General features: G+C 43.6%; 1 protein-coding gene and 1 long non-coding RNA gene across 9 annotated transcripts; both read right to left on the reverse strand.

Annotated features, from left to right (window-relative positions):
• Positions 1–27,889: 27,889 nt before the first annotated feature.
• On the reverse strand, positions 27,890–112,179 carry CNPY1 (canopy FGF signaling regulator 1). 8 transcript variants are annotated; one of them, XM_039526050.1, is made up of 6 exons: positions 111,989–112,179; positions 75,452–75,567; positions 72,215–72,341; positions 35,078–35,281; positions 33,232–33,328; positions 27,890–28,270 (listed from the first exon to the last, which is right to left on the reverse strand). In XM_039526050.1, the coding sequence occupies exons 3-6, from the start codon at positions 72,236–72,238 to the stop codon at positions 28,233–28,235; spliced, it is 363 nt and encodes a 120-aa protein (XP_039381984.1). In that variant the 5' UTR covers positions 72,239–72,341; positions 75,452–75,567; positions 111,989–112,179; the 3' UTR covers positions 27,890–28,232. The 8 variants fall into 8 exon arrangements, with proteins under 8 accessions (XP_039381984.1, XP_039381981.1, XP_039381985.1 ...); XM_039526047.1 differs by lacking the exon at positions 72,215–72,341 and adding an exon at positions 96,527–96,632; XM_039526051.1 differs by lacking the exon at positions 111,989–112,179 and adding an exon at positions 104,488–104,610.
• A 3,037-nt stretch (positions 112,180–115,216) lies between these two features.
• Positions 115,217–121,298, reverse strand: LOC120397433. The gene is made up of 3 exons (XR_005593797.1): positions 121,165–121,298; positions 116,182–116,329; positions 115,217–115,435 (listed from the first exon to the last, which is right to left on the reverse strand). It is a non-coding gene; the product is annotated as an uncharacterized LOC120397433 (long non-coding RNA).
• Positions 121,299–128,782: the final 7,484 nt, after the last annotated feature.

The raw sequence follows: 128,782 nt of genomic DNA on the forward strand, positions 1-128,782 counted from the left end.
ATTTCATCAACATGGTATTTACTTCCTCTTTTAGGTCATTAATGCAGATGGTAAATAGGTCCTGATTCAGCAAAGTTTTTGAGCATATGCTTAAGACTTAAGTGATTTGCTGAATAAGGATGACTAAAGTAAAGCATGTGTTCAAGTGCTGCATTGAACTAGGGCTTCAGGCCTCAATTCTGCAATTTACCATATGAAGGAGGTACCATGTGCTTTTACAGAGCCTCTCTGCAGTCAGTGGAGTTCAGTGTAAGTACAGGGGTTCACCTGCACATTGTAAATTGCAAGACTAAATCATGACCTACCATCAATCCTTTAATATGCCACCCAACATTTCTCCAAATTCAGTACATTGTAGGGTTGCCAGTCCTCCAGGATTGTCCTGGAGTCCCCAGGAATTAAAGATTGATTTTATTTAAAGATTATGCCATGTGATGAAACCTTCAGGAATGTGGCCAACCAAAGTTGGCAACCCTGGTACATTGCCATTCATCACTTCTCATTGTTTATAATAATTTTCCCATCCATTGTTTATTGCCTAGTTAATCTGAATTAATTTTAAGAGTAATATTTTTGAGAGGTTGCAGTAAATGTTCTACTAAAATCCAATTGTGCAGTCCTTAGTTGTGCTGGTAAACACTTATTCATACAAGTAGGCCTGTTTACTTTGATGGTGATACTTTAATTCACTAATTTTTAATTCTACAAAAAGGAAATCAAGTTTGCCTGGCAAGATTTGTTCTTCATAAATCCATGGTGTTTATTTGTAATATTGTCTGGTAAGTGCCTGATCCTGCACCCATTGAAGCAGGTGAAAAGACTCCCCTTGACTCTCATTGACATTGGATCAGGCTTTAAGAGCTTGATAACACAGTAAAATTGACCAGAACAGCTATTGTGGAATAAACTAATCCACAATAGGTATTCTGGAATAGCTGTTTGTGTGGGGACTGTATTTCAGAATAAAAATAATTTTATTCCAGAATAATTATTACACTCACAGAGCACACTAATCATTCCAGAATAAAATTGCTTTTATTCTGGAATAGTGTGTTTACAAGTGGAGTTATTCTGGAATAGCTACTGAAAAATGGTTTACTCCACAGTATCTATTCTGTCAATTTCCTTTTATAAACATGCCCTTACTGGTGTTTTTCTTTTAATATTTGTTCCATTATATGATTATTTTAACAGATACGGTATAGAAATTAAGCTGACAGGATGACAATTATGAAGACCGTTTTTTTCTCTTTGTCAGTGTTGGTAACACATTGCTTTTTTCTAACCTTCCAGGAGATCCTCAGTTCTCCCAATAATTGTTAACATTTTAGAGACTTGTTAGCTAATTCCATTATCACCATAGGAGAGGAATGCAATCCAGATTGGTAACTTCTATATGTTCACATTTTCCAAAACTGCACTTTTGTTTGTGAATATGTATTCAAATTTTTAAATTAATCCATGTCAACTGTGTTCACTTTCTGCACATATTCCAGTGAATAAGTTTGCTTGTAGGAATATTTATGAAACAGCAAATTTTAGGCATATATGAGTGAGTATTCTAGGAAAGCAAAAGTGAGTGTAAATGTGAGTATACACATTGGCAGCCTGATTCTAAGAGTTATGCTCTTCAGTCAGGTAGGTCAAATTTTATATTTCTGTGTGTTCACTGAAAACTAATTAGCACCACTTGCAATAAAATGATCATGAACAGTATACAACACACAAAGAACTCAGAGTTTTCTTGGCACATTTTTAATAAGGAATATATTTTAGATAAGTGCAAACATCTCTGATAATCTTAAAAAAACCCAACCAAACAAAAAGGAAAAATTAGTTGAATAAATAAATAAACTCTTAAATAGATTTAAGAGTTTCCAAGTGTTCTTCTTTTCTTTGATATTAATTATTTTAAGCCTTCATAGCATCCTACTTCAATTATCCAAACTTCTTTCCTTTTTCTTATTAAAGACAGATTTTAAAAAGAAGTTCAGTAGCTCTGCCATTTTTTACTCACCACTAACTCAATTCCTCTCCTTATTAATTAATGGCCTAATGTCTCTCCAGAATTTCTTTTTCCTTTGATATAGGTTTAAAAGCCATTTTTAACCTCTTTGGCTAGCTTTTAACTTCTCTTTCTTCCACCCTTATTATTTTCCTATATTCCTTAACCAAACTGGAATATGCTAGTTTAATTTCCTTCCACGCCCCCTCTTGCCTTACCATTTCAAGTACAGCCTTTTTTTAATTAAAAAAAAATTAAAAGCCTCAGATCTTTGAATAGTCCCTTATGAAGCCACGTTGGCTGTTTCTTGTCCTCTCTGTTCTTCATTTTCAGAAGAACTGTAACTTTTGCAGCTTAATTATGGCTTCTTATAAGATTCCCCCTGCTTCTTCTCGCTCTGGTGGCTCGTACAGTATTCCTCATCTCCAGTCTGCTGCTTTTTTAAAAAAATACAATGTGTACCATATATGGGTTTGGTTTTTTTTAAGACTTGCTTATTCTTATTTTGGACAATACCTTTTGGTAATATAAATTTACTCTGCGGGCATATACTTGTGGACAGATTTTTTGCTGTCCATTGGACAGACAATTTGCTTCTGCTACCAAAGCTGCTTTTATCATCTTCATTATATTGCTGGATTAAAGACTGTTGTTCAGAAAGGACAAGGAGATAGTAATACTTTTATTATTTTCGACGCTGATTAATTCTTTATATTCCTGCAAGTGTGCTAAAAAGACGGCTCTTGATACAAAGTGCTGTGGCCACAGTTCTTACACATTTTACATTAATGAATCATATTACTACACTTTTGAAATCAAAGACCAGATCCACAGCTGGTGTAAATCAGTGAAGTCTATTGATTTCAATGTTGCTAGGCTAATTTATACAAGCCCACGATCTGTCTTGAAGTTGCTAATGAAGTGTGAAACTCATCTCAAAGCTGGTAATATTGGCACTTCTAGATGCGAATTTCCTGATGGCTTGATTTTTATTGTGTATACACACACACATTTAGAATTGTTGAGGTCTTGAGTTTTTAGAACGTATGGCTTGTATTTATGGAATCAAGTCTCAGTTTCTAGTCTATTTGGATTAATCTGTTTCAGTTGAAATAAGATGAATTTGTTCAAATAAAAGTGGCAGAAACAACAATGTGAATTGTGTTTGGATTGTAGCGCACCCCATTCATTTTTGTGACTGCTGCTCCACAACTATTTTCAATAATTATTTCTGTTCTTAGGTTTTCTCCTTTATTCGCATATCTCTACTGTTACCTTTTTAGCTCTTTTGTTCTGGCATCTGTAAAACCCTCCCCGCCTGGTGGTGGGAGTAAAATACTATAATGTGTGGAACTCCCTTTTAAGGTAGGTATTTTAGAAAGGCACGTTCAGAATATTTCTCTGCTCACTGTTCTTGTCTTCTGACTGCTTGCATTCCTGTTATGGGTTTTTCACATTAGTCTGAAATTTATTAGGGTTTGTTATAATTTGTTTTACTTGATTTGGTTAATTTTAAATGATGATCTAGTTCCTCAATTGGTGTAAATTGGATTAGTTCCATTGGAGTCAATGAAGTTATGCCAATTTACACCAGTTGAATGTGGCCTAATGAGTTTAATACCAGTTTTCTACATTTTCACTTTTTTAAATCTTACTGGCCTGGCTGTTTTAACACCAGCTCTCACTCCTTTATCCTTGGGAGTTTTGCCCTGCAGTTTTCGGTGAGCTGCCTTTTATGTCGGTAGACTTTGGACATTTATTTGTTCATTCTTGATAGCCAATCTTTAGCAGTGCTGAGATTCATTTCCTCTTGTCATGACAATTGTTTGGACTGTTTGCCACTTAACGCTTGGATGATTTTTTTTCTCTCTCTCTCTCTGCTGCCTGTAATTCCTCAGTTGCCTTTCAGCATTTTGGCTGCTAGTCATTGGCTGAGACACGTACCAACAACTCGCTGTTTTGAGTTATTCTTTGGTGAGATTTTCCTCTGCATTTTCAGCATTTTTTCTGCCATTTGTTCTTCTTGCATTTCTCCACTGGTGTCTGGAGTTCTGTCACAGAGAGTCAGTGTCATGTGGGCTACCTCATTATTGACTTTCAGTCCTTCACGACTTTTATTTTGTTTCATTCGGTGTTGGCATTAGCTGGCAACTGAATATAAAGCCCTATTCAGATTCAGGCTGTAGTCTGTGATACTGAAGGGCTTCATTCCCTGGTCTGGATAAAAGTCTTACATTTAAAAGAAATACCAGTAGAGAGGTTGAAGTAACACCACAGCTAATGCCTCTAATGTTTCCATTTTACCTTTTATTTCTGGTACAAGAAAGGTAGGAATGAAATGACAGTATGTTTGCCAAGGATTCACACAGGAGGTACTGATGATTACATGACATTTAGCAGATTAAGTTTTTAATTTGAACTAATAATAAAATCACAGCAAAAATATGGAAAAATCAGCCTTTCTATAATCAAAACACCAACATGTTGGCATTTGGTTTTGTTTGTTTATTTTTGGTTTTTGTAAAAAGTTGAAATCTCTCACTCAGTTGAAAAATGTGATGGGTGAGTAAATGTCTAAGGGTTGGCTTCTCCTAAGTGACTTAGGAACACAAGTTGCATACTCACATACGTAACTTCCCTCACATGAATATTCTCTTTGTATTCAGGATAAAGTTACTTCTGTGCATATGTGGTTCAGTACCAGGCCCTTAGGCGATTTCTTCTTACTAAAAATATACTGAGGTGAGTGATTTTTCTGACAATTAATTTCAAATCATGCAGCTGCAATGTCTGTTTTCACCTATATGAGCAGAAACCTTCTACCTATCTGTCACAGAGTGTGAGGGAGTCAGGGCCCTACACCCCCCACTTCCTGCGATTCACCGTGACTCTCAGCCAGCCAGTAAAATAGAAGGTTTATTAGACAACCAGAACACAGTCCCAAACAGGGCTTGTAGGTACAGCCAGGACCCCCCAGGTCCCTCTGGGGGCAAGGATCTTAGACCCCCGACTTGGGGTTCCCTGCATCCTCCCAGCCAGCTCAAACTGAAACCAAAAACCCCTCCAGCAGGCTCTCTCCCCCTTCTTTCCTCCCCCTCTCCCTTCCTCCAGTTTCCCCGGGCAAAGGTGTCGACTCGCCCCACCCCCTGCGTGGCTCAGGTTACAGGCTCAGGTACCATCCCTCACCTAAAGTCATCCCCTGCTCTCCCATCCCCCATGCAGACAGCCCCAGTAAAACTAAATGACATTCCCAGTCAATCCGCCCCACTCACTACTGCATCACACTGTCTGTCTAGGTCCTTATGTGGCTCATATCACTGTAGTATTTGAGTACCTTGAAAACATCAAAGGATTTATCCACACAACAGCCTTATAGGTAGGGAAGTACTATTAGCTCCATTTCACGGAGGGGGAAATGAAGGAACAGAAAAGTTAAGTGACTTGCCTGAGATCACCCAGTAGGTCTGTGGCAGAGCTAGGAAATGACTAGACGTCTCCTGAGTCCCAGACCAATGCTAGTTTTTGATGATTATTTTTCTGTTTCTCTGGTGCCTGCTTCCATCTGCAGAAGAACAAGCCTTACTGTGTCCTAGCATGACTGGTTTTCAATGCCACCAACTGAGCAGACTACCAAAAAAAGCACACATCCACCTGGGCAGAAGGGCTGGCATGTGAGTTCCAAAGGGTCTGAGGGTGAGGATAAATTTCTAGAGGTTGCTCTCAGAGAATCAAAGTTATCACCAGAGAAGTTAGAGGTAGACAAGAATACTAGACCTATTAGATCAGCCATCTCACTGCAAGTGAAGAATTGTCCCTTACACTAAACGACACTGTTTATAGAAGAACAAAAATAGCAGAAGCAGCACTTACAGGGTTTCTGTCAGAACAGAGCACATATCAGAAAAGCAGTTGTGAGGGTGGAGCAGATGGTTTAGAGCCCCTAAAGTGGCCGACGTCACTGCTGAGGGAGCAAGTTCAGCATCACTTCACTTGAGTGAGTGGGGGTGGTTAGGGTGGTTACCATGGAGACTGGTGTGGGATGGCTGCTGGGCCTGCCAAGGATTCCCAAGGTGCAGTAACCAACAGCCACAATCCAGCAAGAAGGAGAAGCTGAAGGAAGAAGTAACAGACTGTCCACTAAAGAAGTCACAGCTCCAGCTCCAATGACTGAGAAAAGAAGAATGGCAAAGTCTATGCTGTGGGCTGTCGTTCAGAAGATCATAAAGGTGGCTTGTCTTCAAATGTTGGACTATCTGAGGACAGATGGCATGGGGAGCTAGCTCAATATTGCCAATACTTACTTGTGACAAAAGGGGAACGGTAGCATCAAGGGATTCAACTGAAGGGGGAAATGGACAGCAAGAGTCTAGGTGCTGTACAAGAGGTCCATGCCCTGAAGAACTTACAATTTAAGTGTAAAAAAGAGGCATGTGCATACAACAGACAGAGGGAGTGCAAGATAACAATGGGACAAAACTGATCAACATGATAAGCCGTGGTCACAGCACATCAGCTGTATATCAGTGGTTTTTTTGTAGGCATCAAGGAAGAGGAGAGTTCTAAGCTGGAATTTGAAGAACAATGAGGTGGCCTTGCTGATATTTATGGGATGCTGTTCCATGCATGAGCTCCAGAATAACCGTACTGTGATACACCCACTGATAAACCCAAGGACAATGTTTGCTTTAGGTGAGACTCCCTACGCATAAGTAGAGAAAGTTCCACATTAGCCTGCCCCTTGGGTTTTTAGGGGTGGTCACACATGGAATGCAAAGTAGGTGTCAGTGCATCCTGCCCCACAGCTGGGAGTGTCCACAATGGGAGTTTTAATTCAAGTATCTGGGACTGGAGGTGGCCAGATCATACAAGATATTAGAGCTGCTGTGCTGAGGGAGGTGGCAGCATATAGTCTGAATGGTACCAATAATCCAGCAACAGTATGGGCGTGTCTCACCACTGGAGAAAATTGAAGCAGATCTGCAGTGGTCAGTAGTCTGGAAAGTGAGGCAGTGAAGAAATGGGTGTTCAGTATATATAGGTATGATGACCCCCACTGTAGTTCCACTTGCTGGAATTGACCAGAAAGGAGGGAAATGTGGACTTCTAGGATGATTTTCTTGATGCACCACAGTATGATAATGAAGAGCACAAGATTGATAAAGATGGGATGCTTTGCTCAGAAAAGTGGTGGTGGAGCAACTGGATGTCTGCAAATCTTATTTGTGCAATTGGACTGTGTGAAGAATATTCCATTAGGTGCAAAGCAAAATTCCAGCATAAAGATCTCAGTGGCAGATGGGGTGAGATGGTTGCCGGCTAAGGTATGATAAGGAGTATCAGCTGTGCACAGTAGCTGGCTCCAGCATGTTCTGTTAGTATATTTGGCTAGCCCAGAGAGTCTGGCCTTTTGTCTTGGAAATGGATCGCTTCAAGATCCACAGATATCTGTGCTTTTGGTACCTCCATACTGGACTTCCAACAGGAAGCTTCAGCTGGTGCAGAATATGTCTGCCTGTCTTTTATAGGATGGGCTAACATGAGCACTATACCTGTGCTGTGTTCTGCTCCTCAATTTAACTTCTAGTTTCATTTCACAATGCCGGTTATTCATTGATAAAGCCCTGGATTCTCTGAGATTTGGCAATCTCAGAAACTGACTCTCTCCTCCTACCCCATTGCAGTAATCACAGCCAGCTGGAATGCTCTTGCTGTTGTCTCTAGTGGTGAGCTTCCTGAGGTTGATGGCATGGTACCCTCACTGGAGAAGCCCAGCACTAGCAATCATTCTTTGATGCCAGGTAGAATCCAATTTGGGTAACTTTTAGGATAGCGCAAAAGAGGAATTAATTCACTGTAGGCCAAAGTCCCAGGTGTTGTAACTGATTTACTCTGTTGCTTTCAATGACGCTACATCAATTTACACAAGCTGAGCATCCAGCCCTCAGTTTTACTTAATATGTTCCAACAGATAGGGCTATTTATCTTGTCCATGAATGTAGGAGTTGGAGATAGCTGGGTCTGAGTGGTGACAATATACGGCAATGGTTGCTTGCAGTAAGTTTTGTAGCATGCACCTAAATATCAGAGAGAGGTGCAATATAAATGAACAATTAAAAGCATTTCCTGTGGCAAGAAAGCGAATACTCAGAGCTGTGGTGACAATGGATGGCTCTTCTTGACCTGCAATGCACACACCCAACACACGGCAGATACTATGCAGATTGTTGGTTCCCTTCTAGCCATCAACCCAAAAGACACAGGACAGTTGCTGTGCTGGGTGTTCACTGAGAGGTGATGTTTTCATCCTCTCTTTAGCCTACAATTAAATGTGAATGTTCACACCATAGCAAGTGACTGTATGCACATGTGTCACAGGAGATCTGTTGCCCAAAGGGACAGTCTATAGCTGCGTTAGAGAATGGAGTGGGGCATAATTCAAGAGCTGGAATGCTGGAAGGAAATGCTCTGTCCCAGTAGTGGTTCTATCATTACATTTTAGGTAGTGCTGCATGGATTATACAGCAACCTACGAGGTACATTTGATCATTATAGACTTTCCTGAGGCAACATGTAGTTGTGCTGTTCCTGGAGCAAGTAGGGAACAAATTGTGATGGAGAGTCTCAAGTCCTTTCCTGCTCCCCCTGTGCTCTGGGCAGGAAGCAGGTTGCTTCAACCCTTTTCATGGCATAGTTTCCCACTGCGCTCCGGACAGCATCTCGGGCCAATTAGCGGCAAAGCCAAGTCTTCTCTAACCCTAATGCTTGCAGTGGGAAGCAGCCACTGCCATTCCCCTTACCCTTCTTGGCTGAAGTCTTAATGTGATCAGGGCTAAATAAAGGAGGCGTTACTCCCCTGTGTTTCGGATAAGGGGTGTGATGATCTAGCCCTAAGGGAGTTAGGGATGACACTTCAAAAAATGTAACACAGAAAATGTCCTATTGAGGAGTAGTTTAGAGTGCAGTCCTGGAGTCTGACACAAAGTTAACTAAGGTGTGAGCTCCATGAAAGTAGCTCACAAATAATAGGTATTAAAGGAGGGTGTAATTATTGGAAGCACTGCTTGCATGTCAGCTATGAAGCTCCCAGTGACTTTAGTGGGAGTCAAACGGCTAAAAGCTCTACTTCCAGCTTCAAAAACCTACTTCCAAATTCTAAACCATAATGCACCAGACCCTTGCCTATGACAGAGGAACACACGGGAGGTTAGGAGGGGAGGGAATGTACATGCCCACATACAAAGGAGGCATAATCCCTCATCCTTGGGCTCTGTATACAGGGATGGTCTCCCAGTGGAAATTGTACTACTGAGAGCTACTCTAATTTATATTGGCTGCTAAGTGCTGGAGGGTCCCAAAACCCACAACCAGGGATCAGTGCAGTGTATAAGTCTCAGCCTTGTCCAATTTCCTCCAGCCATGTTTTCCTGTGGCAGCATCAGGCTCGGAGATGGCAAGAACCACAGCATCACCAACAGTATCAAAAAATTGGGGAGTAACTAGAGAGACAAGGTGGGTGAGGTAATATCTTTTACTGGACCAGCTTCTGTTGGTGAGAGAGACAAACTTTCAAGCTTCTTTAGCTCTGTAGAAGCTCGAAAACTTGTCTCTCAGACTCTCACCAACGGACGTTGGTCCAATAAAAGATATTACCTCACCCACCTTGTCTCTCTAATATCCTGGGACTGACAGCTATAGCGACATTGCATGTATTACCAGTAAATTGGTTTGAGTAGATCCCTCACCTCTGGAAAAGGAATGCACCATCTGTGCTGAGGCGTGACATTCTGGAGAGTGGTGACCTTTGGGGCCACATAGGGTGACCAGACATCCCAATAAAATCGGGACTGTCCTGATTTTGAAGAATTTGTCCCACGTCCCGACCAGCATATGGTCGGGATGCCATTGGTCCCTATATTTTGTTTCCTGGTCTTCGGCGGCAATTCGGCAGAGAGTCCTTCAATTGTAGATGGTCTTCGGCGGTATTTCGGTGGTGGGTGCTTCTGTCTTTGGTGGCAAGGTTTATTACCCACCACCGAAATACCACCGAAGACTGTTCGCGACTGAAGGGCTCTCCACCGAATTGCTGCCGAACTCCTGGTCGGGTGAGTGTAAAAAAGAAAAAACGCCTCCCCTGTGACAGTCCCGATATTTTCCCCTTAACATCTGGTCACCCTAGGGCCACACAATCTCCTTCATACAATGGAATATTTGATGCTAGGTTTTAAAAGGCTCCAACCCCATCTTACTTACGTATCAGAATTCAGTAGAGTCTCCAAAGCAGTGAGGAAGCATGGGTCCGTACTGACAATCTACTTAATCATTGTCTATATAAATCCCTATCTCTATGAGATTAATTAGCAGTAACAACCTCAAAAGGCCTGAGCATTGTCAGTGAAAGAGAGATTGCAAAACTGCTCTCCTAGAGTGGGCCCCAGGTTCCATTGCTAAGGTGAGTGTAATGTTAAACTCCAGCCTTACACATGTCTGCAAGAGAGACATGCCTCAGATATGCTTTGGACTTAGTAAAAGTGATCTAAGGTACTGTGATACCTACAAGATTATGAACAGGATTATATACAAAGTCTGATTTACATATAAAATCTCTCAGAAGTCTCTGTCCATCTCTCTCTCCCACCTTGGACTTCCCTCTGGGCTTATGTCAAAATGTCACAAGCTCTGAGAGACTTGAATTAATTGTATCTTGGTGCTATTTAAGACCTATTTTAACGTCTAGACTATGCAACCTAGCTTCTCCTGGTAGTATATGGTATAGGGCAAAACAGAGGGAGATTTATGGATTGAGTCAGATGGAAGTTAGAAATCACCTTAGTCAGGAATTTGGGGTGTGGAGATAATGCTGTCTTGTTCTTGTCAAAACACTATATAGGGAGGAAATAGCCATAAAGGCTTAGATCTCACAAATTCTCTTAACTGATGCAATATCTGTTGAAAATGGTAGGTAGTATGAGGCACTCTTCCTTAAAATGATTTAAAATGGCGATTCCATCTGTTCCCATAAATACCACATTAAAGTCCCAAGAAGCTAATGACTCATGGGAATATATGAATTAGTCCTTTCAAGAACCTCCTACTTAAGATGTACAAAGGATGATATATAAATATAACTGTCAAATGCATCTTGTCTGAAGTCAACAACAGTCAGGAGTAATAACAAATATACCACAGGTAAAGAGAATGTTGAAGTCAGTGGAGCACTCCTACTGTTAAGACACTCATATCAGAATCCTTTTCCTCTTTTAGACATAAGACTTTCTTATGAAAGGCTTCAGATTTTCCAAAAGGATCTGTGGAACTTCCCAGGAACAAGTAAAGTTGGAAACATGACATGAACCATACAGTGAGGCTGATGGATTTCAGATCTGGATGAAGTAATTGGTCCTCATATCTGTTATATGAGATCCAGGAGAGTTGGAAGTTCTGATGCCAAGGTTGGGAGACTTGAGAACCAGAACTGACTAGCCCAAGTAAAATATCACAGGAACTCTGTCCTGTCTGATTATACTAAGGTTCCAGTTTAGTATAGACATGGGAGGCCTTGTCTACACTAAAGGGAAAAGTCGATCTAAGCTATGCAATTTGAGTTATGTGAATAGTGTAACTCAGATTGACATAGCTTAGATCTACTTACCATGGGGTCCACACTACGCAACGTCATTGGGAGATGCTCTCCCTTAGACTCCCCTTATTCTTCTTGATCAGGTGGAGTACAGGACTCGACGGGAGAGTGATCGGCGGTTGATTTAGTGGGTCTTTACTAGACGCGCTAAATCAACCGCCGATGCATCAATCGCTGCAGCGTCAATCCTCCGGTAAGCGTAGACAAGCCCGGAGCAAAGGGACATAAGAATTCTTGCCTCCAATCCAGAAGGATGATGTCCATCAAGAAACTAGGATCGCTGATGCTCTAGAGCAGAACTGAAAGTACATTATGTACTCCTTCCTGGAATAGAGATCTAGTTAAGTTATTCTCCATCACTGAAAGAAAGACATAGCCAGTGTCCAAGAGCGATGACTCATGCTGAGCATTGTAGTTCTAGCTCAGTTTATCAGCCAAGGTGCCCCACAATGCCCATTGTTGTCCTTGCCAGGAAATGCTAAAGAGATGATTTGATTCTGGATGCATCTTTCCGTAAGCTGGACAGCTTCCTGGCACAGAGACAAGCTTGCTCGTGAAGACTATTGGAAGATATTGCACATAACCTGGGAGTGGTCTGTAAAGAACTGTACTGACTTGTTACCAATCTGAGGTAGAGAAACCCTGAAAGCCCGATGAACTGCCTTCACCCGGTGAACTTGTTTTTCAATAAATTTAAATTGTGAGATGGTTTAAGAGGGCTCCCTGTGTCTGTCTGAAGCATGTCACATTCACTTCCAGTGGCAGAGAAGGCCTGAGTCCTTCCAAACAGAGAGACTCAAATCACCTGGGGTATGGTTTAAAGAAACTGCCTGTTGTCTTGCTGAGGCTGATGTGCTTTCTTGAAGCAGGTATGCAAAGTTCTCATTCTGAATCTGGCAAATGATGATATGCAAGTGGAGGAAGCAATGAGATTCAGAAGTCTCAGGAAGACTTGTTTAGCATTTGGATGCTCAATTATTACAGAGTATACAGAAAATTGGTCTCTTGTTAGTAATCAGTTGCAGATCTTGGGCCCAATTCTTCTCTCACAGTGGTATAAATCAAGAGTAAATCCACTGAAGTCAGTAGTGTTACACTGGTATGAAACTGGTGTCAGGGAGTGGAGAATCAGGTTTCTAATATCTAGAAGAGACATTATGAGTAAGGCTGTGAGTTTGTCATGGAGATCACAGAAGTCATGAATTCCAGACTTCTGCAGCAGCCGAGTGGCTGGCCCACGGGCCACCTGAGCAGCTCGGGCAGCCACTGGGTCAGCCGCACTGGCCACTGCTCGGGCAGTCTCGGGCCACTTCACCCCTCTCCCCCAGAAGCAGCAGGAGTTTGGGTCTGTGTGAGAGGTGGCTCAGGCTGGGGGTTGGGGCACGGGAGGGGGTGAGGGCTACATGCAGCATTTACCTTTTGGGGGGTCTCTGGAAGCGGTGACATGTCCCTCTCTCAGCTCCTAGCTCCACGTGCTGCCTCTGTCCACAGGCACTGCCTCCACAGCTCCCATTGGCTGCAGTTCCCGGCCAATGGGAGCTGTGAAGCCTCAAGGGCGCGGAGCTAGGAGCTGAGGGAGGGACATGTTGCTGCTTCCAGGGAGCCAAAAGGAACCCGGTAGGGACAGGGCCAGCTCCAGTTTTTTTGCCGCCCCAAGCGGTGAAGAAAAAAAAAAGAAAAAGAAAAACCCGATTGAGTGTCATCGAAGAGGAAGGGAGGGAGTGAAGGACCCGCTGCCAAATTGCCGCCTAAGACTGAAGCGGAGCGATTGAGCTGCCACCAAAGTGCCGCTGAAGAGGAAGCGAAGGACTGAAGGATTCGCTGCTGAATTGTCACCAGAGACCCGAATGTGCCACCCCAATAATGGACGGAGTGCCGCCCCTTTCTATTGGCCGCCCCAGGCACCTGTCCCCCCGCTCCATCCTGGGTGACTAATATCCCAAAGTGTTCAGAGGGGTAATTTTTGGAGCTCTACTGACCTGCACAGAGCGGGAGCAGGAGCAGGAGCAGGAGGAGGAGGAGGAGGTCAGCTCACACAAACACATACTGTAGAGTGGGTTCATGCAGCTTGCATCTTTGGAACCCAGCCACTTGCTGTGAATCTGGAGTCACTAGCTTTGGAGGAAACAAGGCGCTTGAAGCTGACACATGTCCCATGTGTTGGTCTCTACAGGTCTGAGAAAAGTCTCAGCACTGAGGACTCTTTAGAGCTGTTTCTCTTTCAATCTGAATGAGAACAGGAAGAATGCTCTGATCTATGGCACTTCTCTTCATGCACCATAGCCTCTGATTCCTGAGAGTGCACAGGGTCAGCAGCTAACTGGGATCCATCTCACTTCTCTCTAAGGCCTTGTCTACACTACTCAGTTTTGTTGACAAAACTCAGGTTTCATCAACAAAGCAGTGGAGATGTGCACACTGCAGTGCTCCTTCTGCTGACAAAACTCTCCTGCTTTGCCGACAAAATAAAACCACCTGCACAAGAGGCATAGAGCTTTTTGCAACAAAGTTATATTGACAGTGTTAGTGTAGACATTGTGCTTGGTTATGTCGTTGTAAATGGCCTCCAGAAGGTGCCCCACAATGCCCGTCCTGATTGCGCTGGTCAGCAGTTCGAACGCCATTGCCCTGGACCCAGGTACAAAGGCATCCGCTCTTCCCCCATTAAAGGCCCAGGAGTTTTTGAAATTCCACTTCCTGTTTGCTTGGTGTGGAGAGCTCCAATGGCATCTTCCCAGCTCACCCTGGTGCCACCACGCAGCAAACACTCTCCCTCTTGGAGCACACCTGAGTTGTTGGACCTACTGGCACTGTGGGGAGAGGAGGCCATGCAGTCCCAGCTCTGCTCCAGCCATAGGAACTTTGATACCTATGGTCAGATTTCTCGTGGCTTGTTGGATAAGGGTTATGAACGAGACACACATTGGTGCCATGTGAAGATAAAGGAGCTGAGACAGGGATACCAGAAGGCAAGAGAGGCAAACTGTCGCTTTGGTGCTGTGCCAAAGACCTGCTGCTTCTATAAGGAGCTGGACGCCATCCTTGGTGATGACCCCACCTCCATCACCAAGAACCTGTGGATACTTCAGCAGGGCTAGAGGCAGCAGACAGTGGACTCAATCCCAAGGACGAAGTTGGAGGACAGTGTGAAGCACATGGCAGGGTCATCCGGTGGCATGGCAAGTCAGGATCTCTTTTCCACTCCAGAGGGGTCTAGCCAGTCCCAGCCATCTGTCTCTGGTGCGCATGATGCAGGAGAGGAAAGCCCTGGTAAGTTCTTTTTTTGAGTTGATGCTGCTCGATTATACGAGGTAGAGCTGTCCTTTGCTCTGTATGTTCTACAAGTGGGTGAAGGGATAGCAATGTACAAGACTAGCTGGTTTTGCGTGTGCGCCACGTTCCCTTGTGCATCTAAGCAGTGTGGCGGAACAGTGTGTTAATGCACACTGAGATTTCATGGGAATCCTCCTTAGAGATCTCTAGGAAACTTTCCTGGAGGTACTCGCCAATCCTCTGCTGAAGGTTTCTTGGCAGACCTGATTTGTTCCTTCCCCCATTTTAGAAAACTTTCCCACACCAATCAGCAATCACTTGTGCAGGGATCAAAGCGGCAGACAGGTGAGCAGCATAGGGGCTGGGTCTGAAGCCACATGCATGCAGGAGATGCACCCTGGCATCCTTGCTTACCCTCAGGAATGAGATATCAACGTCAATGACCCCCCACCTGTGGAAAATGGTGGCAAAATTTATAGTATTGTCCCTTGTCGCCTGCAGTGATCCTCTTAAAAAAACACCTAGACCCTTTGCCCCATCTTGAGTGCTCACCCCCACCCCAAACTCATCATTTTTAGGGTGTTCACCAAGATGTGTGCTTGCCAAGGGACAGTGAAAAAATGATTCATATGTAAAAAGAGGTGTATTTCACTATAATGATTCAATGCTGTGCCTGCACTTACAATCATTCTTCTATGTATTTTTTATTGTCTTTCTGCAGATGTGGCCTTCAGGGGAACCCCCTACACATCGGCAGAGTGCTTCCGCCAGATAAGGAAGTGACCAGGTCAGAGTCATGTTCCGAGACATGCTCCAATCCTCAGAGGCCGAAAAAAGAGAACACAGGGAGTGGAGAGAGACTCTGAAGGAAAAATTTAAAATAGAAAGGCAGGACAGAAATGAGAGTGAGGAGTGCGTGGTAAACGGTCAGAAGTGGATGGTAAAAGCGATGGAGGAGCAAACAGAGATGTTGAAGTCCCAAATCATGCTCCAAGCAGAAAACATGCATGCTTGCCTCCCACCCCTGCAGCTGATACAGAACTGCTTTCCATGCCCTCGCCAAACTCCTCCCACACATTCCTTGCAACTTCCCAGAATGTCTCAATACCCCATTCACTCCACCCCTTCAGACAGCTTCCAAAATGATAGCTGGACTTACACACAGCTATGAGAGCCTACATTGCCCTGCCCCCTTATCTCCCTTCCCATCAAGCCTTTTGTGTGTCTTGTTAATTGGTATTTAATAAAAATAAACTCTCTGAAAGATAACCAACCTTTATTTGTCTCCTGCACATGGTGGTTGCTGCTGGTAGTAATACATAGTGGCAATTTGATCATTTGCTGACTAGAAATCCCGTTCTGAAATCATCACAATTTTCATGCAAGTCAGCAAGTTAACAAAGCATGGCCGAGTGCTGTATAGAAAGACACATTACTGGTGCTCATTGTCAAAACGTTGCCTTAAAGTCTCCCTGATTTCAACAGCCCCCCATTGTGCCCCTCTAATAGCCCTGGTATACGTCTGCTCAAATTCAGCAGCCAGGTGATCCACCGCCACACTCTACCCTGGGGGCAACTTTTCACTCTTAGCCTCACAAACACTATGGAGCACGCAGCAGGCTGCTATGACCACAGGAATATTTTCCTTATTTAGGTCTAAGCTGCCATAAAGGCAGTACCAGTGCGCTTTTCATCTGCCACAGGTACGTTCAGCACCTGCTCAGCCGATTGTTGAAGCGCTTCTTGATGCTGTCCAGGTTTCCCATGTAAGGCTTCATGAGCCATGGGAGTAAGGGGTACATTGGGTCTCCCAGGATCCCTATGGGCATTTCAACATCCCCCACTGGAATCTTCTGGTCTTGAAAGAAAAATCCCTCTTTGGAGCTTTCTGTACATGCCAATGTTCCTGAAGATCATAGAATATCAGGGTTAGAAGAGACCGCTGGAGGCCATCTAGTCCAACCCCCTACTCAATGCAGGACCAATCCCCAACTATTATTTTTGCCCCAGATCCTTAAATGGCCCCCTCAAGGATTGAGCTCACAACGTTGGGTTTAGTAGGCCAAGGCTCAAACCAGTGAGCTATCCCTTCCTTGGGATGTGTGCTTCATGTACCTTCTCGGACCACCCAGAGTTAATGTTAGTGAAACTCCCACTATGACCCATAAGTACCTGCAGTGCCATAGAGGAGTAACCCTTTCTATTGAGGTACTCCATCACAAGATGGACTGGGGCCAAAATTGGAATATGCGTGCCATCTATCACCCCACTGCAGATAGGGAATCCCATTGCCACAACATCATCCATTATTTCACACACATTGCCAAGAGTGAGTCCTTCATAGCAGGATGCAATTAATGGCCCTGCATGCTTGCGTTACTGTAGTCCCAACAATCATCTTCCCGACTCCAAGCTGATTCGTGACCGATCAGTAGCAGTATGGAGTCACCAGCTTCCACACAGCAATGGCCACACGCTTCTCCACTGAGAGGGACACTCTCATTTTGGTCTCCTTGCACTGCAGTGCTGAGGTGAGCTCTGCACACAGTTCCAGGAAGGTGGCTTTCCACATCTGAAAGTTCTGCAGCCGGTGCTCATCATCCCAGACCTACATAATGATGCAATCCCACCACTCAGTGCTTGTTTTCCGAGTCCAAAAGTGACGGTCCATCATGTTCAGCTGCTATGTGAATGCCAAAAGTAATCTGGTGTTGTTTCTTTCCATGGCACACAGCAGGGCAGGCACCTTTGATTCCTGTTCAGATTGGGAGCTCATGATATACTGCAGGACCGTCTGCGATGTGTTCATAACAGTGACCACAACAGTAGAGAGCAGTACAGGAGCCATCCTTTTGGACACAGATGGTGGGTGCACAGTAAACAAGGGCCATTGAAAAATGATGCAAAACGCAGTCGGAAGCCCATGGAATGCTGGGACGGAGCAAACTGCATCACGGGACATTGAGGCCACACCCATGATGCGCTGTGATCCACTCTGCCTTCCTACCACTCCTAGCTGCAGAAGGTGGCAAGTAGCAAAGCGGGATAGCTACCCACAGTGCACTGCTCTCACTGTCGATGCTAGAGCACCAACTGTGGACTCGCTCTGCCGACAGAAGGAGCATTGTGTGAACATGCAATGTAATTATACCGGTTTTTGATTGTTGGGTAACTTTCATGTAGTGTAGACAAGGCCTCACTCTCACTTGCGCTGGATCTAAGTCACGTCTTCACCTCCTCTGAGTCTATTTAACAGCCTCTTCATTGAGGTAGCTATTGGTGCAGAAACTCTTGAGACAACTGCCTTAAAGTGGGAGCAGAGTCAGCAACTGTGCCTGAAGAACCTCCTCCATCAGGAAAAGCTGCAGCTTTCTCATACCTTGCAGGCTTGAGGTGCAAAGTATACACAGGCCTTCAGTGTATGCCCCTCTTCTAAAAACAAAAGGCAGCAGATGTGCTGAGCTGTGTCAGGCATTGCAGCATAGACACAGTTTGCAGCCTGAGCACTTTAGAGCCCACCACAGGGCAACAGAAGCAGAACTATGGGAAAGACAATGGGAACCAAACAGTTTGGATAAAATATTAGGAGTGGAATCAGAGAAACCATGTAGTACAATGCCACTAACGGTCACACAGAGTCACAGAGTTAGTGATGGATGGAGTGGCCTCCAGGTAACCTGGGCCAGTCCTATCAAGGACTCAGAAAGAGGAGGACTGAAGCCTTGAATTTGGTGTAGCATTGTGCAGGGAACCAGTAAAGGAAGAGTTTCACAGGGCTAATGTACTTCTTGCTGCCTGTACTGCTGAGCAGATGGGGTGCTGTGTTCTGGTCAAACCTAGGTACCTGGAGGCCATGAATGTGTGCATCATTCCAGCTAAGTCATTTTAAGCAATGTGGTGCAGTGGGTAGGGCACTGGACTAGGAGTCAGGAGAAATGGGTTATATTCTCATTTCTTCCACTGAATCACTGTGTGACTCTGCCTTTGCGTGCCTCGGTTTCTCCATCTTTGTAAAGTGCTTTGATAGCCTCAGATGAAAAGCATAAGATAAATGCTTTGGATTATATAAAGATGACCTGAGCCCACAAGCCTCCAAAACTCTTGAATTTCTCCAATGGCCTAGGGTGGGTTTACAAACCCAGGCCTTAAAAACAGGGCCAATTCCCATCTCCAGAACTGTATGGACACTTTATTGTTCTCCCACCTCTTACATTTTTATCTTGGTTCCAATGTTGAGCTGCCGAGGGGGGAGTTACCACAGTTCATACTTAGTAAGCAGCCAGATGCCAGACCCACTGATTCGGGATGTATGTAAACCAAGATTGTGAGGGAGACGTGACAGGCTGCTGCTTTCTGGGGTTTGTAGAGGAATGGGGCAGGGCACTGAGGGGAGCAGGGATTTGATGGACTAGAATTAAAGCCATGGGATTGGACAGAGGAAGATCTTTGGACCAACAAGGTCTACCAACCTGAGGCAGCTCAGTTTTATATTCTGAAAATTTGGCGAAAGGGGGGAATTAGGAGGGGTAACTCATACTTTAGTGTATTCATTTTCAAAGCCTAATATGAAGAATGACCTTATCTCTCCCTACCTTCAGCAATCTAAGTACAAAGCACCTGGGGGCTCACACAGGGCTTTCTGGTGCTCTTTGCGTACATCAGTTTAAACATAAAATCTGCTCATACTTTGTTTCCTTTGTTAGCCGATGCTTTGTCTGAGCCTAACAGGATAACTGTGGTGTTGTTCCTCAGGGATCCATATTGACTGAGCCAAATGGAGGAGAGCGCTGCTCAAGGGCACTACAACATTGAGAGAAAAAACACATCCTACATGCCAAGGACAAACCTGCAGACAGAAAACAATTCTAAGTGGGCATCGACAGCAGCCCTCCTTTGGCTTGCCAAGAGTGGGGCTGGATCTGTACCTCTCCTATCTGTTCTCGTAGCCATCAGAATGTGTCAGACAAAACCTTCAAATACACTAGCAGCAGTCATACATCTCATGGATTGTGAATGATACTGGCTCGTTTATCTTGCAGAGGAGCCTAGAACCCTGTCTTGATGGTGGGCGTTCCCCGCTGATAAACATGTTAGCGTAAACACAATTGAAATACCCCATTAAAATGCAAGTAAGCATGTTTGGAGCCCTGTCTTTTCATATCGGGAGAACCTAGGCTATAACACAGCCAGCTAACACAGTTTCAAAAGTGTTACCATAACACACTTGAAAAGCCCCGCTAAGATGTAGGACACTGTTTGACCATCAAGCCATACCCTAGGGTGGTAAAGCAAGTTAAAACACTAGCCCTTGAGTTCTTGGGTAGCAGCGAACATGCAGTTGGTAGCTGCTCTTGATCTTAAGTGTATGTTTGTCTAAAAGACAAAGCCATATAATTCATGTCCTCTGTTTAGGACAGAAAGGATGGTTGTGCCAACTTTCAAATTGCACAAAACTGAACACCTTTGCTCCCCTACCCTGCCCCTTCCCCGAGGCCCTGCCTCTGCCCTGCCCCTTCTCTGAGGTCCCACTCACTCCATCCCCCCTCCCTCCGTTGCTCACTCTCCCGCACCCTCACTCACTTTCACTGGGCTGGGGCAGGGGGTTGGAGTGCGGGAGGGGGTGAGGGCTCTGGGCTGGGGCTAAGGGGTTTGGGGTGCAGGAGGGAGCTCCGGTCTGGAGCCAAGGGGTTTGGAGTGTGGGAGTGGGCTCAGGGCTGGGGTACAGGAGGGGGTGTTGGGTGCAGGGTGGTGCCTAGGGCGGCAAAATCTAGGGGGCGTCCCCTACTGCCGGGGAGGGGGGCGGCAGGCTGGGCCGGCGGACCTGCCGCAGTCATGCCTGTGGGACGTCCACCGGAGCCCCGGGACGACCGGACCTGCCGCAGGCAAGACTGCGGAGGGGGCGCTCGTCCCGCGGCTCGGCTGGACCTCCCGCAGGCATGACTGCGGCAGCTCAAGTGGAGCCGCCGGACCCGCGAGCCGTCCGCAGCCGCGGGAGGTCCAGCCGAGCCGCGCGGGACCAGCGGTCCCTCTGCAGTCATGCCCGCGGGAGGTCCGCTGCTCCCGCGGCTCCGGGGCGCCTCCCGCGCATGACTGCTTGGGGCGGCCAAAAACGTAGAGCCGCCCCTGGTTGGGTGCAGGCTCCAGGCGGGAGTTTGGATGCAGGAGGGGGCTCAAGGCTGGGACAGGGGGTTGGGGTACAGGAGGGGGTGCTGGGTGCAGGCTCCAGGCGGGAGTTTGGGTGCAGGAGGGGGCTCAGGGCTGGGGTAGGCGGTTGGGGTGTGGGAGGCAGTTTGGGGTGCTGGCTCCATGAGGGATTTTGGGTGTCGGAGGGGGTTCCAACCTGGGGCAGAGAGTTGGGGTGCAGGTGAGGAGTGCGGCGTCTGGGAGGGGGTTAGGGTATGGGAGGGGGTTCTGACCTGGGGCAAGGAGTTGGGTTGCGGGAAGGGGGTCAGGGTGCAGGCTCCAACTAGGCAGCGTTTACCTCAGATGGCTCCCGGTCAGTGGCGCAGCAGGGCTAAGGCAAGCTCCCTGCCTGCCCTGGCTCTGCGCTGCTCCCAGAAGTGGCTGGCATGTCTGGCCACTAGGCGGAGGTATGGCCAGGTGACTCTGCATGATGCCCGCGCCCGCAAGTGCTGCCCCCACAGCTCCCATTGGCTGCTGTTCCCGGCCAATGGGAGCTGCGGAGCTGGCACTGGGGGCAGGGGCAGCGCATGGAGCTTCCCTGATCGCCCCAGTGTGTAGGGACTGCAGGGACATGCTGGGTGCTGCGCAGCACCAGGGCAGGGACAGAACCTGCCTTAGCCCTGCTGCTCTGCCGACCGGACTTTCAACGGCCCACTCAGTGGAGCTGACCAGAGCTGCAGTCCCTTTTCAACCGGGCAGTCTGGTCAAAAACCCAACACCTGGCAACCCTAGTTGTGTGGTTAAGGCTCAAGACTAAGGCATGGTTTACACCTAACTCTAGCTACATCGCTTAGGGGTGTGAAAAGATGTAGTTAAGCCCCAGCATAGACAGCACTAGGTCGACGGACAAATTTTCCTGTCGACATAGCTACCACCTCCGGAGGAAGTGGATTAAATACAGCAATGGAAAAAAACCCCTCCTTTGCTGTAGCATGTGTCTACACTAGCATGCTATAGGGCACAGCTGCAGCACCGTAGCTGTGCTGCTGTAATATCTGTAGTGCAGACAAGACCTACAACTCAGAAGTCCTGGGTTCAATTCCCAGCTTTGCTTGTGACTTCAGGGAAGTCAGTTAATCTCACTGAGTTCCCTAGCTATGAAAATACTACTATTCCCACATTTTCATTGTCTACTGAGATTGTAAACATTTTAGGACTGGGATCATCTCTTACCCAGCACAAGGAGATCCTGATTCTGGTTAGAACCTATAGTCACCACTGTAATACAATTAATAATGATGACAAGAGCATATATTATGCACATTCGACGTGAGATATTTTGGTTATTGCGTGAGAACCTTTACTCAGTGCTTCTCCTTTATTTTACATGGCTCTAGCCAGCTATTACCCCCTCATTTTTGTGTGTCCCAAATTCACACTGAAAACTATTTGCCTATATTTGGCTCTATTAAACAATAAGTTGCTGTAATTGGGTGTTTACTACTAAACAGTTGACAGAGTTTTAGATTTATTTGGCCCTCACCACAGATCTGAGCAGTGGCATCTCTGTGCTGCTTCAGTGCTTATGTGACATCAGAACTGGCTGGAGTTCAATTCCAATAGACCAGAGGTTCTCATTAGCAGAAAATGCAATTGATCAACTCCCTCGCTCACGCAAAAAAAGAAGAAAAAAGCCAAATATAGACACTAGTATTCAGTCCCTGCTAGGTACTGAGTCATTCTGAACTCTCACCTTTCCTTCCTATTGCATTTAATATGAGAGTGAAGAATTTTTACCACTGGAGAAACAGTCGTATTGAAATCTTTTCTTTCTTTCTTCATTAATGCCCGTGTCACCTCAAGGGTTGTTATAATTCTTTATTGGCTGCTCTTCCAGAATGTGGGCTAAGGAAACGTCAGCTGGTTTAGCATGCTGCTGCAAGATTAGCTAGTAATATCAAATGGCACAAACACGCTGGATATACATCCCATCTGCTCCTCTGCCACTAAGCCAGCTTCTCATAAAGTTTGAAACTGATATTAATATTTAACTTTTAACTCACAGGATCCTTCATGGTCTCAACTCTGCTTAATTAGCTGACATTTAGCTCCCTGTATTCCACAGCACACACCTAAGATTCCTTAGGTACCCGTTTATTAACATTCCCCAAAGTAGACTGGAGCAGGCAGTTCCCAGACTCTTTATCAATTGCTCCTGAAGGCTATGGCGTTCATTGCTGAGTGCCATTAGACCACACAATTCTGTAAATATGTTTAAAGGCATGAAGATGTCCTTGTTTTCAAAAGCTTTGCAATCAGTTTAAATGAGCTTTGTGAATTGTCATTTTAAGCACAAAGCCTTCTTGAGATGCTCCTCAGGAAAGTCATTGTATTAACCTAGGTTGTATTTTACACAATTCTGCTGTTAATCAACATTTTTACAGCAATGTGATCCTACAACACTGCTCAGACACGTAGGTCCGTGAAAGCCATTAAGTGTAGCAACTCCATCTTGTATTTATTTTCTAACCTCCTTGCTCTCTCCTTACTGAAAGCCTCCCCTGCATCTTTCGTATGCTCTCACGCCATCCTGGATTAGCCACTTCAGGGTGTATATTATTTTTTAAATGTACACTGCTCACAATAGAAGAACATAGCAAGGTAATTTGATCATTTTTCCTCTCATGCCCTTTTCTAACCTCTTGGGAAAAGACTGTCTCCTATTCCATCCCCTCCTCCCCCAGGTGAAAGCTACAATTCTGAGCAGTGCCCACCTTACCTGGCTCAGTGGTGTAATTCAAGTAAATCTTACTTGATGTATATCTGGATTTACCTTCAACAGCAGCATATAAATGTAGGAGCAGTTATTAGAGACTAACATAGCTTAAGCTATCTAGCAACTGAATAATCTTAATACTAATTATCTACTTAGCTACCATAACAAAATATGCTGCATAGGAATGTGTATAATATAATTGCAGAGCATTTCATACAGCTCACTATGTAAGAGCCATTAATAGCATTTAATTAAATTTAAATTTGGATGCCCTAATTTGTGATAAACTTAATGTGCGTTAGGAATACCATACAAGTTAATATTTTGCTCAAAATATTTTGACATAATTACACCTTACGTCAATAAAATACCAAAATACTGCAGACTAATAGGCATTTTCTAAAACTGTATTTTGATGAAGCTATCATATGTGTAAACAAATGTCAGACCACAGAGACAAATATGAATAGAAAATATGACTAGTTACTGAACAGCCTTGTTTTTAGGGCTTATCTTAGTAAATAACGTATTGATCTCTCCCATTTGGCACCTTGGTTCAATTCCACTTTCCATTCCTAAGTGAAATGAATGTAGTGGTTTCAGCTCATTCCTAGCAAACAGTAATCCACATTAAAACTAAAATCTGTCACTGCAAATTTGTTCTTTGCCCGGTAGACTTGACATGGAGAATGAAATAAACCATGCAAAAGTAAATGTATAATTTTAATGGTGTCACCATCACTTTAACAAAAACTTGGGGCCCAGAACCCCAGTTGGGTCAAATGGACATAGATCCATTTGAAGTCAGTAGAACTACCCTCAATTACACTAGCTGAGAAACTGGCCCTGGATTCTTCCAAACAATCTCTATGTTTTTGTTGAACTAATAAGAGGCCAGATTCTTCATGCAGTTATACTTGTAGAACCCACTGACTTCATGACTGTAGGATGATATAAATAAGGATGGAATAGGGTTTAAAAAAAAGAAATGTATCTGGATTCCATTTCCCCCGAGTTTTCAGTGAATATTCATGTATTGGAAAAGTAAGAACCTATCAGAGCTGTATACCAAAATTTCTATTTATAACAGTGGATTACTTTTTATTAGCTAACTATTAACTAAGCAGCAATAAATACCTAGATAGATGGAATCCCAAGTACACCCAGGATGTCTTTTACATAATCTGTTAATTTATAAAAGGTAAAATGCATGCAGTATTTTATTAGGCACAACACTTCTCACTGAACAATAATTAAGATGCTTTAGAGAGAGCCTCAAAGATTACTGAGAAATGTACTTACATAGTAATTGCAGTAACAAAACAGTACTAACACGAGATGAAAATTCACACAAAAGTCTTTCCCAAGATAGTCACAGAAGATATTGGGTGTGATCCACTACCGTGTTACTCCATTTTTACAGTAGAGCAACTGTACTGATTTCAATGGAGTTATGCTGGCGTAAAACTGGAGCGATGTGGTGGTGACTCTGGCCTACATTTTATAACCAACATACTAAAGTATCGATATGAAAGGCTCCCAATATTGTTTTCACTGTGAAATATAAAAACAGAGTGCAAATGTGCAGAAAGATTCTTTATTGAAGGGCCACATACTGGTACTACCTTCTAGATGCAGCAGAAATCACACTGACCTCAGTGGTTATGTGCAAGGATTGAAGACGGCATATGGCCGTTGATGAATATTAAAACACCCCAGACAGATAGTCAGAATTTCATTCATAACCTGTAAGTACACGGCACTATCACAAAAGATTCTCAGTGCTTAGGCAAGAAAGTATAACGCAGCATCAATGTTTTAAAGGGGCATGAAAAAAAAGTCTGAAAATATTTATTACAAGCAACACCTACAATTAATGTAACTGAGAAAGATTTGAGAAAAATATTTCCTCTGTTCCTCTACTCCATCCCCCAATTTGTTTACTTTATTTTAAAAGAAGTGCTCTCAAATACCTAATCTGTTGGTTTGTTTCTCCTGTATAATCAGTTTCCTTTGCTTTTTGTATGGGTCTTTCGCACATTAATGGAGAGAGAAATAAATTCTTATTTATTTAAGAGAGAGGAAAGTGTGATTGTCAAATCCCCCAAACTGGCAGGGAAGCTAGGAGGTACTATTTGAAACCACTTCTGACTATTTTTTTTAAATAGATGAGATTCCACATGGACCGTGTGTCTCTTTATTATAACATATTAATACATTTCTTTTTAAAAATACACTCAGAACCAAATTCTGCCCTTACCATCCCCTCAAAAAAATCAATAGGATTGCATGGAGTGTAAACAAGGGAGGAATTCGACCCTTTCAATTTAATTTTATTCTCAAATATGGCTAGGCGGCCTTTTCCTACTGTATGAGTCTAAATGAAACTAACTGGAAAACTAACCATTTATGGTTCATATTCAGAGTGTTTGCTAAGCAAATCAGTTTATCATGTCCTCAGCTTGGTAAAAGTTGACCAATTTTGCACTTTTGTTGAATAACATAATAGAAATGTAGTTTAAAGTTTAATGTAACTTTTTTTGCTCTCGATGGAATGTTTATATAGACATGCACGCTTATAGTTCAACTATATTATTGAAAAATGAGAAATGTTCTTTAACTATGGAAAATGTTTCCCATTTACATAGTACTATCGCTTTGCTGTATTCAAACTGTAACTCTTGCTAATCTGTTCCATAACACTGAACTGTCAATACGAGATGGCAGAAAATATTTCACATTTAAAAAAAAAAAAGTAGAACACTTTTAAAGAACATTAAATCTTGCAACATATCCCATAACTGTATGGGGCCAGATCCTCAGCTGGTGTAAATCACCATAGCTCTATTGGCTGCAGTGGAGTTATGCCAATTTACACCATTTGAGGATTTGTGCCTGGCTTTATAAATACTCCATTTTGTAAATTTCAATATTTGTAAATAAGCTTAAGAAAGAAACTTTCACAGATACTAATACTTTCTTTCAGTCACTATGCATGATTTGTTTGCATAATACTGCATGCCAGTTTATATACCTTAGATGGTAGTCAAACTGCAACTATAGTGACATAAATTTTTAAGAACTCTTTTTAGGTTAAAACAATCTCTTTTTCCTCTGAACATTCCACTGAACCTTCATAATGTTTTGGATGAGCTATCCTGGTAATCTCAAAAACACAACTAAGTTGTTCAGTCTTTCAATATAATATTTTCACAGGATATTTGAGACCTAACCAAATATTCTCATACAGCGTCCTATTGGGAATATTCTACACACTAAACTCCAATTTACAACCATTGGTGTTCTGTGTGTGGAACGACTGCACAATGCGCTCATGTATTTTTAATAATCAAAGACAAATAACTTTAAGCAGAATTTTTCAGAAAGTGAACAAAGATTTTGATAGCTAGATTATTAATATATCCCACAGCTACTGGACTAGACAATTTTATGATAAAATATTGAGAAATATAAAGAAATATTTTGTGTTAGTTAGTAAATACCTTGCACTAAAAACAAATTACTAGATGCATTTTACCTGTATGGAGTATATTAAGGGTACTTTCATGTTTCTCCATTCGAAAAGCTGGTTTAAAATCTGAATGCCATTACAGTAATTATTAGTTAAATAAGATCACATTTTAATATCTTTTGATTGCAGACTTTCTGAACACTTACAGCGTGCATCAGTAGTGCTTTGCCACCAGATTAAATATTTCAATGTTTGTTCAACTTTTCATTGTACATAAAGTTCTGAAACTTAGGGTTGGAAATTTTAAGGGAATGGCTTGTTTTAAAGAAATCATGTGTGTTTCATTAGCTTATATAATTTATAAGGGAAAGCATAAATATTTGTAAAGATTCTCACTTTCATCCATAGAGAGAATATAAAGCTAACAAGTACTCAAAACTATTTTGTAGTGAAATTTGCTCATGTATATTTGGAAGTACATTGGAATCAACCATTTGCTATAACAAAGGACAAATGCACAAGAACAGTAATAGGTTTACTTAAATTGTATTAGGTATTTGCTTCAGTTAAACAAGAGCCATAATTTTCACACTCAAATAGTACTTTTTTTTTTTACAATCAGATATTGGTTTTGTCAAAATTAACACACCTGGCATGAATATCTTGAGACGTTAATTGTTTTACCTATAGAAATGGTCAATAATTAATTACATGTTAAACCTAAGATCCTTGCCAAAACCAAGCAAACTTCAGTTTCAATATTTTAATATGAAAACATAAAAGAAAATAAACAAAGAGAAACTTACGCACATGTAAAAATATAAATGTAAAAAACAAAAGATATTACAGGGGCAAAAAAGGCAGAGAATCACTATTTGATTACACGGGAAGATTGTTTTGTGGTTGTCATCTTACTTGACTCTGTAAAATTCATAGTTTATCGACGCTATAGCTCAGTGTGAGTAGCAGATTCTTCACAAAGACCTGAGAGGAAAAAGAGTTACATATCGTTATAAATGTTTTAAACAGTTACATTTTGTTAAAAGCACAAAACTTTTGAATAAATGACAATAAACCAGTGACAAGTGGGTGTCTGAAGGATAATACTGAGGCTTTGATACCAAGCCTGTATTTTTCCTGGATACCGATGATCCATCCCTCTTTAACACAGAGCAACCAGGCTTTTTACAAAGTACTGTAAAACTACCAGGCTTTGCCCCCTGGTTTTCAGATAAGTTAAAGTATTTTAGAGGCCAACACTTCTGTTACATGGTATGAATAAGATCCATGCAAACGCATGTGGGGTGGCATCTTTGCACAATGTTTTAAATGCTATGAAATAATCTGTGTGTTCCTTTTAATTCAACTGTTATCCCATTATGAGCTATGCAATACAGATTCCTTAATTATCACATCACAAAAACATAGACGCATATTTTACTGAAATACATATTTAAACACTTCAAATTCAGGAAATGCCCAAGGTTTCCACACACATTGCACACACGGGTTTCAATCCGTTCTCCAGCTATTTCCACGTACTCGCTGAAGTTGACTGAAGTTACGTGTGGATCTCTGAGGGTAGAACTGGGCATATTATGTCCTTAAGTTACACTGAGCAACATTAGTTGTGGTAGAAAATTTCACTACTATGCAATGTGAAGAGTTCTGGTTAATATGAAATTTAATGTGTGTATTGCCTGACTTCTGAGTGTTTAATTGTAACCTTAAGGTTACATTAAAATATGGTTTGAATTAATTTTTTTTTAAAAGTAAAAGGAGATTATGGCCCCAATTCTGTAACGAGATCTGCCAGCATGTACCCTTCTATCTCTGTAAAGTGTTACTGAAGTCTGTGCTAACAGATTCCATGGCAGGAAAGGAGCCTAAAACACAAGTCTCTGTATTGACTGTGAATTTCCATTGTTGCATGGTCAAAAACAAACAAAACAAACAAAAGTGAAACTATGGAATTCCACAGTGAAATATCAACACAATATCACATCCATATAACCAATGTCTGTGCTTTATTTCATAACCCAGTAAACAGTATCATAACACTTAACCTAGTGGAAATGTAACATGCCACACATACACAAAACAGGTATTTTCATTGCTTATCACTTATATTTTTTAGCTTTGGCAAACTGTCCTGGAGTTTAGTTCTCAGTGAGAACTAGCAACCTAGAAAGTATCAACTTGCAAAACACAACTGTTTGAGTAGTACAACTGCAGAAAAAGTATTTTTAAAGTAGAAAAGGGTTCCCTCCCTTGCATAACTCAAAAATGGGTGAATAGAATCTGCTCAAAATTTCATAATCAGTAAATGAATAATTAAAAATCACCTTTGGGATGAGACCAATAATGGAAAATTTCAGCCAAAAAGAATAATTTTGCAGTGTTATGAGCACGTAAAAAGAGGATTGTAATAGAAGTCTCACTGTTATATATATATATGTTTAATTATAGCTTTCACTGCTAGTGCTTGTATTGTTTTCCACTGACAAAACAACTGAAACTAGACTATACATTAATATAATCTACTGTTGGCTGGTTTCCTATTTCTCATTGGTTTAAATGCACTTTATCATAATTCAGTACAAAATCTGAATTAGAAACCACTGATATGTCAGTGTTCCACAATTATCATTGTGTATGTGTGGGTGGGGGCGGGGAGTGAAAACTTTTGGACAACACTTTTTAATTCAGGATACATCAGTCTGACTTTATTTATCAAACATGTTATCATTTGATTGACCTTCCTGTTTGTAGCTTGAAAAAAAAAAAGGGTAATGTGTTTGAGAACTAACTCCTAGACTCTTAGGCATGTGAAAAATTGTAGAATATCTAAAGGCATGTCTCAGCACTTTTGATCGCTTGTCTATGGAAAGGGTAGCATAGAGATTTTTTTGTGTGATCAAAGAATATGTGTGACAGAAAACTGATCTATGGTTACAAATATCAAACAGTTTGATCTTTCTAAAACACTTCACTGAAGTTTTTCCATTCTTTAATCAAACAAGAAACACCAGTGTATTATGAACCTGTATATAACATCTAGAATAGAGATGTGACTAAAAAAAGAAGTACTAAACATGTCTTGTGAGTAGTTTCTTCTCAGTGTGCACATGACTCCTATTAGCATCATGTTTATGCATTGAGAGGATACTGTGCCCTTTAATATTTTACCTTAGCATGGATTAGAAGGGCTATATTTGATTATACTGATGATAGGACGTTTATTATAGGTTACCAGCATAAGTTACATTCAAATCCTTTGCTTTTAACAAATTAACATTATAGAGGTTAAACCAACTATTTTGATTTTCCTGTAAGATTAAACGCATAGCAGTAAAATCAATTATTTGCCCATAGCAAAACTTGATATAAAGTTTGTCCATGTTGGTCACTCTGGTATGATAATTTTTGCACCCACAATGTTTAAAATGGTATCTTGAATTCACACATACAACTATGGATGCAAAGCGCCAAGTTGACAGTAAGAACAGAAGTCTAGAATATTGCTTTAATTTAACATATGAATGAAGTATACCATTGTAATATAGACAAAATATTACAAAAGTCACTTTTAATTCTTATCAGCCTTTGTAAGTTGCATATAAGGGTTTTATACTTGACACACATCTTTACACAATGATTTTCAGAGAATTGCAATTTCCATTTTCTCAGGAGTTTGATGCCAAATTCCACGGAAAATTCAGACAGACATTTTCCTACCACTCAGGTATCACCCTTTTCGTCAACCAGCTGCTAGCCGCAAGATTATTTGTGGCATCTTGCTTTCACTGAATTTCACTGGTGTTTAATAAATGTCTTTTTATCCCTTTTCATGGCTTATTATATTAATTAATTTTACAAATTGTGCATAGTGGCTTTTTAAAAAAAAAGTCTTCTTATGAGTTATCGATTATCTTTTTCCTTTAACATAATGACTTTATTTCCTTGTAAAATCAGATCATACAAAGAATGGCAGATTAATTTATTTCCCTCTGCATTTCTTCACAGTGTTAGAGAGGTTTTCTTTTTAGCGTGACTATGCTTTTTTGCAGCTTCTTGAATTTGCAATGGCAGCTATTTGCATTGTTTTGCTTATTAAATGGCACCTTATTTGTCTGTGCTAATTGCTGGCAAGAGGAAAGAGTACGAAACTTTTTCCCCTTCTGCAAAGAATTTTTGCTATTTCCTCAGGCACGCAAGTTCCAAGCGCTGCTCTCCCTACTCATGTAAACAGCCACCTACTTCAGCGGGGATGCTCATGTGAGTAAGACTAACATGTAACAATGAGAATCTTTTCCACTGTAAATTAGGGAATTGTTTTATCAAAGTTATAACGTTGAATGAATATGTGCAGAAAATATGGTCATACACTTGAGTTTAAGCCCAACAAAATGATTGTAAAAAAAAAAAATAATTAGGGCATCTTGTTAATGAAGAAAGATATTTCAATAGGTTGGTTTTAAGCGTAAATATTTTCTGTGCAACTTGGCCTATTATCTAAGGTGTACAAAACAGCAAGTTATTTTACACCAGGTTTACAGGCAATTGTGACAACAGCCAGCAAGGTGAAGAAAGCTACCCAACTTATTTGTTTACGAAAAGCATATTCATTACTGTTTTTCTACACTGTCCTTTCGAGGTCTTTATTTTTACCTCTAAATTGCCTTTTTCTTTAACAAGCACAACAGCAAAAACAATGCTGTGCATTTTGAAGGAGCTGAGGTGTTTTGAGAATTATTTGTGCTAATCTCTTCATCTACTGATTATTAAGACCAAATATAGCTCGATAACTATAGCATAAATTATTTTTTTTAAATGTAAACAGTATTGGAAAGTTCTATTTTTTAAATGATTTGTCTGCATGGCTGATAAAAAGAACTTTAAACTTTATAATAATGGATTTTTCCCGCCCTCTAGATTGAACTTTTTCAGCGTATGTTAAAATACACTAACGAACAAATTCTATATACTTATTTCTATTAACTTCCATCAAATCAACTTTAGTACTTTTATTGTATGTGCTACATATTAAAGACTTTGAACCTTTAAACACATACTAATATTACAAACATTGATTCTAAGATCAATATTTCAATGCATATTCTATCACTTTTCAGTATAAAAAGCACATCCAAAAAGGATGGTCCTGCCACATTTATAATTTTATGATACTAAGTGCATTCAGTGATGTGCTTCTTGGTTTTAAAAATGATTACATAAAATAAAATCACATTGAAAACATGACCAACAAATAGCATAATGTATGAATTTTCGTAATAAATAAACTAAATGTTATTTATCACGGCATTTTTTCCCTAGTTTCAAAGTTCTAAGAGGCATTACATTTTTGAGAGGAATATATTTGACATAGGAATGCCAATGTATTTAAATGCATTTTTTCTAACAAACATCTATAGCATGCCAGCAGTTTTAAAGTTTTAAGCAGAACTCCTCGCTGATGTCAATGAAGAGTTCTGTTCACAAATTGATGGCTACATGTTAATTCTAGCTTGTAACATGAACTATGAGCAATAAACAACTAAACTTAAAAAAAGGGTCCCCACCCCCCCACAGCCCTCGGTTTTATTGCAAGAGGTTATTTTCGTTCCTTGCTTTGGGATGGCAAAACAAATACACAGAGTAAAAATGTGCTGACCGTGTAACACTAGGAGAAAAACACACTTCATTACATGTGGAATGCTGAAATTATGCTACGTTCAAATGTGCAAAAGAATTAAAAACAGATGTTAAAATCTTTCTTTTAAAAGAATCATTTTAAAAATAGTTCCGTCGTGCTGTTGCTTATTCAGCTTACACTTCTCCTGCAAAGTGGCTTGTTGCACCCAAAGCAGTACACTAGGTTTCGGGGCGGGGGGAGGGAGAAAAAAATGCTGTAGAGAGAGCACATGTTACATCAGACACAGTACCTGATTTTTCACTGCACAGCTTGTCAGCTAGATAGTCTGCCTCCTGGGCGATAAGTGAGAAAATTTCATCTTCATACTCTTCTATAATACTTTCACACTGTAAGAATAAAACAGGAACATATATATTATATATACATACACATACACACAGAGACAGTACCACTCCAGCAATGAAATAAACAAGATTGCTAAACCAGAACTGTAAAGTAATACAGTGGAAAGGGGAACCTTATTTTGGTTTGCACTTCCTGTTTTGTACAAACAAATGATTGCCTGTTAATTTTCAAAATATTCCTTAAGATTTAACTATACGCTCTCTCTGGCTGTCTTTTTAAAAATACACTGACTAGGATAAGAAATCACTTACAGATCACATTTTACTTGCTTTTGAAAGAACACCTTTCAATGTCAGTCACTATATTCATGGAATAGTCACTCAAAAGTTAAATTAAATAATAATCCATTTCATGTTATTACACTAGTATTCACAACATGCAGATAAATAAAGCTCCCTGATCAAACTAATGCATCTTTGGTTTCACTACAGATAACAAAATTGACAGTAATCTACCAAATGGTCTCTTTTCAATTTTTAAACATTTTAAAGACTATCAGTAATTTGACTTCACTTATAGAAAATGGATTTCTGATGTTTTGAACAGGGTTCAACACTACTGCTGAGGCAGAGTCTTGGTGGAGTGTGTCTAAAGAGACGTTTTGTTCTGAAGAGCTGTATTATCTAGAGTTATCTTTTGGCAATCCTGAGCACAAATTAGGAAGGACAGAAAGTACTTTCCCAAAAGCCCAGACTATGGTTTAATCATTAAACAAGGGTAGAAGCCCCATGAAATGGATTGCAATTAAAAAAAAATACACCAAGGAAAACTCTGATTTAAATAAAGAAGTCATAACTCTACTACCAAAAAAAAAATAATAATCACTTGTATTTCTCGAAAAATTAGCTCTAGAATGTGCCATTGCAAGAATACGATTTTTTTGCTGTTTTAAGTCAACATTTCACAGCACTCAACATCTTTGAAACTCAGCCATTAACTTTACTTCTCAGTGAAAATGCAAGTCACTAAATGTGCACGCTGGCTTAATTTCATGGATTTAATAGTCTCACAACATTGCTTTTGTGGTGTACTGGAATACATGTGGAATCATATGCAGCATATCACTGCCCTAGACACTCTTTTCTATATTGTGTGTTTCCTGACACTAGAAAGATACTTAATGCATAAACAAAACAAAATTATATGATGTAACTGGCACCTACACATTTGTTTAACTCAACCTAGGCCAGCATTCTTGATTAGCTCACAGAAATTTGTCTCCATTCAACAAGGCCTAAAGAAAAGATGACACCCCTCCTCCTTCTTTAATCCAACTATAAATATTAAAATTACAGTAGTATTAATTTGGATTTTTACCCAACACAATAACTCCCTATTTCCTGAACAGAAATTAACAAATATACTTCCTTAGTAACACTGATTTGTATTTAATCACTTACAAAAATTCCCCAAGTAAAACATCATTTGAATTGTTCCAGTTTGGGAAATTTGTAACATGTAAACTGAGAACACACAGTATAATCCATGGGTAATTCTTGCAACTAAAATGCCATCTGTTTCTAAATAACATTATAAACCACATTATTATTTTAAAACACTTAATGCAATACTGTGACAAGCAAATACAGAGCATATAAGAATATGTTATTATTAAAACAATTTACTATATGCACGAATTTAGTACTTGAAGCTATATTTATCAGACAGTAAAGAGTATACACTAGTAATACTTTAACATACAATGTTACCAATTTGTTATGTTAGCTTACCGCAAATTTCAAAGGTTTGTAAGCATCAGAATAAAAATAGAATTTTTTTAAATCTGCATAGATTTTCTCATCTTTCCTAGGAGCAAATCTCTTGAACGTCCTTTTTTGGGTTTGAGGATCCACTTGCAGTTGGTAATCATTCATTCTATCACATATATTTTCCAATACTTCCGTTAAGTAGGTCTCTGACTTTGCTAAAGGAACCTAGTGGGGGAGGAAAATGGAATTTTCTTTTCTTATTATACATATTACCAAAAATAACTTTAAGAGATTGTACCTCTATAGACTGATGTGTCATAGACAGTGAAAAAGAATCAGTGCATATCTCTTAATCTGCATAATTGTTGACCCATATTATATTACATACATAATTAAAAATGTCAGCTAAAGCTAAGGTGACACTGAAAAATAAAACATTTACTCTTGCATAAAACATCCCCTTCACACTGAACCAATTCTAGAATGCAGTTATCAGATTTTAATTTGTAAACATATTGTCATTCAAAAAGACATATACCATGCAGCAAATAAATAGAGACCATAGACTACAGTTGATATTTTATCGACATAACCATGAAAGATTTCTTAAGTCACTTTGTTTCTTTAGTTGAAGTAGAGTTCTAGAAAGTCTTTTGCTTTCACTTGGTCTGTCTTAGTTGCTGTTCGTCAACTCAGATGCAGCTGTTTAATACCTCCCAGGGGTTTTGTGAAGAAAATAATAGCTTACAAAATTTAACTTCTCCCAGGTTCTACTATTTCAGCTTTATTTTCGAACAGCTGGTCCATGTCTTTGTCCATTCCTTTTCCTTCAGAATTAAGCAAGAATTCAGCAGAAACATTTAGACACTACCTACATACTTAGTGAGAGTCTCAACAGCTAGTGCTCCCAGGGTCAAAGAGCACCCCTCGCCCTTGGTAACGGGGACAAAAAACTTCTCTCCCGTCTAGACAGGTCAAGGTGCAAGATGCTCCTATCTCTGTTGCTTCTTCCGGAAGGGGGCGTGAACTGAAGCCAAGTGCACAGTAAACAACAGTGCTGCATCCTTGGACCTTTAGAAGATTTTTCTCTCCACCCTCTGCTGATCAAAGTAGGAAGTTTTCATGACAACCATAGTCAAAGGGGCTGAATCACAAATGAACTCGATTTCTGCAATGTTGATATATCCAGTCTCTATTGTCTCTTTTCAGACACAGTATGAACCCTTCCGGTCTCAATGATTACATTACAGAAGCACTTTCACATGTGTGCTTCATTTACACAAAGGGTTTCCTTGCTTCACCACCATCTGGCCACAGATCAGATAAATAGAGGCAGGAGAATTAAAATTAAAGCCTAAAGGTTTTTCTTCTTCTTAAACTAGGTCCTATTATGAAATCCTCCTCCCCCAACCTCATTCTGGATGTGGAATCTACTTTTTTATGAAACCTGGAAAAAGCAAAAAGGGCATGAGGAAAACACTGTATTTTTTTTTTAAAAGTCAGTTTTTAGTTTAAAATAATCTACATTTAGAGAGATGTGTATCCTATTTTACAGTTAGGTTGGGTTTAGTTGCATTTTGCTATGAAAACTATTTTATTAATTTCAATATTAACATTTAAAAGGCAAATGTGTATCATAAAGCAAGGAAAGCTAATGGCAGCAAAACATGGTTCCTGAAAGACTATTTGAATTATGAATTCCAATCTCAAGTGGTTTTTCCCGCACCTATTAGAAGTTGAGGACAACAAGACAACATGGCACATGGATACGTCTGACTGCCTCTTCCAAATAATATGCAAAAAAGAAAACATGAATTTGCAAATAAAATAGAACTTTTACAAATCCTCTTGCAAAAGACAAAAGATTTGACATAATAGACCAAATGCTCTTCCGGTGTAACTTCCACTAAGGTCAATGAGGTTATACCAAAGATGTATCTGACCCAATGGGCTTTCAGTAACAATAAGCTATTACTATACAACACACACACACACCTCTAAACCTACTTGCAGGACAATAAATCAAACCAGCTCACTAGCAGGGGGGGATTTTTAATGGATATACTAACTATATTTATTTGCAGATAAAAAGAGATCTGCCGTGTTGTCCTAATACAAGCAAGACTGTATTTTAAGTTCTGAAAAAGAGATCTATTTATAGTCCAACTGTTGTTCAAGAATTCACTCACATACTAACACTCTTCCCCATTCCCTTCCTGTCAGTAACTCCCGATCCAATCACAAAAGCTAACAGTGGCTTAGCAAGAGTATGCATCGTGAGTGGCAAGTACTGTATAAGAACATAGAGAATGAGACTATTACTATATGCTGAAAACAAACCACCTATGCATTAAAAAATGCTTCTGAAATATACTGAACGAAAATCAAACTTCACAATGCATGTAACAGCAGCTACAGATCAAATTCTCTAGATACTTTATATACAGGGGTTAACACTTATGAAATGAATTTTTGCAACCTGTTTATTCTTATATTTATACACCATTTTTGCTCTCATTTCCACCACCTATTATATTTCCAATAATGTTCTCAGAAGCCAACATATGAACTGCATTTTCTTAACCTCTCTTTGTATTTCAGTATGTTGTCTTATTATATTTAGGAAAATAATTTTAGGAGTAGCATATTCGTGAAGTAGATTAATAAAATCATAATTATAAGAACTTTGCTTTAAAATGGTTACATCTGATTTTTTCTTGTCAAGTTAATAAAAATTATACTTAACATATGACCTCCGAATAACTTTATTTTTTCCACATAACTATTAGTTTGTCTGGAATCAGACTCTCAGCCCCTGTAAACTATATTGAATGGAGTGTGCAAATATATGGGAAACCCTTACACATGATAGATGTATGTATCTGTTCATTTCTGGGGTCTACTTATTAGCTTTTTGGATAGTGAGCTTTTATTAAAACCAAGTACAACTTGAATTTAAAAGAATATAAAAGATTTTGTTGAAATATACTCAGAGTTATACCTGACCCCCAAAAGTTGAGTGTTCTTCTAAAAAGTGTTTTAATAATAAGAGCAATAAGTATTTGGACAAGTGGCAGAAAACTAAAGCCTTTCTTTCTATACTGTGAAGATTTTGAATAGTACTTGTCAATAAAGCAACTCCTATTGTAATCGTACCGGAGACATGGGCCTCCTCCCCGAAAAAGCTGTCTCAGAGATACTAACCTCATTAAAATATGAATGAAAAGACAGCCATCATTGTAATGGGACAAAGCCATTTTACCCTGCACCAAACTTTATCTGCTATTTTTTGTAAAAATATAAACATGATACCCAGCAAATTAGTCACTAGATTTGATGTGCATAATGATGATACAATGCATGAATTATTTTAATTTTTCAGATAAATCACAGCCTCTGATCATTCTAAATGTTTGATTTTTTTGGTAATTATTTCCTAATCTGTTGATTCTTCATATTATTTGAAGTGTTTAAAAAGAATAAAAGATACTCTTTAATTTTTTTTAAAAGTTCACTGAAATTTTTGCTGTTTATTTTTGTTTTCCAGAATATTTCAGCCAATTTCAAAAGACAGCTAGAGAATTAATTACAGACTACTATGGCAATACCTTAGTAACAGTCAGTTACAGGATGTTCATATGCCAGTTCATTACTATGTCTCTGTTAATCTCACCGTAAATTTCTTGCTTGATAGATACCACAACCAGCCACAACAAGAATACAATTGCATTATGGTGTGTGATAAGAGATATAAAAATGTAACTGCAGTATATATGCATTTTCAAAAACAATCAAGTGTTTTTCAATAAAACAGTACATATTTGGTTATATTTTAAAAAAACAGAGAGCCAGAACTGGTCATATGCAAAGCTTTATATTTTATTGGAAATTGTTTCAAATAATTTTTAAACACGTATTTTAAAATGTTTCATGTAGTTTAATCACTATCTTTTCATCCACAAAGTGTTCAAATCATTTTTGATATTAGTTAAAAGTCAATATTTAGAAGTGAAAATTCAAACCTCCTTTGCTCTAGGCTAAAACAGGAGAAACATGAATGCTGAGCTACTCTAAAGGCTGATGGGATATATAATTAGCTATTATGTTAATTGAATCCACTGTGAGTTTGTTGTATGAGATTTCTTCATATAATATGCAAATAGCTTCTAAGGTTTAGTTTTATTAGACAATACAATTAGAAATCATCTAAAGGAGTGAATTCTAATGAGGCATAATAAAGGTTTGTAAAAATATCTGTTTGCTACATGAGCAGACCATCTGGGCTTAATCAATAAAAGAAACTGCACTGTGTAGCAGAACATTTAAAAGAAACTTTTAAGAATTTACCTTTCCAGTATCCATTCATAACAAAATCTACTTTAAAAGCAGGAGAGTTCATGTTATTAAGGAAAGAGGTGAAATTCTTGTAATATGGGAGCGAGTCATTCTGTTAATCAGACAACTGGAATATTGTTTACTTAAAAATAAAAAGCAGCTCTCAGCTGTGATGCCAATTGTGTTTGCATAGATACACTTTAAGTGAAGTGTTCCATGAGCAAAGTTAGCCATTATTATTACTATTAAAGACGTGATCCAAGCAGATGTACATACATTAGCTTTTGTAGTGTAACTAATCAGCGTAACTTCACTTTCGGTAAGATTCTCCAGCATTTTAATATCTGGAATTAAGAACTTTCTGACAAAGGAAGAAATTCACACTAGAGTATTCCACAGCAAGTCACAAACTCAACAGTTGCATTCCTTTTCATTTACGGCCAGCTCCAAATATTAAACTGGTTTAGTTAATGCCAGAATTCAAAATATGTGTAATCTTTGGTCTAATGCAGGCTATTCAAACTTTAACTAGTGCCAGAAAAAAGTATTGCTCAACTCCTAACCATAACTGAACATCATAAGCATAGTAATATATTTCACTCTCCTATGGTATCCAAAGAGGAGTGTGGGTTTGGGTTCTTTTTAAACATTTAAAAATGGTCACTAGCAACCCAGTAAGAAAAAGCAGAAGCATAATGGCAGCTGAAGCTCCACCCATACAAAAAGAAATATTCTCCCAATGAGTACACTGCCACTTCAATTCACGGACAGAAGTGAAAGAGGACTTCAAAATATGATTAACCTACTCATTCATCATCTGGACTCTGTTTCTTCTGGAATAGGCTTAGTTTTACTGGTCTGTGTCTTCCTAAAAGGAAAAAGGTCTGAAATACCAAAAAAAAAAAGTAACTTTTTTTTGAAAAGGCAACATTGTGCAGATGGCATGATAAACCTATCAGACCCACGTATATAGCTGATATAAACATAAGCCTATAATTGCAGTTAATTAACGCTTCTTTAATCTAGTCCCTTAAAAACCTGCAGGGGCAAGTGTTTGTTATTCGGAATAATATGAAGCCCTCGTCACTATAGAAAAAGGATCATCTCATACACGCCTCTTCTTCTGCTGAAATACAGTTTGCTCGAATACCCATTTTCCTAAGTTTTGCTCTAAACCATTAACCGGTTGCTAACATCTCTAATGGGCATCCAGACACTGCCCACTGCGCTCGAAGTAACAACCAAGCAACCCAAACAAACCATCCTATCAAAACACAAACTTTATTTACGCTCCCACTTTCATTTTCGCCTTAAAATTTAACACCTTCTCTAAAAGAATGTTGAGCTGCCCTAGCACAGCCTTCAGAAAGCAGGTACATCCTCCTAAGCATTAGTGTTCCTTAAGTGTCAGAGGGGGATGTCACCTATTCAATATTTCTACTAGTCGCTGATAAGCCCCTTACAGAACAAGCCCAGGATGAGTCTGCTTTGTATAAATTAAATCATTCTGTTAGCTGAATGCAAGGTGTTCAGCAACTACCAGCAAAGGGTATCCCTTCCACTGCACAGCACAGAGGGAATCTAACCCACCCAAATATGCCTAGGAAGCAGGTGAAGAGGAGACCATGTGGCCATTCATTCTCCTCTCTCACCTCCCCTGAGACTATAAAAGCCCCTCTGATGAACACCACATGGTTGAGACTGCAAATGATTTTGGGTGTGTCTGTCTGAAGGCAGAGACTGAGGACTGTTCATTTCCTTGGCAAACTGGGGAAGATATAACTGCACTAATTTGGGTTCTGTATATGGCTTCTATCCATGCAGATGATGTAACTATACAGTCACAATCAGGTCACTAATTATTCTGATTGAGCTGTGCTGCTAGTAATAGGAGGGAGCCAAAGAACCAGGGGCGGCTCTAGGTATTTTGCTGCCCCAAGCATGGCAGGCAGGCTGCCTTCGGGGGCTTGCCTGCCGGAGGTCCCCGGTCCCGCGGATTTGGCGGCACACCTGTGGGAGATCCGCTGAAGCCGCGGGACCAGTGGACCCTCTGCAAGCATGCCGCCGAAGGCAACCTGCCTGCCGCCCTGGCAGCGACCGGCAGAGCGCCCCCCTTGGCTTGCCGCCCCAGGCATGCGCTTGGCGTGCTGGTGCCTGAAGCCACCCCTGCAAAGGGCCAGCCTTGTACAGGAATACCCTGAGATCCATGGAATTAGTACCAGGATTTCCTGTGTATCCCCCTCAAACTCTGCTGAGTCCAAATGTGCTCCCCTCTCTGAGTAACCACTAAGATTTTCTCTCCCCGGAGTTAGTACTTTGTAAATTGTGTAACGGATTTTCCAAATAACTATTCCGCTTCCATGCACATTTGGGTGCAGAGGGATGATGGTGCCCAACCTTCTGAATAAAAGAGCAAGACGTCAAAAGTGGGGAAGTGTCTGTTTTTGATCTTCTATTAATGGAATGATTTTAAAGCAACAGCATCTGTACAGACAATGGATTCATGACTCCAGCACAGGAAACTATGTAAATAAAGGGAAATCCCAGGAAATTTCCACTGGGTTTATACATGACAGTGAATAAAGTTTTCTAATCAGCTGAAAGTTTATATGCTTCCGCAATTTCCTCCCTAGAAGCTCAAGAAACAACAACTATCCCTCCCCCATATTCTCTCTCCAGAAATACAGGCCCTTTGATTCTCCTCTCATATCAATCAGGAGTAATTCCATTGAAGTCAATGGAGTTACACTGGCATAACATTGAAAATTAGGCATTGTCTATATTCAAAGTTGCCCCCTTTAAATTGTTTTTTAAGCTGGTTTTAGTTAAACTGATGTAAAACACAGTGAGGACACTCAATTCAATTTTAACCAGATGTATATCAATTTAGTTTATCAATTCCTTACCAAATTAAGATAAATTGATACCGTAGGTTTGAAACCAGATTAAGAGTGTCCACATTGTGTTTTGCACTGACTTAACCAAAATGGTTTAAAAATCACACTCTTAGTAAAAGTGATGTAACTCTGAATGCAGACAAGGCCTAGGTGAATCAGATCCCCAGCACCATGCAAATGTTCATTCTTTCCTGGATTCTTTCAAGATATTGCCACCTTTCAATTTCCTTGTTACAGAATAATTTCAGAAGGTCACTAGAACGGCCTAAACTAATGTGGTGATTTTTAGGAATATGACCAAGGACTGAACATTAACCGCCTAAAATCTCTCCCTGGAACCAGTCATTTTTAAGTTAAAGATGCTGGTTGTTGGAATTACCATGGACATCTGCCATGTTTGTGTCCAGGAAGTAAGTGAGCATTACGAGTAAACTCATCTCTGCAACACTCCTTCCATCACAGAGGGTCAGTAAGAGCAGCCTTCTCCCACATGGCTGATGCTGGGAGTGTGGAACGTACACAAGTGCCACTTGCGACTCCTTGTGAAAAATGTGGAAATGAATGGTCAACTATACCACATCAGGAATTGTCTCCACAGATGTGGAGCCAAATACACCAAGTCCTCCTAAAGCACACTCATTATGCAAAGGGGCCAGCTGGCCACATATCTGACAAACAAGCCAGAACACTTTGTATGGCTTGTGGGTAAGAACACAGACAGCTGAAAGGAGCGGGGATGAAAGGTTTGCTGACATTCTACTCAACCTTAACCATTCTTTATTCACAGGAAATAATGGTTAACTGCAGGAGACTTGGCTCATGACCCCATTCATCTATCCAGCTAGGCTCGCTCAGCTCAGGAGAGGTAGAAGGCGGCACACCGTGGGGCACTCTGCCATTGAATGTACTTTTGGATGGCTGAAAACTTGCTTCAGGTGACTGGACGGAACAGGCTGGGGAGGAAGCAGGGAGAACGGATGCACTCCCAGTGTCACCTGGCAAGGGGCTCTCTTATCTATTCCAAGCTGCACAGGGTTGCAATCTAATGGATTCTATTTCCCCAGCAATACACTTTCCTTACTGAAGAAAGACACCCTACCTAAACAACACGAGAGCCAGAGCTTGCCACAGTTAGTCTCCTGTGAATCTCTGGAGCAAAGAGCATCCTCTGCAGCACTACTCTTACAACTAGAATGATTACACACAAAGTCCAGACCACGATTTCTGTATGCATCCTTCATGGGTAGAGGAAAGGCAGCAGGAGTTCAAAATTATTGTAGCTGTATAAAAACACATAACATCTACAGCCAGAAGAGGAGGAGACATTAAAACAGCTCTAATTCTCTTGTTATACCTCTCCTGACTGATGACAATTTAGACTCTGATTCAGCAAAACAGCACAGCATGGGCTGAAACTGAAGTATGTGAGTGGACCCATTGACTTCAGTGGGATTTAAGCAGGTACTGAAGTGTTTTGCTGAATTAGGGCCTTGCTGTCTACGTTCTTCAGTCTAGCACGCTGTTACTTTAGCTTCTCAGCTTGGAACTGCTGGGCGAATGCCTCAGTAAAGGGCAACTAAGGACCCTTGCTAAAGAAAGTCTTGGGACTTTGTGAATGATGGATTAACAGCTAACATGGCCCAGCTGAATTTTACTGCTAGGAAAAGCGAGAGGTAATCATGCCAGTAATTAGGCCTATTTTTTGAAGGATTTTCTATAGTGATACACAGTCTTGAATTGTATTCTTCAGCAATGTGGATCCCAGAAGATGCTTTAAGACCAAGCACTGAGATGAGATGGGCACCCTTCAAACCCAGCCAAGCGTGCTGCTGAGAATCAGCTCTCTCAATACATGCAAGCTCAGCTGAGTACGAAGGTGTCTTTTTTACACAGTCATCTTTCTGAGTAGAACTGTGAGTAATGCACACTTATCTGCTAGCTGCTATGAGCCCTCCTCTGTGTGCACATGGCAACATGCTGACCAGACCTCAAATCATCTGCATGAGCCACATTTCATGTATGGGTACTGACAGATATAAGTACATGTCCCCCATAACAGAATTCTATGGAAATCAAAGAATTATAGGGCCAGTTCCTGGTTCATACTGTGACAAAGCTCCTCCTCTACCTTGGTGGGTCCTGCGCTTATTGGCAGATTTGCTCACCTCAGAGATCTTCCCCTCTGGTGGAACCCACAGTCCGGGTCAACTCCTCCTGTGTCTGATCAGGAGTTGGGAGGTTTGGGGGGAACCCGGGCCCACCCTCTACTCCGGGTTCCAGCCCAGGGCCCTGTGGATTGCAGCTGTCTATAGTGCCTCCTGTAACAGCTGCATGACAGCTACACCTCCCTGGGCTACTTCCCCATGGCCTCCTCCAAACACCTTCTTTATCCTCACCACAGGACCTTCCTCCTGGTGTCTGATAACGCTTGTACTCCTCAGTCCTCCAGCAGCACACCCTCTCTCTCAGCTCCTTGCGCCTCTTGCTCCCAGCTCCTCACACGCCCACCACAAACTGGAGTGAGCTCCTTTTTAAACCCAGGTGCCCTGATTAGCCTGCCTTGACTGGCTGCAGGTGATCTAATCAGCCTGGCTGCCTGAATTGGTTCTAGCAGGTTCTAATTACTCTAGTGCAGCCCCTGCTCTGGTTACTCAGGGAACAGAAAACTACTCATCCAGTGACCAGTATATTTGCCCTCTACCAGACTCCTGTACCCCACTGACCTGGGTCTGCCACAATACTAAGGCTCCTTTGAATCACTCAGGCAGCACTATAGGGCCTGAAAACTGCCCTAAATGTGTGGCTGAGGCTTCCCCTAGTGATCCCTGGCCAACATAACAGTTTCTAGGGGACTGTGACAAGATGGCCTAGTTTAGAGAAGGTTCAGGACAGCTCTAAATTACAGAGCAGCCAACTGTCCAATAGATGGTCAGGAAGTGCAGAGGTGGGCTTAAAGGCACCTTTATACCCTGCTGCTCAGCTACGCCGAGTGAGCGTCAGCACAGCTCAAGATTGGGACTTCGCTGTCCAAAAAACACGGTTGCAAGCAATTAACGTACTGCACTTCCTCACGTCACTCAGCTGAACACAAGCACATGTTGAAGCTGACAGTCCTTCCAGCTTTCCTTTTCGCAAAAGATATTTTAGAAATTCTTATGTTTCAGTATGGATTCTGCCCTTTAAAAAAAAATAATTAAGCACTACTATCAAGTTTTAGGCCTGTTTCCTAGCCTACAATAATGCTACCTACATCTATAAAGCAAATCAAATTAGAGAAACTACAAACTTTCATTTAAATATAAACATTCTGAGTTAAACTTGCCTTCCCCATGAGTTTCCGCCAACTAATTTAGCCATGTGGAGAAATGGGATCTGTTGATAAATAAACATTACAAGCTACTTCTATACAGACTTATCAGCTATCACTTAACAGAAACAAAGAGGATTATCACCACAGCTGTCAGGAAAGACTGCCTCTTTACTACACTGACAGGTACCAAAGGTCATGTTCTTATGACAGTCTTTTGGGACTACCCACATTTCTCCAAAAGAATTAACCCACATTCTGAAGAAAGCAGAAACGCAGTTGATTTTAGCTAAACACTGAAATGTACGTTATGAATAACAAATAGATAGAGACCAACAACATCAGGTAAAAGAATCAACAGTAGTAACTGATCTATAGTTTGACATCGCTAGTTTAACTGAAGAGGAAAGGTATGACTAAGATATTTCTTAAATTTGGTTAATATGACAAAAGCCACAAAAATCAACTGCTTTTCGTTAAGTGCATGAAGCTAGTAAATATAATTGCAAAAGCGGTTGATGGGCTGTGTCTTATAGGGTGTTTCTAAAGACAGTTATTCTAAACATTGAAAGCACATGCATATTTTCTGAAGTGATCTACCTTAAGAGCTTGCCAACTGTCTTTGAGAATGCCTTAGATATAGCTAAATAACTTTACTACACTAGTTGGGGTATTCTTGGGTATTTTCTATAATAAGTATAGGTAATTCTACAAATACTAAAAATACTTTTATTTATTGAAGGCAAAATGGCAAGTTTAAACAGGACATATAAAATAACAGCATACAGGTAAGTCCACGTTTTCAAAGTGAAGCACACAACTGCCTGGACATCAAGTACTTGTGCATGTGCGAGAATGTGGAAATCTACGCCGGGAACTGTGCATGTCTAACTTTGAAAATCTGGCCAACTATAGATGCACAAACATACAGTAACAGAATACATCCAATGCTCAGTGAGATGGTTGTAACAGTGACACTCAACCCATAACAGCTAACGAGACTTTGATATTGAACAATCATAAATAATTAAACCTTTCAAATACACAATGAATATGACAAGCTTATTATGAAGAAGCATGTATAGAATATCTCCAGTAGAGTAACTTTCTGAAAGCTTCAACATCAAAGCAGATATACCTGTGCAAATATGGGTTTAGTCCCTCTGCCTGAGTGTGTCTCTGATGTTTTTTTTTCCCAATTGCCATTTCTCCTCCCCAAAGTAACTGCCACGTTAACGTCAGATACATTGCCCAACAATTGACACAGGCATCAGAAGAGACCCCCGTTCAGAGCTATAAAGACCCGTGAGCTGAGTACCTCTGGTTTGAAACATAAGTAGAACCTCAGAGTTACAAACACCAGAGTTATGAACTGACTGGTGAACCACACACCTCATTTGGAACCCGAAGTACTCAATCAGGCATCAGCTGAGACACACACACACAAAAAGCAAACCTAGTACAGTGCTGTGTTAAACATAAACTACTAAAACTAAGGGAAAGTTTTAAAAAAAGATTTGACAAGGTAAGGAAACTGTTTCTGTGCTTGTTCCACTTAAATTAAGATGGTTAAAAGCAGCATTTTTCTTCTGCATAGTAAAGTTTCAAAGCTGTATTAGGTCAATGTTCAGCTGTAAACTTTTGAAAGAACCATAAAGTTTTGTTCAGAGTTACGAACATTTCAGAGTTACACCCAACCTCCATTCCCGAGGTGTTCGTAACGCTGAGCTTCTACTGTAGATTAAAAATGTTACACATTTCATTTCCAACTGACAAAAAACCTTACACTTCCTGGGCATGATATCAAAATTGCAAGCCTGAGAAAATCATAGATTAATCAGAAGATATTCTGATAATTATTGTAGATTTAAATAGAAGGCATTTAAACAGAACTTTTTGAAGTAAATAAAGTTATTTTACTTGTAACTTGTAAGTTATCTTTTGCATCACAACTCCACTAGTCTGGAATTGATGGATATTTCCTTTCCAAACAGGATTGACAGGCAGCAGTGACCAATGAAGAATCTTGAAATGTTCTGGCACCAGCTGGCTGAGAGCCATTTCAATCTTTACTTCCTTCAGTGTTATATTTTCAGAAAACTTCCCAAGCCTCCTTAGCTGGCAACACTCAAGGGAAATTTTAGTAATACATACAAACACTATGTTACCTAATTTGCAGTATGGCCAAAATGGTTTTATTTTAAATGGTGCCTAAAGTTAGCCTCCAAAATCAATAGCATGACTTTCAAATGCCCCAACTTCAATGGGAGCTGCTGAGTGCTTAGCACATTTGAAAACCATCACTTATTTAAGTGCCTAAATATAAATTTAGGAACCTAATCGGGAGTTGGTCTGGGGTCTTACATGCCTTTTAATTTCTTACTATGTTTGAATTTCTTTTAAGTCTGACCTTAACTCTGAAGTTCCTGGATTTGCAATGCTTGGCTTTGGGATAATTACAATATCCCTGTAATGTTTTCTTAAGTTACTGATACATATTCTCAATTTTAAATCCATTTTAATACATTTTTTTCTTTAGGAATTTCCTTAGTTTTAAAAAATTATTTTAAAAGTCATAAACAAATGATAAACAAGAGAGCCAAAGAGAATGCTATCATGAGATATTTTGAATTCTTCCTCTTCCCCTTATCCCATCCCCTGGGGTTATGTCATCGTGCAAGCATCCACCATCTTCTTCTGTCCAAGGCCTGCTTACAATCTTCTTTGATTCAATCCATCCATTCCTTCCTCAGCCTCTCCTTCCTACCATGCTGTTTTCACCAGGTCCTCTTTGTTCATCCTCTGCATGTGTCCAAACTCACTTTCCAGATTTAGTCAGCCACATCAGCCTCTTGGACTTCCATCCTAATACTTTCATTTCAAAATTTGTTTCTTTGTGTAACTCCTATTGTGGTGCAAAAACATCTAATTTCCAACACCTGTAGGCATTGAACGTGCTGTCTCTTTATCGTCCATGGTTCTGCACCATACAGCGCTATGGGCACATCACTGTTCTATACTATCAGCTTGTTGGTTCTCAAGCTACTTCTCTATCCCTTGCCAAATTACAAATTACAAACATGGCATCTGTGGTTCCTCATCTTTTCCTAAAGCTGAACTGTTTTTGTTTCAAAAAGGGGTTCCACCATTCTCCTAGTCCTAGTATCCAGAATACATTCCAGTATCTTCATTCCATACAACAGTAGCTTTATCATTCAATAATTTCCACGTTCACTTTAACCATTTTGCTCCTCCACGTTATGCCTCTCTTGCCCAAGACTTTCACCCGGTTTGCGGTCACTTCATCAGGTCCCGATACCTAACTGTTCTTAATTTCCTGGACTGCTTTTTCAGGAATCACATTAGGATCACAGATTGGCAATTCTGTCCTAAAACGGTTCACCTCATTTAATATACTCTCAAAGTTTTGTTTCCAACTTTCTTTCACGTGTTTGGGTGTTACTAGAAGTCTCTCCAAACATCATTTACAAATGGCACTACAATATCATCCTCCTTCCATTGCAGCTCATTTTTGTAATGCTATAGCTTTTTGCCAGCCAGCTGAGGATCATTTACAAGCTCAGGATACAAATTGTCTAGGGCAGTGGTTCTCAAACTAGGGCTGCCTCTTGTTCAGGGAAAGCCCCTAGCGGGCTGGGCCAGTTTATTTACCTGCCGCGTCCGCAGGTTCGGCCAATTGCGGCTCCCACTGGCCGTGGTTCGCCGCTCCAGGCTAATGGGGGCTGCAGGAAGGGCGGCCAGTATGTCCCTTGGCCCATGCTGCTTCCCACAGCCCCCATTGGCCTGGAGTGGTGAATCGTGGCCAGTGGGAGCCGCGATCGGCTGAACCTGTGGACGCGGCAGGTAAACAAACCAGCCTGGCCTGCCCGGGGCTTTCCCTAAACAAGCGGCAGCCCTAGTTTGAGAACCACTGGTCTAGGGCATTGTTTTTGGCCTTCTTCACTGCCTACTTGGAAGCTCACTTTGCTTCTTTGTATTTGTTTTCATTTACACTCAGTTGCTTCATTGCTTTTTCTCTATGGACCATTTTCTTATTTCAGATTGTTACTTGCATTTCTTCAATCCACCACCACTCCTCTTTCTCCTTGGTTTTCCTCATCTGCATCATCCACAAGCCTCTTCCACTGCCGCAATCCATGTTCTTTTGAGGTGGTTCCATTCCTCTTCAGCTAAAATGCTAAATCTATTTCTGGATACTTATCCTGTACTGCTAGCACAAACTTCTCTGTCATGCTTCCTCTTAATTTTCTGTACTTTAATCTTCTTTCTTTTGAGCTTAGCTCCCTCCTTGTCCAACACTCTACCACAGTCTTTGCCACAAGAGGTTTGCATTACAGTGCTACCATCTCACTAGGTTTCACTTTGCAGTCGATAACTCCACAGAGATTTCCTAAGAACATAAGAGCGGCCATACTGGGTCAGACTAAAGGTCCACCTAGTCCAGTATCCTATCTTCCAACAGTGGCCAATGCCAGGTGTTTCAGAGGGAAACATCAAGTGATCCATCCCCTGTTGCCAATTCCCAGTTTCTGGTTTGTAACCTGCTGCCTATTAATTTCATTTGGTGACCCCCCAAGTTCTTGTGTTATGAGAAGGAGTAAATAACATTTCTTTATTTACTTTCTCCACACCCATCATGATTTTATAGACCTCTATCATATCCCCCCTTAGTCGTCGCTTTTCCAAGCTGAAAAGTCCCAGTCTTTTTAATTTCTCCTCATACGGAAGCTGTTCCATACCTCTAAATCATTTGTTGCCCTTGCGTGTATCTTTTCCAATTCAAAAATATCTTTTTTGAGATGAGGCGAGCAGACCTGCATGCAGAATTCAAGATGTGGGCTTACCATGGATATATATAGAGGTAATATGGTATTTTTCTTATTATCTATCCCTTTTCTAATGATTCTGAACAGTCTAAGGGAGGCAGAGCTTGCCCAAAAGTGGTGGGGCCAGAGCCTCTAACCCCTGCCTCTCTTCTTCCACCCAAGGTCCAGAAGTCGAGCGAGACAGGAGCCATGGACCCTCCACCTGCCTTCTACAGCCTCAGGAACAACTCTGACATCATAATCAAAAAGGCTGACAAAGGAGGTGCTGTTGTCATCATGAATACATTGGAATATGACCAAGAGGCTGCTAGACATCTCTCTGCCACCACATTCTACAGGCCATTATCCTCTGATCCCACTGAGGATTACCTAAAGAAACTACACCATCTGCTAAAAAAAACTCCCTGACAAAGCACACATGCCTAGAACCCCGACCAGCGGCACTGCTATGGGTACCTGCATGGCCCCACCGTATGCCAACATTTTTATGGCCGACTTAGAACAATGCTTCCTTAGCTCTTGTCCCCTAACGCCCCTACTGTACTTGCATTACATTGATGACATCTTCATCATCTGGACCCATGGAAAAGAAGCCTGAGGAATTCCACCATGATTTCAATAATTTCCATCCCACCATCAACCTCAGCCTAGATCAATCCACACAAGCGGACCATTTCCTGGACACTACTGTGCTAATAAGAGATGGTCACATAAATAACACCCTACACCGGAAACCTACTGACCCCTCTACTTACCTACATGCCTCCAGCTTCCATCCAGGACACACCACACGATCCATTGTCTACAGCCAAGCTCTAAGGCCTGGTCTACACTAAGGGGGGGGGCGTCGAACTAAGGTACGTGACTTCAGCTACACGAATAGTGTAGCTGAAGTCGAAGTACCTTAGTTCGGGCTACTCACCCGTCCAGACGCCGCGAGATCGAAGTCCGCGGCTCCAAGGTCGACTCCGCCACCGCCGTTCGCGGTGGTGGAGTTCCGGAGTCGACCGGAGAGCGTGGGGAGTTCGAACTATCGCATTTGATTAGACGCGATAGTTCAAACTCCGAGAAGTCGAACTCTCCGCGTCGACCCGCGGGGTAAGTATAGACCTACCCTGTGATACAACCGCATTTGCACCAATCCCTCAGACAGAGACAAGCACCTACAAGATCTCTATCAAGTATTCTTAAAACTACAATTCCCACCTGCTGAAGTGAAAAAACAGATTGACAGAGCCAGACAAATACCTAGAAGTCATCTCCTACAAGACAGGCCCAACAAAGAAAATAACAGAACACTATTAGCTGTCACCTTCAGCCCCCAACTAAAACCTCTCCAGCGCATCATCAAAGATCTACAACCTATTCTGAAAGATGATCCCTCATTTTCACAGACCTTGGGAGACAAGTCAGTCCTCGCTTACAGACAACCCCCCAACCTGAAGCAAATACTCACCAGCAACCACACACCACTGAACAAAAACACTGACCCAGGAACCTATCCTTGCAACAAAGCCTGATGCCAACTCTATCCACATATCTATTCAAGTGACACCATCATAGGACCTAATCACATCAGCCATGCCATCAGGGGCTCGTTCACCTGCACATCTACCAATGTGCCAGCAATGCCCCTCTGCCATTGGCCAAACCGGACAGTCTCTATGCAAAAGAATAAATGGACACACATCTGACATCAGGAATCATAACATTCAAAAACCAGTAGGAGAACACTTTAACTTGTCTGGTCACTCAATAACAGACCCGAGGGTGGCAATTTTGCAACAGAAAAGCTTAAAAAACAGACTCCAACGAGAAACTGCTGAACTAGAATTGATATGCAAACTAGATACAATCAACTTAGGCTTGAACAGAGACTGGGAATGGCTGAGCCATTACAAACATTGAATCCATCTCCGCATGTAAGTATTCTCACACTTCTTATCAAATTGTCTGTACAGGGCTACCTTGATTATCACTTCAAAAGTTTTTTCTCATACTTAATTGGCCTCTCAGAGTTGGTAAGACAACCCCCTCATTTTCATGCTTTCTGTATGTGTATATATATCTCCTCACTATATGTTCCATTATGTGCATCTGAAGAAGTGGGCTGTAGCCCACGAAAGCTTATGCTCAAATAAATTTGTTAGTCTCTAAGGTGCCACAACTACTCCTGTTCTTTTTACAATTGTTGTGTCTATCTTAATTAGGCATAGAGTTTATGGCCAGAAGGGACCAGTAGATCATTTTAATTTCTTGATGTATTGCCTATATGCAAGATTTTAGTTTATTTTAACTATATAGAAAGTTTGAGGAATCTGTGTTATTCCATTGTTAAGATTGTTCAGGACAAAGAAAAGACTGACAGTGGTAAAAAAGTGTTGAAGGACTCATTTTTTAATGAATTTTAATTTATAAACCAGTTAGATTTACCTGTAAATTCTTGGAAAATTCATTCTGTAAGCAAAAAGAGTAAGTGCTACAGGTTTGGGAAGGATACACTGTATTTTTCATATCAAAAACCAAACAAAGAGGTTAAATACCTGCTTTAAATGCAAAATGGAACCCAACCTTAGCTATGGAGTCACAACCAGCACTTTCATAATGTAATGAAAGTATCTTTGTGAACTGGTATAGGAGTAATATTTAGTCAATGTTCTTACAATAGTTTTGGCTCTAATTTTAGACTAATTAGAGAACTTGGAATTATGTTGCTCAGAAGAAAAAGATTATTATTTGGATGTGCTTATATACTACTGCAATGGCTGCTAGAGAGAAACAGATGATATTCAGATAGCTTGGAATTGTTAAAATGTCCATGATTTTGCAGATTGTATATGGGTTTATGAAAGACCAATGTTTTTACTACACTGGTATAAATAAAAGTAGAGTATTAAGTTTTTTATATACCATTCCCAGGGAAACTATGTGAAGAACAAATAAGGTTCATTTAGACATTGTAGTTATTGCTAGTGTTATATTACAGAGGCAAAGATAAGGTTGGACGGGTGTTACTCATCGAGAATGTTTCTCAATTATCTCCTTTGTGACTTGGGAGCTCAGTATCTTTTATTAATTTTAGCTTGTTATTTGCATAGCTTTTAATGTTCGTGGGATTTATGTATTTTTAAAGAGACACGTTTAATAGTGAATCTTACTCTTTAGTTGCACCTAACTACTTTAACTGTCACATAATTAAGGGGGCTTTTTTTGAATTTTCTTAGAGTTTTTCTAACTCTCTGATTTAATCTGATGCCAGGGTCATGCTATGGTCTTTGAAAAGCTGGGCATGTTCTACAGCGAATACTTGAATGTCAATTCAAGCTTTCTCTGCCAGGTGTGCAATGTTATTCCTGGATTAGCTATGATAGTTTTACCAGCTCCCTGCCCCTTCCCCACCCATTTCCCCAACCGCACACTTGGTCCCACCCCGTCATTCCTCATTGCCCATATGCAGCCTTACTCCAGGGCTCAATATGAAACAGCCCTTCCGTAGGGTCTCTTTATGTCTTTCACCAGATCACTGTGCAGAAGGGAAATTCTACTCAGGGGCGGCTCTACCGTTTTGGCCGCCCCAAGCAGTCATGCGCGGGAGGCGCCCCGGAGCCGCGGGAGCAGCGGACCTCCCGCGGGCATGACTGGAGAGGGTCCGCTGGTCCCGCGTGGCTCGGCTGGACCCCCCGCGGCTCCGCTTGAGCTGCCGCAGTCATGCCTGCGGGAGGTCCAGCCGAGCCGCGGGACGAGCGCCCCCTCCGCAGTCATGCCTGCGGCAGGTCCGACGGCCCAGCCTGCCGCCCCCTAGATTTGGCCGCCCTAGGCACCAGCTTGTTTTGCTGGTGCCTAGAGCCGCCCCTGATTCTACTCCACCGGATGTTGGCAGGTCTGCCAACTGCTAAAGATGCCTGCATCTCAGAGCACAGGGTCTTTCCCTCATTCTGACCCCTACAGCCCCATATCAATTCAATGCTCCACCGAGAGCCATCCAGCTCTGCCACCCTCAAATTCTGGTGCAGGTAAGCACTTAAAACTTTAGGCTGAGATTTTCAAAGGGATTCAATGGGATTGGGTGCCTAATCCCACAGGCCCCTTTGAAAATTCCAGATATATGTGCTAATTGGTTAGTAATAAAAATGTGAATTACCAATCTGATAAACTACTTGAATCACCATGGTGTTGCTGGAAATTCAGTCTTCAAAGCTTAATTTATAATTTTATAGAATTCCTTTGTGAAAACTGCCCTATTCTCCAGTGAGTAGAAACTAAAATATCCTATGGGAAATTTGGAGTCCTCAAAGATTTCCTGTGATGAAGAAAAAACGACCAAAGAATCATGAGACACTGCTGTGAAATTTAGATCATGTCTAATTTCAGATGGAGTATCATATGACTGTGTTTTTTCTTTTAATCTTCTAGTTTCTAAATTCCCAGGATAAACTCCCATCTAAACTATTTTACACGTACACACATCCAGACAAATCATTTGGATGCACTCCTTAAATATGCCTGAGATTGTAGGCACCCTCAGTCAGGCACTGTCTTTTTGTTATGTTTGTACAGCACCAAGCACAGGTGGACCCTGGTCTATGATTGGGACCCTTGGCACTGCCACAATGCAAACAGCAAATACTATCCTGATTGGACATCCTTAGTAGCCACTTCAGGAGGGATGTTACAAACACTGCAGAAGAACAAAATTCTCAAGAACAAATCACAGTGATTTGCAGCTAATCAAAAGGTCCAGGTCTCCCTGGCAGTCGGTATGTGGCTTCCTTTCTAAGTGTCCAGGCCTTAAGCAGAAGAGTCTGTGAAATGCCTGGAGTTCTGGAAGTTTCCTAAGGGAGGGACACAAGTACTCACACAGAAACAGGACTGGGACTCAGGAGATCTAGGCTCTGTCACTGACCTGCTGGGTGAATTTGGGCAAATAGCTTAATCTCTTGCCTGTTTTCCCATATAAATGTCCATGAATGGCTATTTGAGTATTAGACTCTCAATATTTCCACAATCAATGTAGTATCTATGCCCCTGTGTAGAAGGTCATGTCAGAGCTGTTTTCTTCTACTTTTAAATTGATTTCTTGGTGATTGGAAGATGTAGGAAACAATCAGTCAGATTTTGTATTAAGTGCTTCTAAAAATAAAGCATGTCCTTACTATTTAGTGTCTAGGAGGACGTAGTTGGGAATAGCAACACCTATAATAACACACACACATATTCCTGTATATTAAACCATATCATGTTCTCAGACTACATTCTTAGACCCACCCGCCTTCATGCTGGAAAGTATCAGTAAAATGGTACCTCCCAATGACGGAGACTAGAGCCAGTCACACTTTGGGGAATACGGAAAGTGACAAGAATTTCTATGAAGAGGTTTAAAAATACATTGTGTGTGTATATGTCATAATATATAAAGGCCTCAACAAGGGATCACTCAATAACTGTGCTAAACACCACACACACACACACACACTCACTCCTTGCTCAAACAGCAAGACACAAGAGACGGGTATAACAGACAGAGGGGAACACTTACTAAATTAGCTGTATCTTAAATAGCAACCACAGTAGTTTTCCCTTAAAAGTTTTCCCAGCCCTATTATTTTCTTATTTTTTTTTTTTTTTTTTTTTTTTTTTGCTTTTCAACATATCCAGCTATCCCCCGGTGGGGGAAATGAGCTGCTTCCTTCTAACCGGAGTCAACATTATTTCTTCCCCGTAGTCAATTTTAACCTGTACAGAGCAGTGCTTTCTGCAGTGTGCTAGGAGAGATCTCAGTGGTGAGTTTCAGAGAGACAGCCATGCCTTTGAGGCTACCCTTGGGCTTGCTGTAAATTGTGTCTCTAAAGAGAAACAGAGCCTTCACTTCCATTACTCTATGCAAAGCATTAAAGATACAGCTGCACACTGGATGCTGATATATAAATTAATTTTAAAAGTGCTATTTAAAATCATGTATGGGTTATGACCTTAGGGCACCAAAGCAAGAAAACAACTGCAGGCTCTCCAGCTGCACCTCACATTGTCATGTCTACATGGTACAAAACCCCCTCAGTTGGGCAACCCAGCTTTCCAGATGAAGATGAGTGACTATGGCTGCCTTCAGATCTTGTCATTGCTTTTTCTCAACGTAATAAGGGAGGCTCTATACTAGCCTGCAAAAATCCACCGAGGTCACTGTCCACGCAGTGATCCTCACCATTACCAGCAGGGGAGCAAGCACGTATGAATCTCTTGTGCAACAGCATGTTGCACTATTAGAATGCTGGCCAAGTCTTTCATTTTATTATTTCCAGGCAATATTTTGTAAATAACTTCCCTCCATACCATATTTCTATCAAGCATGTAAAACACAAATAGAAAAGAATATTTCAAAAGAAAGCACTCCATTTTTCCTGACACTGAGGAGGAGGCACCTTTAGCACAGAAGACCGGTCAGTGGACCCAATAACTATTGGCTATTATTATTTGTAGCATATATTCATGGCACTGTGAGGACGACTGTCCACTAGTGCCTAGACTAAGAGTAATGAATGCATTAGAATTGCGGCCTACAGGATGTCACATAGATCCAGGTCTCAAGAAGTGAAAAGGTGTACCTAACCCTTTTCTCTTGATGCTTTTAGCATAATCATAAGACCGAGAAATAGCAACGCCCAAGATACTTTTTAGTGTGGTCATGAGCGCTCCTGAATGACCATGTATACCTATGATGAAAACAGTGAAAATGGGTGTGTCCTGGTGGATCTGAGATCTTGCTGTTCAATTGTTCTGATTTGCAGGACAATCCTATGCAGGCAAGCTGAGAAATCAAACATCCATTTCAGTCTAGGTTTTGCGAGGTTGGGACAGTGAATGTTCAGACCTGAAAGGTTCAGACCATTTTGATGGTGTTTGTGAGAGCAGCTTCAGATTTAACAGGCTGATTTTTTTGGGAGGGGGTTTAAGAGTGCAGGATAAATGGCATATAAGGCCCAAAGAGCCTATTTTATCTAATTTAAGGAAATATATTGAAGAACTGCTCCTTTTTTAAACAGAAGTTAAATTTTTAAATGCCTCAGTTCCACACTTTCACTTGCAGTTAACCCAGTCCAAATGGAAGTTTTTTGGGAGCGGCAAAAATTGTCTTCTTCAGAAGGGGAATTGTTTTAAGGGAACAGGTCCTTAAAGTCTAAAATACGCTTTTGTAGGTGGCTTATGCAAATGCATTGTATTAGTGCAGTTCAGGGCTTTATATCCACAGGGCTAGATTGTGACTTCAGGTACAACCAAACGGTGGTATATACACTGCACCACTTCAGAGGGATTCTGACTGGGAGACACCCCTTTGAGGTCACAATTCTCTCCTGCTTCCTCCTTGCTGGCCTAAAGCAGCAGGAAACTACCACGTGCTCCATGCATCCTTTTCTTTCACATCAGCTTTGCTGCACTGGGCAGGAGGGCTAGAGGGTGGGTGGTTTGGAGCTAATGATCATCCCATTCTCTGCCCACCTGCTCCATGTTGGGTATGCCTGCTTAGTCCAACGTGCCTGGATTCCATGTCTGGGTAGCCCATGCAGGGCGTAAGGGATTATGGCGTTCTCACTCCCTTGAACAGCCATGTAGCCCACGTCGCTATTTAACTCACAGCCACTGGACTCCATCAAGGAGCAAAGATTTATTTGAACAAAGAACTTGGACCTTCTGCAGCAATGGGTGCAGCATTACTGTAATAGCCATTAAATACACCTCTCTTCAGTTCATGCAGAACTATGTTTCAAAGGTTTAACCTTGAAAACCAAATGTGGCGTTAGCCACAATAATTGTATACATGTGTGACTCTCACACAAGCTGATCACACAGCCATAGGCCACTTTGAAAAGTTCGTCTCTTCCCAGCTATGTGGGAAGATGAAAGATTGGGCAACAAGGAAGCCACAGAGTCTGCTGCAGGGCAGTCTCCAAAACGATTAACATATAGGCTGTCCCTTATCTTGCAATCCCCAACACTTTGGGACTCCCACACACATTCACCAAAAGCTGCCTTGAAATGTGACTCACATGGAAGTAAATAGGATGTTTTTGTTCTCCTGCCGCCTCTTCATATTCCAATCTATTTCCCATAGAAAGGAATAACAGGGACGTGATCAAAGTATATAAAATAATGACTGGACTAGAGAAGGTAACTTGGAAGCTTCTGTCCTCTCTGTCTCTCAACACAAGAACAAGGGGACTTTCACTGGGCAGCTGCTCTCTGAGATCTTTTATGAAACACACCAACCAATATAAAAACAAACACATTCCCGACAACAGAACAGAAATATCAAAATACACAGCATAGGGAGGTCAAAACAGATCAAACTGATGCTAGAGAGTACAACCCACCTTTCCCTTTCCTCTACTCCCTTGAAAGGAGAGCACCAGCACCAATGACTTGCCACATCCTCCAGTACAGTCCTTTTGACGTCAAAAGTCCAATTAAATCAGAAGTCATCCCCGACTAGTAGTCCTTGGTCAACCCCAGAACAAGTGCTCCATCGCTTCAGAGAGAGTTCATTGCATGGTGCTCAAGATTCCACTTTCTGGGTCCTCCCAGTAGCCAGTCACAAGTCTGGCTTCTCGATACACAGAAATAGGTCCCTCCATGGCAAACAAAAGACAATCATAGCCAACAGCAATAGCAGTATCCTCACAGTCACTCCACAATACTGATATCCTGGGCTCCTAATACTGGTCTCTGTGACAGCTAGACTAACTACAATGAACCATATTCTTGGTCCAGCATGATTTCCCCCACCCAACACAACAATCTCTTTCCAATTTCTACCATGTCATGAGCTAAAACACTCTCCAACATCCTCTTACTCCTTCACTGATTTTCCCCAAACAAATTCCCAAAGGTTTCTGAGCCCATAAACCAGGCTTCTCCCCAACCTTAAAAGGAAAGAGGCTGGATGCAAACCCAACCATACTAAAATTGGATGTCCCACCACCACTTTCTCTTCTTTTCCTGAAAGTGCTTCCTCTCTGCATGCCTCAATCCCCCCGCCCCCTGTCTCAGCTCCTTTTGGGTGATCTGCATCAACTCCTCCAAGGAAGCCTATGTCAGAGGGCTCTTCTGAGACACCATCTCCCACCTTAACAAAAACAACGAGGAGTCTGGTGGCACCTTAAAGACTAACAAATGTATTTGGGCATAAGCTTTCATGGGTAAAAAACCCACTTCTTCAGATGCATGGAAAGCTTATGCCCAAATAAATTTGTTAGTCTTTAAGGTGCCACCAGACTCCTTGTTGTTTTTGTGGATACAGACTAGCACGGCTACCCCTCTGATACTTGACATCTCCTACCTTGCCTTCCAGATAAATTTGCATAAGACCATGCTGATGAGATAGAAGGTCTCACCCTCCCATTGCTGATAAGCCAGACCTGAGAAATCCCTGTATCCCCACTGGGCCCAATTTTGTCCTAAGATGACTGGTATTTTAAGTACCCTCACTAACCCTGCCTGCATCTTCCGAGCCTATGGGCATTTCACCAACAGATGTTCCATAGTCTCCATGACCCCACCTGCCCCCCACCCCCGACATTGCTCTTGCCTGGGGCACACCCATCTTGTTTTTGCTAGATTTCCAGAGTTCCCTATCAGCCACTTTACCATGGCAAAACCTCCAGGCCATTTCTTTATATATAAATGGGCCCCTCTGGGACTGTTGGAGCCTCAAAGCCCCCCAAAATGTCCAAATCACCCGGGCAACCAGCCAGCTACAGAGGCTCATAAATACTGATACATCCCCAGCCTAGTCTGTCCTTCCCTCACTTGCTCCCAACATATCCCCTATTTCTGTAAGTGCTGGAACACTGCAACCAGGTATTCAGGGAACTGGTTCTGTCTACTCTGTACCTGTTGATGCTGTTGCTTCCTGCTCCTCCCCCTACTGTCGTACTTCTCCGTCCTTGCGATGGCTTCACATACTTCCCTTCCCACCATTCTTCCAATGGTGCCCACCAACTGATGGCACAGTGTTGATGGCACTAAACCCAAACTGGAACCATATTCTGCATGCAACCTGGTTGATTGCGCAAGACCTGCTGCATCCTTTGCAGATAAAAATGGTAATTCAGGGTCCTAAAATGTTCCTCTGGGTGTCTAACCCCCAAACCGCCGTGTTCCATCAATTGACAGACACAGACCTCTTAATAAAGGGAAATGTCCTCCAATCCCGAGGAAGAGAAGAAACAGCCTACATCACTCTGCCTTTCAGTTGCACCAAGGTCAGAGTGTACATTCTGGCTAAGTGAAGGAAAAGCAGAAGCAGGTACTGATGAATCATTCATACTCTGTAGAAGATGGAAAGTATATTTCAGCTCCTCCATCACTCTACCGTCCACTCCCCTACTCCAGGGCCCTCTCCCTAGACACACCTTCCAAGCAGAACTCTACCCCCAAGTTCTCCAGTACACCTTCCTGCTGTCTACTCTGCAGCCAAGGCAGGAAACCTGGACTGTCACCACCCTTGTCTCCCATCTCACCCAACCATAATGCCTCACTCTTCATCAGATTTAACCCAGCCCACCATGTTTGCTCATACTACCAGAAGCAAGTCCACAGCTTGTCACTCTCCTCATGGGTTGATACCACAACTGATAGGTCATCTATGAAAGATAAAACCCCAGTGGAAATAACACAACTCTGTCCCCCTCCTCACTCCATCACCCGCTGCCAAGAGCCTAACCGAAGAATCCATTGGAATACATAGAGCAAAGGGCTCAAAGGACAGTGCGGCCTCCCTCCCCACCTCAGAGGAACATCCCTCTGTCCTAGCCAGCCATAAGCCAAAGGGTAACTGACAGCCCCCTTGTACAAGGACCACAGTAGGCAATAAAGGGGCACAGAATCCCATAATGCAGTAGCACGTCCCATAGATACTCGTCCTGCACCAAATCAAAGGCCTAGTTTTGATCCAAGGAATGTACAGACTCACTCCAGGCTCCTGCTGCCCTTGCCTCAAACACCCCCCGAAGATCACACAACAAGTCCGCTAGCAGCCCTACCCTTGACAGCACTGGCCTGGACCGGATGGCTCAGCTCTGGAGCCACCCCACCAAGCCACTTCAGGAGCACCTTTGCCAAGATCATACCACCCTACCAAGCTTCACCCCCTCCCTCCTATTCACCTGCCAGCTCAGCAAAGCGGGAGATACCTCAGTTTTTGACTCTGAATCCTTAAACTTGGTGAGGAAGTGAAAAATCCAGGCCTCTTTCCCCTCCTCCACCTGGTCACTACCACTCATTACTTCCAACAACCTTGAGTTCAGTTTCCGAATCCTCTTCCCAAACCAAATGACCATCCTCCAACACAGTAACCTGCACCAACAAATGATCCGATACCTTCAGTGCGACAGTCCAGAACCCTACATAATTCAGTCCCTTCTGTACATACAGCCGATCAACTCTAGTTTTCCTTGCCCCTCTAAAAAAAGTGTATATCCATCCCCCTTCATACCTCCCTGCTTCTGAGGTGTGGTCTCTAAATCCTCTTCCGAAAAACAACTTTCGGTTCAGCTTTTGGCACCAATATACATAGCAGAAGGACATCTGCTCCCCTGGTCTGTTGATGTCCCTTTCCATACACCTCACTTTTACCACTATCCTGTGCCTGAACAGGAGAGTTACTCGCCTCCAAAATAACAATCTGAGAAGTAAAAAGAAAAGGAGTCACAGCCTCCAACAATAGCACGCTCTCTCTCCCTGAGTGAAAGTGCCTGTAAACGTTAATGAGCTCTTGAAGATGTAGAATAATATATTTAGACCAGCAGTTACACTTTCACCCACAGACCACATGGACCACTCTCTCCTCCAACTGGACAGGGCCTTTTCACAATCCATTGCAGAGTGTAATCGAGTGTCCTGAATCAATAACACATCCAAGTGCTGCAGGTCTTGTAACACTGCCAACTTCCACACCTCTGTCCTTGATGCTCCAATACTACTGGAGGGGGGGAGAGGGATAGCTCAGTGGTTTGAGCCTTAGCCTGCTAAATGCAGGGTTGTGAGTTCAGTCACTGAGGGGCCCACTTAGGGATATGGGGCAAAATCAGTACTTGGTCCTGCTAGTGAAGGCAGGAGGCTGGACTTGATGACCCTCCAGTTCTATGAGATAGGTATATCTCCATATATTATTATTTATTTAGTCACATGCAAAGTCCTCACCATCAGAGGGCCCAGCTCCCCAGTCTGCCTATGTGGGTTGTGGGATCCTCCCATACAGTCAAAAGACACCATCAGGAGCACTCAAAAGAAATTTAATAGGCCTCCCTCTAAAATCATGCATTTTTCCATCCCCCATCCTCAGTATCTCAAATCTCCTTCCTTTCTTCCCCCTTTAGATCTCTCTAATCCCTCCCCACTTCTTGCTCTGAGCTTTCTTATTGGGGTTTCCATCTCCAAGGCTTTTGAACAACAAAGGCACAGGGAAGACAATGTGCCAGTGGCACAAAACTCTCCTGTGGCTGGCGAATGAGAGTCAGTGGGTGTGATTCCACTACTGAGCACAAACAATTGCCAAGGACCAAGCCAGATGTCACCACCAACTCCCCCAGGCTCTTCCTCCAACCATCCCCAGACTTCTTATCCTTCTTATCCTCCTCTTCTGCTGACCTAACAACACTGCCACATTTCCAGCCCTTTCCCCAATATGCACCACCAATTCCAGAGCCTCTCTTGCCACGATGAGGGTGCTATATGCATCTGCATCTCCAGCCAATTCCTGAGCCGCTATCTCTTCTGCCCAGTTGTCCAGAGGAGGGAATTTATTGCCCAACTCTGTAGTTAAGGTAACAGGTCCTGGAAGAAGAGATGTAAAACAATCCAGGGTCCCTAACCTCAGAGAATCCACTTCACCCCTGATATCCCACCATCCAATCAAGATCCTTTGTATAATAGGGGTCTCTTGGTGATGCCCCTCATTAAGAGCAGATGGTGGAATTGCCCGCACCTGGGATGGAGGGGGAAACATCATCAGGGGAATAATCAACAGAGAACAGCCTGAAGAGAGCAGTCCAGAGGTCAAGAGAGGAGAGGTAGCCCCTTCCTCCCCACCAGCCCAACCTGGCATCCGGAGCCATTATTGGGGTTCTACCTAAAGACCTCTCTCCCTGGGGATCACCACCTCCACCCATCTTACTGCTGTTCAGCTGTGAATCCTTCTTCGCCAGCTCCTCATCTCTCCCTCTAGGAACCTCCATTTCTCCTTTCTCCCTCTTTGCCTCTGAGTTTTGCTCTTCTACCGCATAGAATCATAGAAGATTATGGTTGGAAGAGACCTCAAGAGGAACTTCTGAGGAGAGCTGGAGTTCACCAAGAAAGGGAACACAGGAAAGATACTTCTAGAGGGAAGAGGTTCTGCAAGAGAAAAGCTATGAGTACCTGAACCCCTGGGGAGCCTTAGCCCCAGCAAAAGGACCTGATCAGGCAGAGGCTGGCTGTCCGATTGCAAAGAAATAACACACAACTCCAGATAACAGCTGCAGTGGTTTGATCTCTGAGAGTGGGGCTGGAGTGCAAAGATCACTGGTGATGGCAAGAGACCCAACCCCAGAGGGTGCCAGCATTGAGAGGGCCTTGCTGGATGGAGGAGATAGATGAACTCAGGTGGGGCAGACAGACTAAGATTAACTCATCCCTCCAGCTGGGATGAAGGCTTGCTTGGGTGTCTCTTCAGCCTTTGGTTAAATAAATTAGACCCCTGAGAGACACTGTTCACTACATAAAAAAACAACACCTCACTGAGCTCACTGAAAGTCCATTAGGGGAACCTGAGGCAGGGATACACTTACCCTTCCATGCCATGGCATTGACACCAGCCTTGACACAAGGGAGTGCTCCGAGGTGAGTGCCCACCAAAACATAGGTCTTCAAGGAAATTTAAAGATGGCAAATTCTAAATGATAGTAGGAAGTAGTTTTTCACAGACTATGGAAATCATTGCTACAGGATATTGCTGAGACCAAGAACTCGGCAAGATTAAAAATGAGATATAAACAACATCCAGAGTTATACTAGTTAATGCTAATACATTTTTTTGAAAGTGCAAGACCTTCCAGGAGGCAGATTATCCCATATCTGATTACCGTGGGGTGGGTTTGTCCCCATCTTCTTCTTGCAGCATCTGATGCCGACGTTTTTAGAGACAGGATAATGGACTATATGGCGCACAGGTCTGACCCAATAAGGCAATTCCTATGTTCCTAGAGGAAACTCCTTTTCAAAAACTAGAATACACCATATAGCCTGGATACAGCCCTGAAGCTGACATCTCATTAAGATGAAAGGGATTTGGGAGATGTCAGTGGTGAGCAATAGAAGCATATTTTAACTTGTATTTCTACAGACCTACTGTACACTATCACTTAATTTATTGGCATTAGTCTGGATTTGGTAGATGGTAAATCATGTAAACCAAACTCTTTTTTATCTGACTGTAAACTGGCTGCTATCCTAGCAGTGATTTTTATGACAACTATTAGTAATCTTTTTATAAATAGTAGAAGAGAGGAGCTGTCAGTTTCCTTCCTATTCCAAGCCTGTATGCTTACGACTTCAATCTCCTACACAGAATATTTTCAAATATACTATTTTATTTTTTAAAAAGTGCCGTTCATACCGTCCATTGTGCAACTCCATCATCTCAGATAATATCTGGAAATAAAAGCACATTCCTTTTTAATCTATGCTGATAATTTGAGGAATTTCCCCTCCCTCTGAATAACCTTGTGAGATCTACTGAAGCATCTCCAAATCACATTTCCACTTATTTCACTATCCATGAAAAATAGTCAAGATTCTTGCCATTTTTAAGACGCTCTAAGCCTGCAGTCCAGGGTAATTCCAGGATTAACATGCCAGCACAGGGATTCTGAAAGGTTTTCATTGAGTCTACCACAACGTGCTTCTGTTTTGCCCACTGTTATATATCGTCCCCCATCACATTCTCAACGTACAACATAGGCCTTTCCTGGTGCCATTATAAGGCTCTTTGACTATGACACAAGTAGCCGTTATCGCTTTTTGCGATAAAGTAATTCCTTACTGTTTATTTGATGTCTAGGAGCTAGATCTGCCCCACTGGATATTTTGCCGCCTAAAGACTAAAACAATCAAATCAGGCAGATGCAGCAAGTAGGTAATAAGAACTTCATGCCAAAGAGATGACGCTACAAACTGCATGCCATGGTTTACAATAATAAACACAGGAAATGAAACGCCCCAGAGACTCTCATAAGAAATGGGAAGCGGTTTAATACTCTGAAATTTGTGGATCTAACTTCTCACCTGGATGTTAAACACTTATCTTCATTAATCTATGTTGCTCAACAATGCCCCCAGGAAAAGATAGGAGAGGAGGTAAGGCACATGTCTGAGAATCCCAAAGTCACAGGCTGCAATAACAATTGGGAGAAATTCACACAGCCGCATAAGGGCTGCAGAAGGCCACCAACAAAGCAGAACATGGAGGGTCAACGACATGAGGGGCAGACGGCACATGTGCACCCAGGGAGTCTCACAAGAAAAATTTTGGTGGCCTCAGAGGGCAGCCACCAACTCTTGCTGGTGGCCACTCTGACAATTTTTCCTAAAATAATTAATTAACTTTAAGAAAAACAAATAAATATGCACATATACACGTCCAAATCATTGTAATTTATTTATATAGGTTTTTATTGCAGACTCCATAATAAAAATAATGTACAGTTATCTCTGTTCTTTACTGAACCTAAACAGAATGGAAACAAATAATGTGCCTTGCATGTTCTGGTCTTTGTTGTTGTCGTTTCTTTTGCTTTTTTTTTTTTTTTTTTTTAGACTTGCAGCTAGTAAGTCTGTTTCTGTGAAAAGTGATATTTTCATCTTTGTTAACACTGCTTTGCCCCCGACCCCACCCCAATCACCACCCCAGAGGCTGTGGCTGCAGAAAAAGCCCCTGGTGGCCACATGAGGCCACCCAGGCAGCATTTGAGAAATGCGGTAGGTCTCATTATACCATTACTGTCAAGTTTTGTTCTGCTCTTCATTTTATGCAAAAAGTTTAATGAGTTCTATTCAAATGAGTTGCAAATTAACCATAAACTTGAGTTCAAACACACCCTGCCCCAAGCCATGGTTGGAGAGTAGGTTATAGAACTTAGCTTTGCCTATAGGAGGTAGGTGGATGGGTGTTTGATGGTGACAGGCGGGGTGGCTGCGGTAGTCTGAGTGGGAAGCTGGTGGGGCTGTTAATATTGCTCCTGAGGAAATAGGTGGGTGCTGGGGCTGCTAATGGTGGTGGCACTATGTGCTGGGAGCATCAGATGAGGGCAGGGGGTGGAGCCCGGGATATCAGAGCCTTTTGTCTGCGGCTACCCCCACAGCCACCACCTCCCAGATCAGCTGCTCGTTCCACACCCATGTCCAGCAGGAGGAGCAGCGAGAGAGGAGGCGAAAGGAAGCCAGCTCTGTAGATGCCACAGCAGCATCTAGGGGTCAACAGGCAGAACTGTAGGCAACCGTTTGCTTTCTTCCCACAGCCTAGCTAGATGCATGACAATCCAGCTGAGATGTGGGACTGCATGACAGAGCTGGCAAATGTACGACACTCTAGTGCTGACTCTTCGATATCACTTCCAGGTTATTACTAACCACCTACCTACCACGCTTGCCTCACTGTTGTACCTCATAGGCTTGCCTTTATTATATATTCACTGCCTTGCCTTTATTTAGCTGCTTTCGTTATATTACGCTGTAACGCAAGAAACCTACAGTATCCTGTAAGACATTAGCTGAAGCATAAGTCTGCATAAGGGTGGTTAAGTCAGCTGTAACCCTTGGCATAGATCAACGGTTACCTTTAGATTTTAGGAACTAGGAAGAGCTTGCTCAATGATAGGAGGCTGTAAGTGCTACTGCAAGGAACATGGAAGTAATTGCCACAAATCCATTTAAGCAAGGAGTATCAGATACGATCATGAGCTGAAATGGTAGTTCACGTATCAAAAGTCTAACCTATAGAAGGACACCTCAACATTAGTAAGGGGAGGAAATACTAATAAAGAAGAGTGGAGAAACCTCTGCTGAATATGCATTAGACATGGTAGCACCAGCATAACATATAAAAGTGACATCTCAAGCTGTGGGCATTAGGCGAGAGACAAATGTAGCCCTTGGGAGGTGCCAGAAAGATGGCCACTGGTGAAGATGAGGAAGGTGACAGTGATGAGGAAGATTTCAGGCTGTTCTGCAAGGGATGGTGTAAGTTTGATGTTCAGATGTACATTCTGTAATATCTCTATCTACCTTGCTGAGTTAGACTGTTTGTGACTGTGCTAAATGTATTAATAGATTATTTGTAAATATAGAGGAGCTCCTATAGTGTAAGTGTTGCAACTGTGCACATCAGGGTTCCCAGCTATATAGTAATTTTAATAATATGGGGCCTGAACTTGAGACAAGAATCTCTCTACCCTCACAATGATAACTGGGGGGTTCTTAAACATAATCTACAGATCAGGCTACACTGTGCAGACAGCTCCACCACCTGATATGGTGTCAGCAATAGCCTCCTACAGCCGGAGATAAGGGAAAGCAAGAATAAGCAAGGGAGGCTCCTCTGCAGTGAGGGGAGGGGTTGTTTGCCTTGCCCCACCTCAGGCTGCAGGAGGAGAGAAAACAGATCAGGCTCATACAGGAGCCGTAGGGACAGGGAAAAGCCACAGCTGCAAGAGGCGGCTAAGATTGAAATAAGCAATGCAGAGAAAAACAAACACTACTAAGAGGAGGATCTTCAGAACAGCAAGGCTGCAGGCCTCAAAACAGAACTGCAGATCCCCCAGAAACAGAATGCAAGAGAGCCATTTCCACAGGTGCCATGAGAGAGAAACAAGCCATCCTAGAGTTTCAGGAGCAGCAGGAGGAAGAATAATTAAAACAAAGGCCAAGATTGTCCCCTGAGATTTTCACAAAGAGAGAACCTACCTCTACCAAATTCTGCTTCCATCCCATCCCAGTGGGAGAAAGGAGGAGATGGGGTCAGGTGGCACCTCTCCTCCCAGACATTAAAGCCTGGATGAAACCTCTCTATGGATTCAAGATCTGCACGTAGTGAATGAGAAGAGGCAGCAAGAATGGTTAGACTGGAGAAATCACACAAGCCACCTCCCACCCCTAAAGAGAAGCCCTGCAAAGGTAACCTAGCCCTAGGCCGAACAATCTTTTCCCACAGAGCCCTACACCCTTCAGGAGTCCCAGGGCCAACCACAGCCATGGGGGTTCTGTGGTAGAATGGCTCCTAGGGGATGCCTAGAGCCAGAGCCAGGGTGGAGGCACAGGGCCTCTGTGCATATGGCCCTGGCACCCCATAGACACCTGGATGATCTGCCTGGTTTTGGGAATGGGACCTGTAGCCTTCTCTGTGAGGGGCATGGGATGATACTGTGGGGGAGCTCCATGCAAGAATCTTTACAGAGATCCTCCACATACTCCCTCACTCTGGATTTTATCACAGGAGAGGATACTCTGGGCCAAAGTCTACAAAGGGACAGAAGTTTTTTTCCCCCAAGGCCATGAAGCTAATATTGCCTGAAATTCCTCCAAAAAGTTTTAACTGTGATGAAGAATCAAGATGACTAAAATGGATTCATCACTTTTAGCAGCTTCATGTTGCATCAGGACTTGTCAATAAGTGTTATGAATAGCAAGTAAATCTTCTTTCATACACCCCGGGGGAAATTACATATTTACATTATTATTGCATCCAGGGTTCCCAATCAGGACTGGCATCTCATTGTAGCAGATATGTGCCAATAATAGAGAAAGGCACAGTCTGTCTTGAAGAGCTTGCCATCTAAGAAGGAGATGAGTCATGTCAGACATAACTCCAGACCAGAAGAATGCGTAGAAAACAGAAAAGCAACTATTTGACATGCATTTGATTGGGAAACCCTTCCAACCCTCACAGAATATCAAAGGGGTGCAAATGTCAATGGTTAGACAAAAAAGCTCAAAGAAACACAAGGCAGAAAACCTGAGCAACTGTGACAGAAGACTTTGGGGACAGGTAACAAAGAACAGCTATCTATTTATGGACTAGGTAGTAAGACTCCCCAGGATTCCTAGAAAACGTGCCCCACCTCGAGAAGCAGAACGTCCTAGATCTCACAGAAAAGGGCACTGGTGCAGCATTATGTAGATTGTGAAAACATCTGGAAGTGACACTTAAAAAAAAAGAAAAAAGAATGGAAGGGCGAAGTAAAGAAAGAGAGAGAGAGTTGTCCCCCATGGACAGATTTAGAGAGCTGCTGAAGTCAAGTGATGGCAGTGTTGCGAAGAAAGTTCCACCTCCATGTTATACCACGGAGACGTGACCTTTTTGCTTGAACACTCATATGTACCCCCACACTAGGGTGACCAGATGTCTTTGTCTTATATAGGCGCCTATCACCCCCCACCCCCGTCCCGATTTTTCACACTTCCTGTCTGGTCACCCTACACCACACTGGCCCTTCTAGAGGAACTCAAGGTTACATTTCACTCGTTTAATGGGGTAGTTAAATTATGGACTTTGCACCAGCCAGTGGAATAATCTATTTGTTGCCATTTAGGGTCCATGAGAACGATTACACCTCATCCAACTCCACTTTGAACCCGGCTGGTGCTGCATGGAGTGGTTCTTGCAATAGCAGACCTTCTTTGTGAGATAGAGTGATCTGAAGATCCAAGATGGAACCTTCTGTCCTTATAAAATGGAGGCTTGGGGGGTGGGGGAAAGAGGGCTAGGAAAAAAAAGTAGCGGGCCAAGAGGCTCTTCCACATCTGTGCTGCTGTCTCTCTTATCACTCCATAGCTGGCAGCTGGGGGAAGAAAAGAAGGTGATGGGAAGGCATGGCAACCTGCAGCAGAAGCTGGGAACAGTAAACCAGGATATCAGGCATCATGACCTTCCGTGAATGTCAACTTTAATATACTACAGAGTAGACTAATTCTTCAACATGTGGAGATGTAGTATTGAGAATGCTTTCTGTCTCATGAATGAATAAGTATGTTCTGTAGAAAAGGAGTCTTTATGATGCATGCATCTGTCTGATTTATCAGTCTAGTCTGTTTGGCACCATCTGGATCTGCATTCACCATGTGCAATTTGGTGCTACAATTTCTATCATGTATTTAATATTTTAACCTAGCAACATTGCTACTGAAATGTAAATATCTACAGGAGATATCACTGCTCATTTTCAATGTATAAGCTGTGATTGCCTGCTGGCACTGAGAGGGAATTCTCCACCTACTTACCTGACACATACACAGGACAATGCATATTTGGCAGAATACATTAATTTTCTTTTAATCTCAAGCATCAGATATATAAACCACTGCCAAAAGTAGGATACCAGAGTAATGGTCTGCTCTCATACTGCCAGGCCTAATTTCCCAGTCTTTCTTCACAATTTAGATCTGAAGTCAATCCAAATTAAGTTATAAATCAATGTAAATCAAACATAAATATGAATGACTATGTAAAGACTGGAATTTCTGATGTCTAAATGACTAGAACTACACACTTGATATCAACAGCAAAATCCCTTTTAATGTGTGATAACATACAACATATAGAACAAGCCAAGGAGAAAGACAGTTAACTGCATGTTAACCAGAACAAACAAACCAAACCACAATTCTATCTTTGTGAGGTTTGGTGAAGTGACACTGCTCCAGAATTCAGAACTAAGCAAAAAAAGGGGGAGGAGGAAGAATTTCCAAAGACTAACTGAGATTTGGCAGGTTCTTTTATTCTGCCAAGTAAGGGATCATCTATATAAAGAAATTACACCATTTTAATTAAATCAGTTTCAAAATCAGCAACTAAATTAAGCTAATTTGATTTCAGCCACTCTTAAACCAATTTAAGTGAAACGTGATTCAACTCCCTAGGCTAGGCACTCTTAAACCAATTTAAGAGGGTCCGCACGAGGGAGTTGTATCATTTTAAAGCTAAATTAATTTAGAAACCGATCTGGTTAAATTGGTGTGTTTTCTGTGTGCACGCACACCAGGCCTAAGACTAACACCTACTCTGTCACGCCTGAAGAAAGACCTATCAGCCCCAGTCTGTATTTTATTTTTAAAATCCAGGTCTGCATCGAGCTGGTTCAAACTTTTCTAAATTCAAAATGTCAATGTTTTTCTCAAACTATTAAATTTTTTTTGATAAAAATGGGAGAAAACGTTTGTGAAAATGTCCTTTTTTGATCAGCTGTAGTCAGACATGACAATCCCTTAGGCTCCTTAGCCCTACTGACTTTCAGTGAAACCTACAGTTTGTCTACATGGCAAATTAGTGTGTGACAAGCCAGGGAGTGAACCTACGGTGCACTAGCTTGCCACACATTAAGGGCTTGTCTACACTTGAAACACTACAGCGGCACAGCTGTAGTGCTGCAGCTGAGTTGCTCTAGCACTTCACTGTAGGCACTACCTATGCTGATGGGACAGCTTCTCACATCGGTGTAGGTAATCCACCTCCCCAAGAGGCAATGGCTAGATTGATGGAAGAATTCTTCCATTGACCTAGAATGTCTACCCAGGGGGTCAGGTCTGCTTAACTAGGTCGCTCAGGGATGTAGCTGGGTCAACCGAAGTTTTTAGTGTAGGCCATGCGTAACTGGTGACCCAGACATGCTACCGCGCACTGTAAATTCCATAGTGTGCTCTGACATACTGCTGTTTTAAATCGGAGTACGTCAAAACGTGCAACAGAACTTACCGTGCATGGAGGAAGGGTCCACATGGTGGGCTAGTGCGTTGTAGATTCACACCCTGGCTGGCCACGCACTAACCTGCTGTTTAGACAAAGCCCTTTGGGTCCTCAGTCCCTCTTTTGAAAATGTTACCTAGGGTCAATTCATACTCAAGTATAAATATTATGGATCCGTTTGCCATTGACTAATTGTCCTACGCATTACACTAATTACACTAAAATGGATTACTAACTCGGCTGCTACTCTGAAAACTAAAATGGATATACTTCTGTAAAGCTTATGGTTGGGGTCCTCAAAAGGGCTAAAAGGGCTGGCATCCAGCTCCAGGGCCGCCCAGAGGGGGGGGCAAAGGGGGCAATTTGCCCCGGGCCCCGGGCTCCGCAGGGGCACCCAAGAGAAGAGCGGAGGCTCTCGCCTCCGCCCCTCTCCTGGAGCCTCAGCGCATCAAGCGCCGAGTCTCCGGCCGAGCCCCTGAGCCCCGCCCCGCTCCGAGCCGCGTGGTGAGGGGGCGGGGCTGGGAGCTCCAACGGGGCCTGAGCCCCGTCCCGCTCAGAGCGGCGTGGGGAGGGGGCGGGGCAGCTACCTCCGCTCGGCCCGGAGCTCACAGCCCCGCCCCCTCACCACGCGGCTCTGAGCGGGACGGAGCCCAGGCCCCGCCGGAGACGCGCTCGGGTAAGAGGCTGAGGCTGGGGCCGGGGCTGGGGAAGCGGGACCCGCCGCCGCCGCCGAAGCGCAGCCCGGTCTTCGGCGGCGGGGGCCCCTTCTGTTCCGGGACCCGCCGCCGAAGTGCCCCGAAGGCCCGCGGCGGGGACCCCCCCCCGCCACCGAATTACCGCCGAAGACCGGGTTGCGCTTCGGCGGCGGGTCCCACTTCGGCGGTAATTCGGCGGCGGGTGGGGCCCTGCCGCGGGTCTTCGGGGCACTTTGGCGGCGGGTCCCGGAACGGAAGGGCCCCCCGCCGCCGAAGACCCCGGCCCCCGGAATCCTCTGGGCGGCCCTGTCCAGCTCTCATGAAAAGTCAATCGAATTTGAGCTCCTAACTCCCTTATGCCCTCTTTGAAGATCCCAGCCTGAATCAAAAACAAATTCTGCTACCAAACCATGTAATGTATCTGTCCTTGGAAAGCATTTCCTCCTTCGGTATCCAAAAGTTATGATGCTGTAGGCTACACTCATCTGTTTTCCTCCAGAAGGTTTGTATTGAAACAATGGCAAGCTGTCTACAGGCTGGGGTTAGGGGGAACATTGTTTATGAAGAGCAAACTACAACAACTTAAACATTCAGTTTTGAGACTAGTTGACAGGCACAGCAAGTGAATGTTTGTTTACTTCTGAAGAAATCAATGTCACAAAATAATGTTTAAACAAATGATGAAAGATTGGTTAATGAACCTTTCTGTTACATTAGAGAGCAGGGATTGAGAACATGGATTTTATTAAAGATATGTGGACTTTTAATATTAAGGGAGGGGAAAAAAAAATCACTCACCCACTTTAAGATTGCTACTAATGACTAAACACAGCAATGTTAGCTGCAGTCAGATTTGCTTAGCTCATCCATAGATTTGTGTTCCTAGAACAGTCATCTATTTTATGTTATATAAAAAGACATGCAACTAATGCCATCTCTTATTCTTTGAAGTGTCATATAAGCAGATCCTTCTCGCTCAAAGTGAGAAGACACAGGAAGTTACTCTAAAGACACATCACGGCTAGTATTACTGGGCAATTCTGATACTGGGTACACCAGTGTAAATCTGACTTGACATACAAGAGGCAGCACGGTCCAGTGGATAGGGTGGTGGACTGGGACCCAGGTTCTTGTCTTAATTCTGCTTGTGATCATGGACAAAACTCGTCACCTCTGTTTCCATTCCTATTGGGAGTATGTCTTGTCTGTTTAGCTTGTAAGCTCTGTGGGGCAGGAAATCTCTCTCACTATGTGTTTATACAGTACCTACCACAGTCGGGCTCTGAGTTAGAGCTGAGGCTTCTAAGCACGACTGTACTATAAATAAAGTTACTGGTGTTGCAGTGTGATCAGAATCAGCTCTCATTTTCAGCAATGTATATGATCTCTGGGGCCCTGTCTAGAAAGCTTCATACCCATTCAATCCTGAGCTGACTTGACAAGTCATAGGCCAGCTCAGTCTTCTCCTCCAGCAGCAGAACTGGAGGGGAACACAATTAATTCCCTGATCCCTCACGCTGGCAGCTTGGGGGCCTACATATGATAAGGCCAGGGCTGAGAAGCATCAGCGGGAGTGGGCACTGACATAAATGTGCAGCAAGCCTTCATCTTTACAACAGGGCCATTCTCGGAGAAAACAACTCTTCTGAAAGCTCATCCTAGGATATTCACTCAACGATTCGGCTGGCTGAATATTCCCAAGGGCTTTTTGATTATGCTATTTTCTATTATTTATCCACTGCCACCCAGTACGCTCCCCACTGCAGGAAGACATGATCCTAGCCCTAAAACCTTACAGTCTAAGGTCTTGTCTACACTTAAAATGCCACAGTGGCACAGCTACACACTGCAGTTATACTGCTGCAGCGCTTCAGCGTAGGCAGTACCTAGGCTGGTGGAGGTGTACTCCCATCTGTGCAGTTAATCCACCTCCCTGAGGTTGATTAGGGATAGCTATGGTGACAGAAGATTTCTTCCATAGCCCTATCACTGTCTACACAGAGACTTAGGTTGGCTTAACAACACTGCTTAGGGATGTGGATTTTAAGGGCCTGGTCTGGCAAAGCATTCAGAATCCTCAACTTCCACTGAAGTCAACAGGAGCTGAAGTCACTCAGTACCTTCAAACAGGTTCAAAGGAAGGTAATAGATACACTTCAGATGCAGAGTACAAAAGCTGATTAGATAGATGTCAGTCTCTAGACAGGATATATATATATATATATATATACACACACACACACACACACATACTGTCTCTCTCTCTCTTTTAATAGCATGTGTAGCACTGATTTATTTCTGTCAAGATTAACAGTGGAATAATACTGCTCAAAACATTAAAAAGCCAAAAATGTAGGTATTGAAAAAAAAGAAAATACCTCAATTTGAAGCCTAAAGATTACTTTGGGTCCCAAAGGAAACAGAAGCAATTTAGTGTCTGATACCCTTAGCAAGAAAAAGGTTTGAAGATTAAGACCAACTGCTGTTTGGATAAGTGGTTGGTAATTGCACATATCAGCAATTATGTACTGTCAGATCATTTTCCTGTTACCTTACTCCTCTCTTGTGTCCCATCAGGACTTATTCGGAATGACCCCACGTCAATGGTCCTCTTCCGATTCACCTTCTTAATGTCATACAGTAGCTCATCGACCAGTGCCCTGCAAGCTAAATAGGAAGAAAGAAAACTCATTGTCACAAGAGAAACCCTATCAGCCTATCTGATGGGGGTTTTCATTTGCAGGGGGCAGTTAGATGCTGACAGTATATTAATGAGGTGCAAGTGCGTGCACGCACACACACACACACACACACACACACACACCTTACCTAGCCTGAAATAAGCCTTGTGTCCCAGGGATGGCGGCTGCATGCGTTTGGAGAGAGGTGGTGCTAGGGGGATCTATTCATTTGTTTATCATTTAAACAAAATCTTTTCTCACAGCCATAGCCAAGGAGGGAAGGCAGCACCATCTGGCAAACAAACTCATATTAAACTGCACTTTGCTAAAAATGCTTCTGCTTTGTTTCCAAGAAATACCCCTCAAGCTACTACAGCACCGTGGTCAGCTTGTGTCAGTGGAAATGGGGGGTGAGGGTACAGAAAGGTGATCTTTTTATGAGACACAGGGCTGTCATCTCTGGCAGGGGTGAGTTAGCAGTGATGCGAGAAGGGAATCAATCCCCAAAAGGAAGAAGTCTCCCCAACAATCCCGTCAGTTTAGCGACAGACCTAACAGTTCAGCACACCACAGAAAATAGAGCAACTAGTCCCTCAGACTTGGGTCAACTCCTCACCCACACCTCATCTTATGCTTAAGTGCACCACATACGTCTTTTCCCATTCTGATTATTCACCAGTAATAACAAATTAAAGAAGAAAAGCACAGGAAAAATAGATGAAATATTAGCAGAACTCTTTATAAACTGTATTCAAAAGTATAAACACACACTGTAACATTTTGGCACCATGAAATATTTTGCTTGTTTGCCTGGGTACAACCTACAGACAGGAGATAGTCCCTTACAAGGATTCTTAGAAAGAAACAAAGGCAGAACAAACTTTATTGGTGGTATGTGCATCTTTCAGCATGAATTGCACCACAGCTGGCAGTAGGCATTTTATTCAAGCCCTAACTGCTATATAATCAAATAGCCAAAATTTATAACACTATTTATAATAGCACTATCTGTTGATTTCCCATGACATTGCGCACACAACTTGATTTCAGGAGAAACACTACATATGTTTGTTCAAAATCTGGACTTTGTAAAAACAAACTTTATAAAAAGCCATTTTAAAAATATCCCAATGGAAACAGCTGTTTTTAAGCAATAAGTGTTCACCTACAGTGTTTGCAACCCAAACATTGCAGTACTGAGGACATGGGAGTGAAAACGACTTCATTGATTTTCACTGTCCAAGCTGACAGAAATGCAGAAAGTAAACAAAAAGCATCAAAACTGAGAAATAAATTAATTTTTTTTAATCGGTCAGTTTCAATAAGTAACCCATGGTAAGTAACACAAGTGAAGAAAGGTGTACACTTATCAAATGTGATCTTAAAGTATCCTTGTTCCTTTAATATATTTTTACATGAAAGAGGAAGCCAATGCTTTATTAGTATTATTATTGATTATTTGTATTACTGCAGCACCTAGGATCCCCAGTCATGGACCAGAATCCTGTTGTGCTAGGTGCTGTACAAACACAGAACAAAAAGACATCTCTTCCCCAAAGACTTTACAGTCTACTTAGACTGGAGGTAGAGAACTTGCTCTGTAAACCTGGGAGTGAATCAATCCGAGATGGCCATCCACTGGGAGGCAAAGATCACAGGCCTGTCTTGCTAAAATGGAATTCAGTGTCAAATCTCTTACTGATGTCAATGGGGAAAAGACTGGGCCTAACCTTATAACTGGGGTCCCATGACTGGAGAACATCGACATGAATCATCAGTATGTCTGTGTGCAGCAGGTGACACAGCACCCAGGTGCTTGCTGCCAGCGGACAGACTGCTGCTGGCATAGGACTCAGGGAGGAATGAATGATGAGACCCACTCAGCGTTTCAGGTCACAACACAATATAACCCCAGAGAAGGGAAGGATGTAGCAGCTGAGAGTTGCGTGGTTGTCATGCACTGCACAGAGTGCTGGCTGGCTGGCTGGGGAGGTGTAAGTGCAATGTTCTGTATGTGGATAGGAGGCCAAGAAATGACGAAAACTTTCAGTAGGTCTGAGCCAACTTGCCCTATACCATCACTATGAGTATGATCTCTGCCCATTTTTGGGGGGGTGGTGGGAGAATGAGAAACGCTGATAAGAGAAAAACACTAAAATAAATAAACCAAACCAGAGGACAGTATTAGGAGTCCATTTGACCAGATATCGTTCTACTGTTTACTCTTCAAATCTTTCCCAGTTACGGTTACTGAGAGATTGGCACAAGCCTCAAAGTTTGCTCGGGTCTGGATTCAGAATAGGGGCACTGGGTTTGGAGTCAGTCTGATCTTCTCTGGCAGAAACTTCCACAGCCAGGGTCCCGCCACTGAGAATGCTCTGCCTCACTGCCTGACAGCGTAGCCCTGGGTCTCCCCGGCTGTAACGTTCTAGTGATGCATAGTTGGCCTACAGGGCAGTGGACGATAAGGTGGTCTCTGAGACAGTCCATCCCAATCCATTAGGGCCTTTGCAGGTTAAGGCCAGGCCTTTGAATTCTTTTCTGAAACCAACTGGGAGCCAGCACAGTTCACACAGTTAGGATGACCAGATAGCAACTGTGAAAAAACAGGACAGGGGGGTGAGGGGGGGGGAATAGGCACCTATATAAGAAAAAGTCCCAAAAACCAGGACTGTCCCTTTAAAAACAGGATATCTGGTCACCCTAGATACAGTCATGTTGGCTTCTCATGCTTGTGAGAAGGGCTGCCCCAGATTTCCCCCCAACACCACATCTCCCCCCACCCCCTTAATTTTTTTTATTTTTTATTTTTTGGTGGTTGTTGCATTCCGTCCCAAATAGACTGAACTGAATCATCCCACTGGGTGGTGACAAAAGAATGGCTTCCAGGAGCCCTGTCCTTGTCCGAGTTTCCTAGCTAGTCAGACTCTGCATCTTTCAGAAGGGGAATGCCATCTGTTCCAATACAAGCACCTTTTCTCCCTCACAGAAGTAACTGATTTCCCAATCAAGTGTCAAAAGAGAACAAAATCTGTTCCAACTAAGCTCATATGTTCACTGCCTGAGGGAAGCCTCTGGCTTATATGGCACTGGGTGTACTCATGGAACAGTAACTATTTTGCTAGCTAATCAAGTTAGGCAGGAGTAACAACTCCTGTGGGCTGAATGGTGCTCCTTACACTGTAGATCAAGTGGGTCAGATCTTGCTCTCAGATGTACTGGTGTAAACCCACAGTAACACCAGTGAAGTCAATAAAGTTAATCTGGATTTACACTGGTGTGAATTAGAGCAGAATATGGCCCAGTTTCTCAAAAAATGCTACATTTTTACCCAGCCCACCATGGACTTTTATCAATTGAATGGAGCCAATGATTGTATTGCCTATTAAAAGAAGCACAAAGGAATACAGAACTACAAATGCCTTAAGACCCCACACTCCCATCCATGAACAATGGGAACCCCTCCCTGAGGGCTCTGCAGACCTAGAGAGGGCTCTCCAAATTCTCTCCTTCCCAAAGTTGCAAGGGGAGTAGCTCTATTAACCTGCCTTCCCTCACTGTCAAACCTCCCCTTTTAGTGGGGCTCAGGAAGCAGCTACTGTGAGGGCAACTGGAAACAAGGCCCCTATAGAAAAGTCAGAAGGAATTAGGAAGGGGGCCTGGTAGCAGGACAGAGGCAGGAACATCCCAGGGAATCCAAGAGAGCAGAATCCATCACTTCCGCATAAGAGAGGAGGGGGCCCTGTTCTGCAGGGTACTCGGTGCTTCCTCCGGTGGAATTGAAGGCACTCGTCACCTTTCAAGGGGAGCTCTGAACATTGCAAGACTGGACTTGAAGCTATTTTCAAGAGTCAAACTGAGGCTGAGCATAGAGATCAGCTCTGTATTTAAGGATTCACCACACTGCCAAGATAAGTAGGTTCCACAAAAAACTGTGTGTGGATTAATACAATTAAAAAATTAGTTAACCCAGCATAGACCCACCAGGACCAATAAAGATTTGAGACCCCACGTTCAGACTGCCTCACAGCCTCCCCCTCCCCCCCCAGAAATTGCATGGAAGCAGGAAATGAATTGGAAAGGTTGAAAAGAGGCCAGCAAGTCAATAATTGAGTACTCCAGGCCAGATAGGAAACCAAAGCAGAGACAAGAATCCCCAAATACTGGCAAGTTAACACTGGTTGCAGTCTGGAAAGTATCTTAAAATAACAGGGATTCCTGGAGACATAATAAACACATCTCTAAGTTGTCATCTTGAACGGAAAGTAATTGCCTAGATGTCTGACTGACTTACTGCTAAAATTAAATATGTAGTTCTGTAACTTGTTGTCAGCTATATCTCCACAGGTTTATGATTTTCCAGGAAAGCACACCAGAAATAAAAGCAAATGTCCATAAGAAATTAAGCATCTTGATCTTCAACTTCAGTTGTTGGCAACGGGTTGAAAAAACATTTTAAAAAAGTTATGTAACTGGGTTCCAGATCAAGACATTTTATCTTGGAATTCATCAGTCTCCTGTGCATATATAATGCAAACTCTCCTGGCTGATGCATATATAGTTACAACTCCATTGTGAGTTTCAGGGAAGACTCAACACTTGATTTCCTGAACTCAAGCCAGAATATGACACAGTCCATGAAGTTCCAATTTCCCAGATACATAAGAATTTCCTCAGTTCCTTGTATAAGCACAGGGCCTGATTCTTCCCCTTGCTTCTATCCGTTGTACAGAAGTGTAACACCATTACTGAGCGACAGTTACTCCTGATTTATCCAGTGCCAGTGAGAAGAGAAACAGGCTCGCGGTCTGGTTTTAGAATCTTCCTGTTCCCAATTCCTGCAGCCTGCCTTAGCCCCAAATTCTTACACCCTCTGATTCCAAATAAAAGGCTCTCCAGCTGGTGGTTCTTATTGCCTGCTGAACACTCCTTTTTCAAAGCTTCTCCTCAGTTCATGCTGAGTTCTCCTCCAAACTGTAACAAAAATACTCTCTGGGTCAGATATTTGTAATATGGCGCACATTAAATGATCAAAAGTGGCTAATTCAGATGTTTGGAAATGTAATTGTAAACAGGGAATCAAAAGCAAATGGGTGTGTTTTTAGTCAGGTCCCGCAGGGATTGGTTCTTGGCCCTGTGATATTTGACATTTTTATGAATGACTTGGAAGAAAACAAAATTAATCACTGATAAAGTCTGCAGGTGATACAAAAATTGGGGGAGTGTTGACTAATGAAGAGGACCGGTTACTGATACAGAGCAATCTGGATTGCTTGATAAGCTGGGTGCATGCAAACAATATGCATTTCAGTGTAGTCAAATGTAAATGTATACATCTTGGAACAAAGAATGTAAGCCATACTTACAAGACGGGGGACTCAATCCTCAGAAGCAGTGACATTGAAAAAGATTTGGCGGTCATGGTGAATAATCATCTGACTATGTGCTCCCAGTGGGACGTTATGGTCAAAAGGGCTAATGAGATCCTTGAATGCATAAACAGGAGAAGCTTGAGCAGGAGTAGAGAGGTTGTTTTACCTCTGTAATTGGCACTGGTGTGACTGATGCTGGAATACTGTGTCCAGTTCTGGTGCCCACAATTCAAAGAGGATGTTGATAAATTGGAGAGGGTTCAGAGAAGAGCCATGAGAATGATTAAAGGATTAGAAAACATGCCTTATACACCTCTACCCTGATATAACGCTGTCCTCAGGAGCCAAAATCTTACCGTGTTATAGATGAAACCGCGTTATATCGAACTTGCTTTGATTCGCTGGAGCGCACAGCCCTGACCCCTCCCCTCTTCCCCCCCGGAGCGCAGCTTTACCACATTATATCTGAATTCGTGTTATATAGGGTCACTTTATATCAGGGTAGAGATGTACTTATATTCCCAGAGCTCAGATCTATTCATCTTAACTAAGGCTATATCTACATTACAGACCTTACAGTGGCACAGCTGTATTGCTGCAGCCGCTCTGCCGTAAGGCCTCCTGTGTATCCGCTCTATGCTGACGGGAGAGAGCTCTTCCACCGGCATAATTAAACCACCCCCAATGAGCAGCGGTAGCTATATTGGCAGAAGAGCATCTCCCGCTGACATAGTGCTGTCCATACCCGTGCTTTTGTCAGTGAAACTTAAGTTGGTCAGAGTTTTTTTTTCCCTGACCGACAAAAGTTTTGCCAACAAATGTGCTACTGTAGACAAAGCCTAAGAGAAGGTTAAGGTTGAATACAATCTACAAAGTACCTACATGGGGAACAAATATTTAATAATGGGCTCTTCAGTCTAGCAGAGAAAGGTCTAACACAATCCAATGGCTGGAAGTTAAAGCTAGACAAATCAAGTCTGGAAAAAAGGTGTAAAATATTAACACTGAGAGCAGTTAATTATTGGAGTAACTTAACAAGGGCTGTGGTGGATTTTCCATCCCTAGACATTTTAAAATCAAGATGGTATGTTTTTCTGAAAGATCTGCTCTAGGAATTATTTTGGGGAATATGTATGGCCTGTGTTACACAGGAGGGCAGACTAGATGATCATAGTGGTCCCTTCTGGTCTTGGAATCTATGAACTTTTATTTTTGTATTATGTATAAGAATGCCCACTGAGAGCCCACAATCAATGGGTTACATCCAAGTCAATGACAGGCTCATCATCTAAGGATCGGGCTCATTAGGAGTACATACACATCTGCATTGATCAAGATGACCAAGAAACAGCGTCTTCACAAACCAAAATAAATTCCTTTCTTTCCCTCCACTCCTGAATTCTAAGCAGACCTAAAGCCTGGAAACAGAATAACCTGGCAGCATGCACTGAAAGTTACCAAATCTAGGAAGAGAAGGGGAAGTGAGTTTCAGAGTAGAGGACCCCTGCTTCCAGGCTGCTCCTGTTTACTGTGGGACTGTTAGCTCAAGTGCCTGAGCTAAGCTTATCACAACTGCCATGGCATCAGAGAAGGAGAGGGGGTAGCCAGAATTCCCCATGCTGTCTCCGGATCCCTCTGCTGGAGGAAGCTGCAGAATGAAAGATCCCATGCACAGAAGTTTTGGGACACTGCCTTTAGCCTGTCTGTCGCACATCAGGAGCCGACAGGCCTGCCTGCAAACAGGATTGGGGGTGGGGAGGAGGAGTCTACTTGTAAGAAGAAAAAAAACTACAGAGTAAATGGAAGGAATCATTTATGGCCTGTACAGCCAGCGGGGCTTGAGTGTGGGGTGTGGAGTTGACAATCCCAAGCCGTACTGGCTGAAGGCATTATGCCTGCAAAGGGCAGAAGGTTCTGTGGATTTGGAGAGGTGCACTCAGAGGTGGCACTGAGTACACATCTAAACCGTGGAGTGTGCTCTCCCCAGTACCTTCAGGCACTATCAGGGCAAAGGGACCAGACGATAGCCACGCCCTCCGTCTCCAAGGTCTCACCTCTGCTGGGGTGACAGTACTTCTCACAGTGCTGCTTAGCCACAGTCTCTGCTACATGGTCTGACTCATGCTAAAGCCAAAGGGGACAGCATCCAAATAACTGTCTAGAGAATCTGGTCCAGGAACAGACACCTGCAGTATCATGGCAGGGGAGGCAGGGGCTCCCAGTACCCTGTTGACCACCTAGCACCCATAAGAACAACTATACTGAGTCAGATCAAAGGTCCATCTAGCCCAGAATCCTGTCTTCTGACAGTGACCAATGCCAGGTGCCCCAGAGGGAATGAACAGAACAGGTGATCATCAAGTGAGCCATGCCTTGTCACCCATTCACAGCTTCTGGTAAACAGAGGCTAGGGACACTGTCCCTGCCCATCCTGGCTAATAACCATTGATGGACCTATCCTCCATGAACTTATCTAGCTCTTTTTTGAACCCTGTTATAGTCTTGGCCTTCACAACATCCTCTGGCAAGGCGTTCCACAGATTGACTATGCGTTGTGTGAAAAAATACTTCCTTTTGTTTGTTTTAAACCTGCTGCCTATTAATTTGGTCCTATATGTTAATATTCCCCATTCCCAATAGCAGCCTAACAAATGTGAAAGGTGTGCTTAAGGGAGGAAGGATGAAAATGATTATAATCAAGTCAAATATGAGACCAGAGTGACAGGGTAAGCCTCACTGAGAGAAACTGAAGAATTATAGGCAAATATATACAGGACCCTCCAATATAGGATTCAAACTGGCCTGAAACCACAGAATATATTCCTGGGCATTCAAAAGCGTGAAAAAGAGAAGTATGGTTTAATTAATTAGTAGATTGCAAACCTGATTTACAAGTTGATCAATAGGCATCACATAGGCAGAACGCAATAACAGTTCTATCAGTTTGTAGGAAGGAAACATGAAGAAGCTTTTAGTCTATAGCCAGGGTTACCAAAGATCTTAATTTAAGTACACCTCTACCTCGATATAACACTGTCCTTGGTAGCCAAAAAATCTTACCGCGTTATAGGTGAAACTACGTTATATCGAACTTGCTTTGATCCGCTGGAGCGTGCAGCGCCGCCCCCCCCCCCCGAGCACTGGTTTACCGCGTTATATCCGAATTCGTGTTATATCGGGTGGCGTTATATTGGGGTAGAGGTGTAGCTGTGAACCAGTCAGAGAGCTGAGTTAGAGTATAGTCATATTTTACTCTGCTCCTTTAAATATATAATTTGTATAACCAGGGCCGGCTCCAGGCACCAGCCCAGCAAGCAGGTGCTTGGGGCGGCCAACGAAAAAGGGCGGCAGGTCCGGCTCTTCGGCGGCGAGTCCCTCAGTATCTCTCAGAGGGAAGGACCTGCCACCGATTTGCCACCGAAGAATAAAAAGCTGATAGCTGCTTTTTTTTTTCCCCGACACTTGGGGCAGCAAAAACGCTGGAGCCGGCCCTGTGTATAGCAGTAGTACCTATATCCCATTGTGCTAAGCACTGTCCAAACACATAGTAATTCATGTCCCCCAAACATCTTCCATTCTAAAACTAGGCAAGAATGGAGGATGGGAAGGCAGGAATATTATCAGTCCTATTTTACAAGTGGGAAACTAAGGCACAAACAGATTAAGCGACTGGCCTAAGGTCACACTGTGAATGGGTGGCAGAGTCAGGTATTGAACTTCTATCTCCCAAGTCCCAGTCCACTGCCTTAATCACAGGACCCTCCTTCCTCTCTCTGTCTCTAAATATAGATATACAGCACTTGAGAATTCCCCTCAAGTTGAGCCAATTTCCAGCTCAGAGTGAATTTGTGAAGCTGAGTTATAAATCTTCCTCCTCCTCCAAACCAGGCACAATATGTGTTTTTTTAATGGAAACCTTCCACTGAACTATCACACTGTGAACACGGCACACACACACACAGACACACACATATATATATATATATGAAGCGACTGTGTCTAATATATGCTCAAGATAGAAGTTTGAGATGTCAGAACGTTTTATCTGAAACAAGCAGACATTCATGCACAAGAGGATAACTTCAAACCTATCTACCAATCTATCCAACTCCAAGCTCTAGGTAGATAGAGAAATCAAGCAGAAGCTAAAGTTGCTGAAGGAATGCAAAATTATTTCTGCAGGCAAAAAGAACAGGGTGTCCCTGAAAGTACTACTAAACACAATTGGAGAGAGAAACTGGGAAATTACTTACTCTCGGGTCTCCTGCCCTCACATGCACAACTGTGAGCTAAGTAACATGCTCCGATGAGGCAGTCAAAACATGTGCCTCAAGGGGTTCGTACAGCATACAATACCTTCTTTCAGTCAGTTCCTCTTTCTCCCAAACTGACCTCATTTTCTTTAGTTAAAAAGAAATAAAATTATAGCACAAGACATAGGAAGAAGAGTGGGAGGTTGCAGCACTACAGAACCAGTGCCTCAACTCATGCAAATCCGAATAGCTCTATTGACTTCCAGGGAGCTGCTAGTTTACACAAGCTCAGGACCTGGCCCAGAGTTTTGCACACCTCTGAGTTTGATCTCGTACCATGGAAAATCAGGAATAACTCTGCTGATTTAAAAGCCGTGTAAGTGAGACCACAGTCAGACTTGCTAGACAGTAAATTCCTTTCTCCAAAGTTATATTTGTTATTAAGTATCCTCAGTCTTGGAGACTGCAAAACCAGAAGGATATTTCCATTAATTTATGTATTCACATCCAATAGAAGACAAAAGGGAAATCAATTATTGAAGACAGGAATAGCATTTTTTGAAAACTCTATTTATTATTTTTCTTTACACCCACAAAATGCTATATTGTACATGATACTGATTTTTAATAGTTACATAATTAGAATCCCACATCCCTTATGTATTAATATATCAGGTATTAACATTAAGCTATTTAACATTCTTAGAGAATAAAATGAAAAATGTGTCTGAAATAGATAACTTTGTAACTGCTCCTGCTCCCACTGAACTCAGTGGAAAACTCACATTGACTTCAATGGAAACAGAGTTAAGAATCCAACTATGTATGTACTAACTGTCTGTTACAGTTATGGTACCGGATCTTTTCAGAAAATTAAAAACCTGTCAAGATGATTAGTATTATTTAGTCCTTTTGGTGTCGATGTCTTTTCCTAGAACTATACTGTGCATTAGAGGTGAAATTCATTCCTGTGCAAAGGGCCAGCACAAGGTCTATTCAACACTTCTATCTCACTTAACCCTTCAAAATAAGATGTAAATGGTGCTTAAGTGGTGCTACCCATAGGTCCTTCACCCTAGATTCCAATTAACCCAGGGCTTTCCTTTTGGGGCTCTCCATCTCATTCACTGGATTCCAGTTCTCCTTCTGGCTGTTAGAGGGATAGTGACACAGAGTTGGATGTTTCCACATTTGATTCTTCAGTGATGTGCAATAGATACTGCTGCAAAGTGTTCTGCTGTGGTTTTTACCTTAATATCTAATAGGATGTACATTATCTCACACACAAATTTCTGTATGCAGGTGACATGTTTTCTATGAGATGTTTAAAAGGTCCTTTTCCCATTGGCATCAAGTGCCATTTGGGTTTATTTTTATCTCACTCATGCTGCTCCATAGCCAACATGCATGCTCTGGTTATTAAACTACAGGCAGCATTAAAAAAAATATTATTTTAGCTTGAGAAGAGATTTGCTCTCAGGTGACTTCTTCCAATACAACTGATTATTTATGCATATATATTGTATGCATGCACTCACACACACGCACGCTTTTCCCCATTGGTCTTTTGGGAGAATTTACCATCTATATCTGACATAAGAACTGTATTATTCTGTATATGATAGAAAGTCAGTCAAAAATGTATTTGCTCCTCAAATTAAAGCATTGGGCATTTCAGTTTCCTGGTTTCTTTTTACCCATGTTTACATTTTTATATTATGCTGCAGATTTGTAGTGTATACTTTTGCTGTACTTGGTCAAACGCTGTCACTTGTTCCCTTAAAAATACATCTTTAATCTTGGCTATTCCTTCTGTACACCACAGTGCAAAATTCCTGCCTAAAAGACACTGTGGCAATATAGAAATTTCACTATTGGGGAAATCCAATGTAGTCTACTTTTAAAAAAAATGTCATGTGGTTCAGGACCCTCTGCCATATACCAAGGATATTACTTAAACTCCACCTTGTGCCTCTAGCCTGTGTTGTTTTACATATAAGCATCTGAGATTGATTTGTGATACCATGGCTCATTCTACTTCAGTGAGGGAACTGAACTTCTTCTTGCACCACAGCAGTACTAACTTCCAATGGGAGACCCCGTGATAATGCTGGGAAATGGGAGAGTGGAAGTGGTGCGGGTGGCAGGGATGTGCTGGCCGCCGCTTCCTGTAGCTCCCATTGGCTGGGAACGGCGAACTGTGGCCACTGGGAGCTGCGGATAGCTGTGCCTGTGGATGGTCAATGTAAACAAGCTGTCTTGCGGCCCACCAGCAGATTACCCTGATGGGCCACATGCAGCCCACAGGGTGCCCACCACAGCCTTATAATCACTTAACTCTATCTTTTGTAGTTAATACATTTGTTCTTGCTTCATCTAAAACCAGTGTGTGGGAATCATAACTCAGGGGGAAAAAGCTGTTGCATGTTCCTCTCCACATGTAAGGAGGGGGCAAATTTTATGAGCTTGCGCTGTGTAGTTCCCTGTGCAGCCCAAGATGGTATCATTTTGGGTTTATACTCCAGAGGGGGGGGGTGTGCCTTAAGAACTGGGAGGTGCCCTAACTGAAGCCTTCCCATGCAGGGGATGGTTAAAGATCCCGCCTGCATGTAACTGCAGCTGGGTGTGTCCCTACCTGTATATGTGCTGGTGACAGTGCAGGCTAGAGAGGGCTTTGCAGCATGTCACAACAGTACAGTGTAAAAGGGAGCCCAGGCTGGGTCACGAGGGATCAGTGGTACCCTAGTTCCAGGTGGCACTCAGAGTGGGAACCCATTGTAGCCTCTACTTTTAGGTACTCTGAGTATCTAACTTCAGACATCTTGTGCCTGAAATTCACAAATCTGAGCACCCCGGACTCCAAATGAAGTCAGCTAGAGCAGCTGGTGCCCAGAAGTTCTGAAAACCAGACTCAGGACTACATGCTCTCAAGGAGCCTGAAAGCTGTGATCCTTTGGAAGGAAAGTCAAGAAACCCGCAGCAGAAGGGAAGATGCACATACTCACACAACATATCAGGCACAGTGACCTGCACAACATGGCAATAATGTACAAAGTAAACAAAAATGGAGCCCATACAATTGAATTGGAAAAGGGTAAGCCAGTTGGACCAGACACAGCAGAAGCTTAAGATCATCTCAGAAGAAAAACACCATCACCAAAAGATGGAAGGGAGGCTGGGTTATGAACCTTCATAACAGCTGCACATGGGAACTTCCTTCTCTGCATGTGTTTATGGGCTGTTCTAGCATTGAGCTAGTTTGGTGGTTTTCAACCTGTGGTACGTGGACCCCTAGGGATTCTCAGACTGTCTAAGGGGTCTACAAAAAGTTGTCATTACAGGAGTGCTGGAACAATTTTTATACTGGGGGTGTTGATGATGGAAACCATGTATTGGGCATTTGTTATTACTACTTCACGCCAGAGAGCGTGGCAGCACTCCCAAAACCCCTAGTTCCAGCACCACTGTGGACCAACCAGTCTGTCGACCACCAGGGATCTGCAGATGACAGACGATGTCTAAGCTTTCCAAAGGGGTCCACACCTCCATTCAAAATTTTTTAGGTGTCCAAAAATGGAAAAAGTTTGAAAAACACTGAAGCTAGTTAATCCGACAGTATAAGCAGATCTAACTTCAGTCAATGGTAGCACGCCATTCTAGAAAAGCATGTGCTCTTGGTGAGCACCACAAATGCATGCAAAAGCAGAGTTGCTCTCAAAACTCTCCCCAAAATGCCTTTGACTGGCTGGCTCACATAAAGGAAAAGAGCCTATTACTGCTAAAAGCTAAGAGAGTTTTTCCTTTAGCTAAAGCAAAAGAGGGCTTATGCTTTTTGTATTGAAGGTCACAGGTTCAATCCCTGCTGACAATCAGTAGTGGGAGAAATAAAAACAAAAGTCAAAAAGGGATAAGAAAAGTAGCTACTGGCCACATTCTGATGATTAGAGATGGTAATAATAATAAAAAAAAAGTCCATGAAAATTTTTTGGTCAAAACTTCAAAAAATTTCAGCCACCTTCATTGATAATACAATTTGTAATAACACTTTATTTATTTTCGTTAAGAGATTTAGACTATCCCCAATTCCCCTCAACCATGCCTTTATTATTAGTCTGCTTATCTTCCAAAAAGATCATCTAAACTACACTTCTATATGGAATGTGATCCTTAGCAGCGTAGGGCTTTGCAATTATCCAGTTCTGAATGAACTTGTTGTTAAAACATTTTTTTAAGTCTAATGAAAACATTAGATCAATTCCTAGCAGCAATAGTTGTCATTAAATCAATAGCCTGTGTAAGTCCATTATACTGATATTTGACACAAGCTGCTGAAGGTCTGCTAACAATGGGGCCATACTGAATATGCCCTCGACTAAGCATATTTCAGACAAGATAAAAATCTGTTAACTCTACAGTATCTAAAACTTACCAATAAAATAAGCAGCTCAGTGAAATGTTACTGTATCTTCTACTAAGATCACCATCGTTGTATGGGGTTTGGAACCAGACCATTCCTTGGGGGTACAGTGGAATTCTCTTCTATCACAGCTATGTTCTAACATCAGCTAGAAAAGCTTTCTGATTATTTAACCACCTGGCTCACAAAGCACATATAGCGATTTCATAACAAAAATTCCGCTAAGCTTGAAGGGCCTGCTCCTACTCCCATTTAAATCAATGGGAGTTTTGTCATTGATTTCAGTAGGAGCAAGATCTTTCCTTAAGTCCCTGGAAAAGGAAAGTTCTTACCAAAGAAAAAGAGAAACTGTGTGCGAGTGTAGTAGCTGTCAGGATCAAGAAACAAAACTAGACTGATTTCCTCATATGAAAGCAGACTTTATTTTGGTAGGTCCCTTGTAAATACCATCACACTACAGATGCCAAAATTATGTAAAGACCTAGGGCTCTTATGCAATACAGATTTTAATGCCTCACTTGTGGGCTGTAAATATGGCTTCCACTCTCTTGTGGACTCCTATGGGATGGTTCAAAAAGGATCTCATTCTCTATTACTACAGCGTTTTGAGTCATTTCAATAGAATCCTATAGGTTTAATCACTGTTAAAAACTATGGAATTTTACAAGCTTGGTTCCACAAGGCTAGAATGAATGGCTAGTTAGAGGGAAAGGAGAGTGTTAGGGAACAATGACTCAATGTGGCACTTATCCTAATTTCTCAGGTCATTAATTCTGAGCAGTAACAATTTCCCCTCTGGGTGTTTTTGTTTTTTTAATTCAAGGTGAAGGTGGGGAGTGTGTATGCACAGCAGGTGAAGGGGAGGTGAAACCAATGGTAGGATACCAACTTTATGAGCCATGCTGCCAGAGCTGAAGAAGACAGTCCAGGGAGCCTGAAGGAGGGTGAATCTGGGTTCTGTGTTGAGATCCAGCCATCTCTGGTGTCTCTGCTTTCCTCTCCTGTCTCAGACTGCACTGCCACCGGTCCCACCTCCCAGCAGGGACCAAGAGTCTGCTGAAGAGTTAGGCACATTGTGAGACAAGTCCTCCCTTTCCCACATACTAGATCAAAGGTGTCTACATTAGGGTTTGTCTACACTAGGAATTTTTACCAAAAATTTCCCACCAGTGGAAGCATTAGTGTAGATAAGGCTCCTGCAGTCAGCAGTGTATTTAATACCTTGTCCTTTAGATCTGCTCTAAGCAGGGTTAGACACCAGTGCCAAAAAGCCAAGTAGCCACTCTATACTAGAGCGCCCTCTATTGTTACCATCAGTGGAACTACACTCGTGGTAGCCATGGTGGGAACTTTTGCCAAAACCCTGGTGACACAACCTCTGAGACAAAGGCCAATATCATTTACTGACTATGCAATTACCATAATGTCTAGCAAACAGGGTCACATGTGGCAAACTAACTCCTCTAGACATCAAACTTTAAACTTATTCTGGCTGGAGCATCTTAGATACTTTATTAATTATTCTTTAACAAATGGTGAGTTTAGGGGATTTTTATGTCTGGAAGATTACCTACTTATACTCTACTGAACAGGTTCTATAATGAGAACATACCGTAAGTCTTCAGCAGACAATATTCTTCGTTTCAGAATATGGTGGGACTGTTCCAATTTGACCGAACTGAAAAGCAGCTTAGAAAATAGAAAGCACCTCAAATTCAGAAAGGAAGATGAAGGATGAAAAGAGGACAGTATGCAGTCTTCTGAGAATGAAAAACCAGAGAAGGGATGAGAGGGGAGTGAAGGGGGATGATCTTGTTTATTCTAAGGAAAATATCTGGGTTTTTTCCCCCTCCATCATTTGGAATCTTTAAATCAAGACTGGATATCTTTCTAAAATATACATTCTAGTTCAATCACAAGTTATGTGGCCGGAAATGTGGAAGTTCAGGAACCGAGGCTGAGAATTTGTAACAGTACAAATAATATAGTACAAGTAGCCAGAAAAAGACGTTTATTTTAAGTTTTAGATCTGATAACCATTTGTTTGATCCCAACAAATAAATAAATTTATCAGCCACAGAGCAGAATATTGCAACACAATCAGACTACTTAGAGACCAGGAACAGGCTGTCCTCTGATCCCAGTTTAAAATCTCAAATACTTTTTTATAAGACCTCTGACTCAAGCAATAAGCATGAAAGGATTCCAGTTAATCAGATACGTATTTCATTATTTAACTGTAACATCAGAAAGTAAGCTTGCTCATTCTTAAGAGATAGAATCTTTATTTAATTACAAGTTTGTTTGTTTGTTTTTTTAAAAAGGCTATATTGTTGGTTAAGTAACTGTACTGAGTTTTTTGCATATGATTAAAGAGTGGAAAGATGTTCTCTCCTTCACTTTCTGTCCTGGACAATTGTGCAGCATGCCAGTGTTTAAGAACTGCCATATTCTACCTCAGAGGTGGCTGCACATCAGCACTGTTTGAAGGTATATCTTTACCTCAATAGAACGCTATCCTCAGGAACCAAAAAAATCTTACCGCGTTATAGGTGAAACCGTGTTATATTGAGCTTGCTTTGATCCACCGGAGTGCGCAGCCTCACCCCCCGGAGCACTGCTTTACCGCGTTATATCCAAATTCGTGTTATATCGGGTCGCATTATATCGAGGTAGAGGTGTATTTCTTTTAAATCTAGATTGGTTTCAAGGCCACTATTAGATGTTTTGAGAAGAAAACTACTATAAACTGCTCAGGACAGGGGTGCTGGAACAATCTGTATAGCGGGGGTGCTGAGAGCCTTTGAACAAAACTGTAAACCCTGGATATGATGGAAATCACTTCAAACCAGGGAGTGTGGCAGCACCTCTAGTTCCAGCATCTATGACTCAGGAATTATATATTTTATACTGGATGGCTGCTTGAGGTGAGGATTATGGGCTGTAAAACACCCAGCACAGCTTTGTATGTCATAAATAAGTAAATAAAAAGAAAAGATATTTCCAATATTATCTATACAAGAAATTATCTCACCTACCTTGCTCTCATAAATAAGTAATCAGACACACAAACAACATTAAAAAAAAAAAAAAAGAACTTTGAGGTTGCCAAGTTTAACACTCAGAAGTTAGGAAATGCCAGAATGAAGAGACCCATGAAGGAGGCTGTTTTCTGTAGAACCCATAGCTCTTTGTTGCAGAAGTTGGAAGGTGTTGAGTTAATGAGGCAGGCGATTATAGGAAAAGGAAGAACGGTCTCATGGTTAAAGCAGATGAATGCTGCCCTGGAGAACCGGATTCTATCCCTGTTTCTGCCAGAGAGTTCCTGAGTGATGCTGGGCAAATCACTTAAACCTATCTGTTCATGGGTGGCCACTGTGTGCTCCTCATTTTCTGCATGCTCAACATGAGACCCTGGGGTTTGATTTGCAGAAGTACTGATCTCTCCCAGCTGTAAATGAGGTCAATGGGAGCTGTATAATGCTAAGTACTCTGAAAAATGAGCTCCTAGACACCTACATTGGGCACTCAAAATTAGTGGACACTTTTGACCTTAATCTCTCCATGCATCAGTTCCCCATATGTAAAATGGGGATAATACCATCCTCTCACCTACTTCCACTCAAGGGTGTTGAGCCTTTCCAAAAGTGGTCTGAAAGCAGCCCCCTGCCTATGTCCCCACTGCCTGGGCCCTCCATCCAGGGCAGGTGGAGGGCCCCACTCCCCACAGCTGTCCACTTGGCTCTGGCCCCAACCTGGCTCTGGCCAGTGGGTGGGGCCTCGGAGCTACAGTCCGGCCATAAGACAAGACCCACACAGGGCCAGGCCGCTGTGGGGAGATGCAGTGGACCCTCCACTGCCCGTGAGGGGGGTGGGGGGGCCTGAGGAGAGCAGCACCTGGCCCATGTACCTGCCTCCCAGGCTCTCCATCCAGGACAGATGGAGGGTCCTCAGCTCCTCACAGCTGCCTGCGTGGTTCTTACCATGGCTGGGCTGTAGCTCCAAACCCCCACCGCCTGCCCCGATCCAGGTCAGGGACAAAGCCGCACGGGCAGCTGTGGGGAGCTGGCATGGAATCACGGACCCGCCACTTCCACCTGCCCTGGGCAGGGAGTCTGGGGAGTGGGGACAGGGGCAGAGGGCTGCTTTTTGGGTCCACGCAGCTCCCACACCTGCCTGGGCTCCCTGGTTGGGCTCCACCAGCTGCTGGCCTGGCCAGGTGGTGAGGCCTCGGTGGGGAAGAGGAGGGGAAGGAGGTGGGGTCTGCCCTGGCAAAAAAAGTAAGGGCCTTGGCCCCTGGGATCCCCTTGTTCCAGCACCACTGCTTCCATTCCTGGTCTGTCTCTTGTCCCAGCTGCATTTCAGACAGCTTTCTCTGCCTCAATATCTGAGTGGCAAGAGTGGGATCACTGAGAGCATAGCTGAGACAATCTCCCTGCTCTCAGTTCCAGTGTCCAGCATTACAGTGATTCATAGCAGTCAGGTCAGCAACTGTAGGGAAAGTCCTGCTCAGCCCCTACAGCCCTCAGTTGGAGCATGCTCAGTGCAATTGCTGGAGAATTTAGTTGCCAAACTAACAAGTCTTAACTGAGCACATGTGAACAGCAGTTTTTCAAAGATGTACAATTTGGCCTTTTAAAACAAACAAACACACACATTAGCAGCAAAAGGCATATCCCTGAAACCAGGGTAAACCTCAGAGGCTCAGAGCTAAGTGTCAAGTTCCCACTGTAAAACATGGGAGCATTAAAACTTCAACGAAAAGGCTGTAAAAAAATTTTTACGTAGGCAAACCCCTTTCCCTCCAATCTCATTCTTAGAAACAACGGAACCATTTTTGCTGAATTTTTCCCCAAACTTTCAGCCTGAGGCAGGCATCTGGCCTGGAAAATTTCAGCCCAAACAGTGAAAGTTTGGCAAAGTTATAAGAAACCGAAAACAGGATTAGTGGGAAGTGTCGGGAAACATTAATTATAGATGACAGTGCCAGTTCTGCCTGTAATAGGCAGCCCAAATATATTCCCAGCCAGTTAAAATGATACAACTATCACAAAGTTAAAAACAAACAGTTCTTGGAACAAAGAGGTTATTGGGCTTAAATAGATCTAATATTGGCTGACAGGTACTAATGCCTCAGCTCCCAATTTCTCAAATCACTGAAACAGCCTACAGATGCACAGTCACTGCTCAGCCTGGCACCCTGGTTCTTTCTGCTGCTTGCAGAGAATGCAGGGTGGTATCTCTCAAAACTGTTGTGCTTGCATCACCCAAGGCTTTGTCAAGGGATCCTGGGACTGAGATATGGCTGCATCTGAAGCCCCAGCATTCATGAGGGAGGATTTATTTCAATATGTTGTTGAAACGATCTGATGTCAGGTTATTTGTCTCAGGGGGACACATGTTTCTTGTAGTTTGTTAAGCCATCTGTTAAGAAATTCAGCCACTTGTCTCTCTGCTATGAGACCACAGATGGAGAGTTTTTCCCCTTGTGTGCACTACTGTCAATATATGCCAAAGCCTTGTTATTTGGAGCCAGGTGGAATTACCAACGAGATGAGAGAGCTTTGGATGAAAGGTGCGATATGGGTAGCCCTGCATACAGGCAATACTCATGAACAAAGCCAGGCTCTCTCTGCCTAGTGCAGTGGCATTTTAAATGCCTCCATGCTACCTCTCAAGCATGCCAGATCTACCTTCCTGCGCAGCACCAAACTGCAATTTCAGGAGAAACTGCTCCTGAGACACTGTTTTCAGAAGTGCCAATTTAGAGCTTTAATAGACAGGTAGAGCTGCTGCAGGATGCAGGGACATAGGCAAGTTTGCAATGAAAGGGTGTATGATTTAAACGGCTAGGGAGGGGATCGGATGGCTGAAGGAAGTGACAAGAGGCTGAGGAGCCTCTCTTATCTAGGCTACTGGTTTGAATCTCTTCTAGGCTGGCAGGGACTGAAGTATCGATGCCAGACGATAGCTGTTTGGCGGCTGGCGTGCCAGGACAAGGGGTCTATGCAGGTACAGAAAAATATGAAATTCTACAATTCAGAGTCTCCCTGTGGAGATTCTGCTGCCTTCAACAGGATCTAAGCTAGCACTTGGTTAAAAATTAAGATTCTAATCCTGACTGCAAAGAAAATGGAGTCTGCAGAGAGATAAATACAGCACTAAGAGGTACTAAAATCCCCCAGTCACTTTAAAGGGTTATTAGCTTTAAGTGTCGATAATGTTACCTTTACATGGCTGATTCTCACACCATAAACACCCAGCTAACATCTCCCCAGTGCGGCTGGGTGCATCCACCACACCCCGGTGTGGGGTTCCTTAGGAAGGATGTTGTATAGAAAAATGCAGTTTGGTCTGAATGGTCTCCCTTCCTTTCACCATATCTTAGACAGGGAGATTTAGCCACCATAGAACATTTTTTAATGTACAAGAAAATGGCCATCCTCTTCCTGCCCTGGAGCACCATGCGGACTGTAGCCCTTCATGAAATTTCCCAGGTGGACTGGCCCTTTAAAAGAGTCTTGGTATCCTCCTGGAAGAAGAGACTCAGCAGCTACCAGCAGGAGGCAGCAAAGTTGCTGGACCTCCCTCCGTATGGCAGAGACAAGATTTTGAGAGCAATGAGTGCTCAGGAAAGTTGGTCAGAAAATGCACAAAAACCAGAAACAAACATTTCTAAAAAAAAAAAAAAAATGTTAGCAAAATTCCCCCCATCCCGGCTCCATTTCCTGACCATCTCTAGCACTCAGCACCTCTGGAAATCAGGCTGCTTTTATAGCAGGCCTGTGTTTAAAGGGCCTATGTATGGCACCTACATTTGAAAACTTTGGCAGAGTTTTATCTGTGAAATGTCAAAGTACAAGAATGCAAAAAAATCCCAACCCAAACCAACCAACCACTAACCTCCACAAAACACCTCTTGATCTTGCTCTCCCTCCACATTGTTACTGGATAAGGTTAGTAGCAGCAGCAACGGCAAACAAAGCAGAACCATTCCCATAGTCTCTACCTAAGGAAACAAGCAATAACCATCCTCAGCGCTTCTCTAGGCAGCTTTTTATTAGGCCCAATTCTGAAGGTGATCAGCCCCTCACAAGATCAGATCCCTACATCTTTAAACAGGGTACAAATATTGAGCAAGGTCCCAGGCGTGCAATGAGATGCCTGCAAACAGACACTTCAGTAGGATGGTGGGGGTGGGTGGGAGTGCAGGAGTCCTTCCACGTTGCTGGACTGGAGCCTAACTGACCACGTGAAAAGAAAAAAGAAAAGAAAAAAAGTCCCACACTTTTCAGTATAACATTACAGTTTATAAAAAGAAGCCCCAAGTTACAGAAATCGTCGCTATTTCTGCCAAAATTTAAATATAAAGAGGTATGTAAACAGAAGTAACATTTTAAAATACAGATATTTAACTATATTTGTACATTGTTATGTCTCTAAAACATATAAAACTCTATAGCTAAAGCAGCTTAGGGCATACCAGGGGACACAGGAGTGGGAGGCCTTACATAGGGCAATACTTCAATTTTAGTTTTAAAAAAGTGACGGAAGCATGAGCAGCGGGTATAATAGGCCTTTGCCTTCCCTGGCAGCCGCCCCCGAGGGACACCTGGACTACGGTGGCCACGCCCCTTCCCTGAGGCCTCCCCACCCACCGCCTGCTGCTACTGCTGCCTGCCTACCTGCACTCCACCTCCCCTGCCCCCAGGTCCCCGCTGCTCGCCATGTCCCTTCTCCTTGGGGGCGGGGGAGTGAGGATGGATGCTGCTAGCAGCATGCAGCGGGTGGGGGCGTCTCATGGGGAAGTGAGGCGGCTCAGCCAGGCACTAGGGCCACCAGCTCGGTGCTCGAGCAGGAGGGAGCAGCTTGGCTCAGCCCAACACTCTGGCGGGGCGGCGGGGGGGGAGGGTAACTCGACTCAGCCCAGTGCTGGGGGAGGGCAGCTCAGCCTGGTGCTTGGGCAAGAGCAGCGCAGTGCTCCGGGGGGGGTGGGGAGACGACTTGACTCAGCCTGGCGGCTCGGTCCACGCTGGGACTGGCCTAGTGTGATGCTCGGCCTAGTGCTGAGGTTAGGAGGACTGTCCCAGGGTGGTGGCTGTCCCACTTGTGGGGACACCATTGACATCCAGACAGTTGTCAAAGCAAAGTTGACATCCTTTACATGGCTGATTCTCACACCATAAACATCCAGACAGTTGTCAAAGCAGTGCCAATGGGATTTTAATCTGCCAAATGCACATCCCACCACCACCCTACAGCTACTGAGCATGTAGCTGAACCTTCTTTTGTCAAGCCCTCTGAAATCAGGACATGGTTTCATAGGCCATGCCGAAAAGGGGGTATGTGGGGCCCCCTAAAATAACAGTGGGGACAGTGATTTCATTCATAACAATGCCAGTTGGTGGGAATAATATCCCAGCTAGACCATGAAGGTAGAAGCATGATCTCAGGAAAACTCTGGCATCATGCACCTGTCCAGAAGATCCCATGTTTGTGTCCATGAACCTGCCTCTGTGGTGGACTAGGGCCTGCATAATGATGGAGTAGGACCCTTTTCAGTTTATGTACTCGTGCTCCTTGTGGAGGACAGCCTATAGGCACATGAGCACTAGCCGCAGCGCAGGTGGGAAAGCCCAATCTCTCAAAGCTGGCAGTTATTTCAGGAACGTTGTTTGTTCCTGTCACCTTTGGGTAAATCATAGTCCTCATTGCCGCACAAAGTCCACTGCCAGAACCCCTGCAGTTGACTTGCCAGCACCAAACTGGTTATCCAAGGACCTGTAGCAGTCTGGGGTAGCCAGCTTCCAGAAGGGCATAGCAATTTGTATCCGGACCAGCATGGCCTCTCTTATGCATGTGCCCTGGTGCTGGAGGGTTGGAGAAATTCCTGGAACTGTGTGATCAACTGTGTGCTTCATGCAGAAGTTTTGGACCCATGGTTGGTCATCCTAGGCCCATATGATGAGTGATCCCACCAGTCTGTGCTCGTGGCCCTGCTCCAGAAGCAGCTATCTACACAATGGGGAATCGGTAGTTATGGAAACAGGCATGAGCGGCATCAGCTTCCATGTCTGTATCCCATCCAAGAGGTATCTTCAATAGGACAAAAACTGCCACCACAACATGCATCTCACAGATGCACTGCCTGATTCCTAAGACAGGAGGGAAAGCGTGAGCAGGAGTTTTTCCACCGGTGCTGAATCCATGTCACTGACTCTAGTTGCAGGGAGCATGCAAACCCCAAAATGGCTTGGCCAGATGTATTGGTGGGCTAAGAGCACTTCCAGTCAAGTGCTGTGGGCTGGACAGACAAGTGTTCCCACAATACACTGTGAACCAAGACCTAAAGTAGCTACAGTTAGCAAGTGCACTAAGAACCCTGGGATGTGCCCCCAGAACCAGCCAAGTCAGACTCATATCTGTGTAGTGCATTGTGGATGGATTGGCATGGGTATGAAGCTCGCATAGCAATGTGGTGTGGATGCTCAAGCATGAGCTTGGAAAGAACAGGTTTGCAGGTGCGAGTCCCCTAAACCCGGGTTTACTATGTACTGGAGATATACCCACTAGCTATACCCAGGCTCTAAGGGCAGTTCAATACAGGGGTCTACAGATAACCACATTATTGTAATGCCTTTGGACTGTCCTCTGGCCAGCAAACCTCAGACCTATATCCTCCTGCTGCAGCTACTGCTGGTCCCCAGCCAGCACAGGATGTTTCTCTGTCCACCATCCCCAGCCCTTAGGCTGCTGCCTTCGGCCTGTGGCTCCTGCACTAAACCACTAATGCAGTCTCTGGGTATCTCCAGAGCCTAATCACCTCTGTCTTCATGTACTACCCTTTCCTGTACCCTGAAGGTCAGCGTTCTCTGCTGGCTGGATGATGAGCTGGGGCTAACACAGTGCCCAGTAATAAGCCCACAGGTTTGTTACAGATGTTTTGATTGGGCACATCAGCTAGGCAGCCTACGGCAGGGCTTCCTGGCTTGATTTTAAGGCTGCCTCACCTTAACAGAATCCCTGGGAGAGAGAGGCAGCTGTATTTCTGCTTGACCTTTTCTAGGTTGAATCCTCCCTTTGCCACAGCTGTTTTTATGGGCACAGTAGATGTGCCATTTGTAGCCACTGCTGAGAATCTAGCCCACTGTACAGATAAAAGCTTATCTGTGTTAGATGCAGCGCTGTTGTAGCTGTGTCAGCCCCAGGATACTAGAGTGAGAAGGTGGGTGAGGTAATCTCTTTTAGTGAGCCAACTTCTGTTGATGAAAGAGACAAGCTTTTGAGCTTACACAGAGCTCTTCTTCAGGTCATGTGTGTAACCAGAGAACCAAGGCTGGTGAGGGCCGAATGTTGAAAGCAGTAGAAGGTGATGCCTGCTGGTTCTCAAAGCCAGAGAAATGAAGTCAAAGGGCAAGAGAGGGCTGAAAGATACCAGGGTCCTCTTGACTGTTGGGGCTATGGGTGTGTAACCCACACATCTCCTGGGTGTGGTGTCTTGTCCCCTCTACTGGCACTGAGGCCACTTAGAGATTAATGAGTCTGCCACAGCCTTTTTGCTCATGCAGTAGATGGTCATGCATTTAGCTCCAGAAGTCCCAGGTTTGGTCCTGCCTGCCTACAACGGGGGTCTGTTGGCATTACAGTTATAGGACTTGACGTTTGGACTTGTTCTCTTACAGTTTATGTGCATGGGAGTGTTGTAGTAAATTAACCCCGCCAAGGACCATAGTACTCAGAAAGACTGTTTGAACTATTTCTGGGGACTCTGAAGGAGGCAAACTGAGGCAGGTCCACTTGCGATGCGGCCTGCCACAGGAGGCAGCTCCGGTCAGGGCCTCCCTTTGACATTTACCACCCCCCCACACACACACACACTTTTTCCATCTTCCTCATTTTCTTGCCTTTCCCCTTATTTTTCCATTTTGAAAAAGGAGGCAGGGGAGGGAGAAGAAGAGGAGGGGCAAGTAATGACTGGAAAAAAAATTAACACACCCCACACACACATACAACTTTTCCTTACTTGGATTGAAAATAAGGAAAGTTTGGGGGTGGGGAGGAACATTTCCCACACACATTTGGATTAACAAAAACAAAATTTTTCTTCAAGGGAGAACAAAGTTTTGGCTGTAAATTTGCAACCTGCTCTTTTTTAAAACCAGGCTAATGAGCAGCAATAAGGCGACTTCTGTACAGCAGCCCTCAGGAAGCAGCATCCTCCTTGAATTCACCACAGGACAGTGGGTGTGAATCAGATCACATGCAGAGGCTCTTGCACAGCTAAACACTGCTGCTAACAAATGCCTTACAGTGTATGACTAAGGTTTAGAAAGCATCGCATGCAACCAAAGCCGTAAGCTGGATACTATAATGAAAATGTATAATAGAGATACAATGCTATGAGGCCTCTTGATCACTAAGGCCCTAATCCTGCAAACTGAACTCAGTGGAGTTGCTCATATGCATAAGTATTTGCAGCATCAGCAGTTTTTATTCCATGCTAAAGTAAAAAAGGCTTGACTAAAATTGCATGAAGATACTAGCATCAGTTCTTACTTTATCTGAACCAGTTTATCCATCCCCAGTATACGGTATGGAATAACATGCCTAGCACGGTCAGTGATGCATAAACTTGATGGGGGGTGGCCGTGGGAGATTCCCTTTGCATTCTATTCACAGCCAAGTTTCAAAACAACTCAGGCTGCTGCCTCAGAAACCAAATAGGCAATCTTCCAAACCTAAAAGTCAGCAACAAACCACAGTGTAAATGAAGATTTAAAAAACAAACAAAACAAAAAAGCTACCTATGGCTTGAACACTCCTTAAACTCCAAAAAGTACAGATCTTTCCCTAACATTTCCTTGACCTGAAAAATAAAGTGTGTGATATTGCATTTACAACTGATCAGTGCAGAAATAAGAAGAAAAACCTCATGACAATTCCAGGGTGTAATGTCACAGCACTCACCACTGTGGCATCTCCTGCTGGCTGCTCCAGGAATTAGCTCAGTCCAGCTCCAGAGCGCCCTCTGCAGGTGGTGTCTTGCCCATTGTCTGCTCTACTCCACTGTTTTGGACCCACGTTGGTTCCCCACTCCGGCACTGCTCACTACTTCTTTCTCACCCCTCTAACAGGGGTCACAGCAGTCCTTGGGCTTGCACCCACCGCAGGGGCCAAACACAACCCAAAGTCTAGCCCCTCACTTCAGGAGCAAGTTGCAGTCTGTCTTGGCCATGCTCCTCTGCAGCCAGGTGCAGTGCAAGGTGGGGACCCAGGCCTGCCTGCCAGGGGCAGCTCTAGGCACCAGCAAAGCAAGCAGCTGCTTGGGGCAGCCCATTTGCAAGGGTGGCAGCTGGCAGGGATCCAGCCTGGAAGCTGAGAACCAACAGGGGGCCCTAGGAGCTGTAGTTCCTTGATTAGCTCCCTGCCTATAGAGCCAGCCCTGGAGCAGGGAAAGAACTACATTTCCCAGCATTCCCTTGGCCATTATCAACAGGAAAGGGAGGGGGAGGGAATATGGTAGCTGAAACCTCATGCTGCAGCTTGCTGTGAATGGAGAGCCCACTGCTAGAGCGGGGTGGTACTGTGAATGGAGAGCAAGTGTGCCCAAGGAGTAGAAGGCTTTGGCCCAGATATCCCCTTCAGAAGACATCCCCAGACTGGATTAAGGATATTGGTGTGACCTCAAATTGCAGCCCCCAAAGAAGGAATTGGGTGGACTCAGTGGACAGTGCCCCTCTCTATCTGAAGCCTAGCCAGGGAGGTATGTGGATCCCACTAGAATTTAAAATGAAAAGTAAGGGAGGGGAGGCTCTGGGCCTGGGCAGCTTTAGATACAGTACCAGGCACGTAGGAGGATTTCCACTTCTGAGCCATGGAAGCAGAAATTGACTTTTCCTTTCCAGATTTAGCTAATATTCAGAAAGGGAATCTAGCACCTGCCTTCCAGATTTGAACACCTCAAAATTCAGGAGTGCTCAAGCTCAATTTGGGCAGTTCTTACTTCATTTCTCCCAAATCAAATATACTGATCCACTGTAACTTGCTGTAGAAAAAGTAGAATAAAATTGAGCAAGAAATGCTTCCCGGTGGTTTTTAGCACTGGAATTGCTATTTTCAACAGCCATTGCCTTTTTTTTTATTTTTTTTTAGTTTTATTTGTTTAAAAGGAAGACAGTGATATTGCATTGGCAAATTCCCCATAGAAAGAAAGAGTGGAACAAGAGAATAATAAAGGCACCTCAACTTTTCCTCACATATGGAGGACAGTCTTATAATATGCATCCAGATATCCTCCAATCACACAAGCTGAAAATTGTTCCACTTTACTGCAGTTCTGTAACCATATGGGAACCAATCCTGTCTGTGTTTTGTGCACATCCAAAATTCCTGCTGAATGACCTGCCCTGGGAGCGAGTTACCAGTGACCCAGGGCTGGGGCAGAAGGAGGATGCGGGGTGGGAGGGGGAGCCCAGGGCTGGGGTAGCAGGGGGTGTGGGTGGAGGGGGTAGAGCCCAGGGCTGGGATGGCAGGGAAGAGCCCAGGGCTGGGGCAACAGGAGGGTGCGGGTCAGGGGAGGCCCAGAGCTGGGGCAGCAGGGGGGGTGCAGGTGGGGGGGAGGGAGAGCCCAGGGCTGGGGTGGGGGCAGCCAATTTTTTTTTTGCTTGGGGCAGCAAAAAACCTAGAGCTGGCCTTGCTGCCTGCTACTCTGGTCCCAACCCAGGGACCCCCTAGTAGCAGCCTTTCTGTCCTCCTTCTCTCCCCTTATCTGCCTATTGTCCCTGGGCCACTTCCCCTTGGCCCTTTCTAACAGGGGACTGCAGCCTAGCAAGTAACAGGTCAGAGCTCACCCTCTACTCCCCTGAGCCTACCCAGCACTGCTCTACCTTAGGTCCTCCTCCTTTGCTTGTCAGGGAGAGGCTCCGCTCTGCTCTGCTGGGCAGCTCCTTAGATCTGGGCAGCCCCAGCTGCTGCCTCCTAACAAGCCTCACCCTAATTAGCTGCAGGTTTCCACAGTCTCCCTGGCTGCTTCTGCCCCACCCCCTGCTGGAGTGGGTCCCCTGCCGAACTACACAGGCCACCATCAAGTAGTTTAGTTTACTTTAAATCTTTCAAGCAGAACCAATGCAAATGTGTAATGAAATAAAGAGATGTATATGAGAACAGATGAAAACCCATGATGTGATATTGCCTGTTTTTTCCATATACATGTAAATCTATGGCAGCATGCAAATGTTTAATAATCGTTACACAATACAGTTTGCAGGTGCGTTATTCAAAGGACATTCTGGGTATGTTAATATATGATATGGTGGGATGTACCTAAGGCTTACACAAACTTGATGCAGAATTAAATACAATTCTTCACCAGTTCAAAGAAGCCTAATTTTGGCAATTAATTGATCTTTGATTATTAGCAGGTAAATATGCCCAATGGTCTGTGATGGGATGTTAGATGGGGTGGGATCTGAGTTATTACAGAGAATTCTTCCCTGGGTGCTGGCTGGTGAGTCTTGCCCACATGCTCAGGGTTTAACCGATTGCCATATTTGGGGTCGGGAAGGAATTTTCCTCCAGGGCAGATTGGCAGAGGCCCTGGAGGTTTTTCACCTTCCTCTGCAGCATGGGGCATGGGTCACTTTCTGGAGGATTCTCTGCACCTTGAGGTCTTTAAACCACAATTTGAGGACTTCAATAACTCAGACATAGGTTAGGGGTTTGTTACAGGAGTGGGTGGGTGAGATTCTGTGGTCTGCATTGTGCAGGAGGTTAGACTAGGTGATCATGATGGTCCCTTCTGACCTTAAAGTCTATGAGTCTATAAGCAGTTCATCCTCATACCTCAAAGACCATGCAAAACTTACCTCATCAGTACAATGTCTTGTTCAATGACAATGAAAAGCCTTCAAAAGATGAAAACGTGGATAAGATTGCAGAATTCTCTCATCATGAGCAGAGGGCAGTGATAATATATATTGGTCACACCCCCTGTCCCCTGCTGCACATGGTCCAGGTGGAAAAGACAGATAAAAGGGGGCAGCCCAGCTCAGTTGGGGCTGGCTGCAGAGGAGGAAGGATGTAGACTGCAGATTCCTGTAGAGATGCTGGTGATGCTCCAGGTGGCAGAGCCTGTGGACCTGGACTATGCTGCAGATGACTTGCTGACTGCGGAGACTGCCAGAGAAACTAAGCCACTGCCAGCTGAGGAGGTGTCCAGGATGCAACTTGTGGCAGGAAGTGACTCAGGGAAGGTGGTAGAAGCTGATGCCTGAACCCCTAATGGGCAGTTCCCTGGCCTCATAGGGCCCTGGGCTGGAACCTGGTGGAGAGGGTGGGCTGGGTTCCCCTACCACAGGCCCCCAGGTGTGGCTGCTGTCTGCTCTGTGTCCCAGCCCAGAGGCTTATGGGCCATGGACTGCTCGTTTGTTTTGCCCCACCCAGGGGCCATAGGCTGATTACTGTATTGCTCAGCCCAAGGGGCTGATTTCCCCAATTGCTACTGCCTGCCCCAGCCAGGAGGCCCAGGGGCCATAGACTGCTTGTTTGTTCTGCCCTGTCCAGGGGCCATAGGCTGATAGTAGTTCTGCCCTGTCCAGGGGGCCAGAACTCCAGTTGTGGTTGTCGGTCCCAGCCCAGAGGCTGATGGGTTACGGACTGTTTGTTTATGCGGCCCTGCCAGGGGATTGGAGCCCACCTTGCTGAACTCCCTGAACTAACAAGAAATCCTGATGATTGGGTGATGGGGTGTTCCAACCCTGAATTGGGCCAATGGGATGGCCCAGTTTGGCACTTGAAGCCCCCATCACAAGCTGAATAATATTTTTCCACATTGATCAGCTCAATGATATTTTTGTACCTGTAGCACTTCCTCAGAAGATAACAGTACTTTATGAACAATCGCTAACTGAGGGCTGGTCTACACTGGGAACTTACATCGGCATAGCTATGTTGCTCAGGGGTGTGAAAAATTCACACCCCTGAGCAATGGAGTTAAGTCAACCTAACCCCCTGGTACAGACCGTGCTAGCTACCCCCCTTGGGCAGGCGGATTGCCTATGTCCATGGAAGGACTCCTCCCACTGGCGTAGGTAGTGCCTACACTGAAGTGCTAAGTGGCGCGGCTGCAGCTGTGCCATTGTAGCATTTCAAGTGTTGACCAGTCCTGAGCTGCATAGCAACCTTGTGAGGTAAGTAAGGGATATATCCGGCTCATTCCTCCAGCCAGTGAAGTGCAACCACCTATGGGATGGAACATTAAAGCTGTTTCAAGAATACAGCAGTGGTGCAGGATAAAAAAAATGAATGAAGGTATCATATGAAAGTTCTTTAGAAAGAATGTTATTACCTGAGTTGGGATGTGATCAGGACACCAGAACTAACCATTTTACTTTTACAAAAAACATAGGAATGATGGAATTTCTAGATTGGATCAGACTCATAGTCCATCTAGTACAAAATCCCTGCTCTGATACTGGCCAGTACCAGATGGTTCAGAGAAAAGTGCAAAATATTTTCACTTTTGATAAACACTTTCACGTTAAATGATAATAGTCAAAACTAAAATATTTCAAATTCTATCAGCAAAAAGGGGAGGAGTGAAAAATGTGAACAAAGTGGGTTTTTACCCATCAAAACTATTCTCTTTAATTAAAAAAGAAAAGAATTTTGTGCACTCTTTTGAACAAAATTAAATTGTTTTCATTTATTTCTAATTCTTTTGAGACATGCGCTTTTCTCTTTTGACAGCCTGTATTTCTGTCCCATTCAGTGGCTCTATTTCTGACCCACTTTACAGCCAGGCATCTTGGCTGCTTTTCCAACCACTGCTGTGCAATGGTCTGGGGTTCATTAAACAACAAACCAGCGAATGAGGAAGGAATAAACTTCTATTTAAAAAAAAAAAAACCCTAGAGAATGTCCATGGTAAACTGCTGTACACAACTACACTTTGTTTTCAGCCTCCTGCTTCCAGGGCATGTCTCCAAATTCCTATACTCAGAGGTGAAAGTAAGCCGGTATGGTCCGGTACAGCATACCGGCAAAAGCCAGTACGCCATGCCAGACTGCACCGGCTTCTGCGGTGGGGATTTAAAGGGCTCTGGGCAGGCTGGGCTGGGGCCAGGATTTAAAGGGCTCAGAGCTCCCCCAGCTGCGGCAGGAGCTCTGGGCCCTTTAAATCCCGGCCTCAGCCTGGCAAAGCTCAGGATTCCCCATGGCAGCCAGAGCCCCGGGACCTTTAATTTGCCCCTGAGCCCCGGGGGGGCTCCCAGCCACCTCTGCAGCTGGGAGCCCCTGGTTGATTTAAAGGCCTTGGGGCTCCCAGCCACAGCCAGTGCCCCAGAGCCTTTAAATCTTGAGAGGCCCCGCCTCTTCCGGATGAGGCCACGCCCCCCTCAGGACTCTGGCAGTACCGGTAAGTCCTGTAAGTTACTTTCACCCCTGCCTATACTCAAATACTGTCCCTTATGAGAGAAGCTCTCTAAATTATCATCTTTAGCAAATCTAGCTCTACGTTTTCTCTCCTTGAAAAAATTCAGCTCTTATATAAACAACTATCTAACAACAACCCAACTAGCACAGTTCCATAAACCATCCATCTACCCAATGCATCAACTACCTAGATGTGAGACGTTACCACCACACCACTCTGGAGTGAGCCTTTACCACTCACTTCTCTAGGCAGTTTAGCACATTTGAGGCCATGTCTACACTAGTGAGTTTACAGCGGCTCAGCTGTACTGATGCAGCTGTGCCACTGAAAAATTGCTCGTGTAGCTGCTCCATGCCGACGGGAAAGAACTCTTCCATTGACATAATTAAACCACCTCCAATGAGCGGTGGTAGCTACGTCGGTGGGAGAGCATTTCCCACTGACATAGTGCTGTCCACACTGGTGGTTCTCTTGGAGTAACTTATGTCACTCAGAGGGGTTGGTCCCCCCGCCCCTCCTACTCCTGAGAGACATAAGCTATACTGACAAAAGTGCCAGTGTAGACATAGCCTGAGTCTTTCAGGACATTTGATCTCCCTCTTTGATTTTCACAGTACTGTATCAGCTTTTCATTGGAGTCTGTGTTACTCGCCAGTTTCTCCTTTGTCTGTTGATGATAAACGATCCATTTGTTGGTAAATGCCAGAGTTCACTTCTACTGTGTCAATGTTTTGGAACTTTCTGGAATTATTCTTAGATTCCTTCAGTTACACTGAAATGTGTTCCCTTGTCCTGTCTGGACTACATAAGACTTTGAATGCAGCTGTTCTTTAATGGTACCCCTTTGTTCCCAAGCATTAGCGGTGTGTGATTCCTCAGGCACACTCTATTACCTGATTAAGACAAGGGAGGTCACAGGCCCTTTTGTCAAAATAATTTCTGCTTCCACTTCTGATTTTCTTTCATCTTCCATATGATTTCAATGTCATAAGATTTTTGGCAAGTTATCAATGATTGATAAATTAGATCTGATCCTTCTTCCCATTAACAGCTGAGCTGTAACACCATTCTAGGGTGACCAGACAGCAAACGTGAAAAATCGGATGGGGTTGGAAGGGTAATAGGAGCCTATATAAGAAAAAGACCGAAAAATCGGGACTGTCCCTATAAAATCGGGACATCAGGTCACCCTACACCATTCTCCAGAGGTGAACTGCAGTAAACTAATAAAAATGTATGGAAATCACTCCACTATCAAAAGTGTTTTTCATAAGGTTCTTTACTGTCTGTATAGACCTGTCCACAAGTCTATTCAAGGGGGTAGTTTGGATCTGATGTTTTATAACAAAAATCCCAATTTTAATTGCCTAAAATCTGTGCTAGAAAATTGTGACTCACTATCACTAAAGAAAAAACGAGGAGTCCTTGTGGCACCTTAGAGATTAACAAATTTATTTGGGCATAAGCTTTTGTGAGCTAAAATCCACTTCATCAGATGCATGCAGTGAAAAATACAGTAAGCAGTATATATATTTTACAGCACATGAAAAGATGGGAGTTGCTTTATCAAGTGTGTGGGGGGGTCAGTGCTAACGAGGGCAATGCAATTAAGGTGGACCTCGCCCATTCCCAACAGTTGACAGGAAGGTATAAGTATCAGCAGAGGGAAAACTACTTTTTGTAGTGACCCATCCACTCCCAGTCTTTATTCAGGCCTAATTTGATGGTGTCCAGTTTGCAAATTAATTCCAGTTCTGCAGTTTCTCGTTGAAGTCCGTTTTTGAAGGTTTTTTGTTGAAGAATTGCCACTTTTAAGTCTGTTATTGACTATCCAGGGAGACTGAAATGTTCTCCTACTGGTTTTTGAATGTTACAATTCTTGATGTCTGATTTGTGTCCATTTATTCTTTTGCATAGAGACTGTCCGATTTGGCCAATGTTCATGGCAGAAGCACATTGCTGGCACATGATGGCATATATCACATTGGTAAATCACTGAAGGCTTCATTTGGATTTCCATGTCTGGAAAATATTCCCTTCATGATGGCTGCCACTGACTCACTGCTAGCACTGTGCAATGTACAAATTTCTGAATACAGAGAATACTCATCTGTGTCTATTAAATAATCCTTTGATTTCCAGGTAAATAACTCAGTACCTACTGCCTCATAAGGCCTTTGTGGAATGGGATGAGGTCTCAGCAGCTCTGCCTGTTGACATGTGTTATAAACAGATAGCTAAGGGTTAATGCCTCTTTTACCTGTAAAGGGTTAAGAAGTTCACCTAGCCTAGCTGACACCTGACCAGAGGAACCAATGGGGGAACAAGATTTTCAGAAGGAAGGAGGGAAGTTTCCTTTGTTTAGTCAGTTTTCAGTTTCAGCTGGAGTGAAAAAGATCAAGGAACCAGCCTCTTATCAGAGTAGTAAGTTTTAGAAAGGAATAAATAGGTTTGTTTATTTTCTTTTGTACTTGTCTTGGTGCAAATTAAGGGAATTATCAAATTTGGGTATTCTTGGGTGTATTAAGATTTTTGCCCAGGGGAACATCCTGTGTTTTCAAGTTATTGTCTGTGAGATTAGCTGATATGCTGTCTCCCAGAGGTTGTTTTTTTTTCTTTCTTTTACCTTTCTTTTCTTTAATTAAAAGCCTTCTTTTTAAGAACCTGATTGATTTTTCCTTGTTTTAAGATCCAAGGGGATTGGATCTGGACTCACCAAGGAATTGGTGAAGGAGTCTCTCAAGGCTACCCAGGGAGGGGAAGGTTTTTGTTCACCACAGGAATTGACTTTACAATCAAAGCTACAAAGGCTTGCATCTCTATCTCTGAGGTCTTCTCTGGTTTCAGAGTAGGACTCACCATTCTGGAATGTGCACCCACAGTAAACATGAATTTACTGGGCATGTAGGTCACAACCAAATAATATTTTTTGAGTTTTATCATTATTCGTTGAATCCTTAAGATACAGCCATTCAGTGGTTGGCCAGACAATGCTACCAAATGTTTGTGGTCTGTTTCAACATCTACTATCCGACAGACCTGCTTGTTTATCTGGATTGTATGGTCACCCCGACAGCAACCCAACCCTTGAGACAGGTCATTATATTCCCAAAGAAATGCCTCATAGCCAGGTTCAGCATGATCTGGGAGTGAAAACACCCATTTTACCAGACTGGGTTTTCATGGGTGGCCAGGCCTAAAACTGGTGTCACCTGCTTTGGTGCTATAATAAACTAGAGTCTGCACATGGTGTTTTTATATTTGATGCTAGCAATGCACCTCCCTTCAATGGTATATTTGTTCCAGAATAACCAGTTACTTTTTTTTTTTTGTTGGTCCCAGTTTTGGTCTTAGTTTCAGTCTCTCGTAATCTTGTTCAGAGAGAATATTGCCCTGAACTCTCTATCTAGTTTGAAGAGAATAATTGTTTTGTTCACTTTCATTGGCAGTATCCAGGCCCTCTCATCAGTTTTGCTTGATTCCAGCTCATTTACCTAAAACTTCTCAACCAGGTTGTCATCAGCTGAATGCACTTGACTTTTCTGCATTTGGGACCTGCAGCATCTTGCAAAATGATTTTTTTTCTATCTTTGTTATCCAAAGGCAAACCACTGTTGGGGGCAATGTTGCAATCTACACTTTCACATAACCATCTGTACCCAGTCTTCCCATTAGCAGTTGCTTTCATAGCAAGCAGTTCCACTTTTTGATTTGATCTTTTCTGGCTATAGTCTTTTGTACTTAGTACATGGATAAACCCCTTCTGGTGAACTCAGCTCTTTGACTTGTGCTTTGATAGCTTTTTCCAAAGTTAAATCTCCTTCATGGAGCAGTCTCTCTTGTAACACAGAATTGTTTGCATTAAAGACAATATATCTGACCAGAGACTATTAACTAACCACAGTCACAGGTCCTACTGAGTCCCCTTAATTCTGTGACATAGTGCCCTATGGTGTCTCTCACAGGTCTCGTTTCTTTTTGGTATGCAATGTTCCTCTGATTTGGTCAGTATTTTACTTAACTTCATGTTTTCACCTTCTTCAAACTTAAAGTGGTTATAAATATCCAGTGCTTCCTCCCCAGGAACAGGCAAACAGATTAATGATTTCACTTGCTCCCCTTTCCTCTGTTTTCAGTTTCAAATTACTCACAATTACTGCAGCCTTTTTCTCATTCGGCACCTGTGACACCATGTAATGACTGGGGTTTATTAAACAACAAACCAGTGAACGAGGAAGGAATAAGTCTTTATTAAAAACAACACAACCTAGAAAGCATCCAAGATAAACTGCTGTACCCTTTGTTCTACACACACATACCCCCCCACCCCCGCTGCTTCCAGGGAATGTTTCCAACTTCTCATATTCATAATACAGTCTCATATGAGGGAGCCTCTCTAAATTGTAATCTTTCACAAACATATCTCCACACACAGTACATTAAGCAGAGATTTTGATTAAGCTGTCCACAGGGATGCCTAGGTCTTTTTCCTGAGTGGCAGTGGTTGCAGGTGATTTAGAATCCAGCAATATGTATGAGTAATTCAGATTATTTTCCAATGTACATAGTCTTGTGCTTGTCAATGGTGAATGTTATGGAAACACCAAGTGATCTTTAATGGCCACTTGTGGCCAGAACATGAGTTTTGCACCTTACCAAACAACAAGACATCCAACATAACAGTGCCTTCTAACATCATGGTGGAACAGTGGCTCAGTATTAACCCAGAAGGATGGCTGTGATTACAAAACCCAAACAGACAAAAAACATCAACCAAAGAAGAGATTTCAACACATCTCCAGTGCAGACAGCTTTCAGTTATTGCTCTCCCCCAAATTAAGAGAAGCCAGTGACATGCCCACCCCCTGTCAATTTTTTTCCATAGAAATAATTCAACACCTGCCAGCTTCATCAGCTGGGATTTTAAACCTTACCTAATGTGTGATGTCTCAGACGGAGCAGGCAATCAAAATTGTGTTATGTGTGGCTGGGTGGGCTTTCAGGTTGAACTGAGTCAAACTGATGGTGATGAATAGAAGGGGGGTCTCCTTAGTGCTGGATCCTTCTTCCTCCTGCTCTAGTCAGTCTGGCTGCAGTGCCAGGAAGAAACAGCCAGGCTGCAAGTGTCACTGCCTGTTTGGATGGGCTCTCCCAGCACTGTTACAGTCAGCAGGTGAAGCAGCCAGTCAGCTGATTGTCAGGGACTTTAACCAATGAGGGAGCCGCAGGTGGAGAAACAGAAAGCCAAACAGCCAGCAGCAACAGGCAGGTAGATCTTCTTGCCTTGCCCCTGAGAAAGCTCCAGCAAGGGGCCAGAAGCGAGAGGCTGGATCCCAAGGCACCATGGGGAATAACCGCAGGAGAGGCCCCCCTGGGACATTTGCTACTTCTCGGGTTGCTGGAGAACCCAGCGAGGCTTATCTTAATGCAGCGTCCGGATGCTGAGAGCAGCTAACTGCATGCCTTCCCCTCCCCTCACCTTCCCCAGTGCCCTTTTCTCCTGACAATCCAGATTGAAGTCACGAGTGGAAACGGCGTTTCACTAGTCCCCGTCTGGTTGCATCACAAAACCATTACACATCCAGGAGTCCCTGCTGCAGAGAGATCCAGAGCTAGGGGTGCTCAGGGCTGAAGTTTGTTGGCAGCACTCTGCAGGCACCTGGCTCTGCACCAGTGCTGGCTCAAGCCATTGCCTGCACGTTGGTTTTTGCCGGTGCTAAATACAGTCGCATGCACTGAAGGGTCCTTCATCCCAATACCGAGACGGATGTTACTTTTAAACCTACCTTACAAGGTGACTCAAATGGTTTCTACTTGGCAGATCTGATTAAATGGTGTTGGAGGGAAGGTTGGGAGGGGACCGCTAACAAATCAAACATGCAGGAAGGATCTGCCTTCCTTTTAAACTTCATCCGGGGACTTCAGAATCTCTGCGTGTCTGGGGCTCGGTGGGAATACCGTAATGCTGCTGTTACCAAACACAATGGTTGGGAGTTAGGGTACAAGAGTAACTGAAATATAGATGGGGTGGCAGCTGAAATCTCACCAGAATAGCACGATTGAACTAAAGACCTGGAGGGGCTTTGTGGTTAGAGTACTGACAAGGACTCAGGTTACCTGGGTACTATTCTTGCTGCTATTTACCTGCTGTGCGACTTTAGGCAAAACCCTTCAGCCTGTTACTACCCTCCCATCAGCACTGGCCTCAGGGAAACCTGTATTTTGACACCCCAGACCCCTGCTGTCTCTCCATCCATCCTCCCATTGCCCCTCGCCCCTGCAGTCTCCCTGGGCTCCCCACCTCCCCCATCACCTCAGGGACCCACTGCCTCTTCTCCCACCATTGCCTGATCTCCCTTCCATGGCCTCGCACCCCAGGCCTACCCACCTCCTTGCCTCTTGACCATGGCAGCTGGAGAGCAGCAGCTGCTGGCCGGGTGCCCAGCTCTGAAGGCAGCACAGAAGTAAGGGTGGCATGCTATGGTATTGCCACTCTTACTTCTGTGCTGCTACTCGCAATGGTACTACTGTCAGAGCTGAATGCCCAGCCAGCAGCTGCCGTTCTCCAGCTGCCCAGGCCAGGCTGCACAGGGAGGAGTTTCTGAGCCTCAGGGCTCCCCTGGCCATACACCCCCTTATCACTGGGCCTGCAGGAAGGGATGGCTCAGGGACTGGCCTGCTGGTTCTTCAGGAGCGAGCCCTGAGCTTCCCCACCAGGCTGGCAGCTCCAGGTGGCATCGTCCAACCCCTGCCTGGCTGGACAGGGGCTCCAGCCCTGGGCTCGCCTGTACTCAACCCCCCTCTGGAAGTCCTGGCCTGCCAGCTTGCAGCACTGGGATGGTGGCCCCCTTACCACGTTGCCCTGGTCAATTGCTCATGTCGCCCACTCCTAAGTGTGGTCCTGCCTCCCATCGTTTCTGTATTGCATAAGAACATAAGAAAAGCCGTACTGGGTCAGACCAAAGGTCCATCTAGCCCAGGTGATAGGCTGAGGGAAGGTAGAGAAGTGGCTGCTACCCACCCATCTTGTGTGCAGGTAAGGAAAGAGCTCAGTGCGGGAATCCTAAGGCTACAATCTCCCCCGACATGTGCACAGTATTATTTTGATTATTTATTATTAAAGTACAAGACTAAACCTTGTGCATAGACTGCACCTATGAACACGAACAGTGACCTTATGTAAATGGTATGAGATGGGACCATGGGTGATGGCATAAATGGCACTTAAGAGTGAGATGATGGGGAAAGGTTGGGTTGGGCAGACTCCCCTTGAAGCTGCTCAGGATCTGCACATTTAGGCACATTTTTACTTTTTCCAAAGTACTCACTAATTAAGGGGAAAACCTCTGACTTCTGCTTTGGAGCTAGCTGACTCCCTTTAGAGTGCCCCCACCTCCTTAAAAGGAGGCACCTTCCTTAGCAGAAATGAAAGGCCCCCTCAAATGCACAGTGCAGAATACTAATTTCACATAACTTAAGTGGCAGTGAGGTTTCATCATTTAAATTACACAAAAACCTGAGGTTGTCAGGAAGTGGGGTTGCAAGCCTTAATGGTGATATTTTGGAAAGACACTTAATTATGAAAGATCTCTTTAATAATATCAAAGTCTGAAAAGCAAAACAAAACCACCCCAGTGCTATAAGCCATCAGCCCTGTGCTCTCCTAGCATCTCACCTTGGCTGAAACAGAGGGATGAATACTCAGTTATAACTAAGGAGCAAGAGGTCAGTGAAAGCCTGGCTTTGTTTTGCTTTTAAGAGAGGGGGCATGAAGGTTAGGATGCTGAGGTTGCTTTCCTACTCATTTGGAAGCGTCCCTTGGTAGCTTTAACTTCCACTTGGACAGTCAACAGAGATGAGCAGAACTCCCTGCTCTCCCGGTGGCACTTCCCTTGGTAGGTGGCTATCCTTCCATTTTTGCCATGGTATATTGGAAAGGCAGAGCAATGGGACATTTTACTTACCAGCCAACTGCACTATAACCAGTGCAATCACCTACCATGCTGATGAACACAGTATAAATTACTCGATAGACAGGTTTTTCTATTTCCACATTGCAATGCACTGAAACAAGCCGAGTCTTTTTATTTATGACTGAAGCAAATTTATTCCAGACTGCAAAGAGACAACAGCTATGAAACCCTTCCCTCCCCAGTACCAGTTTACTGAGTCACAGCTCAGAGCAGAACAACATTTCAGGCTGATTCATATTCTTCATCCAGTTCTCGTCCCAGTATGTGAAGCATGTAGCAATTGTCGTTGTTTAATAATCGTATTGCAGCAGCTCCTAGTGGCCTTAATCGAAGATTGGAACCCGTGGTGCTAGGCACTGTACAATGTTCTGCAAAAAAGACAGTCCTTGCCCTCAAATTGCTTACGATCTGAAACACAACAGATAGATCCAATAGTCACTGGATTACAGGGTTACAATGAGTCAGTTAGCATAAGTGTAATAAGTAGTGGTCACAGCACCCCAGCTTCATGAAAACCAAGTCCCTTTCTTTCATAAAAAGGAGCCTAGCCATTATCACAAGATACTGTGTATGTTAACCTCAAGAGGTTGGATTCACAGAGGGTGGTGTGAATTACACCCTCATCTTCCCAAAGGGACAGCTTTACCTGAGGTGGGATGTATTCGGGGGAGGCCAGGTAGCAGTTCCTATGTTCCCCTCCCCTAAGGGAGCAGCTTTAAGTTCTGGCCGGGTGCCACAGGAGCCCCTGAGAGAGGTGGCGTGTCAAATTCTACCAACAGGTGTCACCACTAGAGGTGCAAGGTAGAACAACAACATGGAGAGGAGCTGGACCAAAATGTATTAAACAATAACAGGTGCCTGAATATTTGAAATATTTGAAAGGGGAGCCCTGCAGCCCGTCAGTCCATTGTATCATTAACTCACCAACTGCATTTCACAAGCACTAGTGGCCAGATTGTGGCTTTTAAACCATGGCCTGGAGAGGGTGGAGAGCAGCTACGCTGAAGGATGGAAGCCCCAGGAGAAACTGTCAGACTCAGGCTTCCAAGGAGCACATGACAAAAATGGCATCTCTTCCACCCTTACATGTGTGCCTCTCCACACCCAGGCAGTGCTGTTGGCCACAGAGTAGAGAAAAGAGGCCGTGGTCTCACCTTTAGTTTATTCCTTCCTGTTCCGCTTCCAGTACCTGTAAGTGGATTCTCCAGAGAACCATCAAAGAGTGGGACCCTCACTCCCCAAGAGGATTGTAGTCTGTCAGGAATGCTGCCTGCTGCCACTCTTCCTCACTCCCTCGCACACCTGCCCAGGACAGGGTACAATTGGGTCCTAACCATTTGTACACGTAAGAGGGAGCCCTGTCCCTTTGTAATGTCATCACCTGCTCGGGAGTTATGCCTTTTTTATAGGGATGTAAATGAAAAGTGAGGAGGGGAAGTGAACTGATTCAGAATTCATTGCCTACACGGATAAGCTATGCTTTGCCCTTGGGAACTTTTTTCCCTTCCAAACATAAAGTAAAATACAGTAACTCCTCACTTAAAGTCGTCCTGGTTAACGTTGTTTCATTGCTGATCAATTAGGGAACATGCTCATTTAAAGTTGTGCAATGCTCCCTTCCAACTTCGTTTGGCAGCCGCCTGCTTTGTCCACTGCTTCCAGGAAGAGCAGCCCGTTGCAGCTAGCTGGTGGGGGCTTATAACCAGGGTGGACCAGCAGCCCCCATATCAGCTCCCCACTCCCCTAAGTTCCCTGTGTTGCAGCCACCCAGCAGGCTATCAATTGCTGGGCAGGTCCGCTGTCCCTCCCCCCACTGCCATGTGCTGCTCCTGCCCTCTGCCTTGGAGCTGCTCCCAGAGACTCCTGCTTGCTGTGCAGGGGGGGAAAGGGGGGTCTAATGTCAGGGTGTCCCCCTCTCCCCTGCTCACCTCTTCTCCATAGAGCAGGGAGGGGACACGGATGGAGAGAGACAGAGAGAGCCTGGGGCAGCAGCTGCTGTCTTAACTTCCTGATCCACTTAAAAAGACATAAGAACATAAAAACATAAGAAAGGCCGTACCGGGTCAGACCAAAGGTCCATCTAGCCCAGTATCTGTCTACCGACAGTGGCCAATGCCAGGTGCCCCAGAGAGAGTGAACCTAACAGGCAATGATCAAGTGATCTCTCTGCTGCCATCCATCTCCATCCTCTGACGAACAGAGGCTAGGGACACCATTCTTACCCATCCTGGCTAATAGCCATTTATGGACTTAGCCACCATGAATTTATCCAGTCCCCTTTTAAACATTGTTATAGTCCTAGCCTTCACAACCTCCTCAGGTAAGGAGTTCCACAAGTTGACTGTGCGCTGCGTGAAGAAGAACTTCCTTTTATTTGTTTTAAACCTGCTGCCTATTAATTTCATTTGGTGACCCCTAGTTCTTGTATTATGGGAATAAGTAAATAACTTTTCCTTATCCACTTTCTCAACATCACTCATGATTTTATATACCTCTATCATATCCCCCCTTAGTCTTCTCTTTTCCAAGCTGAAGAGTCCTAGCCTCTTTAATCTTTCCTCGTATGGGACCCTCTCCAAACCCCTAATCATTTTAGTTGCCCTTTTCTGAACCTTTTCTAGTGCTAGAATATCTTTTTTGAGGTGAGGAGACCACATCTGTACACAGTATTCGAGATGTGGGCGTACCATGGATTTATATAAGGGCAATAATATATTCTCAGTCTTATTCTCTATCCCCTTTTTAATGATTCCTAACATCCTGTTTGCTTTTTTGACCGCCTCTGCACACTGCGTGGACATCTTCAGAGAACTATCCACGATGACGCCAAGATCTTTTTCCTGACTCGTTGTAGCTAAATTAGCCCCCATCATGTTGTATGTATAGTTGGGGTTATTTTTTCCAATGTGCATTACTTTACATTTATCCACATTAAATTTCATTTGCCATTTTGTTGCCCAATCACTTAGTTTTGTGAGATCTTTTTGAAGTTCTTCACAATCTGCTTTGGTCTTAACTATCTTGAGTAGTTTAGTATCATCTGCAGACTTTGCCACCTCACTGTTTACTTTCTCCAGATCATTTATGAATAAATTGAATAGGATTGGTCCTAGGACTGACCCTTGGGAACACCACTAGTTACCCCTCTCCATTCTGAGAATTTACCATTAATTCCTACCCTTTGTTCCCTGTCCTTTAACCAGTTCTCAATCCATGAAAGGACCTTTCCTTTTATCCCATGACAGCTTAATTTACGTAAGAGCCTTTGGTGAGGGACCTTGTCAAAGGCTTTCTGAAAATCTAAGTACACTATGTCCACCGGATCCCCCTTGTCCACATGTTTGTTGACCCCTTCAAAGAACTCTAATAGATTAGTAAGACACGATTTCCCTTTACAGAAACCATGTTGACTATTGCTCAAGAGTTTATGTTTTTCTATGTGTCTGACAATTTTATTCTTTACTATTGTTTCAACTAATTTGCCCGGTACTGACGTTAGACTTACCGGTCTGTAATTGCTGGGATCACCCCTAGAGCCCTTTTTAAATATTGGCGTCACATTAGCTAACTTCCAGTCATTGGGTACCGAAGCAGATTTGACAATGCACTTAAGAGTGGGTCTGCTTACTTAAAGGGGCAGTGTGCATCCCTCTTTCTCCCACATACACACAAGGTGTGTGTCTGTCTGCTATGCTGTCTCCCCCTCCCTCGCGTTCGTGCTGCCTTGTGTGAGAGGCTACATTAACAATGTGTTAACGCTTGAAGGCTCAGCCGAGTGCTAGTTCATCATTTATCAGCAAGGCATTCCCTGGGAAATATCCCTCCCTCTTCCACACTCTAACTGCACCACCTCAACCAAGCTTCACAATCATCATAGCTGTGAACAGTACTAAATTGTTTGTTTAAAATGTATACCATGTGTTTATCTATATAATATACAGTATTTTGTCTGGTGAAAAAAAATTTCCCTGGAACCTAATCCCCCCATTTACATTAATTCTTATAGGGAAATTGGATTCGCTTAACATCGTTTTTCTTAAAGTCACATTTTTCAGGAACATAACTACAGCATTAAGCAAGGAGTTACTGTAACTTAACATTTGATCAACTCATTTCCCTCTCTCCCCCCAGCATAATTATAGTGCCAGTCCAATAACACTGGAGAGTACAATTTGCTCTATCTAGAGAAAGTACCGGTAACTTATAGCACAGCCTTTCCTGCACTGTGCCACGAATGTGGCTCAAGAGTCAGCTCTTTTAGTTCTAACTGCCAAAGGATAGTTCAGTCTCTACACCAGGCAACTGTCCATCCTTGGTCTCTCTGGTGAGACTGTGAACAAGGGCATCAGTTGTGATGTGGACACCTGTCTACAAGAAATGTGTCTGAGACTTTCCACTGATTTCCTACAGGCCATCACACAACTGTCACTGGCAGCTTGGGCCAGAATTTAACCAGTGCCTTAGATGTAAAGGGTCCCCGGTTGATTTTTTTTATGGCTGTTTTGGTGAGTCACAAGTGGAAGGTACCTCACACCACCAGAGGCAAAATGGGGGTGTCTCAGAACTTCCATGGTTTGTTTCTTCAAGAAGTCTGAGAGCGGCTGTTTCACCCTCCGAGAGACATCCCAAATAGAGCGGGATTGACAGTGTCCTTTAGATACTCCCTCATACTGGAAAGAAAATTACTTCTCTCAAAACTTAGGCTATGGCTACACTTGCACTTCAAAGCGCTGCCGTGGCAGCGCTTTGAAGCGCTAAGTGTAGTCAAAGCGCCAGCTCTGGGAGAGAGCTCTCCCAGCGGGGTCCGTATTCCACCTCCCTGTGGGGAATAACGTACAGCGCTGGGAGCCGCGCTCCCAGCGCTGGGGCTTTGACCACACTGGCGCTTTGCAGCGCCGCAATTTGCAGCGCTGGAGAGGGTGTGTTTTCACACCCTGCTGCAGCGCTGCAAATTTGCAAGTTGGGAGCAGAGCACTAATGTATTTCATAAAGTAGAAAGGGAAGCTCGGACAACACTCTGAGATATGTTCACTCTGAGATTACTGGCCAGAATAGAAAGGTGCATGGTTTTCACAACTTGATGCTGGGATGAGAAGGGGTGAGGGGAGGAAAGGGATAGCTGTAGCCTACCCAGTTGCAGCCTTAGCTGCATATGAACTGCACATTCTCATTCCTTGCCACATACATGCTCTTGCTCCCCTGACCTGCCATCAAGCCACAGTCCTGCCGGACTCTGGCACCAGAGGCTGGAATCCCTAACCACTCTCCTCTGCTCTGAGGGTTGCTTTTCAGTTTCATTTCTGCTCCATGTAGCAGACAACCAGCGGAAGACTGAACCTCACACATGGTTGAGGAGGTTGCCAGAGCCTGAGGTATGTAGCAAGCAGGCAGGGATGGAGCTAGGGGGAGAAGAGAGGGCCTTATTATAGGTGGTGGTGGGAGCTGGATTGAGCCCAAGAAAATCAAGGCCCCGCTTTGAGAGGATGGTATAGGGAAGTCCACAGACACGTTGCTTAATTACAGTGAGTATGAGTGGCTGCATTTGTGTGTTATTTAAAGATCACACCGTCTAAAACAAAGCAATGAGCAAGGCTTGTTCTTTGTTATCCTGACAGTTAACTTCTCCCAAAGAGGATCATCAGGACCCTGATCCTGCACCTGCTGAACCAATGGCAACATTCCCTTTGGCACCAGTGGATGCAGAATTGAGCCCTAGAAGAAAAAAAAAAGGCCTCACCATCCTAGGGCTCAATCCTAGCAATGACTTGGCACCCACCTCTCACAAGCATTCCTTCTGATCAGGTGTGCCTGTGGTCTTTACATAATCCCAGTCCTGGTATCTGCCATGCCCCCAAGGCTTCCTGCTTGTGTGCAATGGTTTCACCCTTTTGGTCTATTTTAGCCCCAGCTGGGCCACTAAGTAGTTCACATCCCCTTCTGAGGGTTTATTATTGTCCAGTTGTAGGCCAGTTCCCCAGTGGCCTATGTGGGGGACCCAGCCCACCCACTACTCCTGGTCCCAGCCCAGGGACCCTAAGAATAGCAGCCACATGCCCCTATGTCCCTTTAACTACCCTGCTTTCAGTTTCCTGGCCACTTCCCTGCAGCCCCAGCCTTTGCCAAAGCTTCACCTTTACCTCAGGGACCATCTAAGCTCAGGCCAGCACCCAGCCAAAACTCTTCCTCACTGCCCCAATCCCTGCCAGCACTGAGCTGTCCATGGTGCTACAGTTTTCCCTTTAGCCAGCCAGGAGCACCATTTACACTCTTCTAGCTACAGGAAGGAACTGACTATCTCTAGCTCTGCAGCAACTGTTATACAGACTTCCTGGGCCCTGATTGGCTGCTTCCCCTGCAGCCACTCTAGGCTGCTTGATGGACTCCTCTACTGCTCCTTTCTTGGGACGACTGTTGCAGGACACTGAAGCCTCCAGCAAGCGGCCTCTGGGCCTAGTCCACCCTGTCATAGTCCTACAAATACCAACAGGCACAGAGCGAACTATTGTGAATAGTCCCACTGGCTTCCATGGGACTATGTTTAGTAATATGCTGTCTGGCAATACGTATTTGCAGGAGCAGGCCCCAGAGCTTGTTAAAATGGAAAGAATTAAACAAAAAAAATTAATGTTATAATCCCTAACGCTGCTTATCCAGTTAGTGGAATGACAGACTAGTCAGTTCCACTTCTGCTTCTATCATTATTTATAGTATGATGGCACCTAGAGATCCCAACAGAGATCTGGACCTCATTGCACTAGACACTGGCCAGAGGCAGAGTACAAGATGGTCCCTGCTCTGAAGAGTTTACAGTCTAGATAGACAAAGGTGGGAAGAGAAACAGAGGCACCAGAAGGTGTCTTGCCTAAGATTTCAGAACAGGTCAGTGGCAGAACCAGGACTACAACCCGCATCTCCGGTCTTCCAAGCTAGTGCCCAGTGAACACACTGCCTCTCTTCTAACCACTCTCTCTTCTCTTGCACTCTGTTAATAATGCTGCTGTGCTCTGATTGCAGGGAGATGTTTAAATCCAAACAATAGGCAGTTTTCATTATTTTGCATTTATTAAATTCCTAAAACACCCTTTGCATTAATATTCAGTTTTCTAAAACATTATTCTTCCCAGAAAACTGCACTAAAATTTGGCAATAAAATATGCAAATTTATGGTACTGTATTAATAATACCTGACGGTGTCCTTTGAAAATCTGTTGCCTTCGATGAACGGCTGTAATACATTGCACATTTGGATGCACAAAACTTTTAAAATTGCAATAACAAAATTTAACCATAGTATAATAGAACATAATAGGATTGTTATTTCCTGCAAAATTATTACACTTGCAGCAGCTGTCTTCCTTGAATTTTTGCTTTAAGACTAAACGACTTATTCCTCATTATTGTCTCATATTATACAAAGTGTTCTAACAGGGCCTGGAAACTGAATACCATGTTAACAATACATACTTTAGTAAATTTATGTCCATATTGATGCTGAAGGCATACCTGAGATTGCATAACCATACTGTATATTTCTACTATACTGTAAGTACAGTCTCAGACATAATAGGATTTATTCATAGTATATTTACTCCACCGATGCAAGCATAAATATGTAAATGTTTGAAGCTTAGACTGGGAATTGCCTACTGCTGCTTTCAAGTCATGCAGCATTCTCTGCACTCTAAATGAAGGTTGACAGCAGAAAAGGCAGAGCCGTACTTCCAAAGAAAAGTATTACAGAAGGATCAAGCTTGCATATCATTAGTTTGTCATTGAATTATAATACAGAATGACAGTGGACACACAGTTGGAGCTTCCACCACTACTTTCTTGAATTGAGCAACTGTGTAGTGTGAGAGTGAACGTTTTTGATTTGGGAAGGTCCCGTCACAGAGTGGTTTGACCAAAGAAAGCCCTCTTTTTATATCAAATTCATGTACCAAGTAACTCTGTGTTGAAACTAATCTAATTAAAAGGTTCTGATCTTGTTTACAAGTTGTTAAGAATGAACAGATCAGCAGAATGCCTACAGAAGCAGTCAGACAATATTTTTTTCCTGGAATAAAAATTGGAATTTCAGAAACCTGTTGGGTCAGATTGTCATCTAGAGTAAATTTACATAGCTTGATTGACTTTAGTGGAACTGTGCCAGTTTTCACCAGCAGAGATCTGTCCCATTGTCTCCTCATCAGCAGGAGTTACAGAATGGGATGTCATAAGAAAAGGCGAGTTTGTGATTAGAACTTCCTCTGAGGCAACAAACTCAAAGTCACACAATCATTTTTCAAAGTTGCAATAAACAAACAAACAAACAAACAAACAATAAAAATTGCTCACAAGGCAGTTGCTGAAGGGTAGCTGGACCAAGAGAGAATAATCCAAGCTCAGCTGCTGCAGCTCCAGGTCTAAGCAAATATGTGAGTAATCGTCTTTAGTATACATTTTAATTCACACCTTTCCAGCCACTTATGGCTTCTGTGTGCATATTTTTTAAAAAATGAATCAATTGCCCATAAAAGATGTCAGATTGTCAACACTGGAAATGAAATCCTTTCGTTACTGACCAGACACCAAACAGCATGTGCAAGATTACCAGGCAATTTACCACTAGTGTTACCTGGAGGTGCACACCTCATGGTGAGAAGGTGTCAGGAACAATTCCTCCAGTGGCTTCCATTGCAGTGTGACCCTTTCACACCCGGTGACTTCAACCACAAACTAGCCCTTAGTCTCTTTTCTTTGCTTATGGCTTTGTGCCATTTGTCATGCTGCCCCCTATGCTGCCTGCAATGCTGTCTGGATCCTCATTTACCAAGTGTCCTCTCCTTCAGACTCCTCCTTAAAACGTCACTCCTCCCTCAGCACTAATAATGCCTTCAACCTTCATCTGAAGTGTGATCTTGTGTTTTTCTTATTTAGACTGTAAGCTCGTCAGGGCAGGGATGTCTTTGCATTTGTGAAGTGAAGGGTAAATTCAGGATACTACACAACTGTTGTGTAATACTAAAATGAATGGGCCAGATCCTCAGCTAGTATAAATTGTCTTAGCTTCATTGACTTCAATGAAATTCAGCTCACACAAACTGAGGATCATACCCAATAATTTTAAACAGTTGCCTTCAAAGTAAAAGGCTCTGTTAGAACCATCTAACACTACTTCTTCTGAGCTTCGTGACACAGTGGGACAAATTCATTCCAGGAATAACCACTACACCCCAAGATCAGCAATGAATTTGGCTCACTTAAGGGCCTAGCCCAGGCATGGGCAAACTACGGCCCATGGGCTGCATCCAGCCCATCAGGCCTTTTAATCCCCCTGCCAGGGACTGGGATCAAGGGCTTGTCCCGCTCCGGCACTCCAGCCGGGGAGCGGGTCGAGGGCTTGCTGCATGGCTCCCAGAAGCAGCGGGGGGCTCTCCGCACACTGCCCCCACCCCAAGCAGCTCCCATTGGCCACAGTTCCCATGGGGCAGTGCGCAGAGCTGCATGGCTGGCACGGGGCAGCACGCAGGAGCAGGACCGCATGGCTGGCACCACGCCTCCACATAGGAGCCATTGGGGGGGTATGCCACTGCTTCTGGGAGCTGCGGGAGTGGTGCCTGCAGACAGGGCAGCATGCAAAGTCACCTGGCTGCGCCTCTGCGTAGGAGGCGGAGAGGGGGACATGCCGCTGGTTCCGGAAACTGATTGAGGTAAGCGCCGCCCAGAACCTGCACTCAAACCCCCCCACCAACCCCGTCCCAGCCCAGAGCCCCCTCCCGCCCTCTGAACCCCTCAGTCCCAGCCCAAAGCACTCCCTCCTGCACCTCAAACCCCTCATCCCCAGCCCCACCACAGAGCCCACAACCCCAGCCAGAGCCCTCAACTCCCCCTCGCCTCATCCTGGAGCCCCTCCTGCACCCTGAAGTCCTCATTTCTGGCCCCACCCCAGAGCCCGCACCCCAGCATGGAGCCCTCACCCTCTCCCACGGCCCAACCCCCAATTTCATGAGCATTCATGGCCCACCGTACAATTTTTATACCCAGATGTGGCCCTCAGGTCAAAAGTTTGCCCACCCCTGGCCTAGCCCCTTGAAGACAATGGGAAGAATCTTTCTGAACTCAAACTTCATACCAGGCCCTCAATCTCCATCTGAATGGATGTCTTGATACATTGGAAATAAAATCTACAGGCCCCGTCACTTTTACCTAATGAAGGACAATGGCCACATTCCTTCTCATTATAATCTTCCTATAAAAACCCATCACAATCTTTACCAAACACTAAACCATCAAGTGTTGAAAGAAAAGGCAACAACCTAGAACTTAAAAATATAAAGGTCCTTTTAATTAAAGGTTTAAAACAGCAAGAAGGCACCAACGCATCTTTGTCTTATCTCTCAGATAAAGACCTCTTGGGCTAAGCTTGGCAAATCCTTATCTGACAGATAAAGGACCACTATCATGATGGGCCTTATCGCTTAATTAAATCGTAATACTATGAACAATGAAGTCAATAATTTGTTATACAAGAGAGCACTTCAAATTGTGTCTGTATTGGACAAAGCATCTCTATTGGCTCTCTGTATTGTGGCTGCTGTAATGGGTCATGTTTTGTAACCTGTTCCTGGGCAGGAAGGAACTGATTATAAACAAAGCTTAACGTGGATAGCCTGTGATAAATAAATCTGCTGGATTGACCAGATAAATGAAAGAGCCCAGGAAGAAACTGATTTGACATATTAAGGGCCTGATCCTGCCAGCCTTTCATGTGTGGATGGATGTCAATGCAGGTTCTGCATATAGAACATGTATAGGATCTGGCCCAGTCAAAATGCAGAGGCAGCTCAGCAGCACAATGTAAAAGTGAATATATCCCTAAATCATTTTAAAAACATTGTGAAATCAATTAAACAAACACAGTGAATGAGAACACCCAGGGGTGAGTCCTGATGGTAAGTAATAGGACTATAGTTCACATCAGTGTAACATTGATGTCTACGTAGACCAGCGTGAGAGGAGAATTAACCCAATAACATACATCAGTAGTGTTTACACAGCAACGCATACCATAGTACAGTGATTTTCAACCTGTGGTCCGTGGATGCCTGGTGGTCCACAGACTATGTCTAAGTATTCCAGAGGGGTCTGCATCTCCATTTGAAATTTTGTAGAGGTCAGCAAACAAAAAAAGGTTGAAAACCACTGCCCTAGTATCAAGATTCCTTTTTAAAAATCAACCTTCCATGAACATCAGAGCCAACCCAAAGTTATCTTGTTTGCTACACATCCAAGTGTATTTTTAGAAAACTGTTAAATACTTGCAGTTCTTTATAAATAAACCCATTATTAAAATAAAGCACTGGCAAGATATTTTCATAGTATCAAATGCATGTGCAAAACATCAAATAACATCCATTGTAAGGGACCAGGGCCTAGACAGTCTGGCCTGGTGATCACAGATGTGCTGGTGTCCAAATGTTGACGACAGCCATAAGACAGTAGTCCATGAGCAGGGGTTGGAAGAATCACTAGAGCCAGGGTCAATAAGCAAGAGTCGGAGTTAGAGTTAGGCCTGGGTCAGAAACCAGAAGCAGTACGAGGTTGGAATCAGAAGGCAAGATGTGATCAGGAGTTACAACAGGCCAGAAAGCAATGTGGTTGCCAAGACAACTTCCTGGGGCACCCTCCAGGGTTAAACAATGTACTTGACCAATCAGAGGGCCATAGGCTATAGTAGAAAGAAAAACCCTGAGACATGAGGCCCAGTATGAGCCTGAGGCCTGAACTAAAGTAGTAGTCAGGCCCTGCTAATATAAAGCAAAGTTAGCAAAAGTCAGGCTGAGAGTAGAAGTCAGGCCCTGCTATAAAATGTGCCTGCTTGCAAGTTCACAGAAACTAGCAAGAACAGGCCTGGTATAGAACACACACGTTCCTAAGAAGTGCTAGGCACAGGACACTCATGCAAACACATTACAGAAGGGCATGGGCGGCAGGTATAATAGGCCAGGGGAAACTAAGCCACTGCTAACCCAGGCCGCCCATGCAGAAGAGTGGTACCAGAGCACCCCGCTACAGGGTTATGGTGTAAACGCACTCCTCGAAGATGATACAAGGACACACTGACCCCCTCGTAAAGATAAGGTTAGGATGACAGGGTGATGAATAGAGATGTTTTGATCGAATCAACCTGTACAAAGTAAAGGGTTGTAACTAGCTATGTTAGGGGGCAATATGTAACTTGTTTGTATCAATGTATAAAGGGGAGGCTCAGAGGGAGTGTCTTTGGCCAGCCAAGGGTGGAATGGAAAGTCCTGCCATTCACTGAGCTGAGTCCATTGTCATGGGCATACATCTCTTAATAGCATCCGACAGATTCTACGGGGATACTACCATGCTTCGGCGACAGTAAACCTGGGTGGGTGCCTTTGCTACTAAACCATGTCTTGTGGTCTTATTGGGCAGTTCAATAGGAGACTGCTGTATCGGCTCTCAGTGCAGCACACAAAAAGAACACACATGCAACCAATGACTAACTACACAGGCTACTGTCATTCTGGACCCTTTGGGCGGTACTTCCTGCAGCACTCAATTTCTACAGTGTTGCCTGGATCTGGTTCTGCCTGCTGTCCTAGTAGGAATGTCAGCTATCCCAGGCTCTACAGACCTAGGTTCTAGTCCCAAGGATGCTTACATTACCCTTCTTCAGGGGTGCCTCACTGTTGGGCCTGGTTTGTCCAGGTGGTCTTGATGAAAACTTTTGACCAGGTCAGGGGCATGGACATGGACACCAGGTTCCCAGGAGTGCTTTTCAGGACCTTAGCCCTCCCAATCAGCTAGGTAGTACAGTCTCCCCCTCTGCAGTTTAGAGTTGAGGCCAGCCTTTCTCATGCCTTTGGACCTGGACTGGTGGGAGTGGCTGTTGGGACTGGTCAGGAGAGAGGTCCTCTATGTAAGGCTTCAGGAGGGATACATGGAAAATAGGGTGTATTTTAAGTGATCGAGGGACCTGTGATTTGAAGATGACGGGATTGATTTGCTGACAAATCTGGAACAGTCTAAGGTCTAGGGGATGTCCTGTTTGTACGGAGATATTTTGCTGCAAGCCAGACCTTCTGACCCACAGTGAGAGCTGGGCCTTCCAGGTGTTGATGGTCTGTATAATGCTTGTAGTCCCTTTTCACATCTTTGAGGTGGTCCTTGAGCTCCTCCTGGATTTGATTAATTCATTGGATCCAGCCGGCAGCTGCTGGATTCGGGAAAGCTGATGTGATACCAGACACCTCTGTGTTCTTGGGGAACCAGGGTGCAGTATCCAGCCTGACTCATGAAAGACACCCCCCCCACCCCCAGCCTCTGCTTAAACCAAAACCCATCAGAGGGAAAAAACTTGCAGAGAGCAGTGAAGGGCGTTGGGAGACACACCTAGACCCCTCCTGACAAGGGTGACAAGATTAAGACATCTCCATTAGAATACAGAATGGAGAGCAGAGACAACTCCCCTAGCCTCATCTGCATGAAAGATGGGACAGGAAGACATCTCAATTTACATACAGAATGGAGAACAGAGAACCACACTGAATTCTGGGACCAGAAAAAGCAGGGAAGCACTGCATCATGGGAATCTCTGCTCCAGATGCTAATGAACCAATGTCTGCACACAGCCAGCTCAGCAATTATCAGACCAATTCTAGTAATGAACCCTTAATTGATATCCAAATAGTGAAGCAGCCTAGTTGCATTGTGAGCTCCCTGGAAGAAAACACCACCCATAGC

Source organism: Mauremys reevesii, linkage group 2, assembly GCF_016161935.1.
Source record: "Mauremys reevesii isolate NIE-2019 linkage group 2, ASM1616193v1, whole genome shotgun sequence".
Lineage (NCBI taxonomy): Eukaryota > Metazoa > Chordata > Testudines > Geoemydidae > Mauremys > Mauremys reevesii.

Coding starts and splice junctions, on each gene's coding strand:
- CNPY1 (XM_039526047.1), bottom strand. CDS start 96,623: ATGGGAATGGTTCTGCTTTGTTTGCCGTTGCTGCTGCTACTAACCTTA. Junction 75,568..96,526: donor TCAAGAGGTGTTTTGTGGAG/GTTAGTGGTTGG, acceptor CTTCCTATTTAG/CTTGCAGGGCACTGGTCGAT. Junction 33,329..35,077: donor ACAAACCTTTGAAATTTGCG/GTAAGCTAACAT, acceptor TTATTCTTACAG/TGTGAAAGTATTATAGAAGA.